Consider the following 142,996-nt stretch of genomic DNA (forward strand, 5'->3'; position numbering starts at 1 on the left):
CCCTGGGTGCTTATGCAATGGTTAAAGCTTAATTTACCAATTTATCCCCCCAGTTTTATTGAGATATAATTAACACGCAACACTATATAAGTTTAAGCTGTAGAGCATAATGACTTTGCTTACACATATTGTGAAATAATTACCACTAGTTAACATCCATCATCTCATACAGATAAAAAAAAAAAAGAGAGAGAGATAGAGAGAAGAAAAAATAATTGTTTTGCCCTAATGAGAACTCTTAGGATCTCCTCTCGTAACAACTTTCAAATACCTCATGCAGCAGGGTTAATGATAGTCATCGTGTTGTACATTACATCCCCAATACTTATTTATCTCATAACTGAAAGTTTGTACCTTCTAACCACCTTCATTCAATCCCTCCACTTCCCACCCACATCTCTTTTTCTGAGTTTTATTTTTGTTTGTTTAGATTCCACATATAAGTGAGATCATTCTATGTCTGACTTATTTCACTTAGCATAATGTTTTCAAGGTCTATACAATTGGCAGGATTGCCTTTTTTAATGGCTGAATAATACTCCATTGTATAAACAGCTGACCCTCCACATCTGTGGGTTCCTCATCTTCGAATTCAACCGCAGATCAAAAAAATACAATTAAAAATGTTACACTGTTGCTGACGTGTGCTATGTAGTTGGGCCTACAATGGTTGTGTCAGGACTAAATATGTACAGTCTTTTTTTTTCTTGTCATTATTCCCAAACAATATAGTATGTATAACAACTATTTACAGAGCATTTGCATTGCATTAGGTATAATAAGTAATCTAGAGGTGATTTAAAATACATGATAGGATGTGTGTAGGTTATATGCAAATGCTATGCCATGTTATATAAGGGACTTGAACATCTGGATTTTGTATCCATCTGTATTTGTGTGTGTGTGTGTGTGTGTGTGTGTGTGTATGTCATCTGTGTCCTGGAACCCATCCCCTGTGGATACTGAGGGGTGACTCTATATATCACAGCTTTTTTATCCATACATCTATTGCTGAGTAATTAGGTTGTTTCCATGTTTCCACGCTTTGGCTATTGTAAATAATGCTGTGATAAACATGGAGGATGTCTCTTTGACATAGTGTTTCCATTTCCGTTGGATATACACCCACACGTGGAATTGCTGGATCACATGGTAGTTGTATTTGTAATTTTTTGAGGAGCCTCCATACTGTTTTCCATAGTGGCTGTACCAGTTTACAAGCCCCCTAACAGTGCACAGGTTTGCCCTGTTTCCCACATCCTGGCCAGAATTTAGCTACCATCTTGTTTTTTAAAAAAGAATAATTTTTATTATAAAAATGATCAGGGATAACATATTTATGCAATAGAAAAGTCTATGTGTTTTTAACCACCATTTCATTTTGTTATGTTTTTTTTGAGGGCCAGTGTTTTATTGGTCCAGGTCAAAAGCGGAATATAAACATAAACTAAGCAGCGCTCTGCCCTCATGGAACTGAAAGCCCAGATGGAAAATAAAGGAACAAACGCAGAAATCTGAATACCTCAGGAATCAGACAACATAGCCCTCCACAGCAGATACGCTGGCTTGCACCAAAGGCAGGGTGTCCTATACGAGTAAGTCCTGTAGACAGGCGCCTGTGGTCCAGAGGTCCTGAACGGCCTCTGAAGGCAGGTAGCCTGGAGGTGGGCTTTGAACTGTGGCAGAATTGGTAGAGTAGGGACTACGAGACAAAGAAGGAGACTCAGCAGTAAAGGGATAAGTTAGACAGATAGGGAAAGTGAGGGGCACATTTGAGGGCTGGGAGACTGGTAGGACGGGACCCTCCAGGAAAGCAGGCTGCCAGCGGGTCCAGGTGTCTGGGCAAGGAAGGACCGGTAAAACCAGGCTGTGGAGAAGATTAGTTTAGCGATGCTGTGCAGATAGGTTAGGGAAGTTGATAAGCACAGTGATAATTTCTGCTTCAGGCAATTGCATAAACAAGACTGAGAAATGAAGTGACTGCTGGCTGGCTGGAGGAACTCTGGGATTCCTAAATTTCTCCTTTTCTCAGGTCCGACTTCACCAGGCCCATGGCAGGGCCCCCCTTCTAAGCACTCAGGCATCAGTTCCACCTGCAGTTACCTCCCTCTGGGGTCCTGAAGGTGGGCCAAGTCCAAGAACCCAGGAGGTGAGTGTCCTGTGGTCTTCGCTATATTAGGCTCTTCTGATTGAGTATCCAGATGTGAAAAAAGTGCTTTCAGAATATCAGCCTCATTCACCTCAGGAGTTACCTTCTTCCAGAGCAGCACTGAGCAGCAGAAATGTGAGCCACATGTGTATTTATTCAATTTTATTGTTTTAATCCTCATCTGAGGATATTATTCCATTGATTTTTTTTTTTTAGAGAGAGTGGAAAGGAGGGGGACATGCAGGGATGGAGCCTGCAACTGAGGTACATGCCCTTGATTGGAACTGAACCCGGGACCCTTCAGTCTGATGGTGACGCTCTATCCACTGAGCCAAACCGGCTAGGGCCATACATATTTTTTAAGTTTGTAGCAGCCATGTTGAAAAAGTAAAAGCACGGGACTCTTTCCCCCTCCCCACGTGGGAGTCTGTACTTGCTCTTCAATAAATTCCACCTTTGCTATACAAAGAAGAAAGAAAAAGAAAGAAAGAAAGGAAGGAAGGAAGGAAGGAAGGAAGGAAGGAAGGAAGGAAGGAAGGAAGAAAGAAAGGAAGAAAGAAAAAGAAAAGAAGTAAAAACGGGTGAAATTATTTTTAGTATATTTTATTTAACCCAATGTATCTAAAATGCAATTTCGACATGTAATCTATATAAAAACAATTGATGAGATGTTAATTTTTTTCATATTAAGTCTTCAAAATTCAGAGTGTGTTTTACACTTACAGCACATCTCAATTTAGGCTAGTATTCAATAGCTACAGGTGCCTAGTGGCTCCTACATGGGGCTATGAAAGCTATAGGGGCTTGTTACTCAAAGTGTGGTCCCTGGACCAGTAGGATTGACCTCACCTGCTAGAATAAGGACTCTCCGGCCCCACTTCAGACCTAATTATTCAGATTCTGCATGCTAATAGGATTCCCAGGTGATTCATTGATACAGAACGATAGAATAGCTCTGCCCCATACATTTGGTAAGACAGATATGGGGAATGGCTATGACTTGGAGCTAATGGGGGCACTGTTCCAGACCACCAAGATAAAGTGAGTATTGCAATAAAGCAAGTCATAATCTTTTTGAGCATCTTCCCTCAATGTGTTAAAAACTCAACATCTGTGAAGCACAATAAAGAGAAGTTCAATAAAACCATGTATGCTTGTACATGGGGTTTTGGCTACCAAACATCAACATTTCTCCTCCTAATCCAGGTTCCATGCCAGGATTTCCCTCAGCCCTGCTCCAGACTCAGATCTAAATAGGCAGCACCCGCCTTGATGCTGAACACTATGATTGGTTCAGGCATGACATGTGACCCAATCTTAGTTAAGGAGACCCTTGAAATCTGTTGATAGATTCCATTGTGCTTAAATGCAAAAGGCTGTTTAAGGTCAGGACCCACCTTGGAGCATTATGGGAAAGCCTTCCAGTATGCCAAAACTTGTGACTGGAGGAAAAAACAGATTCTGATGACCTCATTTGAGTCCCTGCTTCAAGCCTTACAGCTTGACTTTTCAGACACATGAACCAGTAAGTTCCCTTTTGTTTAAACTAGTTCGGCTTGTGCCCGGTGGGCATGGCTCAGTGGTAGATTGTGGACCTATGAACCTGGAGGTCGTGGTTTGATTCCAGGTCAGATCAGAGCACCTGATTGGGGGCTCCACCCCTAGTAAGGGGCATGCAGAAGGCAGCCAATCAGTGATTCTCCCACATCACTGATGTTTCTATCTCTTCTCCCTCTCTGAAAAACAAAAAACAAAAACAAAACAAAGCTATTTTCAGTTGTAGCCTAGTGAACTACCATACTACTCTTGTATCCAAAGTCACTGCCTCACTGTGTCTCCTTCAACATTCTACCTATGCTGGAGGAAAAGGAAGCACAGACTTCTTTTACAGATGGATGTCCACATGACCAGCCACAAGTGGTTAACTGTCAGTAGTGAAGGCACAGTCTCCAGTGGGCAGCACTCTGCTGTTCTATTTAAGGTACAGATCGAACTTGACCAGTGGGCAGTGGCTAACAGGACGGCCAACTGGTTAAGAATTTGGAAAGAGCCCTGGCCGGTTTGGCTCAGTGGGTGGAGCGTCGGCCTGTAGACTGGGGGATCCTGGGTTCGATTCCGGCGGGGGGGCAAGTGCCTGGGTTGTGGGCTGGATCCCCCCCAGTGGGGGGCGTGCAGGAGGCTGCCGATGGATGATTCTGTCTCATCATTGATGTTTCTGTCTCTCTCTCTCCCTTTCTCTCTGAAGTTAATGGAAATGTATTTTAGGGAAAAAAAAGGAATTTGGAAAGAAAAGGATTAGACGATTAGTGACAAGGAGGTCTTGCGGAATGATGGCCTTCTTGCAATACATAGAGTATAAACATGTTCTTGTCCCACATAATACTCATCTGTTGTAGATGAGATGCTCAACAATCAGGAGACAAGGTGACCCAACCTGGGGACATCGAATGGTCTCTTCCTCAGGTACTCTGGTGCTTGGTCAATAGACCCATTTACACAGTGGCCATGATGACAGGTAAGGAACTTATGTGTGGGCTCAACTACACAGAGTGGCCCTCATCAAGTGGATCTGGCTCCTGCCACCATTTTCTTTGTGGGAGAAGGTTTTAACTACAAAATAAAAATTCTTAATAGAGCCGAAACCGGTTTGGCTCAGTGGATGGAGCGTCGGCCTGCGGACTCAAGGGTCCCAGGTTCGATTCCGGTCAAGGGCATGTGCCTTGGTTGCGGGCACATCCCCAGTAGGGGGTGTGCAAGAGGCAGCTGATCGATGTTTCTCTCTCATCAATGTTTCTAACTCTCTATCCCTCTCTCTTCCTCTCTGTAAAAAATCAATAAAATATATTAAAAAAATTCTTAATAGATATAAGTCAATGCAGGTTGTCTATTTCTTCTTAAATAGCTTCAATAATTTGTGTTACAAGAAATCTGTCCATTTCATCTAAATTGTTAAATTTATTGGCATTAAATTGTTCATAATATTCTCATATTATCCTTTTAATATCTGTAAAAACTGTAAGTCACCTCTCTCACTCCTGATATAGGTAATTTATGTCTTCTCTCCTTTTTTCATGATGGGTCAAACTGTAGAGATTTTTCTCAAAGAATCAGTTCTTGGTTTCATTGAGTTTCTCTATTGTTTTTTGTTTACTATTGTATTGATTTTCACTCTGGTGATTATTATTTCTTCTGTTTACATAGAGTTCAAATTACGTTTTTTCTATTTCTCTTTTTTAATTTATATTTTTATTGATTTCAGAGAGGAAGGGAGAGGGAAAGAGAGATAGAAATATCAATAATGAAAAAGAATAATTGATTGGCTGCCTCCTGCATGCCCCACACTGGGGATTGAGCCTGAAACCCGAGCATGTGCCCTGACCAGGAATTGAACCATGACCTCCTGGTTCATAGGTCGATGCTCAACCACTAGGCTATGCCGGCTGGGCCTTTTTTTAAATTTAAGATGGAAGCTGTGGTTATTGACTTGTGATTGTTCTAAAGGGCTGGCTGTAACTGGACGCATTATGTGCCCACCCTATAGTTTAAAACACAAGAAAGGTTGGGGCAGGGATGCACATTTACTTACCCAACACTCAGAGGTGCAAGGACAACGTAGCTTGTTTTCTATAACCTAATCTTGCCCATGAGCCCCCACCCTGTTGAGTGGGATGGGGAGATTCAGGCTTGCCAGTAAACAATATATTAAATTCTTTTGGTTCAAACAGCATCTTTGGGGTAACTTGGTCTCTATTAAGTAAATGTTACTTCTCAGATCTCTTCCCCTTTCATCTTTTCTTTTTTTAATTTTTTTCTTTATTGATTAAGGTATTACATATGTGTTCTTATGCCCCCATTGCCCCCCATCCCACTCCTGTTCATGCCCTCACCCCCCTGGTGTCTGCGTCCATTGGTTAGGCTTATATGCATGCATACAAGTCCTTTGGTTGATCTCTCCCCCTTACCCCCACCCTCCCCTTCCTTTCCTCTGAGGTTTGAGCATCTGCTCGATGCTTCTCTGTCTCTGGATCTGTTTTTGTTCATCAGTTTATGTTGTTCATTATAATCCACAAATGAGTGAGATCATGTGATATTTATCTTTCTCTGACTGACTTATTACGCTTAGCATAATTCTCTCCAGCGCCATCCAAGCTGTTGCAAATGGTAGGAGTTCCTTCCTTTTTACTGCAACATAGTATTCCATTGTGTAGATGTACCACAGTTTTTTAATCCACTCATCTGCTGATGGGCATTTAGGCTGTTTCCAAATCTTAGCTATTGTAAATTGTGCTGCTATGAACATAGGGGTGCATATATCCTTTCTGATTGGTGTTTCTAGTTTCTTGGGATATATTCCTAGAAGTGGGATCACTGGGTCAAATGGGAATTCCATTTTTAGTCTTTTGAGGAAATTCCATACTGTTCTCCACAGTGGCTGCGCCAGTCTGCATTCCCACCAGCAGTACACAAGGGTTCCTTTTTCTCCACATCCTTGCCAGCACTTGTCATTTGTTGATTTGTTGATAATAGCCATTCTGACAGGTGTGAGATGGTACCTCATTGTCGTTTTGATTTGCATCTCTCAGGTGATTAGGGACTTTGAGCATGTTTTCATATGTCTCTTGGCCTTCCTTATGTCCTCTTTCGAAAAGTATCTATTTAGGTCCGTTGCCCATTTTTTGATTGGGTTGTTGATCTTTCTTTTGTTAAGTTGTATGAGTTCCCTGTAAATGTTGGAGATTAAACCTTTATCGGAGATAACATTGGCAAACATGTTCTCCCATGCAGTGGGCTTTCTTGTTGTTTTGTTGATGGTTTCTTTTGCTGTGCAGAAGCTCTTTATTTTGATGTAGTCCCATTTGTTTATCTTTTCTTTCGTTTCCATTGCCCTAGGAGCTGTATCGGTGAAGATATTGCTTCAGCATAGGTCTGAGATTTTGCTGCCTGTGGATTCCTCTCATATTTTTATGGTTTCCCGTCTGACGTTTAAGTCCTTTATCCATTTTGAGTTTATTTTTGTGTATGGTGTAAGTTGGTGGTCTAGTTTCATTTTTTTGCATATATCTGTCCAATTTTCCCAACACCATTTATTGAAGAGACTGTCTTGACTCCATTGCATGCTCTTGCCTCCTTTGTCAAATATTAATTGAGCTAGTGGTTTGGGTCGATTTCTGGGTTCTCTATTCTATTCCATTGGTCTATATCCCCTTTCATCTTTTCAAGATGGTGTCTGGGAGTGAGGCACCCAGGAGAGGAGAGGCTCACATGACTTTGTGGTAGAAGGGAAGGACCCCTGTGCGCAGGTCCTTGAAGTGCTTGGCCTGATTTCTGAGTTCTTACAATTACCTGTTGACATGCAAGGCCCTCATTTGGCCTTTGGAGTGTAATGCCAGCACCCAGAGCCGAAGTCTATCGTCCTAACCATTTGCCACCAAGTCCTACTTCTGCAGCCTTTTCATTCCAGCTCTCAGTGCAAGCCTTGTCAATACCGCCTCATGCCTTCATGGGGCACGTGCTAGCTTTCATTCTCCTGAAGACCTAGTATAGGCTGTTAGGGACTGGACATGGAATCCTGGTGTTCATGGGCCTAGACTCTGTCCTCCATCATTTCTACATTATTGTTCCTACAGTATGTTGGACATGATGGAAAGCCAAGTGCAAGTCTTCTCCAAGTGACTTTCAGCCTCCCCCGAGTCATCCCCGGGGAAGCAGTCAACAAGCTCCGATGTCCTTTGGTTCTTCATAGCTTCCATATCTGTCTTGGATTTTCTATAGCTTTCTCCCGTCAAGATTTGGATGGGCTGGGAAGATGGATAGGAGAGGTTCTTGGCACTCCAAATTTGTTTCCTTCCTACCTGCCTCCTTCCAAATTTGCTATCCTTTGGGCCTGGTTAACACATAGTACACACATATTGCACGCACGTTAACAGGTGAAATTACCCTCCTGCACACTCAGAAAGCAAAGGTTTTTTTTCCCCAGCTGCAACGTAATCTGTACAGCTTTACTTTCTGAAGACCGACTCGGTGCTTGTGCAATAGGCAGTTCCTCATCGTTTCCTGCTTTGAGGCTGTGTCCCAGGCCTAGTGGGTGCATGAGAAAACCCATTATAGTACTACTCTTTAGTAGCTACCACAAAGATGCCACATCTTTCAAATTATTTTCCTCTCTGGGGTTTGAGTGGGTTAAATTCTTGGGCAGGCCATTCTGTAGGATTCTTTTATGTGATTCTATGAAAGGAGTTAATGTGGACTTTATTATCCTCATGTCCAACTAGATGCTCTGTGGGAGGATGGCATGGGAAAATGAGGGGTGTTTTGAGGTAGCACCGTGGTCGGCAAACTGCGGCTCGCGAGCCACATGCGGCTCTTTGGCCCCTTGAGTGTGGCTCTTCCACAAAATACCACGGCCTGGGCGAGTCTATTTTGAAGAAGTGGCGTTCGAAGAAGTTTAAGTTTAAAAAATTTGGCTCTCAAAAGAAATTTCAATCGTTGTACTTTTGATATTTGGCTCTGTTGACTAATGAGTTTGCTGACCACTGGGTTAGCATTTACCCAAAGACAAAGTTACTTCCAAAAGACTGAGCCAGAAGAATGTGATAATGGTAGAATAACACCTCTGTCTGCTGGGTGGGGTGGCCATAAGGTAGACTCTGCTGTCGGGTCACAGAGAGCCCTCCCTCTGCTATGCACCAGGGAAGTAACACCGATTCTGGAACCCGGTCCCTGTGGAAAATAGTCTCCCCTTAGACAGACTGCTCACAGCTGTGCACGTGGAGAATCATTCATAAATGTCTGTGCACTGCATTTCATAGGGCATTTGATTGTCCTCATTTCTTGGTGGTCTGAAATTTCCAACTCACTGCCTCTCTAATTTTGGCAGTCAAGGGCCTCTCTAATTTTGGTAGACCTGAAACCCAAATTCACTTGATCACGTTGGGTGCTAATGGCAAACAAGGCTTCACAATCCGCTGGGAATCAAAGAGAACTCCTTCATTTCCTTAATCAGCTTTTACAGTAAGAAACTCGGCAGTGCTATGAGTCAGCAGTGGTCTGATGTGAACCGCATCATGCAGATGGTGGTTGAAACCTGCTTTTCCTGAATAAACAGACCTGAGTCAGACACATGGCAAGCACTGCTGCTTAACCTCCATTCCCATAATGCTTTAGGAATGCTCTGTTCTACCAACTAATAAATAACAGCTGTCCCTTACTGAACACTTACCACAGCCAGGTACTGTGCTAAGCATTTCCAGGAATTTCTGGAGGCAAGTTTCTCTCTTTCTCTCTCTCTCTCTCTCTCTCTCTCTCTCTCTCTCTCTCTTTTTAAATGATTTGAGAGAAAGGGAGAGAGAGTAATAATGTGAGAGAGAAACTTTCATTGATTGGTTGCCTCCCACATGAACCTGAGCAGGGATCAAACCCGTGACCTGGGTATGTGCCCTGACTGGGAATCGAACCTGCTACCTTTTGGAGCATGGGACAACACTCCAACCAACTGAGCCACCTGGCCAGGGCATCTTTTTTTTTTTTTTTGAGGCAAGTTTCTTAACCTTTCTGAGTTTCTTTCCTCATCTGTAAAACTGGCATAAAAACCTCACAAGGCCATTTTACTGACTACATGAGGATTTTGTTTTGTTTTGTTTGTGTTAATCCTCACCAGAAGATAGTTTTTCAATGGAATTTTTGGAGAGAGTGGAAGGGAGGGTGGGAGAGAGAGAGGGAGGGAAGAGAGAGATATATTGATGAGAGAGAGACACATGGATTGGCTGCCTCCTACACGCACCCCAACTGGGACTTGGGAGCGAGTCTGAAACCCAGGTATATGCCCTTGACCAGGAATCGAACCTTGAGACCCTTGAGTAAGTGGTCCGACACTCTGACCACTGAGTACCACAGGCCAAGTGCTACAAGAGGTATTTATATTAGCACATTGCCTGGCCCACTATAGGCACTTACATCTGCTGTGAAGATTTTATTGGGCTTTTAATCTGAATTTACATTATGAAACTAGGTATTCAATTCCATGCTGTCCAAATTGATTCAGTTCAGAGTGAGTTAAGAGAGTGAGGGATACCAAGTTATCAGAAGATAAATGTGAATATTTAGTTCCTGAGTGTACTAGTGAGATAGCTGTTGTCTTTGAGTGTTTTTATGAATTATACCTATGCCTCAGAGACTCTGATACCCCTGCCTAAGGTTGAGAATTAAATGGTGTACACATATTTGCAAATTTTCCTAAAAAGTAGAGAAATGCAGCTCCTCGTAAATTTTTGACCATCATCATGATGGCAAGGTTTATGGTGGGCAGAAAAATACCAAACCCCAAACTCCACAAAAATCCTTTACTCCCTTCCTAGTGATAGGGTATACCCCCGGCCTCATGGTCACCCACAGCCTAATTTGAAATGCAGAATATTCACAGAAAGAGAAGACGGTGGGTACATGGCAGCACAGGCTACATGCCCAGAAATGAGGCGGTAAGTGTACATGACTTCCCTCGGGGCTGGAACAACCTCAGAAAAAGCATTCAAAGGAGGGGGAGGGGCGGGTGACCCGTCAGCTGGACCCGGCAGAGCCAGTAAGACCTGGGCAGGTGGAGCAGAAGAGACGAGGCATTCCTGGAAGGAGGACGGGCCTGAACAGTGGGGCAGGGGGAGGCGCAGTGAAACCAGGTGGAAGAGAGCGTTGAAGTCCCCTCAGTTTGAAAGAAGGGAAGTAAAAACCTCATTTATTGCCTGAGATATGAGAAACCAAAATTTAAATTACGAAATACACTTTAACAGAGCACACAAACATATATGGATAGTTGAGCACTTATGTACCCATCATCAGGTGAAAAACTGGAATATTACCTGAATCTTATAAGTCTTCCTTGTGTCCTACCCTAGTTGCATCCCTCTCCTTTCCCCTAGAGCTAACTGCCAAACTACATTTCTTTGTTTCCTTGCTCTTCTTAAGTTTTTAAAACAGAAAAGTTCAATTGTGACCACTTTTGACCTTTTTGTGAATGCAATCATACTGTATGCATTCTGTTACTTTGGTTCGATTAGCATTGTTTTGAGGTTGAGCTGAGTTATTTTATCTAATTGTAGTAAGTACGTTTCCCCTGTTGTTTAGTTTCCATTGTATGAATATTTTTACATTGTATTTGGGTGATTTCCTTTGTTTAGCTATCACTGAACATGCTGATGGAGGCATTCTTGTATCTGTTACTTGGAATATATGAACGAGAGTTTGTTTAGGGTATACATGAAGGAGTGGGAGTGCCGGGCTATAGGGGAAGCACAGGTCCTGTTTTCTAGGTAATACCAACATGTTTTCCAAAGAGGTTGCACCAGTTGACATCCCAACTAGCAGAGGACCACAGTTTTTGTTGTTCTTCATCTTGGCCAACACTTAGTATTCTCTGGCTTTTGCATTTTGCTCTATCTGGTGAGAGTAAAATGGTATTGCATTTTAGTTTGAATTTGCATTTACTTGATTATTAATGCAGCTGGAGTTTACGTTTATGGGCCCCCAAAACATATTTTTTAATATACTTTATTTTTTACAGAGAGGAAGGGAGAGGGATAGTTAGAAACATTGATGAGAGAGAAACATCGATCAGCTGCCTCCTGCACACCTCCTTCTGGGGATGTGCCCGCAACCAAGGTACATGCCCTTGACCGGAATTGAACCTGGGACCTTTCAGTCCACAGGCTGATGCTCTATCCACTGAGCCAAACCGGTTAGGACCCCCACAATATTTTTATGGAATTGATCTTATTGAACTGCTTTAAGGAATTCACATTGTTAGTGTTATACAGTATTGGACTACTTTCTCCTTATATTTCAAACAATACACATAAAGCAAATCTGTACTACAATTCCATGGGTCTCCCAGACCTGTTTTACAAATTTACATATATGTATGTTATAGACTAACTAGAGGCCCGGTGCACGAAAGTCGTGCATGGGTAGGGTCCATAGGCCTGGCCTGCGATCAGGGCTGATCGGGGCCTAACAACTGCCGGCCGGGGCCTTCCTTTGTTCCGAGCCGCCCCCTGGTGTCAGCGCACATCATAGTGAGTGATCAAACTCCTGGTCGAATTCCTGAGGGGACACTTTGCATATTAGCCTTTTATATATATAGATATTTGTGTCTCCCACAAATTCATGTATTGAAATTCTAACCCTCATCCCCCAATGTGATATTGGTAGATGGGGCTTTGGGAGGTAATTAGGTCATAAGGGTGGAGCCCTCATGAATGGGATTAGTACTCTTATCTGCAGAAACACAGAGCCTACTCCAGCCCTCTGCCATATGAGAATGCAATGAGAAAACAATTGTCTACAAACCAGATCTGCCAGCAGCTAGATATTTAGACTTCCCAGACTTCAGAACTGTGAGGGAAAAAAAATGTTTGTGGTTTAAGCCATCCAGTCTATGGTAATTTGTTATGATAGCCAAAATAATGCAGAAAATCTAATTTATCTACAACTGGCTTGTTTACCTTAATTGCTTGCTCACTTAGCTTGAGCTCATCAAGTTGGCCTGGTGCCAGTCTGGGTGAACCTGAAGCTACTCTCTGCTTCAAAACAGCTTGATGCTGAGACTCTATTTTCTGCACTTTCCTACAATAACTTGTGCACCCACCTGTTTCTTCTAGGCTCTGAGCATCTGTCACTTTGGACATTCATTTCCTGGGCCTCAAGGTATCAGCTTTTCACCAGGCCCCCAGACTCCTAACTTGTTCACATCTCCTCTACTTTCACACTCCATCTATCCTATATAATAAAGAGGTAATATGCAAATTGACCATCACTCCAATGCACAAGATGGCCAACCCCATGTGGTCAAAGATGGCCGCCCCATGTGGACACAAGATGGCCACCACAAGATGGCCGGCAGGGGAGGGCAGTTATGGGTGATCAGGCCAGCAGGGGAGGGCAGTTGAGGGGGATCAGGCCTGCAGGGGAGGGCAGTTGCGGGGAACCAGGTCTGCAGGAGAGGGCAGTCGTGGGGGGACCAGGCCTGCAGGGGAGGGCAGTTAGGGGTGACCGGGCCTTCAGGGGAGGACAGTTGGGGGGACCCAGGCCTGCAGGGGAGGGAAGTTGGGGGGAACCAGGCCTGCAGGGGAGGGCAGTTAGGGGTGACCGAGCCTGCAGGGGAGGACAGTTTGGGGGGACTCAGGCCTGCAGGGGAGGGCAGTTGGGGGAGACCAGGGCTGCAGGGGAGGGCAGTTGAGGGGGAACCGGGCTGGCAGGGGAGCAGTTAGGTGTTGATAAGGCTGGCAGGGGAGTGGTTAGGGTGTGATCAGGCTGGCAGGCAGAAGCGGTTAGGGGCAATCAGGCAGGCAGGCAGGCAGGTGAGCAGTTGGGAGCCAGCAGTCCTGGATTGTGAGAGGGATCCCAGATTGGAGAGGGTGCAGGCTGGGCTGAGGGACACACACATCCCCTATGCACAAATTTTGTGCACCAGGCCTCTAGTTTAATCATATGTGCCTAGCACAAGGCGGGAAGCACACCTACATGAGGCATGGGTGTTGTCCCTCTCATAACAAGAGATGACATTACACTCCATGTGACATGTGATAAGGGATAGATGAGGGGAACAGATTCTCGCAGTCTATCGTGGTTCTGGCACTGACACGGAAAATCAGCTTATGACAGAGACATACAATTTTGCTTTTTTTTTTCTTTTTTAAAAAAATATATTTTATTGATTTTTTACAGAGAGGAAGAGAGAGGGATAGAGAGTTAGAAACATCGATGAGAGAGAAACATCGATCAGCTGCCTCTTGCACACCCCCTACTGGGGATGTGCCCGCAACCAAGGTACATGCCCTTGACCGGAATCGAACCTGGGACCCTTGAGTCCGCAGGCCGACGCTCTATCCACTGAGCCAAACCGGTTTCGGCTGCTTTTCTTTATATTCAGGTTTCTCATAGGGTGCACATTAATTTCTAGACTTCAAAACTTCCATTGATGGAGCCTATAAGACTTGAATGATTACAGCTGTAATTACCACGTCAAGGCAACACTAGTCTTGAAATCAGTCCTTTTCCCCCGTACCCTGCCAGGTGCCAAAAGCAAAGCACAACACAGAGAAGTTGCTTAAAGGCAACAAAGAAAGGGAAGCATGACTGTGCTCTCTCCTGGTTTACACATTGTAGTAGATGCTGTCTATGCTGCTCATGTCTTTTGGGCCTCCTATTCGGAAGTTTGCTGTCAGAGAGTTCTGGTACACGAGGAGGACTGCCTATGGCTCTGGCCTAAGTGCCTTCTCTGACTTTGGGAGTGTGCTTTCCCAGCTGGGAGCTGGGCAGAGGTGCAGGAGCACTAACACGCTAAAGAGGGAAAAGAGTTGGTGGGCAAGTGCCTCAGCTTTCTTGCCTGTTAGTGGGGCAATTCTGACGTGTGTTCAGTTTCTCTGACAGTTCACAGCAGGACTGAGCCCACACAATAAGCCCTCACTAATGTGCCCTTTAAGGACATCCCTTCCTCTCCTGTCTCCTTCAGAGCGCCTCTTGGAGTCACCTCTTAAATCAACCATTGGTATCTCAATCCTGGTTCAGAGCCTGATTTTGGGAGGAACCCGAACTAAGACAAGGACTCCTTTGAAAATGTTCGGAAAAACAAGGTCCCTCTCCCAAGGAAAATAAACCTACTTAAAAAAAACCTAGATAAGATTTGGTAGTGTTTGTTTTTTTAAATTCTCACCCGAGGATATTTTTTCATTGCTTTTAGCTAGAGTGGAAGGGGGGGGGGGAGGTTAGAGGGTGGAGAGAGAGAGAGAGAGAGAGAGAGAGAGAGAGAGAGAGAAGTCAATTTGAGAGAGACCCATAGATTGGTTGCCTCCCACACGTGCCCCTACTGCACCTGCAACCAAGGTATGTGCCCTTTGACCCTTTGGTGCATGGGCTGATGCTCTAACCACTGAGCGACCGGCTAGGGCCAGATTTGCGGGTATTTTAATATTAGGGCCAGGGTTCCAGAATCACCCTAACTTCTCTTTCCCCCCTTTCCCAAAAGATTACTGCGGGAGCCATATACAAGGATCAGCAGCCTAACAAGAATGAGATTACTAATAATTTTGAAGCGTCTAAAACCCCTTTATACCCTGTTTAAAATTCTCTTTGGGTGGCTGGCTCCTTCTCCGCTTTTCTCCAAACTCCCTAACACATGACCGTGGAAAAGGTGTCAGTAGTAATGGCTGACACCTGTGTCTACAGCAAGTTTCTGCTATGCTTTCAGACTTGGCAACTCCGGCACCTTTGCTGTGACTGGAATCTTCCATCCTCTCAACTTCCACCTGTTGAAATCATGTTATCTTTGCAGGGTCTGGTACAAATGCCACCACCTCCAGAAAACGTTCTCCAATTACACCAACCAATCAGAAACCTGCCACCGGCTCCGTTCCCACAGTTCCTAGCGATGGCTTCGGTTTCCGGTCAGCGACCTGCCCGCCAGTGCAGAGCGCAGCGCCCAGGGCCGTGGGAAGGTCTTCCTTAAGGACTACCATTGGTCTGAAAGATGTCCAGCTAAGAACAGTTTTGCAGCTAGCCCAATCCATGTTGAAACCTTTTAAAATAGGTTTTTATTGACTTCAGAGAGGAAGGGAGCGGGAGAGATAGAAACATCAATGATGAGGAATCATTGATCGGCTGCATCCAGCCCGCAACCCGGACATGTGTCCTGGCCGGAACCGAACCTTGACCTCCTGGCTCATAGGTCCACGCACAACCACTGAGCCACGCCAGCCTGGCGGTCGATACCTTCTTTTTTCATTTTACCAAGCGCGTTTAATATTCACCTTGTTAATTTCCCCAATGGGCCTAAGCGGTCAACCTGAGAGAACAAGTTCAGCGAGGTCACACCAAAGGCAAAGCCCTTGGAAAACGGGCCCAATCTCACTTGTTCCATGGCCCAGGATGCTTAAGGGGGGGAAAAAAAACACCCAACTTTCAGAAGCCCCCAAGTCAGAGGCTCTTGTGAACGCCAGACCCAAAGTTGAGAACGGAGAGAACTCGCTCCCGGCCCAATAAGGTGGCCGAGAGAACCGCGACGGGTTAACGCGGAGAGAACTTCCTCCTGGAAAAAAGTGTCGTCATGGGACAGGCTTCCAGTTCCACTCCGTACGTGGCCCGGGCCTTTATCCTAGTTGGCGGATTTCCAGAGCCCGAGGCTACCCCACCCTGCGGCTCCCCCGGGCTTCTCCACACCCAGCGGAGCCGTTCGCACGTCTCGAGGGTGTGACGGTTACGCCGTGACGTCGCTCGGAGACTGGCCGCGAGCTGAGTACGTACTAGCGATCTCGAGGGACTGGAGCCCCCGGCGCAGAGCAGCGCGCCGAGAGCATGGGGGCGGGACTAACATATGACTGATGTCCATACACGCCTATCACCTTTCCGATTCCTTCTCAAACAAACCAATGAATGCGACCACGGAGACGGCAACGTGCCCCCCGCCGCCAGCAGTGGCTCCGCCCCTCCCCTTGGACACCTTTGGTCGCCATGCTTAGTGTGGCTACCTCGTCTGTGCTACTTTAGGGCCTTCTCTGGCTCTCCGATGTCCTCGCTGTACTCCTTCCTAAGCATCCCTTCCTTTTCACTGTCGACTTCCATCTTCTCAGGCTTCTTCCTTGCTCGCTGCTAATTCAGCCACACTTCATATGGCGGAAGGGGGGGCGTGGCAGAGGCGGGGCGTGACCGGCGCGGTGACGTCAGCGCGCTGCGTGCCGGCAGGTGAAGGGAAAGTTTGGCCCGTGCGTGGGGCCGGGGTGGAGGGCGGGACAGAGGGGCCGGGCCCAGGCGAAGCTCCAGTGGCTGCTGCAGCGGAGGCCCAGGCCGGGACTTGGACCGGACCGGGGCGTGCCGGACGCAGAGGAGCAGGAGGCGAGATCCGCCGGAGCTTCGAGCCCCCGCCGCTCCGCCGCTGCGCCGCGGGGTGACCCCCGCACCCAGGCGCCCTTCGGACCTGGTTCTCGAGGAGATTGGTGGGGTCGCGGCGGCAGCGGTTGGGGGTGGGGAGAGGCGAGGCGAGGGAAGGAGAGAGGTCAGCGAGTTTGAGGGAGGATCGAGAGCGGAGCTGCCGTCATGTCCGAGGACTCGAGCGCCCTGCCCTGGTCCATCAACAGGGACGATTACGAGCTGCAGGAGGTGATCGGTGAGAGCTGGCGCCACTGAGTGGGGAGGCACCGCTCTGGGCAGCGGGTGGCACGCGGGATCGTGGAGACCCGCGGGGTCCTGGGGACCAGCGGGAGCTCGGGAGCGCAGGACTCACAGATATGAATGGGCACGCGTGGGGCCCCCGGGTCTGCAGGGCGCGTGGGCGAGGCTCCGGGTTCGTGCAGCGCGGGAGGGGACGTGGAGTGACGCGCCTGTGGGGCGGGGTTGGGTGGGTTCGAGGGGCTCAGGGAAGACTGACGTGGGGATAGATGTTTGAACCTGAGCGACAGACGGGTCTCTTGGAGAGAAAGAAAAGTGCAGGCTTTTCCAGGCTGTGCAAAGAAAGGGGATGTTGGAGTTGAGACACAGCCACCTCTTTGGGGGGTTGTGGGACGGGGTGCGTTAGCTCCTTCCCGCATCGGGGGAAATGCCCACGAAATGCCAGGCATTGCTGGGGTGGAGCTGGGTGGGGATCCTCTCCAGACGAAGCTGCCTGCAGGTACCGCTCCGAGCAACGTGGGCACAACTTCCTACTGCTTGGGACTGACTTTCCATTCCGGGAGGCAGACGTGAAATAAGGAGACAAATGAAAACAGTGACAGGTTTTGGCAGGTGCTAGGAAATAAGATGTTCTGATAAGGAATAACCTGGAGACCTCCTTAGGGGTGATTGCAAGGGGGAAAAAAATCTTTTCTGAGTCATTGAAGCTGAGCACTGAAGGCTGAGAAGGAAGAGCCTGGGGAAGAGAGGGAGGAGAAAATGCAAAGGTTCTGAGGAGGGGACCAGCTTGATGGATTTGAGGAGCTGAAGGGCAGACGGAAAGGTGTAAGGGAGAGGCCGGGTCTTAGGGACCTTCCCAGGCTTGGTAAGGATTTTGGAATTTTAAGTGTTACTGGAGAGCTTCAAGCAGGGACACGACATCTAGTGGGTCTGGCTGTTGTGTGTGGAGTGGATTTGAAAGGGGTCCAGGAATACCAGTTGGCATAGCACAGAACTTGCATGGAGATTGTAATTCTCAGAGAGGCACGTGTGACGGGGGAGGAGAGGGGCCGGGGATGCTGAGGGAAGTATTTGTTGGAAAGCAATAATCCAGTGACTTTAGAAATCAAAAAGGGGTGGGTGTCCTTAAACAGAAGCTCAGTCCGACCAACCCGAGCAGACCCCTGTTATGGAAGGAAGGAGGTTGTCTCCTTTGCTAGATCAGCACCCTGTCCCAAAATTAGTTTTTTAACAGAGACTGGCTGAACACTCACTAGCTGTCACGGGGGTGTGAGTGTTTATTGTACTGTATCTGCGTTTTAGAGAAACTTGGTCATATTTCTTTTTTTTTTCTTCACTTGCCTCTTGTTTCAAAACAAATCTGGGCTAAGTTTTGTCTGAAAGACATCACACTTTTCCCCTTAAGCCACTCCATGGGCCTGTGTTCTCGTTACGTGCTGTGCCTTGACATGTACTGGTTGGTTCTGAGGACAGCTAGCTAGCTAGGTCTCTGTCTTGATAGATTGCTCTGGGCCCCTCAGAGTTTCATACCGAAGAAAGGGACTAAGGGGGAGATTCCAAAGTAGTGTCTGAAAACTAAGGAAAGCGTCCCTATGATCGTTTTAGGAGTTTTTGCTTTCCTTTTGGGTGTACATCTTTTTAGGGTGAAGAGGATGCTTGTGGTCATTCTTAATGCCTTTGCTATTGAGGTGGCATCAGAGTAGAAATTGGGAGACCAGTTGGGTGTCCGGGAGTGGAGAGAGGGGAGTCTCAGTCCTCTGTGATAGGGTTACTCTTGATCTCATTCTCAGCGTGGTCCATGGATCAAAGGTTAAGAATGCCAATGTTAAGATCTGACCACTTATTTTTTAAAATAACTTTACTGAGGTATAATTTAGTACCATAAAATTCAGCCATTTTTAAGTATGAAATGCAGTGATTTTTAGTAAATTTACTGTGTTGTGTACCAATCAGCATAATCCAGTCTTAGAATATTTTCATCACCTCATTGAGATCCCTTGTGCCTGTTACAGTTAATCCCTGTTCCCACTCCCAGCCCCAGGCAACCACAGATCTTTCTGTCTCTATAGATTTGCCTTTTTTGGACATTTCATATAAATGGGATCATATAACATGTGGTCTTTTTTTTTGTTTGGCTTCTTTCATTTAGCATAGTATTTTTCATTTTTAAAAACAATTTTATGGAGGTATAAGTTATATGCCATAAAATCCACCAGTATTAACTGTATTGTTCTATAGGTTTTTCGTAAATTTACAGAGTTGTTCAGTCATCACTACAATCCCATTTTAGAACATTTTCATCATTCCAAAAAGATGCCTCATGTCCATTTGTAGTTACTCCCTGTCCCCACCCCCTGCTTCAGGCAACCACAAATCTACTGTCTGTCTCTCCATATTTGCCTTTTCTGGATTTCCGTATAAAAATAATCATATAATATGTGATTCTTTGTGTTTGGTTTTTTAAATTTGACATAATGTTTTTTTGAGGTTCATTCATGTTGTAGCCTGTAGTATATATTATGTCCCTCACCACCCCCTCACCCCCTTACCACTTGCTGGACATTAGGCTTCTGTTTTTTGGCTGTGAGCATTCACATCAGATCTTCATGTGAACATATTTCATTTTTCTTGAGCGGAATTGCTGGATAAGAAGGTAAAGTGACTGTACCATTTTACATTCCCATTAGTGATGTATGAAGGTTCCTATTTCCAGCATTTGTTTGTCATTTTGATTGTAGCCATTCTAATGGGTGTGAAGTGGAATCTCATTGCGTTTTTTGCATTTCCCGGATGACTAATGATGTTGAGCATCTTTTCATGTGCTTGTTTATTAGCTTTCCATATATCTTCTTTGCTGAAATATCTTTTCAAATCTTTTGTCTTTTCGGGTTGTGCTTTGGGTTACGTTCTTATTGAGCTGCAGGGGTTTGTCTGTGTAATCATTCTGGATTTGAGTACTTCATAACCTGATACATAATTTAAAATATTTTCTCCCAGTCTGTAGCTTCTCTCTTCAGTTTCTTAATGGTGTCTTTTAAAATACAAAAGTTGCCCAGCCAGTGTTGTTCAGTGGATGAGAGGACCTATGAACCAGGAGGTCACGGTTCAATTCCTGGTTAGGTCACATGCCTGGGTTTCAGGTTCGGTACCCAGTCTGGGTGTGTGTGGGAGGCAACCAATCGATGTTTCTCTCTTACATCGATGTTTATCTCTCTCTCTCCGATCAATAAAAACATTTAAAAAATACAAAAGTTTTGAATTTTGATACAAGTTTAATTTATCACTTCTTTCTTTTATTGATTGTGCTTTTTTGGTGTTGTAGCTAAGAAACCTTTACTAATCCAACATCAAAACATAAAAAAAAAAAAAGCAGTAACCCTATGTTCATCAAGTGGTGTCTGAAAAAAAGGGGATATAATATATGCAACCGGCTAAAACATGAATAAACCTCAAAAAAAACATTATGCCAAATACCAAACACAAAGAATCACATATTATATGATTTAGGCCTCTGGTACATTTGGGTTAATTTTTCTGTATGGTGTGAGGTAAGGTGAATCATTTTGTTTTACAGATGAAAACACTGAGACGTAGAAAGGCAAAATGACTTGTGTGGAGTCATAGAGCTAATCAATGGCAAAGGGAGTACTGGTGTCCAACTCTCCTTTTCCTATTTCAGGGTCCTTGTTCCTACATCTGTATTTGATTAGTTTTTGGATATAAACTGGAAGGTGATGGTCAGAGTTTGACAGATTAAAGGAATATCCTTACAGTGAAAGCGTCTGGCAGGAGCAGATATTTTGTTGATAACCCTTTCGGATGTAGTAGGATTTGTTCTCTTTTGTGTATACTATTTTTATAATGTTCTCCCTCTCATTACTAAGTTCCTGCCACTCCACTCCTCATACACTCGCACCTATCTTCCCAACAGAGAGGAAAAAAAAGATTTTCCTCCAACTACAGCCTAGTACTGGTACAAGTAGCAAGGCTCAATAAAGCAGTGTATTCTTTTCTAACGTTTCTTCTGTACTGAAGTGTTTGGGATACAGGATTTTGTAATAAGCTGTGGTCTTCAGAATAAATTCTTTGATTTCTTCAGATTGCACTCAAGTTATTTTCGGGAAACAAATGTCTGGAGTCCAGAAAAGATAAAGCTTGGGAAGGGATGGTTAATTTGAATTTTTTGTTTTCAAGGGATTGTATTATAAGGAAACTAGAGGCCCGGTGCACAAAATTTGTGCACGGGTAGGGTCCCTAGGCCTGGCCATGATCAGGGCTGATCAGGGCCTTCTGGCTGTTGGCCAGGGCCTCCCTTCATTCCGCACCGCCCCTGGTGGTCAGCGCACGTCAAAGCAAGCGATAGAACTCCCGGTCGAACTCCCGTGGGGACACTTTGCATATTAGCCATTTATATACACATAGATGGTATAATGTCTTTCTTACCAAAGCACATCATATTTATTTGAACTGTAATTTTTTTTCATGTGTGCTGCTAAGTACTATAATATTTATGGGGTTAATATTTCTGTTTTGTTCTCTCCTTTTCTGGCAAAATTCTATAGAGAAAAGAAAATTTCTTAATTCAAACAAAATAAAAACATACAGATTCAGAATTCAAAGGACTTCCTCTTAAAGAATTTTATTATCTTAAACATTTTTTGATAAGATTTGAATTTCTTTAAGTTTACTTACTTGTAACAAATGTTAGTATTATTCTCACTATAAATCATTCATCTTTTCAGTTTTTGAGCTCCTTTCTAACCCCTATGATTGTGTTAGAATTCTGACCAGGTGTTCAGTAGCCACACGTTTTGATGTCTGACAGTGATTTCCAAATGCAGATTTCAGGATCCCACTCTAGCCCCCTGCATAAGTGTGAAAGACATTTGCTCTGTCAGCAGTGATGCTTAAGCAGTGGTTAGTGTATTTTCTTCCCATGATTGGGAGACTTAATTATGACAACATTTTTTAATTAGGCCAGCTTTGGGCCTACAACCTCATAGGCTTGTATCAAACAGGGATTGCATTTGGCTGCATGTAATGGGAAATAAATAATAGTAGCTCAATAAAATACTTTCCCCCCATTATATAACAAGAACACTGGAGTGGCAGCCTAGTGCCATCCGACACCCAGGCTCCTAGTTTTCACTCCACTACACTCAGCACATGACTCTCATTCTCGAGATAATTGTCCCACCTATATACCTCGTGCCTGTGTTCGGCTGGAAGAATATGGCAAAAGGACAAAGGCACGTGACAACTTAGTTGGCACCCTTTCATAGGCCTTTCTTTCCTGGAAGCTTTACTCAGTGGCTTCCCTTTCTTTCACTGGCCAAAACTGTGTCATTGGGCCATTTGAAAGGGGGGCTGTGAAATGAAGCTTTTTAGCTGGGCACATTATTACTTCAAACCAATTTAGCTAAAGTTTTGTTGTTTAAAAATAAGGGGAAATTGTTTGGTGGATGGGCAACTAAAAACGTGGGCCTCAGTGTTTTGAAAAAATTAAAATAGTTAAATGAGACATTTCAAGTAAATAATTTAACCTGACACGTAGTATTCAGTTAATAAATGTCAGCTTTAACCCAAAGGGGCAGCTGCCTACCCGTTAAGAGCATGGTGTTGGCACATCATGCAGTTCTGGCTTCTGGGCCCTTCCCTGCCTCTTACTAATTGATGACCTCGTCTTACACTTGCTTACATTGCTCTTCCTACATTGCTCTGTAAGATCAATAATACCTAACTCATGAGGTTATTGTGAGGATTGGATGGAAAAAAGCAGCACAAGTAAAGAGAGCGCTCAGCAGAGTACTTGGCACAGTGAGCAAGTGTTCAATAAATGTTAGCACTCACGGTAATCGTGAGGAAATGCCCATAACACTGGGCTGCTTTTGTGTTTGCTCTGTCCCAAGCCGGTAATTATTTTTTCCTTGAAAACATATGCCACTACTTGATTGATTAATTTGTTCAACAAATATTGAACTCCTTATGTGTCAGGCACTGTTCTGGATGCTAGAGATAAGCAGTAAAACAGAGAGAAATCCCTGCTTTTTTGGAGTTTATAATCTAGTGGTGAAGGACAAAAATAAAGCAGGGAAAGGGGTGGGGGGCTGCCAGGGATGGAGGTGAGTTTTAAATAGATCGGGATAACTTGGGCCGCTAGGTGGAGAATGGTGTTGTAAGGGTTTAAGGGTGGAAGGAGGTTATCCAGGGGAGAGACGCAGTCGTAGAGGGGGTGAGAAGCAGTCAGATGCTGGATATGACATATTTCAAAATTAGAGATGTGTGGTTGGATGAGATGTGAGAAGATTTGGAGATTTTTGGCTGGAGCATCTGGAAGGATGAGTTACCATCTACTGAGATCGGAGATCACCGGAGTGAACAGGAGAGAAAGGGATGATTCATTGCAAAACCATCCGGCTGATTGAATACTTACTCAAAGCATATGGCAGTGTGTCTTTATTTCCATCTCTGTATGGAGAGAATAGCATGCCTTTTGAGATGACTGTTCTTACAGCTGTTTCTCCAGTTCTAGGAGCTTTAATTTTCAACATGACTGACAAGAGGCCTTATTTAGAAAAGGATTTACAAAATTGTAAATTCCCATATGTTCCATGGTTCAGGTGACAATGCTTTAGTCATCTTTCATAATGAACAGTCTAAGCTAGCTCTTTTTTAATTTTTATTTTTTTGTCCTTTTTAAGCCAGCTCTTTTTAAAAATATATATATATATATATATATATATATATATATATATATATATATATTTTAATTGATTTTTTTTTTTTAGAGAGAGGAAAGGAGAGGGAAAGAGAGTTTAGAAACATCGATGAGAGAGAAACATTGATCAGCTGCCTCCTGAACACCTCCTACTGGGGATGTGCCTGCAACCAAGGTACATGCCCTTGACTGAAATCGAACCTGGGACCCTTCAGTCCACAGGCCGATGCTCTATCCACTGAGCCAAACCAGTCAGAGCTAAGCTAGCTCTTTAGTAAATGTAAAACCTTACTAAAAAAAACCCAAAAAAACAAAACAAACAAACAAAAAAACCTTAAGCCCTAGCCAGTTTGACTCAGTGGATAGAGCGTCGGCCTGGGGACTGAAGGGTCCCGGGTTTGATTCCGGGCAAGGGCACATGCCCGGGTTGTGGGCTCCATCCCCAGTGGGGGGCGTGCAGGAGGCAGCTGATCAATGATCCTCTCTCATCAATGATGTTTCTCTCTCCCTTTCCCTTCCTCTCTGAAGTCAATAAAAATATATTTAGAAAAATACTTAGAATCTTTAGAATGTGTATCTGCTATAGTGATGGCTGGTTAAAATTTTGTGAGAAAATATCTTCAAATAATTTGGTTCATTTGATAGGAATAATATCCTTTTTTTACTTTCTCTTATTTTTTAAAAAAATATATTTTTATTGATTCCAGAGAGGAAGGGAGAGGGAGAGATAGAAACATCAATGATGAGAGAGAATCATTGATCAGCTGCCTTCTGCACACCCACTACTGTGGATCGAGCCCCCACTCCAGGCATGTACCTTTGACTGGAATTGAACCCAGGGACCCCTCAGTCCACAGGCTGACGCTCTATCCACTGAGCCAAATAGGCTAGGGCTTTACTTTCTCTTTTAAATACCTGGGTGTACTAAAGTGGAGAGAGACTCTGAAAGATTTTTAGTACCCATCATGCTTTTGGGCATCTCCTTTTCTGTCTCAAGAGATGAAGTTACCCAATTGAAGGATTTCAGGAGAAAGGTCATTTATATTTTTGTGCATTAATCCATTCTGTTGTATAATGTGCGCTAATCCTGCAGTTAACTAACTATAGAGGACAGAAGAGTGTAGGAAGTGGGGATGTAGAGAAATGGTGCATTGAGGTGCACAACAGTGTAAAACAGTGAAAGTTTGAATTAGGATGTTTTATTAGAAATTGTTTTATACTTGCCATTATATAATCTTCACATCAGGCTGATGCTTATTAGAAGGCATTGGTGTAGTAGCTTTCACACCTTGACTAAACCATTTTTAAGAGATACATTTTCTTTTACTATGTATGTGCAGTGCATACTGATGTGTTCTATTTGGTTCTATTTAGTGTAAGAAAAATGGTGGTTGAAACCAGTACGTTGATTTGTAGTTTGAAAAATTCCACATGAAGGGACCTGCTTTAAAGAAGAGATGAAATATTTTCAAAATTTCTATCTCTAATCCTGTTTGGTGCAGCCACTGTGGAAAGCAGTGTGGAGTTATTAAAAAAATTAAAAATGGAACTGCCTATGACGCAGCGATTCCACTTCTGGGAATATATCCGAAGAAGCCTAAAACATTAATTCGAAAGAATATATGCATCCCTGTGTTCATGGCAACGTTATTTACAATAGCCAAGGTCTGGAAGCAGCCCAAGTGCCCATCAGCAGATGAGTGGATACAAAAGCTGTGGGACATTTACATAATTGACTACTACTTGGCTGTTCAAAAGGAAATGTAGCCCTTTGCGACAGCATGGATGGACTGGAGCGTATTATGCTAACTGAAATAAGCCTGTCAGAGAAAGACAAGTACCATATGATTTCACTTACATATGGAATCTAATGAACAAAATAACAAAAACAAAATAGAATAGACTCACAGATAGAGAACAGACTGACAGACGTCAGAGGGGAGAGGGGCTGTGGGACTGAGTGAAAAGGTGAAGGTATTAAGCCAAACACCAAACAACCAAACAAACTCATAGACACGGACCCCAGTATATTCACATAGCTGTGCAGCCATCACCACTGTAATTCCAGAACATGCGCAGAGCTCCAGAAAGAAACTCCATTCCCATTAGCAGCCCTCCTCTCTCCCCTTTTCCTCGGACCCGGCAACCACTAACCTATTCTCCATGTCTGTTAGGTTTGCTATTTCAAGAGCGTGACATAAATGGCGTTATAAAATAGGTAACTTTTTGAGATTGGCTTTTTTTCACTCAACATAATGCCCCTGACATTCCTTCAAGTAATTGTGCATTTCAGTGGTTTGTTTTCATTGCTGAGTAGTATTCCTCCGTATGGATTTACCCGCATTTGTTTAGCCATTCATCTGTTGAAGGTTTTTGGGCAGTTTACAGCTTTTGGTTATAAATAAAGCTGCTATGAACATTCATAAATAAGTTTCTGTGTAGACATATGTTTTTATTTCTCTGGGATAAACACCCAACATACAAATGCTGAGTTATACAAGGCCGTTTTTAGTTTTAAAAGAAATGGTGAAACAGTTTGCCAGAGTGTCTGTACCAGTTTTTCTATTTCATCAGCAGTGTTTGAGTGATCCAGTTTCACCATATCCTCACCAGCATTTGGTGTTCTCATTACATTTTTTTCCCCCAGCCATTCTGATAGGTTATCTCATCTCCATTGAATTACTTTTGCACCTTTGGCAAAATCAGTGGGACACATTGGTGTGAATCTGTTCTTGGTTTTCTATTCTTTGTGTGTGTGTGTGTTGTGTGTTTTGTGTGTGTGTGTGTGGTGTGTGTGTATTGTGTGTTGTGTGTGTGGTGTGTGTGTGTATGGTGTGTGTGTTGTGTTGTGTGTGTGGTGTGTGTATGGTGTGTGTGTATTGTGTGTTGTGTTGTGTGTGTGTGTGGTATGTGTGTATTGTGTGGTGTGTGTGTGTTGTGTGTTTTTTTGTGTGTGTTGTGTGTGTGTTGTGTGTGGTGTGTGTGTGTATTGTGTGTTGTGTGTGTATTGTGTGGTGTGTTGTGTGTGTGTGTGGTGTGTGTGTGTTTATTGTGGGGTGTGTGTGTGTGTTGTGCATGTTTTTTTTGTGGTGTATTGTGTGTTGTGTGTGTGTATTGTGTGGGGTGTGTTGTGTGTGTATGGTGTGTGTGTGTTGTGTGTTGTGTGTGTGTTGTGTGTATGGTGTGTGTGTGTGGTGTGTGGTGTGTTGTGTGTGTGGTGTATGTGTATGGTGTGTGTGTGTATTGTGTGGTGTGTGGTGTGTGTATTGTGTGGTGTGTTGTATGTGTGTGTGATGTGTGTGTATGCTGTGTGTGTGGTGTGTTGTGTGTGTGTTTATTGTGGGGTGTGTGTGTGTGTTGTGCATGTGTTTTTTTGGTGTGTGTATTGTGTGGGGTGTGTTGTGTGTGTGTATGGTGTGTGTGTGTGGTGTGTTGTGTGTGTGGTGTGTATTGTGTGTTGTGTGTGTGTTGTGTGTGTGTGTGTGGTGTGTATTGTGTGGTGTGTGTAGTGTGTGTGTTTATTGTGGGGTGTGTGTAGTTCTCTGCCAATACTGCACGGTCTTGATTACTGTTAAATTGGAGTCTTGAATTTGGGTAGTATAAATCCCTTAACTTTGTTCACATTTTTCACTATTGTGTTGGCTATTCTAGAGTCTTCCCTTTTAATATACATTTTAGAATAAGCTTTTCTATGTGTAAAGAATACATTGCCAGGATTTTGATAGAATAGCATTAAACCTATATGTAGTTAATTTGGGAGTATTGACATATTTATTGTGTTGAGTTTTTTAAATTGATGAACACGGTATGTCTCCTCAATTATTTAGTCCTTCTTTACTCTATTTAATTGGAATTTTGAATATCAAGCATATTTTTCTGTTCAGACTTTTTTGGATTTGTACCTAAATATTCATTTTTGGGGGGTTAATTGTTAATGTGATTATGTTTTAAAATTTTGGTTTCCACTTGTTTGTTGTTAGTTTATAGAAGTGGAATTGGTTTTTGTGTGTTGATCTTATGTCTTGCAACCTTACTAAACTCTCTTTTTAGTTCTAGGTGCTTTTCTTGTAGATTCCTTGGAATTTTCTTTGTAGATAATCATGTCATGTACAAATAGAATAGTTTTATTTCTTCTTTTCTGGCTGTCTTTTATTTGTATTTCTTGACTTATTGTGGTGGCTAGGACTTCCATTACTATGATAAGTAAGAGTGATGAGAATGGACATGCTTGCCTTTCCCCTAGTCTTTTAGGGAGAGCATTTAATTTTCCATCATTAAGTATGTTTGTTAGCTGTAAAGTTTCTGTTGTTGTTGTTTGGTAGATGTTCTTTATGAAGTTGAAGAAGTTTTCCTCTATTCTTACTTTGCTGAGAGTTTTTTTTAAATCATGGCTAATGTTGGATTTTTAAAAAAAAAATGTTTTTCTGCCCTAGCCGGTTTGGCTCAGTGGGTAGAGTGTCAGCCTGGGGACCGAAAGGTTCCAGGTTCGATTCTGGTCAAGGGCACATGCCCGGGTTGTGGGCTCGGTTCCCAGTGGGCGACTTGCAGGATGCAGCCGATCCATTATTCTCTTTCATCGTGGATGTTTCTATCTCTCTCTCCCTCTTCCTCTCTGAAATCAATAAAAATATATTTAAAAAAATATTTTTCTGTGTCAATTAATAGGATCATATGATTTTTCTTCCTGAACCTGTTGGTATAGTGTATTACATTGATTTTGATTAAAAAAAATATATTGTACCAGCCTTGCGTACCTAGAATATGTACCACTTGGTTGTGGCATATAATCTATTGCTGAATTTGATTTGCTAATATTTTTTAAGAATTTTGCAGCTAAGTACACGAGAGATACTGGTTTGTGTATTCTTGTGATGTCTTTGTCTGGTCTTGGTCTTGGTAATTGTGGCTTCATAAAATAAATTGGGAAGTATCGTTGTTCCATTTCTGGGAATCATTGTGTAAAATGGCTATTAATTCTTCTTTCAGTTTTTGGTAAGATTCTCCATTGAAACCATCTGTGGCGATTTTTTTTTCCATCCTCACCTAAGGATATGTTCATTGATTGTTGTTTTTTCAGAGAGAGAGAGGATGGGGAGAGGGGGGAGAGGGAGGGGGAGAGGGGGGTGAGAGGGAGAGAGACAGAGAGAGAGACAGACACATTAATCGGTGGCTTCAGGTATGCCCCAAGTGGAGATCGAACTAGCAGCCTAGGCATGTGCCCTGACTGGGAATTGAACCCGAAACATTTTGGTGTTTGGGATGTCGCTCCAACCAACTGAGCCCACCCAGCCAGGGTGTGGGGTGTGTTGTTTCTTTTATGGGTGTGTGTTTTTAGAACTTTTAAATTACAAATTTGATTTTTAAAAATAGTTACAGGATTAGTCAAGTTACCTACTTCATCTTGGCTGAGTTTGGTTAGTTGTTTTCAAAAACTTGGTCCATTTTTTTCTAAATTGTAGAATTATGAGTTAAAGTCATTTGTAGTGTTCTTTTATCATTATAAAATTGAAATAAAAGTTACATAAAATTTACCATTTTAAAGGGTATAATTCAATGGATTTTAGTATATTCATAGTGTTTTGTAACCGTCACCACTGTCTAATTCAGAGTATTTTCTTTCTTTCTTTTTTAAACTTTATTTTTATTTATTTATATATTTTTATTGATTTGAGAGAGAGAGGGAGAGAAACATTAATTGATCGGCTGCCTCCTGCCTGCCCCACATTGGGGATTGAGCCCCCAAGTGTCCTGACCAGGAATCGAACCCTGATCTCCTGGTTCATAGGCCGACACTTAACCGCTGAGCCACGGCAGCCAGGCCAAAGTATTTTCATCACATCAGAAAGAAATCCTGTACCACCCAGCAGTAACTTCCCATTCTGCTCTTCTCCCACCACTGGCAACAATTAATTTACATTCTGTCTCTATAGATTTGCCTGTTCTGGACATTTCATATAAATGGAGTCATACAATATGGGGTTTTTGTAATTTTTTTTTCATAGCATGTTTTCAAGGTTATCCATGTAGTTTCATGTGTCAGTACTTGCTCCTGGGCTCATAGCTCTTAGCATCCTGCCCTCTGCTTTAGGGTATTATATCCTTTTCTAACCCTGCTGCTTCCCTTTCATAAAGACCCCAGGACAATCTTCTCATCCTTAATTTCACTTAATAACATGTGCAAAATTTTTGCCATGTGAGGTCACATTCACAGGTTTCAAAGACTAGGACATGTACATTTTGGGGGGAGGGGCATTATTCTACCTACCACATGGACTTTAGATCTTTTATTATTATCTAATCCACACTGCTCCCTGAGGTTCTATTTGCATTTTTTTCTTCTGTTAAGATGTTTAATATCAGAATATTTTATCTTTTTTGTTTTAATTTATCTTTATTGTTGAAAGTATTACAGATGTCCCCCTTTTTTCCCCATTGACCCCTTCTAGGCGGCACCTGCCCCCCGCCCCAGTGTTGAAGCATTTTTATAATAGCTCCTTTAAAATTCTCCATCATGTGATTCATTTTGGTGTTGGCATCAGTGTGAATATCTTTTCTCATACAAGTGTGTGTGTTTTTTTCTTGGTCTGACATGTTATTTTTATTTTTTAATTGTATTCCGTACATTTAGGATACTAATGTTAGGAGACTCTGGGTTCTCTTTAATCTTCTGTTTTAGTAGGCAGCTACTCTATTTAGGTTTAATGGTAGGCCCTGGCCTACTTTTGTGAGTTGTGTAATTCCTGTGGTCATTTAGTTTTCAGAGCCCTTGTAGTGCTAGTCTCTTCTGCTTCATTCTTCCGGTACCTCAGGGACTCCTGTTTGATCTCTACACGTGTTACTTGGGCTGACTGGTGGGTGTGAGTCCCCAGTTCTGCTGCTGCTAAAGGCTGATTGGCTGGATGTTGCCCCGGGTGTGGGACTGGGACCTAGCACCCCTGTGGTGGATCTGGCTTACTGCTGTCTGGGTCTGGGTGGACCCTGCTGCTGCTGGCTGATGCTGCGGTAGGTTGGGTCCCTCACTGTCCTGGGTAGGGATGGGGAATCTATCTCCCTCTGGGTCTCTGCCTAGCTTCCCTTTTCACAGTCGTTTGGCCAGAAAGCAGGATCTTCTCGTTTGTTTGTCTGTCTATCCCTATTGGTGGTTTCAGGTTGCAGGCTGTCCTGGAGCCCATTCATGGATATTTGGGCGATAAAAGGAAACCCCAGTGAACCCACAGTGGTGCTTTTCCTCACACTCTGAGGTCCTTCGTCAGTTCACCTTCTTTCTACATTTCATAGTCACTTTATGATTGTTGAATTATTTCCAGGGCATTTAGTTGTATTTAGAGGCAAGGATCAGAGAAATGTGGGCCTATACCATCAAATTCTAGAACTGGAACCCTAGCAATTTTTTATTTTTATTTTTGGTACTGGTATTTATTGGCAATTCTATGAAATAGTTGAGGCTTTTGCTTTTATAGACACCTAGCTTTATAGAGTGTTTTTTTGCATCTATTGAGTGTAGGAACAAGATAAGGGTTAACTTCTCATTTAAATTGTGTGGGAATTAGAAATGTCATGTTTTTATCTACCCATCTATTCATTTACTCTTTTATGTATTTATCTTTAGGGAGTGGAGCAACGGCTGTGGTCCAAGCAGCATATTGTGCCCCTAAAAAGGAGAAAGTGGCAATCAAACGGATAAACCTTGAGAAATGTCAAACTAGCATGGATGAGCTCCTGGTATGCATGTTTCATATTTCTTAAGTGGAGAGGTGTACTCTTGTACATTCATGTTGGAGTGGGAAATAACTTGAAGTTTTTTTATTCCTTTTTTAAAAGTATGTGATTTTTTTCATTAATAGTAATGTTTATTGTAAAATATATAAAAATTCAGGTAAGTAGAGAGAGAATATATAGTTACTAGAGGCCCGGTGCATGAATTCATGCACCAGTGGGGTCCCTTGGCCTGGCCTGTGGGATTAGGCCAAAACCAGCTCTTCGACATCCCCTGAGGTGTCCCAGATTGCGAGAGGGTGCAGGCCAGCCCAGGGGACCCCACCCATGCACGATCGGGGCCAGGGAGGGACGTGGGAGGTTGGCCAGCCGGGGAGGGACCCCGAGAGGGCTCCAGGGCATATCCAGCCATCTTGCTCAGTCCCGATCAGCGGGACCCCAGTAGCAAGCTAACCTACCGGTCGGAGCGTCTGCCCCCTGGTGGTCAGTATGAGTCATAGCAACTGGTCAACCGGTCGACTGCCTGCCCCCAGTGGTCAGTGCACATTATAGCGAGCATTTGAGTGGCCTTAGCATATCATTAGCATATTACACTTTGATTGGTTGAATGGACAACCGGACACTTAGCATATTAGGCTTTTATTATCCTATATAATAAAAGGCTAATATGCAAATCGACCAGATGGTAGAATGACCAGTTGCTATGACATGCACTGACCACCAGGGGGCAAACGTTCAATGCAGGAGCTGTCTCCTGGTGGTCAGTGTAATGTCCAACTGCAGGCTTAGGCTCACTCCCTGCGGGCCTAAGCCGTCAGTCGGACATCCCCCAAGGGCTCCTGGATTGCAAGAGGGCGCAGGCCGGGCTGAGGGACCCCCCCCCCCCCCCGCACCGCAAGTGCATGAATTTTGTGCACTGGGCCTCTAGTAAAGGATAATCTTCTCACTCTGAAATTAACAATGCTATATAATCTTTCAGACTGCACCTTTAAACATCTGTGTATATTCATGATAATGTGAATCATATACTTGTTCCTTTTTATTGAAAAATTTATCACAGATTTTTTTGTGTCTATAAATATGAATTAATATAATTTTCAATATGTATGTAGTATCCCATTGAGTAAGTAGACCACATATTACCCTGTTCTCTGATATTGGACCATTACCTTGCTTCCTCTTTTTTATTGTTATAAAGGATGCTTGCTTATTTCTCTCTTTCCTAAAAATAGTATCATGCAATTGTGATTCTTGGGTCAAATGGAATATCTTTTGATGGGAGATGAGAGATAGAATGACCCAGGCAACATTGGCTTCCGCAAAGATTAGGGAAAGGGAGAAGAAAGGGCGTCCCAAGGATCCATAGCCTTAAGAGATGTTCTGTGGCATTGAAAGCTAGTCAGTCACACAGGGATTGTTTTGTACTTTCATGCACTATGACACCCAGAGTAGTTTTAAGTATGTAGTAAATGTAGTAGTTTTAAGTATTTCGGCAAGGGAAATAAGATAGCTTTTCAAATCATTTATTTTAAAATTTTTGATTTCTTCGGCTTAAAATGGACTTCATGAGGTTTCTCCTGAAGATCAAGTGACATAGTACTTGAAAACTTTATAAACTGCCATACAATTATGAACTAATATTGTTACTTTATTAAGTAATTTCTCTGAGATCATCTACAGCTAGTGATAGAGCAGGATTAGGATTAGGATGATCTGACAGTCCAGAATTTTTTTTCCAGTGTCCCAGATTAGATTTAACTTCTGGTGTAGTCGATACTGAGTATTAGGGAATAATTGAAATAAAAGGAAGAGAGGGGCTAGAATTATATTTTGAACTTTTAGAAGATGAGACAAATGTGTTTCTTCAGGTGTTGGTAATGCATGACAGAAGCTGAGGAACTCGGATGCTGGCATGATCTTGAGCTGTCTTTGGTGGGAGAACACACACTTGGAAGGAGATGCTAATTGAAACCCTATTTGATGAACTTGGGTTTACAGATGCCAGCATTACCTTAGAGCATCATTTGGACATTTGACCAACAGTGATCATAAAAGAAGTCTAAATTGTAAACCAATTCTGTTAAAGAAAAACAGTATTTTTAATTTATATATTAAGCCTGGAATTTGAGAAGCCCAAAATGAATTTCTACCATTTGCCAGTTAATTTATATAATACGTAAAGATAATGTAAAGAGGAATGAAAGTTTTATTCATTACTTCATGATTACAGAAACTGAGGCTCAAAGTTTAAATAACTTGACTAAGTTCACATGAAAGTAATAGCAAACATCTTCCCAGTGGCAGGCACTTACATGTACTTTAACCTCATAAACACCTCTGTGAGATAGATAGTTGCTCCATTTTATTGCAAGGCAATAAATCATATGATAATGACAGAGTCCGGATTAAAAATCAGGTCTTTCTGACTAAAGTCTATTTTCTACTTCATATAATACAAAATGATTATAATCTTAGTTCAAAATTAGAAAGAGCATCTCTTTTCAAATATAATTTGACATTCTTAAAAGTAATATTTGTATTATTACAATAGGGCCTTACTTTTAGAGGAAAGGAAATTTGATATAGCTTAATTAAAGGAAAAAAAACATCAATTAGATCTCCATAAGTTTTGGCCACATATTCCAGTAAGCTTTATGTTACAAATGCAGTATTTATATATGTGGCCAATAAGTAAAGGTTGGGGGAAGTGACTTTTAGAAAAGCACTTACAAGATAATTGGCTTTTGTGGGGGAGGGGCACAAAGGTAAGCTCCCACTAAACCCTGAACACACATGAGAAGTATTAATAATGCCGGATTTATTTGTGCATTCATGGTGTCAGAGCCAGAGGCCTGAGTGCCAAGGGCTCCATTTCTGAGAGATATGAAGCCCTTCAGTTTACCTTTAAAAAAACCTAGTAGATGAACACAGTAAACTTTAGATGTGGTGATTTTACAGTAAACTTCACTATAATGCAGAAGGCGCTCTGGGCTCTCCAGCGAGTGCGAGTGCTGAGTACCGGGGTGCAGTGTGTGTGACAGTTATTACTGAGGAGGCAGTCTATTGCTCCTTTCTCTTGTCAAAATGTTTTCTTGTCTGACAACCTTTGCTAAGTGTGATGGGAAAATCAGCTGCCAGATCTTACATTTATTTTCTCCAGAGATTTTATCACAGGCTTTTCGCTAACTTTCTATTTTGAGATAGTTTTAAATTTACGGGAGAGTTGCAAAAGTGGTACAGAAGTTTCCATGTTATTCACTCAACATCTCCTAATAGTAGAATAACCACAGTACAGTTATGAAAACTGAGGAATTAGCTTTTTATCGTATTTCAGACCACCATCGTCTCACCCAGATCATGGCTTTGCCTCTGGTCCTGCTTTTTCTCGTGTATTTTTTACATTGTAGCCAGAGTGAGTGTTATGAAAAAAGAAATAGAGTTAAACCTTTGATTCCTTTCCATTGCTCTAAGGATGAAACTTAAAATCTTGAATATAGTTATAAGATCTTTTTTTATATGGTCCCAGGTAATTAAACAATCAAAACTGGTAAAAACCTACTTATCTTTCTTATTTCAGTATCAGTTAAGTCAGACTTCTTACAGGAAGCCTTCCCTGATAATCACTCCTATTTTTCGATAATTTGCCTCTCGGATGAAGTCATGTGGTATCTTGTACTTCCCCATCAAACTGTTTATTGGTCTGTGTTGTAAATTAGTATTTGTCTTACCTCTTTACCAGACTGTAAGTTTCCTGAGGGCTCACCATAGTGATCAGGCACCTAATGTTGTGCCTGGCATACAGTTGGCACTTGGTAAATATCTGTTGAAAGATCAAAGTGTTTACCCCAGACAAGTTTACTCATTGGTCCTATAATCTTCCTTGTTTATTTCATCCTTTTGAAAATAATTATATGTGCATTTCACCTGTACTGCTGTAAAATCTACACTTCCAGCAGAATGAAACCTCCTCTGTGAAGACTTCTTGCCTACCTTAACTTCCTGTGGGTTTTTCCTGACATTATTTTTACTACTCATTTGGCATATATGTGCTGTCCTATGTATTCCCTCTCATATGTACTTATCGCTTCGGATCCTGTATAACTATGTTAGCGGGCAGGTGCTTACTTTAGTTCCTTCTTCCTTTCCTTCATGTTTACTTAACTTTTAGTACAGAAGATTGTGCTGGTGACTTTGGGGGTTGGGAAAATACATGCGACAGGTCCTTGCCAGAAAGCAATTTACCTTCAAGTAGAGAAGATGAGGAAAGAAAACTGGCAGTTACTCAGCACTTCTTATCAATCAGGGATTATGGGCAACTTTTACACAATTTATTTTACTAAACAAATACCAAGGTCATAGGGCAAATACATGAATCATTAAAAATTGTATAAAGTGCTGTAGGATTCATTCATTCAACAAATATTTATTGAAGGTGTGCTGTGTGCCAGGCACAGTGATAAGTGCCAGAAATAGAGTCTTAGCTCTCATGGGGTTTACAGTTTTATGAGGGATACAGAAACATAAATAGGCAATTGCAGTCTAGTATGCCAACTTCCACGTTGTTTAGGAATCCACTTTTAAGTACTTGCCTTCTAGGAGCTCTCTGTCTCGCAAGGAGGGACAGACAACAAAGGCCCCTGGTACTAGTCAGTATCGGGGTGCCATGATGTAAGGATATATACAGGGTGCTTAGAAGCCAAGAGAAGGGATACCTAACTCAACCTGGGAGCTGGGAGAAAATGGTATTTCGACTGAGTTCAGAAGGAAGAATTGGCGTGTTCAGCTAGGCAGAAATAACGAGGGGCGTGTATTTGAGGCAGAGGGAACAATAGGGTTAAATGTCCATGGTTAGAAGAAGCATGGCTCACTTGAAGTTACTTGGCTGGATCTTAGGACGGGGGTATGTTGGGGTGTAAGGTTGAGGGAGTAGGAATGAGACTAGAGAGGTAAGCAGGGCCCTGATCACACAGGGCTTTAGAGGGCATTTTATCATACCAAACCTAATTTAAATTCATTAATGGAAATTGTGTAACCTTAGACTGGATTTAGTTTATGACCTTGCCCTGTTTCAGTATATTTCTCTTTGGAGTGAGAATTGTTAATCATTTCACAAAAATGGGATGGAACAATATTTTGAAAGAAAACAACAACTCACAAACAAACACAAAGACCACCCTCTTGTTTATCAGTAATTATCCTTTCTGGCTGTAAAGCCAGATTTCCCAAGATGGTTTTCCAAGGGCACCTTGCAGTAAAAATATGTGCCCCTGGGGAGGCCTCTGTGGTCCTGTGCCAGGCCAGGGTGTGGTGCATAGTCCATGTTTCCAGTTTCACAGATTACCGATGTAGTGAGTGGAAGGAGAAGAGTCAGAATGGGCTGAGGGTAACTAAGTGGTTTTGGTTGTAACTGCTCTCGAAGAGGTCAGGGCCATGGAGACCCCAGAAAGGTTGTGGCATAGTCTTGGGATTCCCAGTCTGTATTCACTAACTTGTAGTGTTGTTTTAGGCCTGCATATAATGAGTTACCATGTTTTCTCTTCTTTGTAGAAAGAAATTCAAGCCATGAGTCAGTGCCATCATCCTAATATTGTGTCTTACTACACGTCTTTTGTAGTAAAAGATGAGCTGTGGCTAGTCATGAAGCTGCTAAGTGGAGGTGAGTAAAATGCAATGAGGTGTTAATTTCCATAGGTTGGAAAGTTAATAAAAATGTTCTTCTTTTCTATTCTGGTTTGATTTTCATGGATATTTGCATTTGAGGAGATACTGAGAATACAGTGTCTGTTAACAATGCTAGTGTATGCGCTGAGACAGGTCTCACACATTGCATTCAGTTGTCATGCCTCTTAAGTTTGTCTTAATCTAGGATGGGTCCCTCCTACTTCCTCTCTTCCATGACATAAATTTGTTGAAGGATCTGGTCCGAAAGGTCTAATGGTAACTATTTGTAGAATGTCCCACATTCTCGATTTATTAAGTTGTTTCTGTATGGTGATGTTTAACTTGATTTACATTCCTCTATTCCTTGCAAATAGAAAGATCTAAAGCAGGCATCCTCAAACTACGGCCCGTGGGCCACATGCAGGTGTTTTTGCCGTTTTGTTTTTATACTTCAAAATAAGATATGTGCAGTGTGCATAGGAATTTGTTCATAGTTTTTTTTTAAACTATAGTCCGGCCCTCCAACGGTCTGAGGGACAATGAACTGGCCCCCTGTTTAAAAAGTTTGAGGACCCCTGATCTAAAGCCTTGATTAGATTTAAGTTAAATATTTTTGACACATGTTTTGTAGGTGATGCGTTGTACTTCATAGTGCATCATATCAGGAAGGATTTGTTATCTAGTGTATCTTTTAAAAAAATATATAAATTTTTTGTTTTCAGAGAGGAAGGGAGAGGGAGCAGGAGAGAGAGATAGAAACATCAATGATGAGAGAGAATCATTTGATTGGCTGCCTCCTGCACATCCCCTACTGGGGATTGAGCCCACAACCTGAGCATGTGCCCTGACTGAGAATCAAACCATGACCTCCTGGTTCATAGGTCGACACTCAAACTACTGACCCACCCTGGCCGGACATCTGGTGTATCTTTAATGGTGGTGTTAATTTTGATTGCTTAAGATTATGATAACCAGGCTGCTCCATGGAAAGGTTAACTTTTTTCCCCTTTGTAGCTAGTAGGTGATTTGTGAGATAATACTTTGACACTATGAGTATTTAGTTCCTCATAAGTCTTTTGTCTAATGATTTTAGCATCCAGTAACAATCCTGTTTGAATCAGTTCATTTATCAGGGACAGCAGAATGGTGGTTTTTCCTTTATTGCATCCTTTCTTTTACACTTATAAACTGGCATTCTTCTGTGTAAAAGAACCTTACCTTATTAACTAGAGTTCTTTGATTAATCTGTATTGTAATCTGTATATTAAAGAGTTAATTTAATAACCAACTCTAGTGGTGCCAGATGAGAAAATCCTCCCACCCCTCATTGGTTAAGGCTGCCATTAAAAAAATATTAATAGGTACATAGGCTCAAGGATATTTATATATTCAATGTCTTTCAATAAATTATAGTCTATTCTTTTGATGCTCAGGTTGGCCAAAATTTTGTCAGAGGGAGTCCCCTCAGTCTTACTCTTGTGTCCTTTTGACATGAATCCATCAATCTTTGATAACTTCCTTGTTTTTTGGTTCAAGATTTCCCAGGCTCAGATTTCTATTGCTTTTCCCAGACCCAGAACCAGCCAACATTCTAAGGATCTCTGATCTTTTTTATAGGGGATGGTATTTAGAAAGCAACTTGGATGCTTGGGATGTTCTTTGCTGCTACTTTGTCATTTCTTCTAGTTGAAAGACCTTGGAAATGTATATTAAAAATAAATCATGATTTGACATTAATGCTTCCAATTCAATTTTAATATTATAGACCTTCAAAACTTTCAAATTACACTTGAATCTCATTTCTATTATACAGAAAATCTTGGTCCCCAGCATTAATATGATTAATTATGTGCTTTATCCTGCAGTAAATATGCAGTCATTTCTGCTTTAGTCCTTAGAATAAAATAGAAGTATTGTGATTGTAAACAGTGGACCTTTAGCATGTATAGATTGGACATTTTGTTACCGTTACCTGAAGGCCAATGCCATGTAGTAAATTAAACATTTTGCTAAGGCATGGATTTGAATCCTGTGGCAGAAGTGAGAGGACTAGTGAGGGATGGAGGCACCTGACTTTCCCATCACTATCCTTGGTTTTGTTTGCATATGTATTTTGTATGGGAGCATGATTTTCCATTTTAGAATGGACAGTTCCAGCAAAGAGAGTCTATATTTGTTTGCAATCTTAATATCATACCTCATTAATCACTTTACTTCCCCAGAGAAGTTATAAAGGAAAGACCATAGGCTTTAGAATTAAATTTTAACTTTCCTACTTAGCAGTTATATGTCATTGGGCAAACTATTTCAACTCTTTGAACCTGTTTACTTGTTTGTTAAATGGGATAACTGTCTGCATTTCAGGGTACGGGGGAAGAGTAAGTGAGATGGTAAAGCCTCCATCACCATGCTGACATGTAGTAAGGTGCACAAGAATTAGTCACTGAGAATAATAATCCCTTGTTACTTGCTGCTTTTCAGTGTAGCCAGAATCACCTTTTTGTTTCAATCCCATTAGTGACACACTGGAGGAACTGGATTGCTTTGTTACAGGCCTTGTTCATATGATGGTTGGAAGCCTTGCTAACACCAACCACCTTTCAAGATGGTGGTCAAGCATGGTTCTTTCAGTATGGACAGATATGGGAATATTAGGTAATTCTGTATCTTTTGTTATCGCTCACTTATAGCATTATTAATTTACAAAATGGTATTATACAGTTTTAAATGTTTGCTAAAAAGTCCTCTGATGAATAGGAATAAATTGTCTGCTTAATTTTCTCATCCCACACTTGTATGCCAGCCTGTTCTTCTTATTCTTTCTGGTACACTCCTAAGCAGAATTTTATATATATATTTATTTTAAAGAATCCGTGTTCTCTTAGTGAATAAATGTCCTGAACACAGAAGGGGCAGGACATGTTTCTGGGTGGTATCTTTTATTATTTTTTATTTTTATTGATTTCAGAGAGGGAAAGAGAAACAGATAGAAACATCAATGATGAGAGAGAATCATCCATGGGCTGCCTCCTGCATGCCCTCTAATGGGGGTCAAACCTGCAACCCAGGCATGTACACTGACCGGGAATTGACCCCTGACCTCCTAGTTTATAGTTTCACACTCAACCTGAGCCACACTGACCGTGAAGGGTGGTGTCTTTTAAATGTATGACTCTGTCCCTCCTGGTCCTAGTACAGTGTCCAATTTTTTTTAGCCTAGCACTTAGCAGATTTCCTGAAGGATAATTTTCAAACATTAATTCTTTTTTTTCAGGCATTAATTCTTTTTATAACTACTTATAGTTTTATGAGTCAGTGTAATCTTACATCTAAACATTTTAAAATAGTAAAAATTTTGCATCTTTTTAAAGGAAATGAAATCTTGCTTTTGTAGTTACACAGTGAATCACATTTAACCTTTAGAGATACATTGTGCAATATTAGAATATAGTAGGTAGAAATAAGCAAACTTTAATTTATTTTTAATAGGAGGAAACTGTGTCAAGATAGCTCAGTTAAAATTCCATTCATTAAATACTTATTGATCACCGATACATTGGTGAATCAAACTGTTGGTCCTTGCTCTTATGGATCTCATAGCTAGTAAGGAAAAGTTACAGTTAAATAATTGTAAGTGTGTAGAGTGCCATGAAGAAGTATTAGGTGCCATGGGAATAAGTCAGGAGAACTTCACCTTATTGAGGGAGAATGGATGTGGTGGAGTTAACAAAGACTTCCCTCAGGAAGTGATATTCAGCTGAAACCAGTGGAGATGGCATCAGAGGAAGGATGGAGAAGGGATCTGGATAGAGGGAACACTGTACAGAGAATTGTCTGGAGGCAGGATGGAGGAGTGTGATGTGTCTTGGGAACTGATAGGGGAATCACAGCTGCAGCAGGGAGAGTAACAGGAGACCTTTTAATAATTAAAAAAATATATATAACCAAAATTGACAGAAGAATGTATAGGCTACCTTCTTTCACATCAACCTTTTCAGCCAAAATATTAAAAACAAATGCATATTTTTGATTTGGCAATATTGTACTGTTGTATAATTTAATACTAGTAAGCTAATTAAATTGTAAAATGAATTGCAACTGTCCTCTCAAACCTATCAACCACTGGACATCATAGTTAAAATAAGTTTCAGTGTGTCAATATTATTATTTCATAATGCTTCCTTGTAACTGTAATATCCTTATCTTTTGCTAATTAAAACTCTGATATCGAATAATGAGATTTATCAGTATAAGAAGTTATGTTTAGAAATTAGAAGCACTTTTGATCCACATAGCTATTTCTACAATTTATTAGCACCAAACTGCAATATAAGATTTTTAGAAATCAAAGCAATTAAGAAAACTTTTGAAAGGAAAGAGAAAAAGTACCTGTAGGCTTAGATGCTGCAACATGCTGAGGAAAAGAAGGGGAGACCTATCAGACCAAAATTTTTCAGTCAAGGGTGATGATCTTAGAGTGACATCAGAGGAATGGCGGTATAAGGGCACGTCTCTTCCTCTCCCCCTGACATTTCAACAAGTTAGCCATCTATAATTCAACAAAGAAGTCCCTGCTCAACACAGAAGCACCCCTGAGAGACCCGCACACTGAAACACCTAAAGGTGGGCATCCGGGAATAAACAAGGAGATGAGAAAGGAGGAAAGCACAGACTCAGCCATGCAGTGGGGAGCTTGTGGCTCAGATGGGAGCTCACAGCCCAGCCAGGAGAGGGGAGAAAGCCTATGGTAGCAGGCATTTCCTTTGGCCAGGAGGAACAGAGCGTGTGTGTGTGTGTGGGGGGGGGGGGGGCGGGGGGGAAGGGGGGGAAGGGGCGGGCAACCCAGCAGGGCGAGCTGCAGTGAGCAGAGCGGCGAGGGCGAACAGTGACTAAGTTTGCAGATGTCTGACAGAGCATGGGGTTCTGCTGTGCAGCTCCCCACTGCTGGGTCGGGCAGTGGTGTTTCAGACAAAGAAAGGAAACCAGAGAGCCCTGCCGCTGCTTAAACTCGCCTCCCGTTGCCCTTGGAGTTGGCTCCAGGAGCATATTATCTGTAAACCAAGAGCTGTTGCAATAGAATCACTGTTTCTGATTGCTAGGAGGGGTTCTTGGGTTGAAACCTCACAGAGGTCAGGGGTTGCCATTACGGTGAGGGCAAAACAAAACTCATTCCCAAGCAGCACTGCAGTACTGTCCTAAAGAAGCCAAGGAGGGTCAAATCTGGGAGACTACAGAGGTAAAAATCTTTCCATTCAGCACCATCTACTGGAACATAGTAGAAAGACCTCTTCAGAGATAAATGCAAAAACAAAGGAGGGCAGCAAATACAATGAAGAACCACAGTAACAACGATGACTAGAGAGAGTGAAAAAATCCCCAGAAAGCAGGCTGGAACACATGGAATTATGTGATATAAATGATAGATTTCAAGATTGCAGTTCTGAAAATACTCAACGAGATGCAATTCAGTGCACTCAGAAAACAGATCGATGAACAAAATAAATATTTCTCCATGGAAATTGAAACTTTCAAAAAGAATCAGAAATCCTGGAAATGAAGCATTCAATTAAGTAGATTAAGAGTGTACTGTTGAGCATAAAAAAAAAAAAAAAAAACAGAACAAACCAGTTAGAGGAAAGAACTAGTGATTTTGAAGATAGGAATCAAGAAATGATGTAGAGGGAAGAAGGGAGAGACCTGAGAATAAAGAAAAATGAAAGAGCTCTACAAGACTCTATGACTCCATCAGAAAAAGTAATATCAGAATCAGGCATTGCGGAGGAGGAAGAGAGGGAGCATAGAATGGAGAGTCCATTAAAACAAATAGTGGCTGAGAACTTCCCAAATCTATGGAAAGAACTAGAGCCTTGAATCCAAGAAGCAAACAGAACATCTAGTTACCTCAATCTAAAGAGGCCCTCTCCAAGGCATTGGTAATGAATCTGTCAAAAATTAATGACAAAGAAAAAATTCTCAAAGTAGCCAGGAAAAAGAAGGAAGTGACCTACAAAGGCAAACCCATCAGAATTTCATCTGACTTCTCAGCAGAAACTACAAGCTAGAAGAAAGTGGAACCAAATATTCAAATGTCTGAAAGAGAGAAATTACCAGCCATGAATGATATATCTGCAAAATTATTCTTTAAATATGAAGGAGAAATAAAGACATTCCCAGACATACAGAAAATGAGGGATTTTATCACCAGAAAACTTTTCATTGTAGGAAATACTCAAGGGAGTTATTCTACCTGAAACAAAGAACATTAAGGTCACAACACTACAAGTTAAGATCACCAAAAAACTTACAGCATAAACAGGGATAATTTGTGACAACAAAAACATACAAGGAAAAGGGGGAAGGTCCGAACTGGCAAAGAAAGATGAAGATCAGATGCGCTCAAAAGGAAACTCAACACCAAACGAACAATCAAAAAGTGTGCAGAGGCCCTAACTGGTTTGGCTCAGTGGATAGAGCATTGGCCTGCGGACTCAAGGGTCTCAGGTTTGATTCCGGGCAAGGGCATGTACCTTGATTGCGGGCACATCCTCAGGAGGGGGTGTGCAGGAGGCAGCTGATCGATGTTTCAAACTCTCTATCCCTCTTCCTTCCTCTCTGTAAGAAAATCAATAAAATATATTAGAAAAAAAAAAGTGTGCAGAGGACCTGAAAATACACCTCTCCCAAGAAGACATTGAACCAATAGGACACCTAGTATACAAAGCTACCCTACCAACTCAGGGAAGCAGCAAAAATGAGGAGACAAGGAAACAGATCACAAACAAAAGAAATGGAGGAGAATAAACGACTGGACATAGAGTTCAAAACCACGGTTATAAGGTTTTTCAAGAATTTCCTGGAAAAGGCCAATAAATTTAAATGAAACCCTCGAGGATATGAAAAAGGACCAACTAGAAATTAAACATACACTGACTGAAATAAAAAATGTTACACAGAGCCCCAACAGCAGACTAGAGGAACGCAAGAATCAAGTCAAAGATTTGGAATACAAAGAGGCAAAGGACACTTCTCCAGAGAAGCAAGAAGAGAAGAGAATTCAGAAAGTTGAAGATAGTGTAAGAAGCCTCTGGGACAACTTCAAGCATACCAACATCAGAATTATGGGGGTGCCAGAAGAAGAGGAAGAGCAAGGCACTGAAAACCTATTTGAAAAAATAATGACCGAAAACTTCCCCCACCTGGTGAAAGAAATAGACTTACAAGTCCAGGAAGCGCACAGAACCCCAAACAAAAGGAATCCAAAGAGGACCACACCAAGACACATCATAATTAAAATGCCAAGGGCAAAAGACAAAGAGAGAATCTTACAAGCAGCAAGAGAAAAACAGTTACCTACAAGGGAGCACCCATACGATTATCAGCTGATTTCTCAACAGAAACTATGCAGGCCAGACGGGAGTGGCAAGAAATAGTCAAAGTGATGAATAGCAAGAACCTACAACCAAGATTACTCTACCCAGCAAAGTTATGATTCAGAATTGAAGGGCAGATAAAGAGCTTTACAGATAAGAAAAAGCTAAAGGAGTTCATCACCACCAAACCAGTATTATATGAAATGCTGAAAGGTATTCTTGAAAAAGAGGAAAAAAGAAGAAAATAGTAAAGATAAAAATTATGAACAACAAATACATATCTATCAACAAGTGTTAGATTCACTTTTAGTGAATCTAAAAGTCAAGTGAATTAAAAATCTGAGGAACAGAATAAACTGGTGAATATAATAGAATCAGGGGCATAGAATGAGAGTAGATTGATAGTTCTCAGGGGGAAAGGGGTATCTGTGTGGGGGGTACGGGAAGAAACTGGACAAAAATCATACACCTATGGATGAGGACAGCGGGGGTGGCGGGGGGAGGTAAGGGCAGAGGGTGGGGGTGGGAACCGGGTGGAGGGGAGCTATGGGGGGAAAAAAGGAGAAACAATTGTAATAATCTGAACAATAAAGATTTATTAAATTAAAAAAAATTAAGAATAGAGCTACCATATGACCCAGCAATCCCACTCCTGGGTATATACCCGAAAAACCCGAAATCATGTATTTGCAAAGATACGTACATCCCTATGTTCATTGCATTATTCTCGGTGGAAACAACCAAAGTGTCCCACAATAGAGGACTGGATAAAGAAGATGTGGTACATATACAAAATGGAATACTACTCAGCCATAAGAAAGGATGAAATAGCACCATTGCAACAACATGGATGGACCTTGAGAACATTATGCTAAATGAAATAAGTCAGGAAAAGAACCATATGATTTCACTCATATGTGGGATATAAAACTGAAACTTATGAACACGTACAGCAGAATGGTGGTTGCCAGAGGGAAGAGGGCCCTAATATAAGGTGACAGGAGAAGATATGACTCTGGGTGGTGGGCACATGGTGCAGTATACAGATCTTGTAACATAGAAACCCACACGTGAAACCTGTAGGTTCACATGTTGGCCAATGTCACCCCAATCAACTTAATTTTTAAAAATGGATGATGATCTTAGTGGATTGATCATCCCTCCACTTATAAAAATTATATTGTTGGAGACTGAAATGGAAAAGACATTGTTATCCCAGGGGCTTCATGTGAAGCCTTGTTCAGAATATCTGTTCTGGATGTAGACTGGGGATGTGCATTGCTTTAACTTCCCCATTGATCATTAGATGATGCGAAATTAATAAAAATCTTCTAAGATTCCGAAAAGGAGTTCCTATTTCAAACTTCTTAAACTTTTTATGTGCCCTAGGGTCTCTGTTGATCTGTTTCCCTGACCCACCAGCCTGAAATTCTAGAAAGTCAGCAGTCGTGCCTTGTATATCTCAACATATTCTGTGGCACCCAGTTCTAGATATTGCATGGAATATGTTTTAATTGTTGAATGAATAAATTGTGTTAACTTTCAATTCCTAGTAGAAATTTCTTCTTCTGTATTTCTTATTTTAGATATTCTTTACATTACAACATGTAACTCAATTGGCATTTATACAGCTGTATTCTTACTAAGCATTTCTTATGTGGTCTGGATTTCTCAGAATAATGAACTATGTGGCTTGTTAGTGTAGTCACTTTGTTTTGAGGATTAATGTGTGATGGGTTAAACTAAGCAGAACTAAAGTTATCCCTTAGTCCTCCCCCTTTGTGGATGTCTGGTGAAGCCCAGCGTTAAAGAGGGGAAGTGAGATAATGTATGGAGAAGTTACCGAGTATCTGGAGCCTCCCTGGTTCTTTTCCTGCAGAGAGTACTAGTAAACCGCTTGTCTCCTGCTGGTGACCAGGCAGTGGCTGGCTTCCAGAGGGGGAAGAGCAGGTCTGGGAATCTTATTCTCCCTTATATGAACTTTCAACCAGTTTTCCCATTTTCAACCCTTTCCTTCAGTTCCCCCTCACTTCCCTTTTTGTGGTCCTTATATTCTGAGCCTTTCTGAAACTCTAGGTAGACATCACTTTTTCCTAATGGGCATACCTTTGGTAGACATTGAAGTTTCAGATCTCTCCATTCTGCGTAGTCAGTTACTTTCTCTTTTTCTGTTTTCCTTCTTCCAAAAAACTATTGTCTCTCTTCTGTTATCATTCTTGTTCTCTTCTTTGTTCTGGGTTTATGCCCCCCTTTTTAAAAAAATATATTTTATTGATTTTTTACAGAGAGAAAGGGAGAGGGATAGAGAGTTAGAAACATCGATGGGAGAGAAACATTGATCAGCTGCCTCCTGCACACTCCCTACTGGGGATGTGCCCGCAACCAAGGTACATGCCCTTGACTGGAATTGAACCCGGGACCTTTCAGTCCACAGGCCGACGCTCTATCCACTCAGCCACACCAGTTAGGGCGGGTTTATGCCCTTTTTATTTAAAAAAATTTTTTTAACATGAAAACTGTTTTTTTTTTTTAAATATATTTTTATTGATTTCAGAGAGGAAGGGAGAGAGAGAGAGAGAAACATGAGGGATGAGAGAGAATCATTGATCGGCTGCCTCCTGCATGCCCCCAACTGGGGATCGAGCCTGCAATCCAGGCATGTGCCCTTGACCGGAATCGAACCCAGGACTCTTCAGTCCACAGGCTGATGCTCTATCCACTGAGCCAAACCAGCCAGGTCTTTATGCCCCCCCACCTTTTTAATATATTTTATTGATTTTTTACAGAGAGGAAGGGAGAGGGATAGAGAGTTAAAAACATTGATGAGAGAGAAACATTGATCAGCTGCCTCCTGCACACCTCCCACTGGGGATGTGCCCGCAACCAAGGTACATGTCCTTGACCGGAATCGGACCTGGGACCCTTCAGTCTGCAGGCTGACACTCTATCCACTGAGCCAAACCGGTTAGGGTGCTTTATGCCCTTTTTAAAAAAATTAACTTTAGCCCTGCCAGTGTGGCTCAGGAGTTGAGTGTCAACCCATGAACCGAGAGGTCACTGGTTCAATTCCTGGTCAGAGCACAGCCTGGGTTGTGGGCCTAATCCCTGGGTTGCGGTGTACAGGAGACAAGCGATTGATGTTTCTATCTCTCTATCCCTCTCTCTTACTCTCTCTAAAATCAATAAAAACACTTTTTTAAAAATCAAGTTTATCAAGTTACTGGATTTCAAGTGGGAGTTAAAGTGAACATGGGTTCAACCCTCCCATGTTTTCATCTAGACTGCTTCTTTTCATCTATTTGGAAGTACATTTTTTCTTTTTAAGTGTGAAATATAAAGCATCCACCAGGGCAGGTTTTCAACAAAAGCGGTGTTTGTTTTAATTTTAATCTTGATCATGAAGGTCTTGTGCCGGGAAATGGGCACCCAGTCTTTTCAGTGCAGTTCATGTTCTGTTTCAGAGTTCTTGGTACAATTTCTAATATCAGAGATGGTTTTATTTTGGTTCTGTGATCTTCCTGAGCCAGGTGCTGCCAGAAGTCTTACAAATCTCTGGCAAACTTACAAATTATAATAGTTATGGTAGTCAGCATTCTATGATTTAATTACCATATGGACATCTTTCCCCTCCCCCTGATTTTTAGTAGGAGCATTATTTCCCACCCTGGGAAGAATGGGATTGATAATACATCTGGGCTATTATTTAAAGAGAACTACCATTTTTATTTTTTCATATTTTTCTTTGCCTTTCCTATTGTATTTCTTTTTAAAAATTTTTATTTCTATTATTTATTAACCTGAAACATAATTTTAATTCTTAAGTCAGTTTGAATACACATATGACTTTTTCTTTCCAAGTATTCTGTAATTTGACTTGCATTTCAATTTTTTTTCTCTACTCACATAATATTGTATACTGTAATCTGATATTGGAACTTAAATTGGTTTGTGATACCTTATGTTAAAGTGTTAATTGATGGGCATGATTAACCTAAGTATTCTTCAGAGGTGGTTAAAAATTCTCTATTAATTCTCATAAATCTGAAGATGATGCTTGTTTAACACTACTCTTTGGATATTAGCAGGCTACTTTCTGTTTTAGATTAGAATTGAGAATAAATTATTAATCTTAAACTTCTGTATTTCTTTATATTTGCTGTTTTTTCCTTTATTTCCCAAACAATTTATCAAAAGGTTTACATATAATTTGATTTCAGAATGTCTCCGAATCATTGAATTAGTTAAAATTTTATGGGAAAACTGTCTTCTGTTTTCAGGCTCTGTTCTGGATATTATTAAGCACATTGTGGCGAAGGGGGAACACAAAAGTGGAGTCCTAGACGAACCTGCCATTGCTACAATCCTCAAAGAAGTGTTGGAAGGGTTGGAATACCTGCATAAAAACGGACAGATTCACAGGTACGTCAAAGGCAATTCCCTTATCTTTTGGATGAGTGCAGTGGTAGTTGTGCTCTATCATTTCATTGAGGCCATTTCCTATTCTTTTGCGGAGTTAATCATAATCTGAGTGTTAACATGGTTCTTTGCATTACTAGTTTTCATACATTGTGGTTAGGGTTTTAATTACACAGCTAGTGTTTTAAAATACAAAAACAGGAAAAATTCCCAATTTTTTATCAGGAGGCAGTCACTGCAATCACTGATAACATTTTTGACTATTCCTTCTTAGTCTCTTTCATGTGCTAAAAAATATTTAAAATAAACCTGTATATATAATGTTGTCTCTTTTTTTGTTTGTTTCTTTTACATCTTGAATATTTTCTCAAATTATTAAAAGCTCTTTGTAAAATAATATTTTTAATTAAAACTTAAAAAAATAAAATAACACTTAAAAAGCTATGTAACATAGTTATACAATAATAGTAGGGGATTTTAATATGCCACTCAGATTAGTGAATAGATCATCCAGACGACCATAGAAAATTAATAAGGAAATAATGACCTTAAATGTCACATTAGACCAGATGGACTTGATAGATATTTATGTAACATTTCATCCAACAAACACAGAATACACATTTTACAAGTGCATACAGAACATTCTCCAAAATAGATCATTTATTAGGCAGCAAAACAAGCCTTCATAAATTCAAGAAAATTGAAATCATATCAAGCATCTTTTCCAACCACAATGGCATAAAACTAGAAATCAACTACAGGAAGAAAACTGGAAAAAAACACAAATACGTGGAGACTAAATAACATGCTATTAAACTAACGAATGGATCAAAGAGGAAATTAAAACAGGAAATAAACTATCTTGAAACAAATGAAAAGGAAAACACCAACTTTTCAAAATTTGCAACAAAACCAGTTTAAGAGGGAAGTTCATAGCTATCCATGCAAGAAAAATTCCAAATAGCTCTAACTCTACACCTAAAGGGACTAGAAAAAGAGGAAACAAACTCAAAGTAAACAGAAGGAAAGAAATAGAAATAGTTATAATCAGAGCAGAAATAAATAAAGTAGAAATATAAAAAAAGAAAAATCAATAAAACTAAAGTTGGTTTATTGAAAACATAGATAAAATTAGCAAATCTTTAACCAAACTCATCAAAAAAAAACAAAAAAACTAAGAGCCCAAATAAGTAAAATTATAAATGAAAGGAATGTTACAACTGACATCTCTGAAATACAAAGAATCACGAAAGAGTAGTGCAAACAATTATATGCCAACACATTTGACAGTGTAGAAGAAATGGGTAAATTTCTAGAAGTATATAACCTTCTAGGATTGAATCATGAAGAAATAGAAAATCAGAACAGACCAGTTACTAATAAGGAGACTTAATCAGTAAAAACCTCTCAGCAAAGAAAAGTCCAGGATCAGATGTCTTCCCTGGAGAAGTCTACCAAATTTTTAAGAAAAACTAACAATAATCCTTCTCAAACTCTTCCAAAAAATAGAAGAGGAGGGAACACTTCCAAACTCATTTTAAGGGCTGGCATTTCGCTGATACCAAAGCTAGACAGGACACTACAAGAAAAAATTTACAGACCAATATCCCTGATGAATGTAGATGCAAAAATCCTCAACAGAATATTAGTAAACTGAATTGAATAATGCATTAGGATCATACCATGATCAAGTGAGATTTATTTCAGGGATGCAAGGATGGTCCAACATTTGCAAATCAATCAATATGATATACTACATTAACAAAATGAATAACAAAAATCTTATGATTATCTCAATAGATTAAAAAAAAAGCATTTGACAAAATTCAACATCCTTACATGATAAAAACTCTCAACAAACTGGGTATAGTGGTAATATACTTAACATAATAAAGACCATATATGACAAACCCACAGCTTATGTCATACCCAACAGTGAAAAGCTGAAAGCTTTTTCTCTAAGATCAGGAACAAGACAATACTGCCCACTCTTACCATTTTTACTTATTTATTTTTATTAACATTTTATAAACAAGTGTTAAATTCCTATAGCATCTCATCAACGTTATAATGAAATGATGTTGAATGAAAGGCATTAATACAGGACCTGCTGTAGTTGATAACAATATATTGTATTATTGCAATTTGCTAAGAGAATAGAATTTAAATGTTCTCACCAAAAAAAATGTAAATATGTAAGGTGATAGATGTGTTAAGTTACTCGATGGGGGTGGAATGCTTTCTCAATATATACCTATATCAAACCATCACATTTTTGTTATACACTTAAAATATCTTAGTTTTGTCAGTTATATCTGAATTTTAAAAAAATCACCTACTAAATCCTAATCCCTCAACAAACAGACAAGCAAAAGCCCAGAAAACTAACTGATTGAAGATCATCTACCAAGTTGTAAAACTGAGGTTTTAAGGAGTAATTAGAATATGGAGGGGGAAAGCAAGTTTTTTTGTAGAGAAGCAAGAAAGGTGCTAAGAGTTCTGAATTTTCAAAACCAATCTCAGAATTCTCCTTGTTTAGTAACATTGATTTAAAGTAGTTCTTATAATTAAATAAATATGTCAAAGTGAACTGCCCACGCCCCCCAGAAAAAGAAATGTTAAATATTTAGTTTAAGATGCCTAAATGTAGTGCGTTTGCCAGCTTTTGTTTTGATTTTTTTCTTCTCTTGCCCTTTTTCAAATTTTCCATAAACTATGCTGATTGATGAATCATAAAAATGTCATGGGGAGAAACTTGTGTTCTGCATTAATGAGAAAGTCAAGCATGTCTGTGATATTTGTAACTTTGGTGCAATAGTGACATGTGAGAAATGGCATTAAGCTGAGAAAAACAGAACTCACCTTCTTGCTATTTAAAGGTGGATGGAGGATTTAACTGTCGGGGCTGCTGGGTTGCTTGATATTCTTTGTGGCGAGTAACAACAGTTCTTTCATCAAGGACCATATTGACGCCAGATATTTAGTTACAAATCTTCTTCTTGAAAGGTCAGTTGTCCTGCTGTGTGTAAAGTGTCCAGTGAGTCCTTTGACTGCATGGCATTCCTCTGCTTTCACTCCCGCAAGCTCTTCTACAGATTGCACTTGTGGTTTCAAAAGGGAACACGAATTGATTATCTGGTGAATCGATCAGGAAAGGTGAAAGTTCTACTGAAAATGCATGACTGTCCCTTCATTTATGAAAGACACAAACTTAGAAAACATCATTTAAATAGGTAAAAGTTTAAATAGCACAAGATATATATGATAAAAAACAAGTCTTCTCAATATCAACTGTGACTAAATTATGTTGATACCATGTACTCTTGACATGATGTGATGAAAATGGCACTTTGCTTCGGTGGTTTTTCTTCCAAGAACTTATAACACCAGTCTAATCACAAGAGAAACATACAAACCCATCAGATGGTCATCCTGTGGAAAACTAGACCCTTATTCCTCAAAATTGTGAAGGTCATCAAAAACAAGGAAAGTCTTGCCGGGTTGGCGTGGCTCAGTGGTTGAGCGTTGACCTATGAACCCAGAGGTCACGGTTCTATTCCTGGTCAGGGCACATGCCTGGGTTGTGGGCTCAATCCCCTGTGTGGGGCGTGCAGGAGGCAGCCGATCAATGATTCTCTCTCATTATTGATGTTTCTATCTCTCTCTCCCTCTCCCTTCCTCTCAAAAATCAATAATAAAAATATATTTTTAAAAAAGCAACAAGGAAAGTCAAACTGTCGCAGATAAGAGGGGCGTAAGGAGAAATGACAACTAAATGTAATATAGTATACTGGATGGGATCCTGGGACAGAAAAAGGGCATTTAGTGAAAACTAAAAAAATCTGAATAAATGGTAGACTTTAGTTAATAGTAACACATCAATACTGGTTCATTAATTGTGGCAAAAGTGTCATACCAATGTAAGATGTTAATAATAAAGGAAATTGAGTATAAGGTGTATGAGAACTCTGTACTATCTTCTCAATTTCTATATAAATTTCAAACTGTTCTGAAAAAATAAAATAGTCTTCTTCCTTCCCTGAACCTCTAGACCAAGCATGTCAAACTCAAAGGCTAACACGGCCAAATAAACGAGATTTAAGTTTATGTGGGCTGCAAAAAAAACGAAAGCTTCAATTTTCATAAAAATGTAGGTTTATTTCGATAGAGACATGCTGAATACAAAGGGCTGAAATAAATGAGTAATCAACATAAAATAATAGAACATTTTAATAAAAATTAATATTTTTCTTGGATATTATCTTACCAGACACTGAATAACTGCACAAATTAATAACTGTAATGCAAATAAATTTATTTTTCTTGTTCTCCAAAAGTGAAATATTTCCTGTTGCGCACACCAAACACGTCAGTACAAGACTAATGACGTAGCAATCAGCTGCTAAAATATTCTCTGCTAGTATTAGTGGAGAGAAATGGTGCACCTGTGTGTAATGCACATAAGGGAAATGAATGCAACATGATTACAGTAATCAGTCATTGGCGAACGTTGTAGTTCGTTATTAATAATTATGTATAACAAGATATTGTAAAAATTAAGTTATGAAATTTTTATTAAAATATTTCTTACATACCGTTCATTATATTGGCTAGGCCACAAAAATATTCGTTGTGGGCCACATGTGGCCTGTAGGCCACGAGTTTGACATGCTTGGTCTTACCATTTTCTTGTGACTCCTTTGAGAGATTTTAGGCCAATATCAACATAATTTATATATCCCTCTTCTTTTTGCTTAAAAAAACAAAAACAAACCCAGGCAAATGGCAACATATTACATATAATATTCTTCACTTAAGAATATATTTGGAGCCTGGCTGGTGTGGCTCAGTGGTTGAGCCGACCTATGAACCAGGAGGTCACGGTTTGATTCTTGGTCAGGGCACATGCCTGGGTTGCGGGCTCGATTCCTGGGGGCATGCAGGAGGCAGCCAATCAATGATTATCTCTAATCATTGATGTTTCTATCTCTGTCTGAAATCAATCCTATATAATAAAAGCTTAATATGCAAATTGACCAAACGGCAGAATGACTGGCAGAACGACCAGTCGCTGTGACATGCACTGACCACCAGGGGGCAGACGCTCAATGCAGGAGCTGCCCACAGGCCCCAGGCCAGCCAAGGCAAGTGCCAGCGAGGGCCCCCCAATTGCCCTGCCGGTTGCCCCACAGATAGGCTCTGATCGCCGGCCAGGTCTAGGGACCCTACCCATGCAAGAATTTCATGCACCAGGCCTCTAGTAAAAATATATTTTAAAAAAAGAATATATTTGGTGATTGCTTCATGTTAACACATATATTCATTAGTATTCATAGTATTTCATTATATAGCTTTACCACTGTCTAACTGGTCTCCTATTGATGCGTAGTTAGGGTTATCCTATTAGACTATATTCTGTTGGTTTATAACGCTAACATTTGGAATAGAGTTAGGAATTGGGAGTTGGAATAATGGGGAGGGAGCAATCAAGTTTTATTTTGGTATTTAGTTAGATTGCTTGATTTAATACTGCACTTCTCTCCAGAAGCAATCAAATTTTATTTGTAACTGTTTTGTTGAATTTATTCATTTATTTAATATCACACTTATCTCCATAAGAGGATCTGTTTGTTTACTTAAATCTATTTGATAAATATCTGGGTTACTATGTTCTAATCATAATATTAAGTAAGTAAGTGCTGGTGATACAGAAATGTATTATGATATAGTCCCATGTATGGCTCATGATGAAATGAGAGAGAAAGACCCAGAAATACAGTCATGTTTCTATGATCTGTGTATACTGTATTACACCCTGCTGTTAAAAACAGCGGAGGAAGTAACTAAACTATACATTGGTTTTTCCATTGAATTTTAGGTGCCATTCCAGATGAGCTCAGATAAAAAGGGAGTTGGAGGTTCATGGTTGACTCAGTTGAATGATCTTTGTCACCAAGGGAAGGGAATGTCCTCAGTTTTCTCCTGTTCATAGTATCTAGAGTCAGAGACTTCAGGTTTGTAGAGCAAAGTGAGTTAGCCTCCACTGTAAGTCAGCCTCTGGGAAAATGTCCTGTAAATTGTTTGGACTTATAAGCAGTACAAATAATAACATAATTTTCTTATGCTTTAGTGTATATTCAGGAAACATTTAGTATATACTCTGGTAGGGTGATGCTGTCTCAGATCTTCTTATGGAAGTAAGTGTGATATTAAATAAATCCAACAGAACAGTTAAATACAATTTGATTGCTTCTGGAGAGAAGTGCAGAATTAAATCAAGAACTCTAACTAAAAACCAAAAGGTGTGTACTCTGGTATAGTGATGCTGCTGCACGCAGTTGTGAAACTGTTGTTCACTGTTACCAAGGAATGGTTACGTCTAAAGATGCACAGGGAAAGGATAAAGAGTTGTGCTTTTCACTGGTTCCTTTTCTCCACGAGGTAGTCTTGCTTTTCTTTCTTGTCTAGATCCAAGGGCTGGCTCTCTTTTATTTATTTAATTATGTTTAATTTTAATTACAAAATAAATAGATGAGTCTAGTCCCACAAGCTATTAAAACATCATTCCCGCCAAAAACGGTTTGGCTCAGTGGATAGAGCATCGGCCTGCGGACTGAAAGGTCCCAGGTTCGATTCCGGTCAAGGGCATGTACCTTGGTTGCAGGCACATCCCTGGTAGGGGGTGTGCAGGAGGCAGCTGGTCGATGTTTCTCTCTCATCAATGTTTCTAGCTTTCTATTCCTCTCCCTTCCTCTCTGTAAAAAATCAATAAAATATATTTTTAAAAAACCACAAAAAAACATCATTCCCCTTAACTTCAGTCCCACTCCTCTCCACAAAAGGGACCTACTCATTGCTCTTCGTTTGCTGTATATAGAAAGGAGAGGGTGTGTGCGTGTGTATGTGCACGCGTGTGTGTATATACATGCACGTGGGCACGCAAGATGCACTGTTCTGCTTGATTTGTTTACTTAGCAGTATGTATTAGAGGGAATTTCAAGTCACAGTGTTGATTGACCTTGTTCCATTTTGTGGATATAACAGAATTAATTTAACCTTTCTGCTGTTGCTGGCTTTCTTAGGCTGTTATCATTTGGGGTTGTTATTACAAGCTAGAGGCCCGAAAGTCGTTTAAGAGTAGGCCTTCCTTCCCCCCGACTGCCAGCACCAGCTTCCCTCTGGCACCTGGGACCTGGGCTTCCCTCACAGCCCCAGCTTCATCTGGAAGGTTGTCTGGAAGGACATCCGGTCTAATTAGCATATTACGCTTTTATTATTATGGACAATGCTTCAGTGAACCCCCTTGTTCATTACCTGTATGTTGTGAGAGTTTCTCCAGGTTTTCAAGAAGTGGATTTACTACTTGCAGAATTTAATGATTTTAAATTTTGTGAGATACCACTAACATATTGTTGCATGAGAAAAAGAAAGTTGTATATTGAAGTGGATAGAATGATATCATTTATGTTGGAAGAAAAACCCAGATACGTTATAGGAACAAATTCCATTAGTCAGAATGATAACAATTGGAAATTTGGAGAGAATGCTAGATCTGAGAATAGTAGTGAAAGAGACTTTGGCCTTTTCAGTGATGTTTAGATTTCTATAACAAGAATGTATTCATGTTTTGCTTGAGCTACTATAGTCATCAAAGAAATATAGAGGTGTTTGAATAATTTATATCTGTCTTTATGCTATAATCATAGAATAATCCCTGTTTTCAACCACATACTGACCATTTAAAAATTTTGATCATATATTAGGTTTTAGAAAAAAAAAATCAATGTATTTCACAAAATAGAATTGGGTGAGGATCACATTCTTTGGTCACTATTATTATCCCAATCGAACATTTAATCACCTCGGGTTTTAAAACTATATGTTATTCTAGCTTTCTGTTTATAATGGTTGGATTCTAGTACAGGTGACTAAAATTTTTAAAATTTTACTATTGGCCTTAATACCCTTTAATGCAAAATAAAGCACTTCATTAGCTATGTTGTATGAATATAGTGAACAATTTCTTAAAGTATGTGACTCCAAAGAATACGTGTTATTTTAATATGTAACTTTTGTTTTTCTTAAAGAGATGTGAAAGCTGGAAATATTCTTCTTGGAGAAGATGGTTCAGTACAGATTGCAGGTAATGATTAGTATTTCTTTTATTTTGATTTAATGGTCAGTAGAATCACATTACCCATCTTTACATTTTCTTAGTCAATTTGCTCTTCTCTTCCCTGGGTCATTTCTAGTCAAGCATTCTATATTGGCACATCCCTGCTGACTCTCAAGATATTCTTCACTTCTTAGTATTCATTTTCAATCTTAGACATTTTTCTGACTATTACTCATCACCTTCTAGATATCCACTCCTAATCCCCCACTAGGGTCTTTTTCTATGGTTTCTAATAGCATTCTGTACTGTTTTTTAAAGGAGAAGTAGTCAAGAAACCTCATTATGTTTAAGAATAAAATGCTATAGAAAGGTGATGTAGAGCTGCTTCTATACTGGGGGACATGGGGGATTTGCCAATTAGGAAGAGTCATTTGATAGGTGGAAGTGCGCTTTTGGGAGACTCAGAGCTGAAGAGTTGGTGTCCAGGGTCTGCCAAAGGTGGCTATCCTGGTGAAGTAACCCTTGCTTCCGGCCGAGAATCCAGAATGGTGGAACACAGGCTTGTGGAGCAAGCAGATTATCTGAGAAAACCTCAGCTTAGGCCATGTACACTGTTGCAACAGTCGGATGTTTGGCAGGAGGAAGATAATCACTCAAAACCTAATCCTTTCTTCAGCATAAAAGATAACTTAGGTGTACATTTTCATGTCCTAAGGTAAGGGAGTATTTTAACCAAGCCACATAACGTTCTAATATAAAGGAAAAGATTGATAAATTTGACTCTTAAAATTAGCAACCTTTATTCATCAAAAGAGGAATCAACAGTGTATCACCATGAATAAGTAAAAAGCAAACCACAGAGTATAGAGAAGGTATTTGCAGCATGAATACTGATAAAGGGCTCAAATTTAGAATATATAAAGGACTCATTAAGAAAAAAATCTGATTAGAAAATAGACATAAGGTTTCTCAAATGAAGACATTAAAACATAAGTATAAAAGGTGTTCAACCTCACTAGTAATCAGTTAAAAACAAAGTAAAATATCATTGGGATACCATGTCATACTGATTCAGTTGGCTTACACATCTAATAATACCAGTTGTTAGTTTGAATGTAAAGCAAGGAAAAAAATCTCATACTCTGATCGTGAAAGTATAAATTAAGTTAAAGATATTCATATCCTAAAACTTTGGCTTTTAGATGGCATGGCCTAGAGAAACTCATGCTTATGTGTGCCGTGGTGCTCATAAGCATTGAGAAAGTTTAAAACAGTCCCCAGCCCTTCATTAATATACTGGGTAAATAACTTGTGGTTAATTTATACATTAGAATACTATCTAGTTGAAATTGAATAGAATTACAACAACATACAAAAACATTAATAAATTATAAAGATAGAGGATGAAATAAGCCAGTCAAATTAGATTACAGGGGCCCGAAGAAGTAGGTTTACAGTTTGTATATGGAATGTGATTCCATTATATAAGTTGAACATCAGGGACAATTGTCTATATTGCTTAGAGAAGCAAAATGAGGTGAAAAAAAATAAAGCAGAGGATTGTGATAAAATAGTGAATAGAATTATTACCAGGAATCTGTCTTCCCACCTAGACAGAAATTGAACTGGCAGAATCTGATGTACAGCAGGGTTCTAGAATAACATTTTGTCTGTCATTTCATTATAATATAGATGAGATGCTGTAGGAACTTAACTCTTTTTTATATCAATTAGCTTATGGTAAAATTGGTTTCATTATACATTGTTTTACTTAAAGTCACAGAACCTGTTGATGATGTTAAGTGAGGACTTACTGTAACTGTTTTAAAATTCTGTGGACCATTAGAGGCTTGAAAATTCTAGGGAAGGTCTTAGATTGCAAATTGTGCTTAATTTGGTCAATTTCAGAGCCAAATTTCTCACCCATCAGCCACTGTACACAGCTGTGCATGTTTTGGAATGGTTTGCACACAACTTGTGGGAATCATAGTGGGCAAAAATGATCTGTTCTCCAAATATCATGTATCTGTGTTCTGATCAGTGATTGCTGCTTTGGATCTCAAAGGTGCAGGCAAAAAGACAAACAGCCATTATGGTTGTTACACCCCACCCCACCCCCCACCCCCCGCCCCGTGATTTCCAGGCAACTTAATAGGCCAGCACCCTTTTCCTTCCCTTCATTTTTCTCGTCTTTCCCCTTTTGGAGCCAGACATTAAAGACTAGGACATTAAAAAACAACCTACATTTACAGGGAAAATTGGAAAGTGACTGCACATGCCAAGGGAAAAGTGCAGAAAAGATCTGAGAAGACTTTTTAAGTTTACATCTCAGGCTGATGCTTGACACAGTCTACAAGAAACAAAACATTTACAAAAAACAGCAAACCCTGGAAATGGGGTAGAATCTGATCTCCACAGTTGCCATATTATTAGATTTAAATCTCCAGTTTTCAACAACAACAAAATTACAAGGCATTTAATGAAACTGCAAAGTGTGATCTATTCAAAGGAAATGCATAAATCAACAGAAACTGTCAGTGAAAAAGACCTGAAGGCAGATCTGCTGTACAAAGATTTTAAAACAGCCATCTTAAAGATGCTCAGAGAAGTAATGGATGCTATACAGAAACCAAAGAAAACAATGTCTGAACAAAATGGAACTATTAATAAAGAGAGAAAGCCTAAAAGAAATAATGGAGCAAAAAGTACAATAACTTGTACTGTGACATGAAAAATTTACTGGAAGATTCACTTGCAGATTTGAGTTGGCAGAAGAAAGAATTGGTGATCTTGGAGATAGGGAGATGAAAATTAGCAATATAATGAATAGAAAGGAAAAGGGCTGAAGAAAAGTGAACAGAGCTGAGGGAGTAGTTAGACACCAGTAAGTGGACCAACATACACATTGTGGGAAGTCCAGAAAGAGAAGAGAGAAAAGAGCAGAGAGAGTATTTAATGAAATAATGGCTGAAAACTCCCCAAATTTGATGAAAGACATGAATATAAACATCTAAGAAGCTCAATGACCACCAAGTATGAAAAACCCTAAGAGACACATTGTAATCAAATTTATGAAAGCCAGAGACAAGAATCTTGAGAGCAGCAAGAAAGAAATGACTTGTCACAAGGGATACTGAATAATGTCAGCAGATTTCTTACGAGAAACTTCGGAGGCCAGAAAGCAGTAGGGCGATATATACAAGTGCTAAAAGAAAAGAATTGTCAACCAAGAATCCATTATCTAATAAAACTTCATCAAAAGTGAGGGATAAATTAAGACATTCCCAGATAAGTAAAAACTGAGGAATATGTTTCCACTTGGCCTGCCCTGCAAGAAATGCTCAAGGGAGACCTGCAAAGTGAAATGAAAAGATGCTAGACAATAACTCCAAGCAGTATGAGGAAATAAAGACCTCAATAAAGGTAAATACATGGGCAAGTATAAAAGCTGTTATTATAAGTGTTATTGCAACAATGGTTTGTAGCTCTACTTCTTGTGTTTTCTACATGATTTAAGAAACTAATACACTATTAGAAACAGTTACTGGTCTAAAAGTTAGTATCACAGTAACATTAGTTTATAACTTCGTCTTGTCTACATAATTTAAGAGACTAATGCATTTAAAAGAATTGTTCATTTATGGTTTTGAACACACACTGAATTAAGATGTGCTTTTGTAACAATAATCAAAAAGAGTGGGAACAGGGCTATACAGGAGAAGAGTTTTTCTGTCTTGAAGGTAAGTTGATATAAATTCAAATTAGAGTGTTATAATTTTAGAATGGCAAGTCTAACCCCTGTGGTAGCCACAAAGAAAATAGTGTAAATATAGACAAAACCCAACTAAACACAAAACACAAAAGTAATGTAGGAGATGAGGGAAAATCTATTAGACATAAAGAAGATAAGTAATACAATGACAGAAGTCTCATCATATCAGTAATTGCTTTAAATGTAAATGGGTTAGCTCTCCAGTCAAGACAGAGATTGGCAAAGTGGATAAAAACACATGATCCAGTTATATACTGTTTATACAGGTTTTCTCACTATCCTGATGTAGAGCATTTTTATGAAATCTTTCATAAGCCAAAACGGCTTAAAGCAAAGAATATCCCTTGCTTTCAAGAATGTTAACTTTAGCCACTTGCTCTCACCAAAAACCTACATTGGTATAATAACAGCTTTTTTTGTAAAAGTGAAAACCCTCTACAGAAAAAAATACACACAACCCCCCCCCCCCCCCCCCCCGCTACAGGTTTCTTTTAGTTAGTAAAAACAGGTACTCAATGTAGTCTTTTGTATTATGCAAACTAGAAAGTGGGTGATACCTGTAGTGTTAAAATGTCAGTACTACCCGAAGTGATCTACAGATCCAGTGCAGTCACTATCAAAATCCCAATAATTTCTCCTTTTTTTGTAGAAATAGAAAAACCCATCCTAAAATTCATATGGAATCTCAAGTAACCTCAAGCAAAACAATCTTGAAAAAGAATGAACAAAGCTGGAAGAATGACATTTCCTGTTTTTAAGACTTACTGCAAACGACAGTAATAAAAGTAGTATGTTATGTATGCCCTGGCCGGTATGACTCAGTGTTTGAGCCTTGACCTAATAACTAGGAGGTCACAGTTTGAATCCCGGTTAGGGCACATGCCCAGGTTGCTGGCTCAATCTCCAGTAAGGGGGGGAGTTCAGGAGGCAACCAATCAAAGATTCTCTCTCATCATTGATGTTTCTCTTTCTCCCTCTTCCTTCCTTTATGAAATCATTTAAGACATATATATATTTTTAAAAAGAGTATGTTACGGGCATAAAGGTAGTCGGAGACAGATGAAATAGGAAAGAGAGTCCAGAAATAAACCCTCACATACAGAGTGTGGCAAAAAGAGGTTTATGGTTGGTTGTATGGAAAAATACAATCATCTATAATAATAAAAGGGTAATATGCTAATCAGACCGGACGTCATTCCAGACATCCTTCTGGACAAAGCCCAGGTCTCAAGTGCCTGCCGGCGGCCAGAGCAAAGCCCGGGTCCTGGGTGCCTGGCAGCGGCTGGAGGGAAGCCTGGGTCCTGGGTGCCAGAGAGAAGCTGGTCCCTGTAGCCGGGTGTAGGAAGGCCTACTCTTGCATGAATTTCGTGCATTGGGTCTCTAGTTAAAAAATAAAAGTGCGAGAATAAATTGTATTTCCCTTACTCACAACTGTAAACCTGCTTTTGCCCACCCTGTATATGGTTAAATTATTTTGACAAAGGTACCAAGTCTATTCAAGGACAAATGGTGATGAGAAAACTGCATATTCCCATGAAAAAGAATGAAGTTGGACCCTTATCTAACACCATATACAAAAATTAACTCAAAATGGATCTAAGATTGAAACATAAGACCTAAACAATAAAATTCTAAGAAGAAAACATAGAAAAAAAAGTTTTATGACATTGGATTTGGCAATGATTTCTTAGATATGATGCCAAAGGCATGGCTTAACAGAAGAAAAAGTAGAAAAATTGGCCTTTATGAAAATTAAAAATTTTGTGCGTAGACACTACCAAAAGAGTAAAAAGGCAACCCATTAAATGGGAGAAAAGATTTGCAAGTCATATACCTGATAAGAGACTAATAATATCCAGAATTTACGGAGAACTCTTAAAACTTAACATAAAAAAGAACAAGGTGTTTAAAAATGGAGTTGAATAGACATTTCTCCAAAGAAGATAAACAAGGGGCCAGTAAGCACATGAAAAGCTGCTCAACATCACTAATCATCAGGGAAATGCAAATCAAAACTACGAGGAAATTCTACCTCATATCCACCAGGATTGACTATCAAAAGAAAATCCCCAAACCCAGAAAATAACAAGGATATGGAGAAATGGGAATCCTTGTTTACTGTTGGTGGAAATGTAAAATGGTACAGCTGCTGTGGAAAACAGTATGGCAGTTCCTGAAACATTTAAAATACTATAGGATCCAGCAGTTCCACTTTTGAGTATATACCCAAAGAACTGAAAGCAGGGACTCAAACAGATGTTTGTACACCCATTTTTATAGCAGCATTATTCATAGTGGCTAAACCATGGAAGCAAACCAAGTGTTCCATCAATGAAATAATCAATACACAAAGTGTGGTATATACATACAATGGAATATTATTTATTTTATAAAGGAAGGATATTCTGATATCCTACAACATGGATGAATCTTGAGGACATTATACTAAGTGAAATAAGCCAGTTATAAACAGAGAAATGCTGTATTAATTGTACATTTCTCTGTTTATAACTGGCATAAGAAAGTAGAATGCTGATTGCCAGGGCTGCTTGGAGAGGGCAGTGGGGAATTATTGTTTAACTAGAGGCCCAATGCATGAAATTCGTGCAAGAGTAGGCCTTCCTTCCCCCGGCTGCCAGCACTGGCTTCCATCTGGCACCTGGGATCCGGGCTTCCTGCCAGCTGCCAACAGGCACCTGGAACCTGGGTTTCCTTCCGACACTGGCTTCATCTGGAATGACGTCCGGTCTAATTAGCATATTACCCTTTTATTATAGATAGACTAGAGGCCCAATGCACGAAATTTGTGCAAGGGGCTCAGCCCTCGCAGCCATGACGGTTTGCCTCGGCCCTCACAGCCCCGGCTTTGTCCGGAGGTCCTTCGGCTGTCTGGTTTAATTAGCATATTACACTTTTATTATTATAGATGAGTATGCAGTTTCAGTTTGGGAAGATAAAGTGAAAAGAATAGAGTGGAGCAAGGAGGAAGATCTAAGATTATGATGATGTGTTGAGGAGGAGAGGAATGGAATGAAGGACCTGTTAAGCTGTGTTTTAATTTGGTCCAGAAGTTCTGCAGAGGCTCAGTTTACTTTCTAGTTGGCCCATGTCTGCTGGGATGCATACTTTTTGCTTCTTGTGTAGCAATGCCCGTGCCCTGGCCTTTGTTTTTCTCTACTTGAATAAAACTTGCTTTGTTCTCACACACACAAAAAAAGTTCAGCAAGAAGAACAGAAGATGTCATGCTGTTTGCATATAGAACTATAACTACATTACGTTCCTATTCATTTATGTTACTTACTGTACTTTTAATACCTTGCTGTTATTTTCTGTTTCAGACTTTGGTGTTAGTGCTTTTTTAGCAACTGGTGGTGATATTACCCGAAATAAAGTGAGAAAGACCTTTGTTGGAACCCCTTGCTGGATGGCACCTGAAGTTATGGAACAGGTACTGTGTGTTTTAAAATGGTTTCGGGTTTTGTTATGAAGTTGAAAAACACTGGGTAATGTTTGCTTCTGTTGGTATACTAGGTTAGGTTTGGGAAATACACATATCTGTTCCTTGGTTAAGACTTTTGTCCTCCCTTAAAAACCCCCAAAAAGAAACTAGAACTTTACGAAGGACACATGCAACTAGGATTTATACTAAAGACAACCTAAGGAATAATACTAGTATAATGAAGATTGGTTTAGTAATATTTTTCTTAATACAAATTAAATGATCTAATCTTTTTAAAAAATATGTTTATATTGATGTCAGAGTGGGAAAGAGAGATAGAAACATCAGTGATGAGAATCATCGATTGGCTGCCTCCTGCACACCCCCTAACCAGGAATTGAACCCTGACCTCCTGATTCATAGGTCAACACTCAACCACTGAGCAACACTGACCAGGCATTATGACCAATTTTATATTTTTATCCCAGTTGTTTTTCATATGGAATTTATTAATCTTGCTTTTGTTTACTTATATAATATTTCTTTAAGTGAATGTACCATATTTAACGATTTCCCATTGTTGGTGAACATTCATTCAGTTTGCTTTTATTTTTTCCTGTTCCCAAGTATATTTAGCTTTTCTTTTTTTTTAAAATATATTTTATTGATTTTTCACAGAGAGGAAGGGAGAGGGATAGAGAGCTAGAAACATCGATGAGAGAGAAACATCGACCAGCTGCCTCCCGCACACCCCCCACCGGGGATGTGCCCACAACCAATGTACATGCCCTTGACTGGAATCGAACCTGGGACCCCTGAGTCCGCAGACCGACGCTCTATCCACTGAGCCAAACCCGTTTCGGCGTATATTTAGCTTTTGCCTACTTTAGGTTATATGATTGGTTTAAAGCTCATGAACACTTCCATGTTTCTTGACACATGTTGGAAGCTACTTTTTTAAAGTGCTTTGAGGCTGGTCAAGGTAATCATGTACATCTTTCTATTTTCTACAGGTCCGAGGGTATGATTTCAAAGCTGATATCTGGAGTTTCGGGATCACAGCGATTGAACTAGCCACAGGGGCTGCTCCTTATCATAAGTATCCGCCAATGAAGGTGAGGCTTATACCCCAAGTACTACCCCAGCTTCTGTACCAGTTCCATTTTAGAACCTTTCTCCATTTGACTTTTTTACTCATGGAATTCTGCCCTGCATTCCTTCTGACTCTTGTGGCAGTTAAAATCTGTAATAGATATTCGGTGTTTAGTATTGAATGACTGTACATTGTAGCGGTCCTCTTTATATGATGACTGTCCGTCTCCTGACGCTAACTGGTTTGATATTAGGGTCTGATGCCTCTCATTTTAGTGTGTGTTCCTTACAATCACCTTTAATGGGGATGAACAGCCTTACTGGGGATGGTGATTGTTTCTACTTCATAAGGTTATTGGAAGAGTTATGAATTAATAGTAATTATAGCTGACACTCATTGAGCACTTATTTTGCCAGGCACTGATTTAAGTGCTTTTTATGTCTTAAATAAGATAATCAATGCAGTGTTCATGTGCCATACATATGTATTATTTTTAATATTGAATAAAAGTTTTCTTAGGACACTAAGCAGCTTTTATTAAAAGGCCTATTATTATTTCCTGATGGTAGTAGTTACCTGAACTACTACCTGTCCCCAACATTAGTAACAGAATGATGTTTTGTGTTTAAGATGGTGCTACCAGTACTATTGGTAACCATTTCTATCTGTGTGACCCTTTAGTTGTAATATGCACATGAATTCTGTTTTGTTTGCAGTTGTTTATAGTTCTTTTGTTTGCAGTTATTGTTTATAGTTCTTGCCATTTTACAAGATATTCTATGACTGTTTAAAATGGCAGAGCACCATTGTGAATTGTTATATTGATATTACTCACACCTATATGACTTTGGTGTACTGTAGAACCTTTAAAAGATGTTATTCTGTCCCCTTTAAGGCTCCAACAATGTGGAGAGGTAAAAAACCAGTAAAAATATTATTATGAAAAACCTCTTTCTCTCCATATTCAAAACATATCCTAAATTTAAAAAAAAAAGTAATATGCAAATTGACCGGAATGACTGGTCACTGTGACACGCACTGACCCCCAGGGGGCAGATGCTCAATGCAGGAGCTGCCCCTTGGTGGTCAGTGAGCTCCCACAGAGGGAGTGCCGCTCAGCCAGAAGCCGGCTCATGGCTGGCAAGTGCAGCGGCAGTGGCGGGAGCCTCTCCCGCCTCCACAGCAGTTGGACATCCCCCAGGGGCTCCTGGACTGTGAGAGGGCGCAGGCCAGGCCGAGGGACCCCTCCCCCCCAGTGCACTAATTTTGTGCGCTGGGCCTCTAGTACATATATATTGACCTACATGTTTGATGGGTGCAATTTTGGTTCTGTGAAAGGTAAGTAACATTTAAGGTCATAATTTGCCTAAAGGTTGAAGATTCCTAGGAGAAAGTGGATATTCACAAAATTTTAAAAAGAATTTTTTTAAAAAAATATATAACTGTAAGGTGTGAGGCTGATTTTAAACCAAAAAAATAGCTTATTTTTATTTATTTTTAAACTAGAGGCCTGGTGCATGAAATTCATGCATGGGTAGGGTCCCTAGGCCTGGCCAGCGATCAGGGTCTATCGGGGCCTTCCTTCATGGGTTGATTGGGGCCTTCCTTCATTCTGTGCTGCCTCCTGGTGGTCAACACACGTCATAGGGAGCGATCGAACTCCCGGTCTCCCGGTTGAACTCCCAAGGGGACACTTTGCATATTAGCCTTTTATATATATAAATATATTTTTATTGATTTCAGAGAGGAAGGGTGACGGAGAGATAGAAACATCAATGATGAGAAAGAATCATTGATCGTCTGCCTCCTGCACGCCCCCTATTGGGGATCCAGCCCACAACCCGGGCATGTGCCCTTGACTGGAATCAAACCCGGAACCCTTCATTCTGCAGACTGACGCTCTATCCACTGAGCCAAACCAGCAAGGGCAGAAATGGCTTATTTTTAAAAAGGAGGTTGACTTGGGGTGATAACATACAGTACATTATACAGATGATGTATTATTGAGTTGTACACCTGAAACCTATATAATTTTATTAACCAATGTCACCCCAATAAATATAATAAAAAAGTTAAAAAAATTAATAAAATAAAAAGATTGGTGGGAGGAGGATGAGGTTTGCTTTTCATTTATTATAGTCAGTGACTCCTACAATTATTGACAGACATCCACAAATTAACCTATTTGCTCAAAATGAAAACTATCACCAACCTTAGTAATTCCATTTCTGAAAAGCAAGTAATAATTCTGCTTGTAGCCTCCTTTTATTTTTTAGTGTTGACTTTATATGTAGAAAAATGGCTTGTGCTTTTATAAAAATAGTCAAACAGTATAGTAAAAAGTCACCCAAAGTCCCATCACATAAAAATGACTTTCATTACTTGCATCTCTGTGCATTAAGCTAGTATGTTGCCATGAAAGTCCAAGAAGGAACAGACGGACAGGATAGTCAAGATTGTCAGTTGCAGTGGGGAAAGTAGGAACAACGACAACTAAAAAAAGGCTCCAGCTTTGTTACCTAGGACATCATTAGTGATTTCAATGTTAGAACATCTGAGGAGTTCTGGGAAGAGAAGGCCAGATTACGAGGCGTCAAGTTGAAAGAGAGCCATGAATAGGTAAAGTCAGCAAGTTCACACTCTGAATTTTGCTACGGTTTTAATTTTTTTTAAAGGTAGTTGGGCAGTATACGAATGGGGACAGAAGACATGAAGAAAGGAGTCTAATCACAGGACATACAGTGTGCCTGGTAGGCACAGCATCCGGGAAGCCAACTTCCTATAGGATATTGTTTATGTGGATAACTCTGGATTCTGAACAACTGGTCTAAGTTCTGGATTCTGAACTTTCAGAAAATAATACCTGCTTGTATGTTGGGGGTTATCCATATTAAAATGCCGTGGCCACAGTATTTAATTTTACTTTACTGAGTCTTTAGAAGTTTTTATTATATTGAAAATTCTTACAGGTTTTGATGCTGACACTGCAGAATGATCCTCCTTCTTTGGAAACTGGTGTTCAAGATAAAGAAATGCTGAAAAAATATGGAAAATCATTTAGAAAAATGATTTCATTGTGCCTTCAAAAGGATCCAGAAAAAAGGTAAATATCAGATAAGGCTTACTTTTTCTCTTCATCTAATATGTTACTAGGAATCATATACATACATGCACAGAGAATTATTTGTGCATATGAAAGAGAGATGAACATTTAGAGGATAGAATGAGAAGGTTCAGAGTGTGTGTATGTAACAGACACACACATACACATATATACTAGGTGTACCAGTTAATAATGCGGATTTTTTTCAATAGATGGAGTTACACATATGTTGATATATATGCGATTTGATATGTATGCTATTTTGTTGTATTGACAACAAGCTTCAAAACTTCATATGTCAAATTTGCTGAAGGTGTTAACATCATAGATATTTTTACACTTAAAAACGTAGAATTTCGTGCCAAAAAAAGAGCATTTGCAGGAAGTTATAATTCATTATTTTGAAGAAAAGTGCTGCTGAATACTTCGGGAAGCTTATGGTGAACATGCTCCAACTCAAGATACTTGTGAACGCTGGCTTAATGCTTTAAAAGTGATTATTCTACGTGAAAGACAAAGAACATCCAGGTCAACCGAAAAAGTTTGAAGACCAACAATTACAAGCATTATTGGATGAAGATGCGTGTCAAACTCAAAAACAACTTGCCGAAAGATTAAACGTTGCTCAGCAAACAATTTTCGATCATTTACAAGCAATGGTAAAGATTTTAAAGGAAGGAAAACGGGTGCCACATCAACTAAATGAAAGACAAATGGAAAATCGAAAAGTCATCAGTAAAATGTTGCTTCAACGGCACGAAAGAAAGTCTTTTTTGCATCGAATTGTGACTGGTGATGCAAAGTGGATTTTTTTGAGAATCCCAAAGGCACAAAATCATGGGTTGATCCAGGTCAACCATCAACATCGACTGCAAGGCCAAATCGCTTCAGAAAGAAGACAATGCTCTGCATTTGGTGTGATCAGGAAGGTGTGGTGTATTATGAGCTTCTAAAACCTGGTGAAACCATTAATACTGATCGATACCGACAACAAGTAATCAATTTGAACCATGCTTTGATCGTGAAACGGTCAGAATGTTCCAGAAGACACGGCAAAGTAATTTTGCTTCATGATGATGCACCATCACACACTTCAAAACCAGTTAAAGACATGTTAAAAGATCTTGCCTGGGAAGTATTAACCCATCCGCTATATTCACCAGACCTTGCTCCTTCAGATTACTACTTGTTCCGATCAATGGCACATGCACTTTCTGAGTAGCACTTCAAAACATACGAAGAAGTGGAAAATTGGGTCTCTGAATGGTTTGCCTCAAAACAAGAAAAGTTCTATTGGGACTGTATCTACAAATTACCTGAAAGATGGGGCAGTGTGTAGCTAGCGATGGACATTACTTTGAATAAAGCACTTTTGATGTTTCTCTTGAAATTATCGTGTTTTCTTTGATTACAAAATCAGTTATTATTAACCGGTACACCTAGTATGTATACACATTTACATATATGTACCTATGGACTTTACAGGAAGGATTAGAAAGAATGTGGGAGATACAATATTCAAGGAAATAATAGCTGAGAATATTCTAGAATTGATATACCTATATCCTCAGGTTAAAGACCATCTCCCAAAATTCCAAGCAGCATTCCCCTTTTCCACTTGGACACATGGTCAGGAAACTTCAGGACACAGAGGCAAATAGAAACTCTTATTTAAATGCACACTGAGGGAACAGATTACCTACTGGGGAATGGCCAGTAGACCATTAGCCACTTCCCCAATAATAACAGTTGAGGCCAGAATATACTAGCATAATGCTGAGAGACAATAACCCAGAATTCTCCAACTAATCAAATTAACATTCAAGAATTAAACATAGAATTAAGATATTTTCCAGACAAAGATTACGTTTTCCAGTCATGTTTTAGCACTTAAAGAACTCTTATGAATTGTATTTAGAAAGAAGGAAACGATCCTAGGAGAAAGGAATGAATTATAAGAAGCAATATTGTACAAACAATTTATCGAACATATTGAAAACTTGACTGAATGAAAAAATAGGAATGGTAATGACTGTGGTCAGTGTGCATTTATTCTGTCTGTTACTCTTTATAGAAATCCTTTGAGGCCCTGGTTCTCAAGCTTGAGTGCACATGGGAATCGCCTGGAGAATTTGAACAACTAATGATCCCTGGGTTTGCCCCACTGGTTCCCCTCTAAGTGGTGTGGGGTGCAGCCTAGGCATCAGGATTTTTTTTTCAGCTCCCAGATATAATTCATGGCAACCTTTAAGAACCACTGTTTTTAGAGAATTGACCTGGTGATCCTGAACCTTAGAGAAGTGATTTGCTCAGGATTACATGGTAGGTGTGTGGTGTAATCAGGACCAGGCTCTTAAGTATAGTATTGCTTGTTCTTTATTCTCAGTCATACTCAGTTAAAAATTTGTAAAGTTGGTAATGATGCCTTTACTCAAATGAAGGAAGTAAGACTCTGCACAGTTGAGTAAAATTGAGTTTAGATTAAATTTGGGGAATATCTATTAAATGTAGAGTATTTTTTAAGGGAAATGGAGAAATCTATTTTTAATATAATAAGAGAGGAATATGCTAATTATCTGTTACGCCCTAAGGCGTAAGGACCAGATCACGGATCTGCAGGAGGGTGGGGCAGCGAACTACAAGAGGGCAGTGGAGAGCTACAGGAGGGGGCAGGGCAGCAAGCAAGTGGGAGGCAGAGAGCTACAGGAGGGGCAGGGCAGCAAGCTATGAGGAGGGGGTTGAGGGAGCTACAGGAGGGCGGGGCAGCGGGCGGAGAGCTATAGGAGGGCGGCAGCGACCTACTGGTGCACGGATTCATGCATAGGGCTACTAGTTTTTAATATGTAGCTTCCTAAGTTGAAGGCTAGCAGGCAGCCACATAGCAAGAAGCAGAGGACTTTGTGAGTTTAGATGTATTTTTTTTTCTTTTAAAAATACTTATTTTGATTGTTGACACTATTACAGATGTCTCCATTTCTTCCTACTTTGCCCAGCTCCACCCAGCACCGCCCTGCCCCTCCAACCCCCTGGCTATCACCACACTGCTATCGGTGTCTAGATGTATTTTTATGCCTAGTTAAAGGAAACATTTTCTATCCTACTTCTTGGGAAATAATATTAAATAGCAAATGTATTGGAAGCCACTGAGAAATCATGCTTCCAAAAAGAAATTTCACCCAATGACTTTGTCAGAGAACCTACAATAATTATTATCAGGACATTTCTACATGAATTTTTATTCTATTTAATATCTTATACTAAGTTTATCCTACTTCTTTATTTTAAGCAGGTTAAGGAAAGTGAAGTATACTGATTTTTATCTTACTGCTTAAGAAATCATTTTCTCAGTTTTGAAGATAAAAACCCACATTATATTTGAATTAACTATAAAAACTTTCTTTTCTGGTTTTAGACCAACAGCAGCAGAATTGTTGAGGAACAAATTTTTCCAAAAAGCAAAGGTAGGAATTTCTAACTTCTGATTTTTGTGTTCATTTTATCTTCCTCAGTTACCTAAAGTAGGTTCACTGCTCAGAAGCTGTACTATGTTAATATGATTGTGTTTAGAAGAATGGTAGTAGTAGATCAAATAATTGCAGAGGGTGCCATTTTTACAGTCTTTGGTAATTAAGATACATGATTTAGAATAAGTAAATTTATTTTTCATATAAATTAATTTAAATGTCAATAGATTAAACTTATAACAGGAACAATGAATGTTAAATTTTGCCATTATAAATATAATCTATGAAAAATAGTGAACTCTCATTTCAAGGTTTACTACTAAATTACTAAACATCTTATTTCATAAAGATGTCTGATAAGTGGGATGTTACTATAGTTGGAAGTATGGGACCATGATCCCAAAGGACATATGGTATAAAGCAAACTTTTCATAGATAATGGTTCCTAACAATACACTAAAGCTGTCTCAGTGTATAAACCCATGTTAGCAATATCCTAAAGGAGCTTCAGAATAAAAAATGGATGTGTTTCTTGAACTTCTTTATAAAACAGTTAATTTGTCATATTTTAATTTCTTTGTTAATAAAAACTTCTTTGCCAATAAAAACTTGTTATAAGAAAAAAATACTTATTTTTCCTCTCCAGAATAAAGAATTTCTTCAAGAAAAATTATTGCAGAGAGCACCAACCATTTCTGAAAGAGCTAAAAAGGTGGGTATTTAACTTGGTTTTCCTAGGAAATTGCATTGAGTAGATTTACTTTTGCATTTTTTTTAAAAAACATATTTTATTGATTTTTTACAGAGAGGTAGGGAGAGGGATAGATAGTTAAAAACATCGATGAGAGAGAAACATCCATCAGCTGCCTCCTGCACACCCCCCACCAGGGATGTGCCCGCAACCAAGACACATGCCCTTGACCGGAATCAAACCTGGGACCCTTCAGTCCGGAGGCTAATGCTCTATCCACTGAGCCAAACTGGCCAGGGTTACTTTTGCATTTTGAAAGTAATACTTTGTTGCCCTGGCTGGTGTGGCTCAGTTGGTTGAGTGTGGTCTCATGAACCAAAAGGTCACTGGTTCGATTCCTGGTCAGGGCACTTACCCAGGTTGCAGGTTCAGTTCCTGGTTGGGGTGCATACAGGAGGCAACCAATCGGTTTCTCTCCATCTCTCTCTAAAATAAAAATCAATAAAAAGAAAAAAATAATACTTTGTTAACAGTCTGAGTATTACTCATTTTCTTTCAGCCCTTTCTTTATCATTCTTTGATACATTCATTCAGTAAATGTCATTAATCTACTGAATGCCTACACATTACTCTGCTATCTGCTATTGATGAATTAATTCTAAACTGTGTTAAATCACTATTTGCAACTACCAGAGTGAGTTGTGAGGTTGGGCTCTTTCCTTACACCATACAAAAGTATTGAAGATACCACTTCATATCCACTAGAATGACTGTAATAAAAAAGACAGACAATAGCAAATGTTGATATAGATGTGGAGAAATTGGAACCCTCACACATTAATGGAAATGTAAAATGGTGCAGCCGCTTTAGAAAGTAGTCTGGCAGTTCTCCAAAAGGCTAAACAAAGCTGCCACATGACTCAACAGTTCCACTTCTTGGCATATCTAAGAGAATTGAAAACATGTACACACAAAAACATTTGCCTAGTCTGAGCTGCCTCAAATGTTCATAGCAGCATTATTCATAGTAACTAAAAAGTGTAAACAACCTGAATGTCCATCTACTGATGAATGGATATGTAACATGTCATGCATCTGTTTAATGCAAAAAGAAAAGAATGACGTACTAATACATGCCATAACAAGCATGAGCCTTTAAAAAATTATGCTAATTGAAAGAAATCAGTTACAGAAGGCCGCATATTGTGAGATTCCACTTATGTGAAATGCTCAGACTAGGCAAATTTATAGAGACAAAGTAGATTAGTGGTTGCCTAGGACTGGAGGGATTTTAAAGAAATAGGCAGTGACTGATAATGAGTATGGGTTTTGGGGGGTGGGGTGGGGAGGAAGTGATGAAAATCTAAATTTAATTGTGGAGATGGTTTTACAATTCTGAATAAAATGATTGAATTACTGGTATATACCTTAAATGGGTTAACTGTATGGTATATGAGTTATCTATAATAATCTATAATAATAAAAGCATAATATGCTACTTAGACCAGACAGCCTTTCAGACGACCTTCCAGATGTAGCCGGGGCTGTGAGGGAAGCCCAGGTCCTGGGTGCCAGAGCGAAGTTGGTGCCGGCAGCCGGGGGAAGGAAGGCCTACTCTTGCATGAATTTTGTGCATTGGGCCTCTAGTATCTCAATGAAAAAAAGAGCATTTAGAGGATGGCAGCACCACCAACAAAAAGCTCTTGGAAATTGAAAACATTATAGGAGAAATGAAAAAATTCAGTACAAAAGCTGTAGAGTCAAGTTTAGGAAGTTTCCCAGAAAATAGAGCTAAAAGGCCAAGAAATAGATAACAGGAGAGAAAAGACAAGAACAGTAAGAGGATCATTTAAAAAGATTCAACAGATGAGTAAAATGAATTCCAGAAAAAGAGAACTAAAACCAACAACAACAAAAAAACAACCCAGAAGAAAGGAAATTATTGAAGAAATAATTCTGGAAAAATTTCTAAAACTAGTGGTCATGAATTTCCAGATTGAAAGAGCCCAAGTACCCAGCACAATGAATGAAAATAGACCAACACTGAGGCCCACGACCATAATAACTCAGAATACTGGAAGCAAAAAGCTTGTCGGAGAAGCAGGAATGATCACAGACAGGAGCAGGAGTCAGAATCAGGGTCAGGAGTCAGAATGACCTCAGTAGCGCCTCTGGGAACCAGATCACAATGGAGCAGTTATGTTCAACATTATCAAAGAAAATAATTTCTGACCCAGACTGTCTCTTAACAGGCAAACTATCAGTGAGATGCAGAGATGGAATAAAGATATGTTTAGAAATGCATGGCTTTAGTAAGTGAGCCAGGCTAATAATAGTGGAGAAAGTGCCTAAACCAAGACTAGGGAAGTCACATGATTCAGAAAGCATGGTCCTCTGGATGATGGTAGAGTGAGATCAGAAGTACTAGACCTGGTGTGAAACCTTTCTGGGGGAGCAGATCAGGAGGCTCTGGTTGGAGTCTTCCTCAAGAAGATGCCGCTGATGCAGAAGACCTAATGTGTATGAATGTGTTGGGAGAAGATTTACATAGCTGGGAGAGAATTGGGGGATAAATTTGACAAGTACATAGAGATCAGCAAATATTAGCTTCAGGGAAAACAAAAATGTTATGCAGGAAAGAAAAGTAATTATAATGTACAGTAAGGCTCAGCTGTATCAATTATGTAATCAGGTTATGTAAACACTGAATATTGATTTAACCAAAATAATATATCTTGAGAAAAGAGTAGAGTGTTGATAATAGGGTTAAATTCTCAACTTCCATAGTGGGAAGTCCAATAGATATTTTCTAAAATCAAAAAACTCCAGGGGTAATAATGAGACCATGTTACATAGAGAGATGAAAATACAATCCAAAAGAATAAGCTAAAATGCGTTGAAAATGGTTGTTTATTGTGAAAAGGATGAAAAATATGAGATTGTTGTTTTTCTTAACAAAACTTACACAGCTATAGTGCTCTTAAAACTGTATAGGTATAATTGTGATTTTTAAATAAAATTATGACTTCACATAAGGACTTGGATGATGTTCGAGTTTAGAGCATAGAAGTATAGGGAAAGTAGTGGTTATGAGTAAAGAAAGAGAGGAGATTATGAACAGAGCAGAGCCAGCGAGGGCTGGAGGATACTTACAGGGAGAATGATACCTGTTGTGTTGAAGTAGTGTAAGGAGAGGAGAATATGATTGACTTTTCTATATAATAAATGTCAGCATTATCCTAACTTGTGTCTCTCTTCCAATGAGCAGGTTCGGAGAGTACCAGGTTCCAGTGGCCGTCTCCATAAGACAGAAGATGGCGGCTGGGAGTGGAGTGATGATGAGTTTGATGAAGAAAGTGAGGAAGGGAAAGCAGCAATTTCACAACTCAGGGTAAGCTTGGTGAAACTATATGCTTCAGCTAGAGTGCTATCTTTTTGTCTGAAGCCTTTGAGATAATACTTATTCTGTAATTCTGGTCACCCTACCCACCTAAAATATAAAAAATCCAAGTGTTAGTGACAGAATTTTCTTGAACAACTTATCAACATCAGGAGCCCAATTGATTTTACATGGAGAAAGAAGTGAACTGGCAGGTCTGTTTGAATATGATAATATTTAGGGCACATACAAATGACCCAAGTCTAGAGATGAAAACTACAATGTCTAAGATGAACATACACTGGGAGGGATTAGTGGCTGATTATGCATTGCAAAGAAAAGATTAGTGACCTTGAAAGACTAATAATAATAGAAACATTGACCCTGAGGTCTGCTAAACTCCTACCTGAAAAGTAATAGTGCATCTCATCTCTTCTTATATCTAGTTGATATATCCTTGTTGATGATGATGATGATGATGTGTGTATGCCAGTTTTTGCTAGAAGCAGTGAAGATAGGGGTCTTGTTTTCATTTGTTTTATCACTGTTGCCTAAATTTAATGCCTCAAATTGATTTTAGGGCTCAACCACAAGAATAGGAAACAAACACAAAATTAGATTTATAGACTATTGTGATATCTGAGGTAGAAAATAGATCCGATGGGAATAGCAGATTAGACACTGTACAAGAAAAGATTAATGAACTTGAAGGCAAGCAATAGAAACTACAAAATGAAACTGAGAAAAGAATTTATAAAAAATGAAGAGAATCAGTGAGCTAATACAAACAGTGTGTGTAGGAAATATTAATGTTTGAGGTCATTATAGCCTTGACTGGTCAGAACCTTTTGTGGGATGAGTAGTGGCCAGTGGTATATTTTTGCCTGCTTTTAAGAACGAAGGTTTCTTGGGGAAACGGCTGATTACAGGGCTTACGCAGATAATATACAAGATGAATTTGGAATACCTTCTTTTGTCAGAAAGTAAATATTTTTTATTAAAAGAAAAATTATAATAATACATGAGCCTGGTTGACGGATCTCCCAGTGGCCAAATCAGCAAGAATTTAACCATTAAAACCATAAATGCAGTAGTAAATTATAAATAATTTATTGAGTCCACAACAATAAATGGGGGAAAGGAATGGTTTTTTTCATTGTAATGAACTGCCAGTGCTGACTGGTAAATGTTGAGGAGTGTTGTAGAGGGAAAATTATCATTTTACAGCCACCATAAAGCAGTCATAAAGATTAGATCAGGCAAGTATCGTCAACAGATGCTAAGTATAGGAGAATATTTTGATGAGCAAGATATTTACATGGTTTTAATTAAAGTGTCTCTTCACAGAGTGCCTTTTAGTTGCAAGATACAAAATAGTTCCTGCATACTGGAGAAATCAAAAATTGCCTGGACAGATGATTAAAATGAACATCACTAAAGAGGGGCAGACGAGCGTGTGCTTCCCTAAGATATGAAACCCTAGGAAGGACACAACACTGTAGAATTCCAGCTGGGAATTCATATAATTAGTCTAAATCCAGAGGAACCATTAGACAAACCACACATCAGGAGCATTCTATTCAAATAAAGTGTGTGTGGGGGGTATTCTTCAAAAATATTTATGTGCCAGATAGAAGCAACCTAAAGAGACATGACTGCTCACTGCAATACATGATCCTAGAGTTCATCCTATACTGGAAGAAAAACAGGCTATAAAGGATATTATGAGGTTGAAAAAAGTTGGGTTATGGATGATAAATAAAAGTATTATCGTAAAATTTACTGAAGTTGGTAACTTCAGTAGTGTTATGTAAGAGAATATCCCTATTAAGAAATACAGTGACTATTCAGTGGTAAACAGCTATTTATTAATAAATATTATTATCTATTAATTGATAAATATATATAATATACTAAATATATAATATATATTATGTGTATTATATATGTGTATATTTAAAAAGAGAAAGTGAGCATTGAAACAATAAAGCAGATGAGGAATAAATACTATTAATAGGTGAATCTGGGTAAAGGGTACACTGGTGTTCTTTGTATTGTTCTTTAGGTAAGTTTGACATTTTTTCCAAATATAAAGTTGTTTTTTTTAAACAAGGTTTGAGGTTGGCCATATTCTTGCTGTGATACATTAGCTATTACCTAAACCTTGATTATCTTTAATAAAATGGTGATGAGAATTTTAAAACAAACCCAAACTGACCTTTTAAGTAGTCTAAATCCATATTTGGTAGAATTTACCATAAGTTGGTATTTGTTTAGAGATAAAAAAATTTTTCATTCCCCAATAGTATCCAGAATTACTACTAACTGTTTTGATTTATTAAATAACTTTAGCTTAGATTTTCATATGGTAGATTATAATTGGTTTTTCAATTATGGCTCAAGAGTTTTCTTCATTAAAGCCCATAATCATAATTACCCTGTGTTGAGAATTATTAAATATTAGCTTGAAGGTTGACATTTGGTCTGGTATATTACACACATATGTTCATAATTAGTAGAAAGTTGTGCTTTGAAAAATGTGACCTTCCTGCTGTCTGAGAACTCAGTCTCATTATGTTTGTTTATAAACTTCAAGTTGTGAGCTCTTCAGATACCATAAGTACAGGCCACCTGGACAAAGAATACAATAGTCACGACAGTTTTCTTTTTCCAGAAAACTTTCACTAGAGTTGCCGGTGAGTTAATGTGTGGATCAGAATGAAATGGAGTTCACTTGCGATTCAGCCTTCTGTGCAGTTTGGAACTGACTGAGTAACCCGAGTTTTGAGTTAACAAGCCTTCTTTTTTTGTATTTCTTTTAGTCTCCTCGAGTGAAAGAATTATCAAGTTCTGAGGTATGTAGTTGAGATTATTGAATTGTTAAAGTATATGGGCTTTTGTTTGGGTTTGGTTTTAATGTTAAGCACATCCTATATATAATCCTATATAATAAAGAGCTAATATGCTAATTAGACCAAACAGCAGAACAACCGTCCTGAAGACTGTCTGGACAACCTTCCTGATGAAGCCGGGGCTGCTGGCACCGCGAGGGCCGAGCCCCTTGCATGAATTTCATGCACCGGGCCTCTAGTATTTTATATTTGTCCAATTGGGAATGAGAACCTAAACAAGACAGATTTGATCAGAGATAACAATTCTGCGTTTGAATGGACAGCCTCTGCAGTAAATTGGCGCCATTGCACTCATTGTAAAAGTTGGCCGGAGCGTCCAGACTGTTCTTCCTTGCTTACTTGGCTTTATGAATTACTTGTTGGGCTTGGGCTGCTTGAAATGTGAAGTAGTCTTTTTGCATTAACCTGGCCAGGAATTTGTATATGCCACCTTGAGTTTTTGGATTTTTTCCTAGCCTCTTCACTTGTCTGTGGTTACTGCCTCATTGTAGTAGAGAATCCTAGAATCCTGTTCAGCTTGGCTACCCTATGCTCATTACCTGAAGAGAATAATCATTTCTTATGTGCTTTCTGTCATACATTCTTCCATCTGTCAAAGTCTGCATCCTGAGCTCAATATTTGGTTTACTGGCAACACACCTTGCTCTTAAACCAATTTGTTCTTGCCTATGCTTAAAAGTAACTATTTTTTCCACTCCTTTAGTGTGTATAGTATACAATTTGGGTACCGGATATGTACAGGATTTGTGTACATAGTGGTGTGTTGTTCAAGACTGAAAAGAAATACTGTACTTCACCATATTAATAGGCCATATCTGACAATTTATGTTAGAACCACTGTTCATGAAGATTCCTGGCTTCTTGGTACATCATAGAATTGCATTTTCCTGCCCCTGGAAGTTATGCATGGCCGTGGCAGTTACTTTGGCCAGTGAAATGTTCCCTGAGCTCCCTGCCTCTGCCACCATGACCTTCATCCCTGAATAAAGATGATACCTAACTTAGCCTCTGTTGGCAGAGGTAGACAGGAAGTGTGTGCAAGAAATAACTTTTGTTTTTGTAATTACTCAGAATTTAAGATAGTTATTCTCTTGCTTAACCTACCTTGACTAATTTTAGTTTCTCTGAAATTGAATGAGGGGGTATTTTAGAGATTATAGAGTTTTTCTTTTTTCTTTTTTTTAATTTTATTTTATTGGTTTTTCACAGAGAGGAAGGGAAAGGGATAGAGAGCTAGAGACATCGATGAGAGAGAAACATCGACCAGCTGCCTCCTGCACGCCCCCCACCGGGGATGTGCCCGCAACCAATGTACATGCCCTTGACCGGAATCGAACCTGGGATCTTCCAGTCCGCAGACCGACGCTCTATCCACTGAGCCAAACCGGTTTCGGCGAGTTTTTCTTTTTAGTCTTCTTCTTGTTCCTTCTCCCATGCTCATACTTACATTCTCATGCTCATTGCTTTGTTGTTGATTTTTAAATTATGGTAAAATACCCATAACATAAAATTTACCATCTTAACCATTTTTAAATGTACAGTTCAGTGGCATTAAGTACATTCACACTGTTATGCAACCATCATCACCATCCATCTCCAGAATTTTTTCATCTTGCAAAACTGAAACTCTGTCCCCAATAGCTGTTCATTCTCTCCTCTCCCCAGCTCCTGGCAACCACCATCTACTTTATGTCTCTAAATTTGACTACTCTAGATACCTCATATAAGTGGAATCATACAGTATTTGTCTTTTTGTGATAGACTTATTTCATTTAGCATAATGCTCTGAGTGTTCATATATTAACATGTATCAGAATTTTCTTCCTTCCTTTTTAAGGCTGAATAATAGTCCATTGTATGTATATACGACATTTGTTTATCCATTCATCTGTTGGTAACACTTGGATTACTTCCATCTTTTGACTATTGTTAACAAAATTCCTATGAAAATGGCTGCACAAATACCTATTGAAGTTCCTACTTTCAATTCTTTCGGGTCTGTACCCAGAAGGGAATTGTTGGATCCTATGATCATTCTATTTTTAAGTTTTTGAGGAACCACCATACTGTTTTCCCTAGTTGCTGCACTGTTTTACATCCCCACCTGCAATGCACAAGGTTCCAGTTTCTCCACATCCTCTCATTACTCTGTTTCTGTCTTTATTTTTGGTAAATATATATGTACATGCTTCATTTTGAAAAGTGTTAATAATTATATTAACATTTTGAAAACTAATCTTGAAGTTCTGTTTTTCTATCAAAATGCAGAACCAATGAGTAGCTTTTGAAGCTAAATGAACACAAAATTTTACTTCCTGGTCTCCTTGATTTTGCTTATATATTATGAGCTGTTAGCCCTCTCTTCTTGTCCTTCTAATTATTTTTTCTCTTTTAACTCTAAATTTGATTTCTTTTCACTAACTTTTCTTCTCCAAGTTACATAATTAAAATGTAGAAATATTTCAAACATGCAAATTAATATATATAATATCTGTTAGTCATAAAGTTTCATATCCATTTTTTTTTTCATATCCATTTTGAAAAGCATTTCAGGTATGTTAAGGAATTATTGGTTGGTTGTCTTTCTTTATAAGTAATGGAAAGTCCCTAGACATAGAAAAATGTAGCTTGTATAATTTTGTATTGCGTACTTAAATCTGTATGTGCTATTTTGAATGTGCTGTTTTTCTGGGCAAAGGTCGCAGAATAGATGTAGTTAAAAGTAAGTATGATACAATGAACTGCTATATTGAAGAAGAAGAAAGTGAACTACTAATATATGCTGCAGCATCACTGAACAAACTATGGTATGCTGTGAAAGAAGCCAGACACAAAAGAATGCATTGTTTTTTGAGGTTCACCATTGAAGACAACCTTGCTCAATGGTGATGAATGAAACATTCAAGGATATCCATTCAATGTTGCTTTTGTTACAGCTGTTTCCAACATCGGATCCCGTGGGCACTTTACTTCAAGTCCCAGAAGAGATTTCTGCTCATCTACCTCAGCCAGCTGGGCAGACGCCTGCACAGCCAACTCAAGTCTCTCTCCCACTCCCCGCAGAGCCAGCAAAAACAGCTCAGGTAAAGCAGGGGCACGCGTTAGTGGTTAGCCACTGGGAAGATGTAAAAAGCAGAGAGGAATGTGGGACACCACCTAATATAATAAGGTCAATATCTTGGTAGATTTTGAAACAAGTTTGAATTCTTTTCCCCCAGTTTTAAATGTATGCAGATAAGAGAGTTTTATAAGGATCACACAGGTTTTTAAGCAAAAAAAAAAAAAAGTTAACAATGGAAATATTTCAAACATCAAAATTTGGGGGTTAATGTTCTTGTCAGCTTTTTATTAGATCCTTATTATGTTTAACTTCAGAATGCAGCTGACAGTTATCTTGACACTAGGAAAATTGTCGACTGTTCTCTTTTTGTTCACTTATGTTTACATAAGTGAACAAAAAGAGAATTTCTGAAACCTGACAGCCATCTCTTGCTTACAATACTGTCTACAATCCATGGTTTTCCAGTATTACTCTTTTTAAGATATTTGTCAGTTTTATGAGGGTTAATTTTATTAAGATGAGGGAACGTAATCTGTAAATCCACATCATCCAGAGCACACAGACTTATGAAAGCAGCCGGGGGATGAGGGCCCCACTGGACCCCCCAGGCTGTGTAGCCCCCACTCCTTTCTCAAGAAACCTCAAATACTGTCTCTAACATGGGGCTTATGCTCCACGGTTAGGGTAAAGGTTTCAGAGTCTATTCACTTATTATATACTAGAGGCCTGGTGCACGAAAATTCGTGCACTCGGAGGAGGGGGTCCCTCAGCCCAGCCTGCACCCTCTCACAATCCAGGACCCCTTGGGTAGGGTCCCTAGGCCTGGCCTGAGATCACAGCCTATTGGGGCTTTCCTTCCCCCGGCTGCAGGCAGCTGGCCCCACTCCCTCCACTGCCATTGCTTGCCATCTGTGCAGCGCTACCTCCCCGCCTTCCCCTGCCACCAGTGGCCTCCCTCTGCAGGCAACAGGTGTGGGGTGTGATGGCTTGGCTGGCCTGGGCCTCCCTCTGTGGGTGATTGCTGGCCAGCGGCACACCTGCCACAGAGTTGCCACCAGTGGTCTGGGCCTCCCACTTTCTTTGCTGTGGGGCGGGGCCGTCTGCCTACCTGATCACCCCTAACTGCTTGCTTGGGAACGGGGCCAGCCTGGCGAGGGGCCGTGGTGGTTCTGGTCTCTGGTCGTTCTGGTTGTTACGCTTATGGTGGTTGGCCTTTTATTATATAGATTAGAGGTTTCTCTTTTTTGTTTCTAACATTTTAGATGGAAAGAAATAAAAATGGAAGTTGTGATTTTTTTTCCTCTGGTCTGCCTTTGGAGACCACTGAGTGCTTCCAGTTCATCACAGTGCTAACTTCCTGTAACCTCCTCATCACCCAGGCTTTCCATTTCTGCCCATCGTATGGGAAAAGATACAGTTGTCTTAAGAAAACTGATGCAAAGATTGGATTAACTTTATAAACAGCTTAAATAGGATGTGTAAGCAAGAGATGGCTGTCAGGTTTCAGAAAGGATTAGTTTAGCCAGTAAGAGACCTGAAACCTCCAGGTTGGGGGCTTTCTGAGGGGCAGCCAGTTTAGACCCTACCTGTGTTGCCATATGATACACTGGCAGATTTTTAAAGGGAAGAACCCAGCTTGATGCTTTTCACCCTTGTAGAGAGAAGCAGATCTGGAAAAGTGCAAAATTTGAAGTGGCTGTGTGTATACTTTCATGTGGGTTTGAGAATTATCTTTCTCATTGTGTTGACTCAGGCTGCCATGCAGCTCTCGCTGCTGCCTTGGAGTGCATGTCCTGCCACAGCAGGGAACGTCCTAGGGACCAGGATGGCCTCACCTGGAGATGGAGAGACTTGCTGCCAAGTGGACGATTCCTCTGCAGATGAGCAGTAGTCACCTCCATGCTTAGTAGTCCAGGCAGTGACTCTCTACCTTTCAATGCTTTTTAGGCTCTGTCTTCAGGAGCAGGTTCACAAGAAACCAAGATCCCCATCAGCCTAGTACTAAGATTAAGGTCAGTCGACGTTTTTGTTTTGTTTTGTCTTCTGAATACTCTGAACACGCTCTTTTCTCTTCGAAAGTTACTCCTTGTTCCAATAGTCTGTGCCCAAGAGTAACCCGATGGGCGTGCATGTCCTCCCGGCATCGGGTGCATTTGCTTGCAGGTGTATTATTTCACTCTGAGATAACAGGAGCAGTGTGAAGACCTGGATGTTGACAGTGAACTGGTACATTCTCTCAGTTGTTTCTCCACTAATTGTGCATTTGCAATGTAGGTAGTTTAGATTAGGAATATGACCTTTAATTGAAGAACAGTGTTTCGGGGAGTAGCACTAAGTGGGCTTATCTGAAAATTAGTCTTGTAATTGTGACCATATAAATAGCATGGACTCTGAGATCAACTAACCCAAGGGTGGAGTGCTTTCTGATTGCGATAGAGCAAATAAAGGCCTTCTTCTTAAAAATGAAGGGGAAACTTCTGCGTGTGCAGTTTTGTCTGCTTCTCTCTTTTACAGCAAGTGCTCTGAATTGATGCTTCTTGGTGGGGCTGTGACAGATTGCTCGCAGGAAGTGCCATGGTGGCGATCTGTTCATTTTAATCCTCTCTCCCTTTGCAGGTAGTTGGATTAGGATTCCAGAGCATTCTTATCAGAATAGCTGTGAATGTTGTATTGCTATAAAGTCTCTTTCTACTCATAAATGCACTTTTTTTTTCTCTTTTTTTTTAAAATATATTTTATTGATTTTTTACAGAGAGGAAGAGAGAGGGATAGAGAGTTAGAAACATCGATGAGAGAGAAACATCGATCAGCTGCCTCTTGCACACCCCCTACTGAGGATGTGCCCGCAACCAAGGTACATGCCCTTGACCGGAATCGAACCTAGGACCCTTGAGTCCGCAGGCCGACGCTCTATCCACTGAGCCAAATCGGTTTTGGCCATAAATGCACTTTTAAAAATGTCTTTATTTTTATTTATTGATGGGGGTGAGGGGAGAAAGAGAGAGAGGTTTTTTTGTTCCACGTATTTATGCATTCATTAGTTGATTCCTGTTTGTACCCTGACTGGAGATTGAACCTGCAACCTGGTGTATTAGGATGACACTCTGACCAACTGAGCTACCTGGCCAGGGCTGAAAACAATTTAGCTTTAGAAGCATCACATGAGATGGCTCAGGCCTTCTTAAACTATACTAGTACAACACTTTTAAAAGACTTTCACTAAGTGATATTGACTCATTCCTCCTTCCACATATGAATTCCTAGTCATCCTCTTGGTATGACCATAATTAGAGATAGAGGTAGCAAGAGCTGTTGGGAGAATGTTTTGATTTTACCATTCGGAGCAATGAAATTATGCCATAAATGTGAGGAAAGCAGATCTGGTTACCTTTTCTTTACAAAAGCCTACGCAGTGTACCCTATCTCATCTCAAATAGTTCTGAATTAATAGAGTGTCTTAGTAATCCCATCCTACTTTAATTGTACTTAGAGAATACCACTTGTCTCTTTTTGACAATGTGTTATGCTGCCTTATAGCAGTCAGTAGACAGTACAAAACTTCTATTTGACATGTGCTTCAGGAAGGTGAAGGTACTCGTAAGTGATGCAGTTAGGTTTTTTAATGGACTATGTTGTAGTCCTGTTTATGGAGGAGGGGGCTAGATTCTTATTCTCTCTGATGAAGACTTTGAGGTTAAATGACAAAAGAGTTTTAGATCAGAGCATATTATTGTCTTTAAAGGTGTTGGTGCTTGACATGTCAGTTAAATCACTAGTGATGCTAAATGTTTGATCTACTTTGAATCAGCTTTCAGAAAGAATAGATTGAACAATTATGCAGCCAACAGACGATATATATATACTAGAAGCCCGGTGCACGAAATTCGTGCACGGCGGGGGGTTGTCCCTCAGCCCAGCCTGTACCCTCTCCAATCTGGGACTCCTGGAGAGATGTCCGACTGCCCGTTTAGGCCCGATCCCGGTGGGATCGGGCCTAAACGGGCAGTCGGACATCCCTCTCACAATCCAGGACTGCTGGCTCCCAACTGCTTGCCTGCCTGCCTTCCTGATTGCCCCTAACCGCTTCTGCCTGCCAGCCTGATCACCCCCTAACCACTCCGCTGCCAGCCTGGTTGATGCTTAACTGCTCCCCTGCCAGCCTGTTTGCCCCCAACTTCCCTCCTCTGCCAGCCTGGTCACCCCTAACTGCCCTCTCTTGCAGGGTTGATCACCTCCAACTGCCCTCCCTTGCAAGCCTGGTCCCTCTCAACTGCCCTCCCTTGCAAGCCTGGTCCCTCTCAACTGCCCTCCCTTGCAGGCCGGGTGCCTCCCAACTGCCCTCTCCTGCTGGCCATCTTGTAGTGGCCATCTTGTGTCCACATGGGGGCAGGATCTTTGACCACATGGGGGCAGCTATATTATGTGTTGCAGTGATGATCAATTTTTATATTACTCTTTTATTAGATAAGATAGAGGCCTGGTGCACGGGTGGGGGCCAGCTGGTTTGCCCTGAAGGGTGTCCCGGATCAGGGTGGGGTTCCCTTGGGGCGTGGGGCGGCCTGTGGTGGTTTGCAGGCTGGCCACGCCCCCTGGCAACCCAAGCAGAGGCCCTGGTATCTGGGATTTATTTTCCTTCTACAATTGAAACTTTGTAGCCTGGAGCGGAGCCAAGCCTGCTGTTCCCTCCCGGGCGGCAGCCATTTCTGTGGCAGTTAATTCACCTTCTACAATTGAAACTTTGTAGCCTTAAGCGGTTGGGCCCGGCCAGGGTGTGCGGAAAGCTTTGCTTCCCCTGTTGCCGCCGGCAACCCTGGCCTGCTCTCTCAAGCTCCATTCTGCCGCCATTTGTTTGAATTTGTTTACCTTCTATAATTGAAACTTTGTAGCTTGAGTGGAGGCTTAGGCTGCAACGGCTATGGAAAGCTTGGCTTACTCTGTTACCTGGGAAACCTTGCTCTCTGTGGCTGTAGCCATCTTGGATTGGGGTTAATTTGCATAGTCGCCCTGATTGGCTGGTGGGCGTGGCTTGGCTGGTGGGCGTGGGTTATGTAGCGGAGTGATAGTTAATTTGCATATTACCATTTTATTAGAGAAGATATATATATCACTCTTAGCTACTGAGGAAGAATATGGAGAAAAGAGAAAATGAAATGCCTGACTTGATAATCAAGTCTGGGTTGGAAGTTGATTTGGATTATGTACTAACATAGCTAAAAACAAATTTCAGGTAGTAGACACGCAGAGTGTAAGTCTGGATGCAGGGTGCGGAGAAGGCGGTGCAAGGGATGAAATCATGTGGGGGCAGGTTGTGTTGGAGATGAGTAGCTGTATTTTAAGCACAATTTCAGGAAACTCCTCAAGTATTTGTCAAATAGCCCTAAGCCCTCTGCATTGTTTAGATAAAATGGTTTTGGGTCCTAAGTGATCAGACATATCTGCTGTTGACATAATGTTCTAATTTCTCCACCTTTAACCAGAACGTCCAGGGAGCCTGGTTAATTTCAGTGCACAGTATACGTGGTGTGTGTAACTTTTCCTTGCCAGTCACATTTAGAATCTGTGGAGTCATATGTTAACTCTTTGCCGATATGGGCCCAGTTGTTTTCCCATCTCCTTGGACTGCCCAAATCCTACCCACCCATTAAAACTTACTTCTGATTTTTTTTTCTCATCTCATTAGGACTAATCATATGAGCTTTGGGAACAAGACAGTCTTGAGGCACAGCTTTCCTAATATATGTTGACAGAGTCTGTGTGCATAAATTCAGAAATTGATTTTATACATTCTGTTTTTTTCATAGGAATTCCAAAAAAGAACTAAATGATATTCGATTCGAATTTACTCCTGGGAGAGGTGAGTCATCAAAAAAACAGGAAATAAAATAACTGCTGCTTTGTTTAGTAAGAGGTGTTGTGAAGTTTTGTCCTTGAAATATGTTTTGCTATGTTAAAAGATGATGAAAACATTCCTGATTTAAAAGGGTTTGGGGCATATGAATAAAATAATGCACTTTGTTTCAACCAACCTCATTTAGGAAATCTAGTGCAGGTGACTCCTGAATAACATGGGTTTGAACTGTGTGGGTTGCTTATGCACAGATTTTTTTAGTGAATACTGTAAATGCATTTTGTCTTCCTTATAATTTTCTTAATAACATTTTCTTTTCTCTAATTTATTATTAGACTGCAGCATATAATACATATTACATACAAAATATGTATTACTTCTCTGTTTATGTTATTGGTAAGGCTTCCGGTCAACAGTAGGCTATTAGTAGTTAAGTTGTGGGGGTAGTCCAGAATTTCCCACTGCACTGGTGGTCAGAGCCCCTACCCTACCCCCATGTTGTTCAGTGGTCATCTGTATAAAACAAACAGTAATTAGTATAGTTCTAATTTACTGTTACTGTTGGCCAGACTTGTGCTCTGATAATGTACATTATCTCATTAAATTCTCAAAACAACTCCCTACATAAAGATTACTACCCACATTGTATGGATGATGAAATCGAGACAGGTGAAGTAACTTGGCTGGGAAGAGGCGTAGCTGGAATTCAAAACCAGATCTGTCAGAAGCAAAGTTCTTGCTCTTATCACTGGACATGGTTATCCTCCTGACAATAAAGCAGAAAGAAACGAGGCTTCCAGACTCATCTCTCCCAAGGCTGAAATTGAGCCTGTCGTGCAGAGTTTCTGGCCATGAACTTCACCCTGGAACATGGCTTATTGCCTTTGTTACTCAGGGTTCAGATTTGGGGAGTGGCCAGCAGCAAGCAGATACCTGTCCTTTGTGCCACGTTTAACCTTCTTGCTGCCTCATATCATCAGCAACTAACTATGGAAGAGAGTAGATGCAGATGCACAGAGGGGTAGTCGCTCTACTTTTTAAAAACCAGGCAGAGTCACATACTCAAGAACTAATTCAAATTGGTGGTCGTCTGCACAGGTGTGTGCACATCCCTCCCAAGGTCCTCCTGTCCCCTCTGAGGGGCTCAGGGTTCAGCCCTTGGGAGAGAGCATCACTGACTCAGTTGGGGGTGAGGTAATTGGGACTACTCTGTCTTCATCTTTTTAGTTTCTCATTACAATTGCTCAGCTTATAGCACCCAAAATAATTAGCTATGAAGAAAAGCCATCATCATCATAATAAAAGATTTCAGCAAAAACATGGGAGTTTGATCCCAGAAACAAGATATTGCATTTTATTTTTTTCAAGATTTAGTTGAGAGAGAAAAAAATCCCTGTTTTATTAGCCCTGGGGATGTTGCAGGTTCGCCATCGAGTCTCAGAGCTCAGGAGGCACAGGCCAGGGCTGCCCTTGGGCCAGGAGTTTCCTCAGCAGCATCCCTGTCAGGTGCTGTCCCATTGAAAAGACACCATTATTGAGAAAATTACCTTTTCCTTGAGCTCACATTTGCTATCTGGTTGTATTGGTTTCGCCCTCTAGCTAGACCTGTGAGAATCCCTCAGTTGAGGTCATCTCAGTGGTTGAACCTCCATGTGGGGGAGGAAGACCCCCACCTGCCTTCTTGGTTCTGTAGATTTGGCAGCTGAGGTCTGGCAGTGCCAACACCTGCTCGGAGAGTTAGCAGTGGCATGCAGCACGAGAAATGGAGCACTTCTGCTTTGTCCTTGCAGATACAGCGGAGGGCGTCTCTCAGGAACTCATCTCTGCTGGCCTGGTCGATGGAAGGGATTTGGTCATAGGTAACTCCGCTCCGCTCTGCCCTGTCCCCTGTCTCTGTCTATGTACTTAGGACCGAGAAAACCAGGCTTTGATTCCATGGAGCATATCAGTGGTTCTTGGAATGGTTCTTGGCTTGGCTGAAATAACAAGTATTGGGGACAGATCCTTACAAAAAAGAAAATTTCACTCCTGAGTTTGCTTTGTGACCTTTGGTGATAGTGAAAAGCCCACCCAGGTCCCTGGGAGACTGGTAGAAGTGATGACAAAAATTACAAGTTAAATGAGGACAAATATGTGATACCTTAATCAATAAAGAAATTTTTTTAAAAATTACAAGTTAAAGTAAGCTTGGCCATGTCTAATCCATTTTGGAGGATGAGCGCTACCCTTGTGGAGCTAAGAGGGAAGCAGAAATCTTTAGAGTTAGTCCTAGAAAAAGCAGGCAGTAAGAAAATGTACAGTCAGGCCATAGGTACAGATTACTGAAGGGAAAGACCAATGTGTAGGGCAAATCAGTAAAGGTTTTCTGTAAAGGGCCAGACAGTAATAGTTTAGGCTTTGTGGGTCATGTACAATCTCTCTTTTTTAAACATTCTTAGCTCACAGACAGAACAGAAACAGGCCCCGGGCATAGTTTGAATAGGCCAGTGGTTGGCAAACTCATTAGTCAACAGAGCCAAATATCAACAGTACAACGATTGAAATTTCTTTTGAGAGCCAAATTTTTTAAACTTAAACTTCTTCTAACGCCACTTCTTCAAAATAGACTCACCCAGGCCATGGTATTTTGTGGAAAAGCCACACTCAAGGGGCCAAAGAGCCGCCTGTGGCTCGCGAGCCGCAGTTTGCCGACCACTGGAATAGGAAGATCATTCCTATTTAACCTGAATGTCTCTCCTAAGTTAATACAGCATCTTAAAGAAAGTTCATTTGACAATGATTTGAGATTTATTTGTGCTGCTTGGAGTTGAGTTTAAAAGATACTTTCCTTTGGGGAGTGATGAAACTTTCCGTTTCCATTTTAATTGTACATAGAAGATTAAAAACTACCATTTAAGTTCTTAAAATATGGTTGAAAATGGATCGATTAAGCTCATTACTTTTTCTGTTTGTTTGATTACAGTGGCAGCTAATTTACAGAAAATTGTGGAAGAACCTCAGTCGAATCGATCTGTCACTTTCAAACTGGTATTCGTCTCCTCTTCCTTATTAAAACACCTTCCTTTTTACACACTGGTAGCCCCTGCAGACCAGCTTCCATATTCTCTGGATGATGAGAATTTTACTTTTATTTATTTATTTAAATATGTTTTTATTGATTTTAGAGAGAGGAAGGGAAAAGGAAAGAGAGGAGAGAGAAAAACATTGATGTGAGAGAGAAACATCAATCAGCTGCCTCCTGCACACACCCCAACGGGGATGGTGCCCTCAACCTGGACATGTGCCCTGACTGGGAATTGAACCAGCGACCTTTCAGTGCACAGGATAATGCTCATCAACTGAGCCACACTGGCCAGGGCTGGGTGATGAAAATTTTAAAATATCGTGGATTGTGTTCATTTAGCCACCCCCCAAGGCCCTGGGCTGAAGTCTCCCTTTGAGTGGCCCCCTCTTTCTCTGCCCTCCCAGGAAACCTCCTACCCCAGGCCCTTGACTGTGCTCAGGAGAGATTGGGAGCTAATTTGACTCCAGCCCCATCCTTTCTGGAAGAGATACCTTCATCTCCTTCTGTTTGTATCCCACGGACCGATCCCCTACCGCCTGCATTCCCACAATCCCCATATCAGTTTGAATTGCTACCTGTACTTTGTTTATAAATAGCCACAGCTTCTCATTTTGTTTGGTTCTTAGGCATCTGGTGTCGAAGGCTCGGATATTCCCGATGATGGTAAACTAATAGGATTTGCCCAGCTCAGCATCAGCTAAATCACAGCCCTGGACGAGGAGGCCTCAGAAGATCCCACACATGCATATCTCTGTTACTTCTGTTGGCCTACACCCACTACTGCCAAAGAACCCAGCAGCAAACTTCCCAGCTAGGAGTGTTAGAGGTCTCTCTTTATGTTCGTCCTGCCATCATTCCCCCCTTTCCCACAGGGAAAGAAAAGTTGGATCACTAGTGGCCAGCATCCCTTTACAGAGTTCCGTTAGTCAACTTACATGTCCCTTATCTCCCTCCATCCTCGAAGTGGCCGCGCGCCTCAGCCCAGGAGAAGATCTTTCAGCTCATCTTGCCTTACTCCATTGATGGCGCTGGGTGGAAAGTAGCAGCTGTATTGGGCTTCCTCGTGCTGCCTCTTTTCCCACACCTGACAGGCTGTGGGCACCTTGGGATGTCTCTTTACCCACTGACGTAGCAATTACAAGTTGATTGTTCAGCTGGAGCCCAGAGAATTTAATTTAGGGATTTTATTTTAATCTGATGTGAATTCTAGCAACCTTTGTTAGGAAAAAGCACAGCCTCAGATGGAGGCAGCCTAAACTGTCTTCTAGTTTTGTTCATGATGTTTCTAAGCGTTTTGCTGAAGCTGCTCTCAGGCACCCTCTTCATTATTCCCTCCAGAAAGGGTCGCTAGCCTTAACTTCAGCTGGTGCAAAACATCTGACTGTCGTCGAACTTCAGCCATCGGATCCTTCAAAGTGGAACTTTGAACTGTTTTTAGAGAAAATATCAAGTATTGGCTTGTTAAAGTGAATTTTCCCAGCAGTGGTTTTTGGGCAGAAAAAAAAAATCATAACTCATATCATTGTGGAAGTTATTTATTTTCAGAATTTAAAAAATTAAATTGAAGAAAAACTGCTCCTCAATCCTCCCATGAAAATCAGTTAGCCTGGCCTCCCAGTCCTGAGGAAACGCAAGGCTGAGATTTCTACAGCAATAACGGAGACCACCCTGGGCGGGAGGACCTGACTCTGCCCCTCGCCTGCACTGACCCTCTGGGGGGCGTCCGCACTGCAGTGCACTGACCCTGGCCCAAGGCAGAGCGTGAAACCACATGTGCCGCGACTTAGGATTTCTGACTAGACAGTATTCATTTGATTTTCTACAGAAATAATGTAAATTATTCTTTAGGTTTTAAAAAAGAGCACTCATAATGCAATTTGTGAATAATCAGTGGGGTTGATTTTTTTTTTCCTACTGTTTCACAGTCAGCCTTTGTCTAACTGCAAAGAGCCCTAACACGCTTTGTATATGAAAGGGATCCTCAATCTGGCCTTAACACCACACACAGAGGGGCTTTGGCCTGCGAAGAGGGGAGAGCTGCCTCTTAGGGATGGCTCCAGCCCGCCCAGCATTGTTGGTCTGTGAATAGCAATATTGCTTTACCTGGTTTTCTCTTGGAGTTCTCAAGGCTCTCCCTACAGGTGACTTGTCACAGTTCTTGTTTCATCCGGAGCTTGTAGTTTTAGTCACAGGCTTTCTTAGCCTACCCTGGATGCAAAGGCACGTTGGGAAAGGGGCGGATGTTGGGGAGTAGGAGAGAGGATGGGTTTCAGACGGGGGTTGGGAAGAATGTAGATTACTGATCAGACACCAAAGTCCATGGTCCAAGCAGGATTGTTAATGGGAGGGAGCCTGCTGAGCCTGGAGAGAGGAAAGAAGGTTGATCAGCTTGCTGGGGAAATATTTACCTTTTTTCTTTTTTTTAAAATGTATTTATTTTTTTTTTAGAGGCAGGTAGAAGGAATAAAGATAGGGAGGTAGGAATAAGTTTGAAAAAGAGGTAGTGTCCTCTTTGGCGCAAGACTAGTAGCTCACCTAGAGTCTGTGTTTTGGTGTCCAGTAAGCCCATCATAATCTACTTATTTATGAGTCCAAAAGGTGTGGCATCACTGTTGCAGCTTTCTGTTTGTAGGCGATTAAAGCCCAGGCCGGGGCTAAGCGGCAGCCCATCCTCCTGCTCAGCGTCTCCAGCCAGCCATTACCTTCGGACGGCAGTGGGACAAGCGCGGCAATAGAAGTGGGCTGGGGCGGTCTCTCTCCTTCCAGTTCATTGTTTGCCCTGCTGGGAATTGGGAGTCTCCAAGCTGCAGGACAGCGGGAGTTCTTCTGCATGCTGTATGGCGGACTCCCTTGCTGCCTTGCGCAGTGATGCTGAGAGAATAAGTGAACAGAAACTTCCCAGGTGGGACAGCACGTGACCTAGGGAGAGACCTCCCTCCTTTCCGGGAGTGGTGGGTGGTTCAGGGGGCACCCCTTTCCTGAGGTCCCCAGGATTCCCTGGTCCCTGTGGTAGGGACCGACTTGAGCACAAGGTAACCTGTGCCAGTGCTGTTTGTGAAATGTATGGTGTTCCTAAATGACTGTTGGATTTGTTTGGGTTTTTTGCTTAAGTTTCGAACCAAATCCTAGAGCCAGCTGATACTGTTTAATAATCTGGAGGATAGAATAATAGTGTATCAATAAATGGAGGTTCCTCCTTACGACGTGTGCTAGATTATGGAAGATGTAAAATATTTGACTCACCCCCCCCTTTTTTTGACTTTGTATTTTGCTGCATGTTTCCTTCATTTTTAATCAATAAAGAGTAAATTGTCTGTGGTGGAATCTTTAGTGGCGGTGACTTGGGGGGAATGGGGAGTGGGTCAGCGAGTCTCTACTATAATTTTTCTTCCAAATGCAGAAAAGCGAAAGTGCACATAAACGTTAATGTGTGTGATCTACAAAATCTTTGTAAACATGGGAAAACTGAAATCCCAAATGGGAGAGAGAGCGAGAGAGAAGATTCACTCAAAGAAATTTGGCAGAATGGGATTGGGAACTCCATGTACTGATCTTTTCTGACTGATTCTACTTGTGGTTGTGGGCAGGGGAAAGATGCTTGATTCAAGCTCGTGGGAGTTCCTTTTGGAAAGTTCAGAGCAGGGCTGACCTTGTCTCCATTTGGCTTTGATACCTTAGTATTGCAATGGTGGGGTTTCATAGAAGATTCTAGGCCCCTCCATTCCTCTGCCTCCTGGATAAGTAATCTCCCTGAGCAACATCCCTTCCCGGGAAGGTAGCCTTTGACCAATGATAGGACTGCTTGTGGGTCTTGGTAATCCAGAGCTCACGTCCTGGAATTGGCAGTGTCAGATCCGATAAGAGTGGACTCTGACTATTGGGAGCAGAGAGGAGGTGCTGGTTACTCAAAAGTGACCGTGGTGCATGTGGGACGGGCTCAGCAGCAGCAGCACCCCTCCACTCGCCCCTTCTCTCTCACATGGTCAGATCTTGTCAAGAGAGAGTAGTGGTGACCAGTGCAGCCGTTTACAGATCCTTTCTTTTGGCCACCTCATCTACCCCTTTATTTTTTAGAGAAGTTTTATTTTCATAGCAAAATTGAACATAAAGTATAGAGTTCCCATATACTCCCTGAATCCATACATGCACAAACTTCCCCGCTATCAACATCCTGCACCAGAGTAGTACATTTATTGCAGTCGATGAACCTACATTGATAAGTTACTATCACTCAAAGTCCAGATTCACTCTTTCCGTTGTACATTCAGTGGGTTTGGACAAAATGTGTAGACATGTATCCATCGTTACAGTATTGTACAGAATAGTTTCACTGCCCTGAAAGCCTCTGTATTCTGCCTGTTCTTTCCTCTCCCCTCGAGTCCCTGGCAACTGGTGATCTTTTTACTGTTTCCATACTTTTGCCTTTTACAGAATGTCATATAGTTAGGATCATACAGTATTTAGCCTTTGCAGAATGACTTCCTTCACCTAGTCATATGCATTTAAGGTTTATCCATGTCTTTTCATGGCTTGTTAGCCCATTTATTTTTAGCACTAAATAATGTTCCATGTCTGGATGTGTCACAGTTTATTAATCCATTCACCTGCTGGTTGCTTCTAAGTCTGGGCAGTTATGGATAAAACTGCAATGAATATTCATTTTGTGTTCAACTCCTTTGGGTAAATATCAAAGAACCCAGTTGTGGACTGTATGGTAAGAAAGAGTATGTCTAGTTTTGTGAGAAGTCACCAGCTGTCTTCCAAAGTGGCTATACCAGTTTAAATTCTCACCAGTGAATATAGTTTTTGTCTGTCCTCATACATGTGTGTAATGGTATCACTTTTTAATTTGCAATTCCCTAATGACAATCTTGAACATCTTTTTATTTGCTTATTTGCTATCTGAATGTTCTTTAAAAAAAAAAAAAAGTAACCCTCCTCTTCTTGGCGGGGTTCGGGTGTGCGGTCCCGGTCCCCGTAATGTATGGAGGCAGAGGGAGAGGGCTCCGGCCCCCTCGGCGTCATGTCTTCGGTGCCAGCGGTTTCCAGTCTGCTGGTTCTATCCTCAAGCGCCGGGACACGGGTAATAAAATAAATAAATAAATAAATAAATAAATAAATATTTTATTGATTTCAGAGAGCAAGGAAAGGGAGAGAGAGAGAGAAACAACATCAATGATGAGAGAGAATCATTGATTAGCTGCCTCCTGCACACACCCCACTGGGGATTGGGCCCACATTGGGGATCGGTCCCGCAACCCGGGCATGTGCCCCTAACTGGAATCGAACCTGGGATCCTTCAGTCCAATGGCTGACACTCTATCCACCCAGCCAAACCAGCTAGGGCTGAATATATTCTTTGGTGAGGTGTCTGTTAAAGTTTTAAGCCCATTTTTAACCAGGTTGTTCATTTGCTTATTCACTTTTAAGAGTTCTTTGTCTATTTTGGATAATGGATCTTTATCAGATATCTCTTTTGCAAATACTGTTTTCCAGTCTGTGGCATGTCTTCTCATTCTCCTAACAGTGTTTTTTGCAGAGCTTAAGGTTTTAATTTAAATGAAGTCCAGCTTATCAATTATTTCTTTCATGGATTATGCTTTTGATGTTGTATCTAAGAGTTCATTACCATACCCAATGTGTAGATTTTTGCCTGTGTCATCTTCTAAGAGTTGTATAGTTTTGCAGTTTGCATTATGGTCTATGATCATTTTGAGTTGATTTTTGTGAGTATAGGCCTGTGTCTAGATTTTTATTTTTATTTTTACCTTTGGATGTCCAGTTGTTTCACCACCATTTATTGAAAAGACTACCTTTATTTTGTATTTGCTCTTTTGTCAAAGATCAGTTAAATCTGTGAGTCTATTTCTAAGGTCTGTATTATGTTCCATTGATCTATTTGTCTATTCTTTTGCTAATACCACACTGTCTTGAGTATTGTAACTTTATGGTAAGTTTTGATGTCAAGAATTGAGAGTCCTCTGACTTAGTTCTTCAATATTGTGTTAGCTATTCTGGCTCTTTGGCCTCTCTCCATAAACTTTAGCATCAGATTGTCAATTTTCACAAAATAACTTGCTGGGATTTTTATTGGGATTGTGTTTAATTAATACATCAAGTCAAGACGAACTGACATCTTGACAATATTGAGTCTTCCTGTCCATGAACATAGACTATCTCTCCCTTTATTTAGTTTTTTGTTATTTTTCTTCATCAGAGTTTTGTAGTTTTCCTCATATAGATCTTGTACATGGTTTGTTAGCTTTATACTAGTACTGGAAGCCCAGTGCACAAATTCATGCACGGGTGGGGTCTGGCTGCCCCGCCTCAATGGGGGCTGATCGGGCCAGGCCGGTGCGGGGAGGGGCTGCAGGAGGTTGGCTGGCTGGCCCTGCCCCTGATCCAGCTGGGGCCAGCAGGGGGAGGGGCCGCCACCCAATCGGGCTGGTTGGCTGGCCACAGTGCACGTCATAGTGACCAGTTGTTCTGGACATTCTGGTCATTCCAGCATTCCAGTCGCTTGGCTTTTATATACATAGATTTCATCTTTGGGTACTAATGTAAATGGCACTGTTTTTCATTTCAAACTCCACTTGTTTATTGTTGGTAGATAGGAAAGTGGTAGCTTTTCTGTATTAACCTTATATCCTGCAACCTTACTATAATCACGTGTTAGTTCTAGAAGCATTATGTTGATTCTTTTGGGTTTTTCATATGGGTAATCATGTCATCGGCAAATAAAGACAATTTTTTTCCTTCCCAATATGTATATCTTTTGTTTCCTTTTCTTGTACTAGTGAATGATCTAGGTTGTTCAGTATAATGTTGAAAAGCACAGGTGAGGGGAGATGTCCCTACCATGTTGCTGAAAAGGTTCTAGTTTCTCATCATTAAGCATGATGTTAGTTGTGGGCTTTTTGTAGATGTTCCTGATCAAGTTGTGGAGGTTACCTCTAGGCCTAGTTTGCTGAGCGTTTTTATCATGAATAGTTTTAGATTTTGTCAAATGCTTTTTCTACATTATTGATGTGATCATGTTCTTCCTAAGCCTGCTGATGAGAAGGATGACATTTCATTTTCATATGTTGAACCGGCATTGCATACCTGGGATAAATCTCACTGGGCCAAGGTATAATATTCTTTTCATACATTGTTGGAATCAAGTTACTGATATTTTGCTGAGGATTTTTAGCATCTCTGTTCATGAGAGACACTGCCTGGTGGGGAGTTTGGGATGGGCGGTAGAGAGGAAAGGACTCTCCTTATACAGCGTCTTGTACCCTTACTCTGCTTTCCACGGTCTGCCCTGCCTTGACCTGCTCTACATGCTGACTGGTTAACAGACATCCTGAGGCTGTGCCAGACAGGTGGCCTGATAGGTGCAGGCACACTGTATCCAGGACTTCCCTGTACAACCTGGCTTCCTTGTATTCCTTTCACCCACATTCCTCTACCTATCTCTTAAAATCGTTCAAAACTGAAAACATACAAAGGCTTTCTGATGCATACACAAGCAAAGATGTGAATGTGTGTGCATATGTACACATGTATTTTTTTCCTAATGTCCTCTTTAATCCATCATTCCCCAGCTCCCATGACTGAACTAGACTCCTAAGACCTGGGTCTTCATCCGGTAAGACTTCTCCCTGGGGGTAAAAGATGGGGGCTTTTATCTTTGGGAGATTCCTCTTTGAAGTCCTGCCTTTGTTAGTCCCACAGCTGGGGCCTGTGATGGAGAGACTTTGTCCTGTGTTCTTTTGTGGTCACTCAGATTGCCTAGGATCGCTGTGACTCCTCTGGGCATTTGCATTTGTTTTTAATTTGTTTTAATTGTGTTTGTGATTGATTCCTTGATTAGAGATCAAAATGTAGCTCTTGGCTCCTCCGTAATTGCTTTCTATTCTTTTTTTTTTATTAAGGTATTATATGTGTACATATCTTACCATTGCCCCTCTCCCCCACTCCCATACATGCCCTCACCCCCCAGAGTTTTGCGTCCATTGGTTGTGCTTATATGTATGCATACAAGTCCTTTGGTTGATCTCTTATCTCCCCTACCTCTCCCTAACCTTCTTGCTGTAATTTGACAGTCTGTTTGATGCTTTACTGCCTCTGTATCTATCTTTTTGTTCATCAGTTTATAATGTTCTTTATTATCCACAAATGAGTGAAATCATGAGGTATTTTTCTTTCATTGACTGGCTTATTTCACTTAGCATAATGCTCTCCAGTTGCATCCAGGTCCTGCAAATGGTAAGAATTCCTTCTTTTTTATGGCAGCATAGTATTCCATTGTGTAGATGTACCATAGTTTTCTGATCCAGTCATCTGCTGACGGGCACCGAGGCTGTTTCCAAATCTTAGCTATTCTTGAATTGTCTTCATTCCTGAAAATGAAAAGCTTTTATGCCCTTGGTGGTTCTCCTGACCTCCGTGCTGCCTTGGGATTGACTGGTGTTACATACCACCAGTACCAGGACCCACAGGAGAAAGGGGATGATCATGGTCAAGAGGCTAGGCTGGTCCATGGACAGATGTAATAAATCTGCAGGTTGGGTCCTTGCAGCTATCCTAGCTTACCCTGCTCGGCTAGTGTGGGCTGGTGGCTAAAGGGACTTCTGTGTCCCTTTGGGTATCGCAACTACTCTCAGAATGTAGATTCTGTTGTGATGAGAGGGGTTTGAACTGGGTTGTTCAGGATGTGGCTGTTGGCGGGGGTGTGGGGGTGCTGTATACTATATAATGTTTGGGTAAAGCTCTGTCCTGTGTGCTGGGCCTGGGAGGTTTCCTTGGTTCTTGTGATGCCAGTGTCTAATAAAACATCCTCTGATTCTGAAGGCCCGAGTGGACTATTTTTTTCATCAGCCTCTATCCTTGACAGGGAGCTGAGGTGTGAAGGTGCAGCTGAGCGCGGCTGGGTTAAACATTAATGCTGCTGTTATCACAGCCAAGAGGAGCCAGGAACCCTGGGCCAAGGTGCATAGCTCTCTGCCGGCCTCAGGCTGAGGACGGACGTGCTGGCCAATAGACATGGCTCAGTTTTCCGAGGTCTTGGCTGAAATAGGCGGCTTCGGTCGCTTTCAGGTGCAGCTGCTGCTGCTGCTGAGTGTCCCCAACCTCCTGAGCGCCTTCTATATGTTTGGCCAGGTCTTCATGGCCCTGGAGGAGCCCCACTACTGCTCAGTGTCCTGGGTCAAGAACCTTACCTTCAACCTGAGTGCTGCCGAGCAGCTGAACCTGAGCGTGCCCCTGGATGCTGCGGGCAACCCCGAGCCCTGCCGCATGTTCCGGCCGCCCCCCGACGGCGCCAGCCTGGAGGACATCCTCAGCCGCCGCTCCAATGAGACACAGCCTTGCGAGGCGGGCTGGGAGTATCCTGAAGACAGGCCCCTGTCTCTAAAGAATGAGGTAGGCTGCCTTTGGGCCTGTCTGTCCACTTGTTTGGGGTCTGTCACTCCCTCTGCCTTATGCTTTGCCCTCCGTCCCCGGCGTGGCTGCCTTTGTCTTGCCCCTATGCCTGAATGATTAACCATGGATAGGCCTCTTTGTCTTTTTGCCAATTACCCTGTTTTTCTCTTTGTCCTCTGCCTCTAGGCCCGTCTACCTCTCCATCCATTTCCTCTGTCTGGTCTCTGCCCGTCCATCCGTCCGTCCATTTTTGCCTGCTCTTTTGTCTGTCCTGCCTGTCTGCCCAATCGCCTGCCTTTCTTCCTGTTCCCTCCTGTTTTTCTGTCTGTATCCCTTTCCCTCCCTTGTTCTCAGTCTGCGCCTGCGTGTGCCCCTGCTACCCATCTTCCTGTGTTTTCCCAAAGCTACTCTCTTTCCTGTCCGCTCATCTGCCTTCCTGCTCACTTGCCTTGGCTTCCTACCTTTTGGCTTCTCTCTCCCGATCTCCTCCTGCTGACCTCTGGGATGCTGGAGGACGCCCCTGACTCTAGGACTTGTCCTGTTGAGTTCAGATCATTCGTTCTTGCTCAATTCATTCTCCCGGAGGGACCCTGACAGAGAACAGAAAGATCCCCTCTCCAGCCACCTCTGATTAAGAAGACCCCTCGGAAAGCATCTTGGCCCACGCCATTTCTTCCTAGATGGCGGGATGGGTCTCAGAGTGGGGGTGGGACTTTGCCAGGATGGCATCATGGACTGGCCATGGGCCTGGGACCCACGCGGCTCCTGCTGCCAGTGCCCTGCAGTGGGATGGTGGGGGGGGGGGGGGGGAACGCCTGAGATGATCAGCGCAGCTCTCACCTTCATGGTGTCAAACCTGAGCCGTCATGAAGGACGCAATCTGGAATCCAGAAATTAAACATTTATTTTCCCCCAATGGGTAAAAAACATTTCTTTCTTAAAGCTCTCAGAGGACAGTGTTTTACCCAAACTCTCACTTTTTAATATGTGACCCTAAAGCTGCCCCAGAACCCTGGCGCCTGAGGATGTGTTTTTCGGTCCTCGTCTGGCCGCCCCCCTCATCCCACCCACAGGGAGAAGTCAGCCCATGCACTCCCCAGCCTCTGGATCTCGTCCAGCTAGCCCAGCCCACCCCTCCCTGGCCTCCCATCTCCCCAGCATCACCCCATCCCAGGTTCCGGCCTTCACCGCCTCAGATGCTGTGGGGTGTGCCCGCCTCTCCACGTGCTCATGAACTCTGCCAGGCGGCCAAACAGCACCACCCTCAACGCAGGCAAACATCCAGATGGCTTAAAGCCACCACTTGCCGTTGTTCACAGCCTGTGCAGGACTGTCCTTGGAGTTTTATTCAACCAAAGATCCCTGAGTATGAACTGTGGGGGACAGTCAGACGGGGAGGCACCCTGCTCCCTTCTGCGATTGCCCCTGATGCTCAGGGGAAGCCCTGGGCTCCTCACTCGGGGAGAAAGGGTGGCTGGGCTCGGAGGCTAGGAGTTGCTTCCTCCTAATGAGGGAACGGGCGAATTCTGAAGGAGTTGCTGTGTGAGCTGGGCCCCAAGGCACCAGAAAGGTGCCTCTGAGAAGACATTTGTGCGTGGAGTCAAGCTGTGTGCAGGGGGCACAGAACTCCCCGAGGGGCCCACAAATCAGTGGGGTGAGGGGTGATCACATGGACTTCCTGAGTGGGCACATTCAGTAGACATGTGTTCAGAGTTCCATGGACATGCATGTTATTCCTGGTGGTTTCCAGTCTGTCTGTGTCAGGTTCTCTCTGTGTGTCTCTGGGTGCATTGCCCTCACCTCCTTCCCCACCATGTGTGCATGTACCGGCTCTCCTCCATCCCAACCTCCTCCCCACCTTAGTATTCTGACTGCCTGCGAATGAGGACAGCTTCCGGGGGAGGGGGGATTTTGCTTCTGGATGTGAGGACTTGGGAGGCCCGGGTGGGTCACAGGGGTTCCTGGCTGTGAGGAAGGGCCCCCTTTGTCGGGGAGCAGCAGTTAGTGCTTCTGTCAGAGGTCCCCAAACTCTGCATCCTTAGCGTGTTGGTAATTTTCCTTGGCACCTCTAGATACCAAGAAATTCATAACCCTGCAAACAACTTAAGCATTTATGTTCTAACAATTTAATAGCTGTTTTTTAAAAAATAAGACACAAATTAAAAGAACACATTTTTATTTAAAGAAACACAATTACTTACTAATAGGATGCCTGGGCCTATTGGGAATGGCACACCGTCTCAATCCTTGAACACCGCCACCCTCATGTTCGCATCCACATAGGTTTTCTCATGGGGCTTGCTTTGTCTCACAGCAATGGCCAAAAGCACAACTTGCCGTAGATATGGCGCCACTGAAAGGAAAGTAGCGTGATCTCATGTTGATACAACCATCCTGAGCTAGTAGTTTATGTGATATCAGACTGATGTTGAGTATTGTTGTATTTTCCTTCACTAGTTTAAATATCATGCTGCACTCAGGTTCCCTGGGGTACCCTGACACACAGTTTGGGAACCGAGGGCACCTGCCATGAGCCGTCCGTAATGGGCAGCCTAGATGATAAAGGACTTGTCCCCAGCTGCCCCTGGACTCATATCTGCCTGTGTCTGCCTCAGTTCAACTTGGTGTGTGATCAGAAGCACCTGAAGGAGACCTCACAGTCAGTGTACATGGCCGGGCTCCTCATCGGCGCTCTCATCTTTGGGCCCCTCTGCGACTGGTAAGAACCTCGACGGGCCCATCCCTTCCCTAGCCCACCCCTTCCCTACTCACCCCTTCCCTACTCACCCCTTCCCTAGCCCATCCCTTCCCTAGCCCATCCCTTCCCTATCCATCCCTTCCCTATCCATCCCTTCCCTATCCATCCCTTCCCTAGCCCATCCCTTCCCTATCCATCCCTTCCCTATCCATCCCTTCCCTAGCCCATCCCTTCCCTATCCATCCCTTCCCTAGCCCATCCCTTCCCTATCCATCCCTTCCCTATCCATCCCTTCCCTAGCCCATCCCTTCCCTATCCATCCCTTCCCTAGCCCATCCCTTCCCTATCCATCCCTTCCCTATCCATCCCTTCCCTAGCCCATCCCTTCCCTATCCATCCCTTCCCTAGCCCATCCCTTCCCTATCCATCCCTTCCCTAGCCCATCCCTTCCCTATCCATCCCTTCCCTATCCATCCCTTCCCTAGCCCATCCCTTCCCTATCCATCCCTTCCCTATCCATCCCTTCCCTATCCATCCCTTCCCTAGTCCATCCCTTCCCTATCCATCCCTTCCCTATCCATCCCTTCCCTATCTATCCCTTCCCTATCCATCCCTTCCCTAGCCCATCCCTTCCCTATCCATCCCTTCCCTAGCCCATCCCTTCCCTATCCATCCCTTCCCTAGCCCATCCCTTCCCTATCCATCCCTTCCCTAGCCCATCCCTTCCCTACTCACCCCTTCCCTAGCCCATCCCTTCCCTAGCCCATCCCTTCCCTAGCCCATCCCTTCCCTATCCATCCCTTCCCTATCCATCCCTTCCCTAGTCCATCCCTTCCCTATCCATCCCTTCCCTAGCCCATCCCTTCCCTATCCATCCCTTCCCTAGCCCATCCCTTCCCTATCAATGCCTTCCCTAGCCCATCCCTTCCCTATCCATCCCTTCCCTAGCCCATCCCTTCCCTACTCACCCCTTCCCTAGCCCATCCCTTCCCTAGCCCATCCCTTCCCTAGCCCATCCCTTCCCTAGCCCATCCCTTCCCTAGCCCATCCCTTCCCTACTCACCCCTTCCCTACTCACCCCTTCCCTACTCACCCCTTCCCTATCCATCCCTTCCCTAGCCCATCCCTTCCCTAGCCCATCCCTTCCCTATCCATCCCTTCCCTAGCCCAACCCTTCCCTAGCCCATCCCTTCCCTAGCCCATCCCTTCCCTACTCACCCCTTCCCTATCCATCCCTTCCCTAGTCCACCCCTTCCCTATCCATCCCTTCCCTATCCATCCCTTCCCTAGCCCATCCCTTCCCTAGCCCACCCCTTCCCTAGCCCATCCCTTCCCTACTCACCCCTTCCCTATCCATCCCTTCCCTATCCATCCCTTCCCTATCCATCCCTTCCCTATCCATCCCTTCCCTAGCCCATCCCTTCCCTATCCATCCCTTCCCTATCCATCCCTTCCCTAGTCCATCCCTTCCCTATCCATCCCTTCCCTATCCATCCCTTCCCTATCCATCCCTTCCCTAGTCCATCCCTTCCCTATCCATCCCTTCCCTAGCCCATCCCTTCCCTATCCATCCCTTCCCTATCCATCCCTTCCCTAGCCCATCCCTTCCCTACTCACCCCTTCCCTAGCCCATCCCTTCCCTATCCATCTCTTCCCTAGCCCATCCCTTCCCTATCCATCCCTTCCCTAGTCCATCCCTTCCCTATCCATCCCTTCCCTATCCATCCCTTCCCTAGTCCATCCCTTCCCTAGTCCATCCCTTCCCTATCCATCCCTTCCCTATCCATCCCTTCCCTAGTCCATCCCTTCCCTATCCATCCCTTCCCTAGCCCATCCCTTCCCTACTCACCCCTTCCCTAGCCCATCCCTTCCCTATCCATCCCTTCCCTAGCCCATCCCTTCCCTACTCACCCCTTCCCTAGCCCATCCCTTCCCTATCCATCTCTTCCCTAGCCCATCCCTTCCCTATCCATCCCTTCCCTAGTCCATCCCTTCCCTATCCATCCCTTCCCTATCCATCCCTTCCCTAGTCCATCCCTTCCCTATCCATCCCTTCCCTAGCCCATCCCTTCCCTATCCATCCCTTCCCTAGCCCATCCCTTCCCTAGCCCATCCCTTCCCTAGCCCATCCCTTCCCTACTCACCCCTTCCCTAGCCCACCCCTTCCCTAGCCCATCCCTTCCCTATCCATCCCTTCCCTATCCATCCCTTCCCTAGCCCATCCCTTCCCTATCCATCCCTTCCCTAGCCCATCCCTTCCCTATCCATCCCTTCCCTAGCCCATCCCTTCCCTATCCATCCCTTCCCTAGCCCATCCCTTCCCTATCCATCCCTTCCCTATCCATCCCTTCCCTAGCCCATCCCTTCCCTACTCATCCCTTCCCTAGCCCATCCCTTCCCTATCCATCCCTTCCCTAGCCCACCCCTTTCCTAGCCCATCCCTTCCCTAGCCCATCCCTTCCCTACTCACCCCTTCCCTAGCCCATCCCTTCCCTATCCATCCCTTCCCTATCCATCCCTTCCCTAGCCCATCCCTTCCCTACTCACCCCTTCCCTAGCCCACCCCTTCCCTAGCCCATCCCTTCCCTATCCACCCCTTCCCTAGCCCATCCCTTCCCTATCCATCCCTTCCCTAGCCCACCCCTTTCCTAGCCCATCCCTTCCCTAGCCCATCCCTTCCCTATCCATCCCTTCCCTAGCCCACCCCTTCCCTAGCCCATCCCTTCCCTATCCATCCCTTCCATAGCCCATCCCTTCCCTAGCCAATCTCTTCCCTATCCATCCCTTCCCTAGCCCACCCCTTCCCTAGCGAACTTTAGCACCAGCACAAGGACCTCAGGGTGGGACCGTGTGTCCACACAGAGAGCCCAGGGCAGGGCTGGGTCTCCCTTTCTCCCCTCCCCTCAGAGATTCCCTCCCAGACCTGTCACCTGTCCCCTCTGTACCGTAGGATTGGTCGCAAAGCCAGCATCCTGATCCAGCTGCTGCTCTTCGCCATCATCGGCCTGGCCACAGCGTTTGTGCCCACCTTTGAGCTCTACATGGTCATGCGCTTTGCTGTGGCTACTGCCGTCGCTGGCTATGCCTTGACAAATGTCACCCTGCGTGAGTATCTGGCCTGCGGCCTTAGCCACAGGGTGAGGCCCTGGGGACTGGCCTCATTCCCAGACTGCCTCAGGGGGCCTTGCCAGGGACCACACCTACAGGGGTCACCCCTGTGCTTCCTGGGCTGGGACTGAGGCCCCTACCCGGACGGGGTGGCCTCTGGGGAGATGGGGAGTGTGAGGGCAGCGCCTGGCCCAGTCTCAGCGTCTCCGTTCACAGTTGCAGAGTGGGTGGGGCCCTCGCGGAGGACTCAGGCCGTGGTCCTGGCCCAGTGCGGCTTCTCCGTGGGGCAGATGGCCCTGGCAGGGCTCGCCTATGGCGTCCGTAACTGGCGGCTCTTTCAGATCGCTGGCGCCGCGCCCGTCTTGCTGCTCTTCTTCTACTTCTGGTGAGGAGGCGCTTCCCAGAGCAAGCACGCTAGGTCAGCCGTGCTCCCACGGGGTTAGAGTGTAGCCTCACGTTCCTCCCATGGGACACTCAGGGACACGTCTGGGAGAGGGGGGACCTGCCCGGGGAATGGGGTTCAGTGTGCACTGGAACAGCCAGGGGGGCTCTGGGGTATTGGGGTGGGGGGGGCTCTAGGACTTCGTGCCCCACACTCACACTGTTCCTGACCTGCAGGGCTCTGCCAGAATCTGCCCGCTGGCTCCTGGCCCGGGGGAGGGTTGAGGAGGCTAAAGGAGCCATCCAGAAGGCCGCCTCGGTCAATCAGCGGAAACTCTCCCCGGAGCTGCTGAGCCAGGTACTCGTGGCAGGACCCCTCCTGCCCCGGACCTGACCCACAGGCCACCCTGCTGGCCCTCACTCGGCATCTTCCCCCCAGCTGGCCCCAGAGAAGACAGGCCCCTCGGGGAATGCCCTGGATCTGTTCAGACACCCCCAGCTCCGGAAGGTGACCCTGATTCTCTTCTGCGTCTGGTGAGGGCACTGGGACCCAGGCCCCGCCCTGGTGTGTGTCGCAGGGATGTGGGACAGTGGCTCTCTGGCTGGGATGGGCTGTGCGGGAATGACTGGGCCTCTCCCTGACTGTGCCGCTCTCCTGCGGGACTTCTGGCAAGTCAGGCCCCCTCTCTGAGTGTGATGGTGGCTCATCACCCAGAAGTGACAGGGACCCTTGGATACTTTGTAGGTTTGTGGACAGTCTGGGGTACTTTGGCCTGAGCCTCCAAGTGGGGGACTTTGGCCTGGACATCTACCTGACGCAGCTGATCTTCGGAGCCGTGGAGGTGCCCGCCCGCTACTCCAGCATCTTCATGATGCAGTGGTTCGGCCGCAGGTGGAGCCAGATGGGGACTCTGGTTCTGGGTGGCCTCATGTGTATCAGCATCATCTTCGTCCCCACAGGTGCCTGGACTGGCTCTCCCCTGGCCCCACCCACCCTCACTCACCTGTGGCCAGAGGCCCATGGCTTCTCTTTCCAGAACGAGGGCTTCCCCGGGGTTAAGTGTTTGGGTAGATGGGGCGGGGAGCAGGGCCCAGGGGATGGGCTGTCTGCCCTCCGTGTGGCTGACCAGCCTCCTTCACCAGACCTGCCCGTCGTGGGCACCGTGCTGGCCATCGTGGGGAAGTTCGCCACGGCGGCTGGATTTACCATCTCCTACGTCTACTCTGCTGAGCTCTTCCCCACCATCATCAGGTAAGGGCTGCTGGCACCGCTCCCCTCCTCTGCTCCCGAGACCCTGCTGTTGGCCATCCCTCCTCCGCCCTCGCCGCCATGCACAACTAGCTTTCGGGGTGGCTCTGGGCAGCCGTGCTGGGTGGGGGTCAGGGTATCTATAAATATAGTCCAGACCCAAGTTGTCCCAGGCTGGTGGAGGACAGGTGGAGAAGCAAGCCACACCCTGGCCACGTCAGGGCTGCACCATGGGTTACATCTAAGAATGAATGGCTCCGAAGGAGGAACCGTCAGGTGGGGGGAGGGGTACAGAAGGGCAGCCTTCGCCCTGAAACTGGATACATGGGCAGCGTAGCGCTGACAGAGAGGCCTGCAGGTGGCAGCAGCCTTGGACTCTCAGTAGGAGGAAGACTGGAGGGCTGGATGAGCCTGGAGGCCATGCAGGCCCAGGGGGCCAAATGGGGGTCTGGGCTCTCCCAAGGAAGTGTGCTGAGCCGGCGCTGCGGCCTGGCATTGGGGCCGGGTCCCCAGCTGGCACTGGCCTCCCCGCAGGCAGACGGGCATGGGGCTGGTGGCCATCTTCTCGAGGATCGCGGGCATCCTCACGCCCCTGGTGATGCTGCTGGGTGACTACCACGAGGCCCTCCCGATGGTCATCTACGGCAGCCTCCCCATCGGGGCGGGCTTACTGTGTGCGCTGCTGCCCGAGACACGCGGCCAGGCCATGAAGGATACCATCCAGGACCTGGACCAGGGCCCCGAGCCGCGGTGAGCAGCCTGCTTTCTCTGCAGCCCGGGACCCTGGCTTCCCATCAGTGCCCTATCTCAAAAGCCCACGCCTCTGCCTCACCATCTGTCCACGGTCACTTACAGACCAATGAGGGGGTTTTAGGAACCATAGACATCTGACTGGCCTTGGGGTTAGATTCCCCCTACTCGGGAGGGTTGGGGAGGGACACTGCTATGGAGCCACTTCCGGGTCAGCCAGTGATGGCCTTTCGCTCCCTCTAGGACTAAGAAGTTAGCGCCCGCAGAAAATGAAACGGGGGCCTCAGGAAGAACTCCCAGCCCAGGGGAGGCCTCTGTGAGCAGCACGTCCTTCTGATCTCATTCCCTGGACACCGCGGGACCTGCGAGTAAGACTGGCTTTGCTGATGGAGGCAACACACCAGGACCCGACTCTGCACCAGCACCCACTGCCCACCCACTCCCAGAGGCAGCTGGGACCGGGCCTCTCTCCTTCCATCACCTTTCTTATCCCTTGAGCCCCACCCCGAACACCCTCTTCTGGGTCAGGGTCTTAGTTGTGACTTGCCCTCCGATAGTCTTGTGGGGGGTACAGCTCACCGGACCCCCTCCATCTCTATGGCGCCTAGAGGTGGTGGTAGGTGCTGGGCCAGTTTTCCTCTTTGTAAACCCAGCATGGAGGCGTCCAGTAATCCTCTCGGATACCTGGGTAGTTGTCACTCACAGTTCTCAGCTATGAAGTGATGGACCGTTCTGTTTTGCTTCCTACTTGGTACCCTCATGGAGTCAGTCCCAAGCCAAAGCCTTCCCTTGGGGTCACTGAACGGTCTTTCTTGGCACAGTGTGGTACCCAGGCCGAAACTGTCACGGTGAGGAATAAAAACCCGAGAGGAGCCGGGAAAGGGCCGATTCAAAGCAGAAGGCGGTTCTCAGCTCTAAGATGCGGGCCCTTGCATCCCTTTCAGGCACAGCGATCTTTCCTGAAAGAGACTTAAGTGGACCCTCTGTTGACACAGCAAGATGCAAAATTCACCTATTGCCTCTAGACAGGTCTTCGGAGACTCATTTCTGTAGGGATTGTGGGCCCCTGGGGAGAAAGGTGTTTTTCTCTGGGTGTATCACAGAGTGCCCCGTGGCTTCCTCTGGTCCATGGGTAGATGCTCCTCTGTGGGCGCTTTGCTGGTGTGAGATCAGCCGCTGAGACCCCAGAGAAGACATGCACCCTGACGTGGACTCGACCCCAAGGAGCCGTGGGTGGCCTGGGCTGGGCTGCTCTCCCTCAGTTGGTGAGCCCAGAATAGCCCAGATTTGGGGTCATGCTAGCAGTGGGCCCACTACGCATGCTCTGGCCAGCTTTGTGGAGGCTAGTGCCAAGGTCCCAACTCAGGCTTGGGTGCAGGAGCCCTCCTACGCTGGGCCTCGGGCTTCCCATTTTCAAATGAGTGATTTTATAGGTCCCTTAACACGAATCGACAAGGACTCATCTTGGCTGCCCTGTTGGGTGTGAAAGACAGAGGGCTTTACAGTCTGCCCCCAGGGCCCACGGAGATAGGAAAGGAGGGCCACCCTCCACCCTCAGGATACTGCCAGGCCCTGGGCTGGACTGAGTACTCACGCGTGGCCCTGACTCAGCCACCCTGGACATTGCCTCACTCACTGCCCACTCACCCACTCATCTGTCAGGGAGGGGTTAGTGTCTCGGTCTCCTTGGCTTCTGCCTGGGAGGAGCCCCCTGACCACCAGGCTCAGTGCCCTCCCTCCTCAGAGAGACCCCTGAGATTGACCCCTGTGCTGTGCATCTTGTGTTTCCTGTGTCACTGTCAAAGGCTAAGGGCATCCGCACTTCCCCAGCCACCTCCTCTACTTTGACACCGTCCCCGCCGAGTCCAACCCACTGACCTGGCCTTAAGTTCACCCAGTGCCATAGATGGGTGGCTTTCAACAGTAATTTATTTTCTCATAGTTCTGGAGGCTGGAAGTCCAAGATCAGGGCGTCAGCAGGTTCAGGTTCTGATGAGGGCCCTCTTCTTGGCTTGCAGGCAGCCACCTTCTTGTGGTGCTCTCACATGGTCTGTCCTGTGTGTGTGGATGGAGGGTGAGAGATCTCCCTCCTTCCTAGAAAGCCATTAATCTCAGCAGGAAGGCCTCCCTTCATGACCTCATCCAACCCAAGTTACCTCCCCAAGGCCCATCTTTACCTATCACTGGGGTTTAGGGCTTCAACATAGAAATGTGAGAGACTGGGGGAGGACACATTGTCTATAACACCATCCACTGGGCCCTGTGGTCTGTAGACCTTGTTCTGCCTCCCTACCTCTGTCCTTAGATATGAGGATGTAAGCCATCATTTTCGTTTCTATAGAGAGATAGACATCATTTCTCTCTGTTGCCAACGTCCTGTACTTTATCTCTTTCACCCTTTAGTTGTGCCCCAATTTGCAAAACCATAGCAGTGAAAGAACCCAAACATCTGCCTTTTCTCTCCCTGCACCCCAGACGCCTGGGCACTGCTGATGAGGGTCACATGCCCGCCAAGTCTTTTCAGTGAATGAGCGGTCATCAGCCTCAACTGGGCCTTTCACTGTGCCCAGCTTTCCCACCAGCTTTTGCTAGTCAGCTTGTTTTCCAACTCTCAGCAGTGGCTTTTTTTTCCCATACATATATATGTATATGTATATATATATATATGCACACACACACACACACACACACACTAGAGGCCCGATGCACAAAATTCATGCAAGAGTAGGCCTTCCTTCCCCCTCTGCCAGCACTGGTTTCCCTCTGGCACCCGGGACCCAGGCTTCCCTCACAGCCCCGGCTGCGTCTGGAAGGACATCCAGTCTAATTAGGATATTACACTTTTTTTTATTGTCTAAAGTTTTACATGTGTCTCCTTTCCCCCCAGCCATTCCCACCCCAGGCAAGCCCCCACCACCCCAGTGTCTGTGTCCATTGATTATGCTAATATGCATGCATACAAGTCCTTTGGTTGCTCTCTAACCCCTTCTCCCCTACCATTTGTCTCTGGATCTATTCTTGTTCATCAAGTTATGTTGATCATTACACTTTTATTATATATATATATATATATATATATATATATATATATATATATATTAATATATTTTGATTTTTTACAGAGAGGAAGGGAGAGGGATAGAGAGCTAGAAACATCAATGAGAGAGAAACATCGATCAGAGTGTGCCCGCAACCAAGGTATATGCCCTTGACCGAAATCGAACCCAGGACCCTTGAGTCCGCAGGCCGACGCTCTATCCACTGAGCCAAACCGGTTAGGGCTGTATATTATTTTTATTACACACACACACACACACACACACACACACACACACACACACACTAGAGGCCTTGTGCACGAAATTCGTGCGTTGGCAGGGTCCCTAGGCCAGGCCAGCAATCAGGGCCAATCTGTGGAGTGACCTGCAGGGTGATCAAGTGGGGGGGAGGTCGCCCGCCCTCCAGGTGGCCCTGCATCCTGATCGTCCTCCAGCTGCTGCCTGTTGCCTCCCTCAGCAGGGCAACCAGCAGGGCAATTGGGGGCCCCACTGGCACCCACCTTGGCGGGCCTGGGGCCTGCGGGCAGCTCCTGCATTGAGCGTCTGCTCCCTGGTGGTCAGTGCACATCATAGTGACCAGTCATTCCACCTGTTGTTGCACAGGTTTGGTTGATTTGCATATTAGGATATATATATATATATATATATATATATATATATATATATACACACACGCACACACGTGTGTGTGTATGTATGTATGTATGTATTTTTATTGATTTTAGAGATGAAAGGAAAGGGAGAGATAGAAACATCAATGATGAGAAACATTGATCAGCTGCCTCCTGCACACCCCCCACTGGCGATTGAGCCTGCAACCTGGACATGTGCCCTGACCCGGAATCGAACCGTGACCTGGTTCATAGGTCGACAATTAACCACTGAGCCACGCAGGTCGGGCTCACCAGGGGCTTTTTCTGACCTCCTATCTGCATGCCTTCATTCTGCCTCCTAACAGCCTCTCCTCCTTTCAGAGAAGGAGAAGCCATCCTAAGACAGCTCCCAGACTCTCACCACCCACTCCCCCACCTCTGCCATCTCCCCTCCCTCCTGCGGCCCTGGAAGAACTGCCCTGCACAGAGCTGCTAGGGGGCCAGGCCAGAGGCTCTGCTCACCGCTGCCCCCGATAGATCTGGGAGCAGCCGAAGGGGGAGCCTGTCCCGCCTCTGCCTCTCCTCCCACCCCCACCATAGGCCTGGGGACTGAGGACAGGTGAGTTGTGTCTGGACAGATGGAAGAACTTCCCTCAGTGGAGGTGGGACCTTTAAGGGGAGGGCAGGGGCTCCAGGAGCCGGGACCAGTCTGCACAAAGGCCTGGAGCTGGCTCACGTGCAGACTTTCGCACCTGCCTTGCCCCCGCCTCTCCCTGGGGTCTGTGGCCAGTTATGCCCCTGGAGTAGAATGCCGCTCCTCGCCATGCCTACCCCACCAGAGCACTCCCCGCCCCATTGTGACACTACTTCCTGGCCACCAGAGGAACCCGAAGGTTCTGCTGCCAACCGCCTGGCTAGGCCTGGAGTATGCTCAGGTGGGTCCTGGCTTTGGTTTGTGGTTCTGTCTCCAGGGAGGAGGGACAGGGCGGGTGGGGAGGGTGGCAGTTTTGATGACACCTGGCAAGTGTGGGGCCGTATTCTCAGCACAGATGTGGACAGGAGCCTGCCAGGACCGTTGGACTGTGGGAGTGTGGGAGGAGCAGGCTGCCCTCACAGGGGTGTGGCTTCAGTGTGGCATCTGGCCATTTCCTGCCTCAGATGGAGCATGGCTCCTGGCTATATGTTTATCTTCCAGGCCTCACTTTCCTCTTTTTCTTGTCACTCCTCACCCAAGGATATTTTTTTCCCTTGATTTTTTTTTTTGGAGAGACTGGGTGGGAAGGAGGGAGGCGGTGGGAGAGAGAGCAAGAACATTGATGTGAGAGAGACACATAGATTGGTTGCTTCCCGTATGCACCCTGAATGGGGCTGGGGATCAAACCTAAAACCCAGGTAGGTGCCCTTGACCGGAAATCGAACCTGAGACCCTTCAGTGTTTGGGCCGATGCACCAACCACTCAGAACACCGGCCAGGGCTCACGGTCCTCTTTTGTACCTTGAGAACCAGTGACCTGGGGCCTGTCCACCTGGCAGGGCACCTGTGGAGTCAGTAGAGGGGGCAAGTGCTCCAGGGCCTTGCTGACTGTCAGAGCCCTGCGGGCATTCAGGTGATGCTGGGGGACACTGAAGGCAACCCCGAGGGCAAGGCGGGGGCAGCTGGCTCCTGAAAGCCAGATCTCTGTGGGCAAAGCAAAGTCCCCTCCCTGGGAAGTCTCCTCCATCCACCTCCGCCCCCCTCCAACCTTACACATATATGCACCGTATTAGTTTCCTAAGGCTGCTGTAACAAATGCCCACAAATTTAGTGGCTCAAGACAACACACATTTACTACATCGCAGCTCTGGAAGTCGGGCGTCCAGAATGGGCCTCGCTGGGCTCCAGTGGAGACGTCAGGCAGCAGGACTGCGTTCCTTCCTGGAGGCTCTAGGGGCGCATTCGTCCTGCCTTTTCCAGCTGCTACAGCTGCCTGCAGTCCTTGGCTGCACTTTTACATTCCCAGCGGCACTGTGCAAGGTGCCAATTTCTCCACTTCCTCAACAACACTTGTTGTTTTCTGGGTTTAAAATAAAAGTGCTAGCCACCCTAATGGGTATCTTTGCACATATTTCTTTTAAAATATATATATTTTTTTTATTTAATTTTTAATTTTTTCTTTTAATATATTTTATTGATGTTTTTACAGAGAGGAAGGGAGAAGGAGAGAGAGTTAGAAACATTGATGAGAGAGAAACATCAATCAGCTGCCTCCTGCACACCCCGCACTGGGTGGATATGCCCGCAACCAAGGTGCATGCCCTTGACCGGAATCGAAACGGGGACCCTTCAGTCCGCAGGCCGACACTCTATCCACTGAGCCAAACTAGTCAGGGCTTAAATATATTTTATTGATTTTTTACAGAGAGGAAGGGAGAGGAAGAGCGAGTTAGAGGCATCAATCAGCTGCCTCCTGCATACCCCCTACTGGGGATGTGCCCGCAACCAAGGTACATGACCTTGACCGGAATCGAACCTGGGACCCTTGAGTCTGCAGGCCGACACTCTATCCACTGAGCCAAACCGGTTTGGGCACACATATTTCTTAAAATATGTTTTTATTGATTTCAGAGAGGAAGGGGGAGGGAGATAGAAACATCAATGATGAGAAAGAATCATTCATCGGTTGCCTCCTGCTCTCCTCAAACTCACAACCTGAGCATGTGCCCCAACTGGGAATCGAACCGTGACAACCTGGTTCACAGGTTAACTCTCAACCACTAAGCCACGCTGACTGGGCTCATCCTACTATTTTGGTGCCTCACTGCATCAGCCCCATCTCTGTGGCCTTAGTTCCTGGCCACTCCTGATCCAGATTTGGGGATGTTTTTGTTGTTGTTGTCTTGAAATAGTGTACTCTGGAGAACTCTACTTTTGCAAGACTGGTAGTGCCTTGGTGTGTGTGTAAAATAAGTTTCAGCAGCTGGGAAATTGTCAGAGAACTTAGCACTTAGCAAGGCATTGTCTATAACAGTGGTTCTCAACCTTCCTAATGCTGTGACCCTTTAATACAGTTCCTCATATTGTGGTGACCCCCAACTATAAAATTACTTTCGTTGATACTTCATAACTGTAATTTGGCTACTGTTATGAATCGTAATGTAAATATCTGTGTTTTCCGGTGGTCTTAGGCGACCCTGCTAGCGGTTCTCAACCTGTGGGTTGTGACCCACAGGTTGAAAACTGCTGCTGTAGCCGAAGCCGGTTTGGCTCAGTGGATAGAGCATCGGCCTGTGGACTCAGGGGTCCCAGGTTCGATTCTGGTCAAGGGTATGTACGTTGGTTGTGGGCACATCCCCAGTGGGGGGTGTGCAGGGGGAAGCTGATCAATGTTTCTCTCTCATCGATGTTTCTAACTCTCTATCCCTCTCTCTTCCTCTCTGTAAAAAATCAATAAAATATATTTAAAAAAAAAAAAAGGAAAACTGCTGCTGTAGAGCCAAAGACCATTGGAAAACACAGATATTTACATTACGATTCATAATGTAATGAAGTAGCAATGAAAATAATTTTATGGTTGGGGGTCACGACAACATGAGGAACTGTATTACAGGGTCGCGGCATTAGAACAGTTGAGAACCACTGATCTAAAACATTAAAGAAATAGGAATGGGCGGGCCAATGGGGGACAAATTAAGAAACTTCAGAAGTAAAGGCGGGAGCTACAGAGAACATCAAGGTTGGAATCCAAATTGTTCCAAGACAGAGAAGCCAATTTCTAGTCAGTGGCTCCACGCCAGCCCCTGACCTGGTTGGTAGACACTGAGCCGCATCCTTTCTCTGAACAGATGGCTGGTAAAGACAATCCAGTGGAGCTCCAATCCCAGCCTTCCTACAGGAACTTACAACGGCATGAGGCGGCAGGACGCCACCGTTCCTGGTCTGTGGAGTTGTTACGCAAGTTGAGGACCATGGAAACCAACAAGTATGACAAGTTTGCCGATATCATGGAAGCGATGGGGAAGTTTGGCCCATTCCAGAGAAGGCTGGTGGCCCTGGCCTTCATCCCCAACCTCCTGGCGGTTGTGTTCATGTATGCCGACCTCTTCGTGGCCGAAGAGCAGAAGGCCTATTGCAACACCAGCTGGATCCTGGCCGTGGGCCCTAACCTGTCAGTGGCTGAGCAGCTGAATCTGACTCTGCCCCGGTACAGCAATGGCAGCTTCATGACATGCCGCATGTTCCTGCCTGTGACCTGGGATCTGGATTCCATCATCAAGTTTGGCCTCAACTACACACAGTCGTGCAGCCAGGGTTGGATCTATCCTGAGAGCAAGACGAGATCAGTAATCAATGAGGTGTGGCTTGTCCTGAGTTGCCTGTAGCATGGGCCGGGAGATGTGCCCTCCCCCTCCCCAAACAAGTGGAGAAACTGAGTCTCAGGGATGGTTAGCATTTGGCCCAAGGTCACCCTGCAGGGGAAGGGCCGGGGCAGAAACTTAGGATTCTTGCTGCCCAGCCCTAGCCTTGTCCGTCTTAGCCAGAAAGCTAGAGTGGATTTGGGGGTAGGGGCAGAGGGCAGATGGCAGGGTTTGCCATCTCTCCAAGGAGCTGCTTCTGCAGTTGTGGCTCTGCCCTCTGAACTCACAGAAGGTCGGAACTGAAGAAAAAGTCAATCTAAGATGCAACCTGGGCCCTTCCACAGCACAGACCTGCCAATCTGAACCTCTGGGTCGGAGCCCAGCATCTGTATTTGGGGAAGGGTCTTCAGTGATGTTGGCCTTTATACAGGGACCTCTCCACCTACCCCATAGCTTGGCTCTGCCCCTGGTCCCTCTCTTCAGGCCTACCTCCCAGAGTCTGCCAGATGCAGATGGAAGGCAGGAGTGACAGAGCTGAGGCCTGCTACCTGTCCCTGTCCCAGGCCCCTTCTGTCTAAACACCCACCCTGAGAGGAGGCTCTGTCTTGGGAACCAGACGGCTGACCCTGGGTGGAGGCCTGTGGCCAATCCCTGCGTGTAATCCCCAGTTTGATCTGGTGTGTGGTGAGGACTTTTCCCCGGAAGCCGTGCAGTCCATGTTCCTGACGGGCCTCCTGACAGGGGCACTCATCTTCGGGTTCATAAGTGACAAGTGAGTCTCCCAGAGTTCCTTCTGGTCCCTGGGGTGCCCCTGCCTCCTCCTCCTGGGCATGCAGAGCTGAGGAGTCTCAGGCTGAGGGAGGCGAGGGTGGGGACACTCTGGAGGTCCATGGATGGCTCAGGACCTGGCCCGAGTGTTGGGCTGGGTTCAGACACGGAGGTCCATGCGCTTGGCACAGCCTTCCTTCGATGCCCACAGGGTTGGCCGCTACCCCTCCATGCTGCTGTCGAATGTGGGGATAATCATCTTTGGCTTTGGGACAGCCTTTGTCAACAGCTTTCACCAGTACCTGTTCTTCCGGTTTGGGGTGTCCCAGTCCCTGGTGGGCCACACCATCAGCAGCATGGCTTTAAGTGAGGCCAGGCTGCATGGGGTGGGGTGCCTGGAGGGGAGTGTGCACCGGGATGGTGGGTTTGGGGAGGCTGGGGTGGCGGGGAGGAGCTACGAGCGTGCAGGACAGAGTTGCCATCCAATGGCACGTGGAGTGGAGGAAACAGCCTCCGCCTCAGGCTGCCTGGAGGTGCAGAGAATGTGTGCCCAGTCTGAACTGTCCCAAGGAGGGCTGGGCATCTCAGAAGGCTGGCTGCAGGAGCAGCCCCAGGGACCCTGAGCTGACCAGGATTTTGTCCTCTTGGCCTCTGCACAGCTGTTGAGTGGCTAGTGGGCGAGCACCGGGCCCACTCCATCATCCTGAGCCAGAGCTTCTATTCTCTGGGGCTCATGTTCCTGAGTGGGCTTGCCTACAGCCTTCCCCACTGGCGGTTGCTGTTTCTGTTAGGCACAGCCCCTGTGTTATTCCTCATCTCCTTTATCTGGTAAGCCATGGGGCACGTGGCATGGGCAGGGCTTGGTCCAACCGACTGGAGATTGAGGGTTGGGAAGGATCCTTGAAGGGATGGAGTGAATGGATTGTTCCCTGGGAGGAATGTGGGGATGAGATGAGAGAGAGCCAGGGGCAGAGCCTCTGGAACCCCAGCATTAACCCCCCTCAGAAGAGACCCTTAAAGGGATGTCAGACAGCTGGTCAGAAAACCAAAAGGCAACGTGTCAAAAGGCAAGATTCAAGGACAAGGAATGGTCAGGTTGAAGGCAAACCAACCAACCAAAAAAGTCTAGTGAAGTTGGTCTTGATGACCTTGAGTTGACCTCCCTGGAGCGACAGGGAGTTGAGGAATGAGGAGGGCCTGAAAAACGGAGCTGCTTTAGGGGACAACTTTTTCAGTGTTGGGCTGAAGTCCCAGCTATGTAAATGGGCTCTAATAGAGGGCGTGGGCATGGAAGACAGTGCCCTCCGTGTGCCTGGGCAGGTGAGGATGACCCTTGAGATAGAAAGTAGTTGAGTTCTTCAAGGTGGCAGAGGGGAAAGACACTGCTGGGCAGGGGCAGTAATGGCCAGGGTGACACTGAGCAGCTGCGGGACCTGTATGTGGCTTAGGCAGGGGAAGGGATGACTTCCAAGGAGGGACAGAGGACATCTTGAGGTTGATGGTCGCCTGCAAGGCCTCCATCATCTGAATGGCCTCATGCTGGAACAGGCTGGCCACCACTGAGGCAGGGATGGGGCCCACTTGGGAGTCTGGGGCATCTTGGAGTGATGGATAAAGGAGGGTGTGCTATGCAGGATTTTCCCAGAGTCCCCTCGGTGGCTGTTGGTGAAGGGGAAGGTGGAGGAGGCCAAGCAGGTACTGTGCCGTGCAGCTGACATAAACAAGACGACCATTCCTTTAAGTCTGTTGGACAAGGTAAGAGGCCTCAGGCCCAGAGTAGGGCAGGGCTGGGGCTTGTGGAAGGGCCTCTTCCCGCCTCATCCTTTCAGGTGTGACCTTGGCCCTGAGGGTGTCTCCAGCCCACTGCTTGAAGGGAACAGTGACAGCAAAATCAAATCTCGTCAGGGGAAGACCAGAGACCAGGCTGGCACTGTGGGGGCAGGTGGACCTTGTGGGTCGTGTAGGGGTGGAAGCAAGCTGGGGTCTCAGCTCTGCCTCTAGCTGGTCCTGTTTGTCTTGTAGCTACAGGTGCCTGGAAAGAAGGTGACTAATGCCTCAATCCTGGACTTCTATAGCAACAGTCAACTGCGCAAGGTGACCTTGGTGATGGGCTGTGTGTGGTGAGTCCCCAAGGCTGGTCCTCAGAGACTGCAAACAAAAGTGCATGCCAGGAGCTCTGGTGAAGGAATGGGGCATGGCCTGGCTGCAAGGGAGCAAGGCCTAAGGACCGGGTGTGGCCCATAGATTCCAGATCTGTGTTTATTTCTCCCTTCCATTCCCACACTGCCCCCCGCCCCCCCCCTTCCCTTCTTTCTTCACTTTGCCCCGTCTGCATGAGGGTATCTGTGTGTGTCTCTCTCTCTCTTGTTCTCTCTGAGTAGTTCTCTTCCGGTCTCTTTCCAGGTTTACTATTGGTCACAGCTATTCTACGCTGACCTTGAAGATGAAGGATTTTGGTGTGAAGCACCAGATGAGCGAGATAATTCCTGGCATGATGGGGATGCCTGCCCGGCTGTGCTGCATCTTTCTTTTTGAGCAGTTTGGAAGGAAGTGGTGTATGGCTGGGGCTCTCATCCAAGGCAGCTTCATGAACTTGCTTATCCCTTTCATCCCCTCAGGTACAGCCTCCCTCCCTCTCCCCATGCCTTCTGTCCAATCCCTCCCTCGTGCCTCCTGCCCTGTCTCTCCAACAAGACACCCTGGGAGTCAGCCTCCTACACCTACAACCCACCTTCTCTGCAGGGGCCCAGGTACCTTCAGAGCAGGCATTAATCGCTAGAGCACTGCCCTCCCTGGGCGGTGGGGTCCCCAAGACCAGGCACTCACAGCTCCCAGAGTCCTGGGAGAGGGGGAGCTGTCTGGAGGAATCATCCCTGTGTGGGCAGGAGCGTGGGCAGCCGTCTCCCATCTGCTTTCAGTCCACAGTAGATCGGGTGGTTAAATGTGAACAGATGCATCCCTGGGTGTGCACAGATGCATCAGTGCACCGAAAGGTTGCTGGTTCAATTCCCGGTCAGTCAATATGCCTGGGTTGTGGGCTCCATCCCCCATAGGGGTTGTGCAGGAAGCAGCTGATTGATGTTTTGTTCTCACATTATTGTTTTTTTTCTCTCTCAAAATCTATTTTAAAAAATCTTAATAGAACATGTGAACAACTCTGGCGAGTTTGGCTCAGTGGGCAGAGTGTCAGCCCGCAGACTGAAATGTCATGGGTTCAGTTCTGGTCAAGGGCACATACCTTGGTTGCAGGCTCCATCCCTGGCACAAGTGAGGGCATGTATGGGAGGCAACCCATCGATGTGTCTCTCTCATATGGATTTTTCTCTGTGTGTGTGTGTCTCTCCCTCCCTTCCACTCTCTCTAAGAATCAATGAAAAAACATCCTCAGGTGAGGATTAACAAACAAACAAAGAAACAATGTGAACAGATGCAGCAAAAAGAATCTTTCCACTGCTCCCCAATCCTTGCTCTCATCTGTAGCCTCTGATTGGAAAATGCCTGTTAGCTGTAACTTTACAGGAAAGCAGAACCTGCCCGCTGAACCCAGGGACACAGCATTCCTCAGAACAAAAGAAGGAAAGCTGGGGGTTTGGGGAGCTGGCAATATTTTCAAAATTTCAAAGAGCCCTAGGGCGAATGAGTACCCGCCTCCACACCCCCAGGTCACCTCACAGGGCTAGAGAGTGACAGGGCTGAGGATGTGGACATGAAGATGTCTGTTCTCACCCAGTCAGCATTGCTGCCCACGTGGACCCCTCAGCTGCTAGGGCCTGGACTAGGGCCACTGTGTCCAGGGTCTGCCTCAAGGGGGCTCCCTCTCTTTCTCTGGGGGTTGGAATTGTGAGCCACTTGACTGGGTGGGACCTTTCTTCTCTGAAATGTTGGTAGTGTGGACTGGCTAAAACAAAATGGTGAGACAAATTCATTTTTCAATTTCTATTGCTTGGTGTTTGGTGTGTTGGTTTTTTTTTTTAGTTTTTTAAAATATATTTTATTGATTTTTTTATAGAGAGGAAGGGAGAGGGAGAGAGAGTTAGAAACATTGATGAGAGAGAAACATCTATCAGCTGCCTCCTACACACCCCCTACTGGGGATGTGCCCACAACCAAGGTACATGCCCTTGATCGGAATTGAACCTGGGATCCTGGAGTCCGCAGGCCGATGCTCTATCCACTGAGCCAAACCGGTTAGGGCATTGGTTTGTCTTTTTCAGTGAATCTATGATGAGTCAAGCAGAAATGTTTAAAACTCTCCAACGAGTGAGAGAAACTAGGACTAGAATGTCCACTAGATAGGTCTGCTCTCATCCCAGGGCCAAGAAAAGCTGGGTTCAGATTGGGGGTGGGGCCAGCAGGACAAGATCCAGCAGAGGCCTACGAGGAGGGGCTGTGAGCCCTCAGCTCCAATGGGCTTCACCTGCCTGAGGCATGGCGTTTCCTGGTTTCTTTCTCCCTCCAAAGATGCACCTATGGATGGGGGTGCCTCTGGGGGAGAATGTGGAAGACAGGAGACCCTCTGGAGGCACAGATGGGGGGCTGAGTCCAGCAAGGTAGATGGTGGCCCTAGAGGCTACATGGGTCCCAATGGGACCTCCCATCCTACTGACAACTCTCCCCCTGCTGGCTGGGCCTCGGCACACTGTCCCTCCTCTGACCAAGTGCCTGAGTCGGCTGGCCAGGTGGTGGGGATGGACTGTTGAGATGCCTTCTGAGAGGGATTCAGGGAGAGCTGATGCGCAGGCCTCCCCTACCTGGCCTGATGGGAAGATGGCCCCAAACTTAGGTGGTCACATTGTCTGGCTACAGAGTTGAAAACCACGATGATGTTGTTGATCCTGGTGGGACAACTCAGCCTGGCCGCCTTGATCAGCATGTTCTTCGCCTACAGTGCCGAGCTCCTGCCTACCATCCTCAGGTATGAGCCTGGTGGGAGCAGGCCATGGGGGTGAGAAGGCAGGACAAAAACAAGATGGACAGCAGCGGCTAAGCTTGGGCATTCACCCCGTGACAGGCAGTGTGCGGAGAAGCTCACATGGATTATTCCATCTAGCCCTCACAAAAACAGCTCCCCAACACCACCATTAGCCTTTGTAAGACAACAGAATCCGAGCGGTAAAGGCACTGGCTCAAGGTCATACAGCGCGTGGCAGCACTAGCGCTGGCCCAGGCCGCCTGCCCCAGTGTCTGCCTCGCACTGACCGTCTGGGCCACTCTGAGTCTCAGGCCCTTCAGTGCGGGAGAGCTCGCTGATGGCCCAGTGCCCTCCTCCCCACGCTCTCTCCGCACACCCGCTCCGTGTGGCGTGGGGCTGGCTTCTCCCCGTCCTGACCCCATGAAGTAGGCCCAGAGAAACGACTACCTACTTGGATCAGTGGAGAACTAAGTTCTCCAAGGCCGCACTGTGTGTGAGGATAGGGTGGAGATGGAGGGTGTGTGTTTGGGGGAGCCACTGCTTCCAGCCTTTGGGCCTCCGAGGCCTCTTACACAAGCTCTGATCTTTCCTTCCAGGACAACGGGTCTGGGGCTGCTGACTCTGGCCTGGGCATCTGGAAACATGGTGTCGCTGGCACTCATCACCTGGAGTCCGCCCTCCGTAACCAATTATATTATCTACGTCTCAACCATTTTGTCCCTGTCCCTCTTCTATATGCTTCCAGAGACGAAGAATCAGCCCCATGTCGATATTCTGGAGCAGTTTTCCTCGTACAGAAGGTAGGTGTGTGCGGGCTCTGGTCAGCACAGGGCCTGGTTCTCAAGCTCTGAAAGTATGTCAAGTGCTGTCCATTCCTGCCCCTTTGCCCAAAGGGCCTGTGACATAAGAGCCACTGTGTCCATAGTCTTCTTCCGGCTCTCCTGATGCTGCCACCCAACTCTCCCCAGCCCAGCCTCTGCGCTCCCATCCCGCCTGGGCCAGGTCCTTCCCTCTTTTACCTCCTGGAAGCCTGCCTGGCCTTGAGCACTGCCTTATAGATGCCCTGGGCTCCCTGCCCTCCCAGGGCAAAGGGCACAGTCCGAGATCAGCTCTCTTGGCCTCAGCAGCTCAGGACCCTGTTTAAGAATTAGGCTCCACCCCATCCCCTTCGTGGGCACGCTGGTCTCCTAAGTGCCCGCTGGAGAAGACTTGTGATTGGCAGAACCATCATTTCTGGGATTTGGGCCAACAGAGTGCATCACTCTCTCCCCGAACCAGAGGGGTCCCGAGCAACAGTGAGGGCCCTCTGCTTCTACTACAGGGGTCGCTGCCTCTCTCCTTCTCCTGCCTTCCTCCCCACCATTCTCCTCAGACTCTCATTGGCACCACCAGGGTTGGGCTGTCAGTGGTCAGAGCAAGCTATAGTTCATGGGGAAACAGATATGCACACAGTTATCAGTAATGGGCTCTGACAGAGGGGTGTCAGACCTACAGGCGCCCCAGGAGAGAGGACCATTCATCTGGGGAGTTGGGGCAGGCTCACCCAGGAAGTGACACGTGAGTTGGGCTTTGCAGGATGAATAGGAGTTTGCCCCGTTGTAAACAAGGGGCGTGTAATGCAGCAGAGCGACAGCACAGTAGTTAAGAACACGGGCTTTGGAGCCGGAAGGCCTGGAGTGCTGTGTCTGCTACCACTTCCGAGATGTGCACAGGGAAGTTACCTCATACCTCTGAGACTCTTCATGTGCCTTGAGTTTCTTCATTTGCAACATGTAATGATAACATAGTGATAACAAAGCTAACAGGCATTGAACATGTACTACGTGTCAAGTCCTGTCCTCTACATGCCTTTTCACACTTTATCATAAGCACCACTACATGCACAGTAGGTCCTGTCACTATCCCCCATTTTACAGATGAGGAACTGAGGCACACACAGGGTAAAAACATGTAGCCCAGCCTTCCTCTCTCACAGGGTTTTTGGGAGGCGTAAACCCACATAAAGCTTGGCACTGTGGTGAAGATGGTGGGCAGGACCCCAAAGGCGCAGGAGGTGGAAGGGTCTGGCTAGGGTCAGGAGACAGAAGGGGCCCGAGGCTAGAGGCTAGAGGCGAGGGTCCAGTGCAGGCTCACGCCCCGCAGGTGTGGGAAAGCCCCTCCTCTCAGGAAGGCAGAGCCGGTCATGGGGACAGGGAGCTGCCCCAGAGGTGCTGCTTTTTTCAGCTCCAAGACTTAAGGCTCATGACTTGTTCTCCAATGGCTTGTTCAGGGGCTTTAGCAAGGATATGAGCAAAGAAGACTTGTTGGCTGAGACTAAATTATATGGTGAACTGAATGAGGAAGTGGCAAAGAACACCCTTTTCAATGCCATGATGGAACCGGAACCAGACTTATTCAGCCCACCTTTGACTACCAAAGAAGAGTCCTCAAGCAGTCAGGAAGCCTGAGGGCCAGGCCCTTGGAAGATCTCGGATGGAGTTGAGTGGCTGAGTTTGGGGCCGTGAACTTCAAGCCGCAAATTCTGGGCCAAGTTCAGCTTCGGGAACAGGGTCAGCCCTACTCTGAGGTTAGCCCTCGAGATCCAAAAATAGCTCCTCTGGGGGAGCTAAGGCGTGATTAATTCTAATAAAGGTACCATGTTAGACTTGAGATGGCTCGGCCCAATTGGTTTTGGAGAACCTGGAGACCCAGGCCCAGAGGATGGTGGGTCGGGAAGGCTCATCCAGAGTCCTTACTGTCTTTAGTTACTCCTTGGGGACAGCAAGGAGCTCCCTGGATGGGGTGTGGGGTGGGCGGTGTCTGTGAGGGCCAGGAGTGGGCAAGGGCAAGACTGACCTCCACCTTGCCACGTCCTCTAGCCCAGGCATCTGCTAGTGTGAGTGCGCTTCCCGCTCCAGTGCAGGCCGAGGACACACTTCAGTCCCACTGGGTGCACCTGTCAAGATGGGGCTGGGAGGTGAAGGAACAATGAGAACTCCCATCTGCACTATCACATTGAACTTTACTTCCCTCCCTCCCTCCTTTCTTTTCTCCCTCCCTCCCTCCCTTCCTTCCTTCCTCCCTCCCTCCCTCCCTCCCTCCCTCCCTCCCTTCCTTCCTTCCTCCCTTCCTTCCTTCCTTCCTTCCTTCCTTCCTTCCTTCCTTCCTTCCTTCCTTCCATTCTTCCTTCCTTGTAGAGCCAGATCCAAAGTCAGAGTCTACTCTTTTTAAAAATAAACATATTTTTATTGATTTCAGAGAGGAAGGGAGGAGAGAGAAAGATAGAAACATCATGATGAGAAAGAATCATGGATCGGCTGCCTCCTGCACGCTCCCCACTGGGGTTTGAGCCCACAACCTAGGCATGTGCCCTGACCAGGAATGGAACCGTGTCCTCTTGGTTCATAGGTCGACTCTTAACCACTGAGCCACGCAGGCCGGGCTCACCAGTGTCTTTTTCTGACCTCCCATCTGCATGCCTTCATTCTGCCTCCTAACAGCCTCTCCTCCTTTCAGAGAAGGAGAAGCCATCCTAAGGCAGCTCCCAGACTCTCACCACCCACTCCCCCACCTCTGCCATCTCCCCTCCCTCCTGCGGCCTTGGAAGAACTGCCCTGCACAGAGCTGCTAGGGGGCCAGGCCCAAGGCTCAGTGCTCACCGCTGCCCCTGATAGATCTGGGAGCAGCCAAAGGGGGAGCCTGTCCCGCCTCTGCCTCTCCTCCCACCCCCACCATAGGCCTGGGGACTGAGGACAGGTGAGTTGTGTCTGGACAGATGGAAGAACTTCCCTCAGTGGAGGTGGGACCTTTAAGGGGAGGGCAGGGGCTCCAGGAGCCGGGACCAGTCTGCACAAAGGCCTGGAGCTGGCTCACGTGCAGACTTTCGCACCTGCCTTGCCCCCGCCTCTCCCTGGGGTCTGTGGCCAGTTATGCCCCTGGAGTAGAATGCCGCTCCTCGCCATGCCTACCCCACCAGAGCACTCCCCGCCCCATTGTGACACTACTTCCTGGCCACCAGAGGAACCCGAAGGTTCTGCTGCCAACCGCCTGGCTAGGCCTGGAGTATGCTCAGGTGGGTCCTGGCTTTGGTTTGTGGTTCTGTCTCCAGGGAGGAGGGACAGGGCGGGTGGGGAGGGTGGCAGTTTTGATGACACCTGGCAAGTGTGGGGCCGTATTCTCAGCACAGATGTGGACAGGAGCCTGCCAGGACCGTTGGACTGTGGGAGTGTGGGAGGAGCAGGCTGCCCTCACAGGGGTGTGGCTTCAGTGTGGCATCTGGCCATTTCCTGCCTCAGATGGAGCATGGCTCCTGGCTATATGTTTATCTTCCAGGCCTCACTTTCCTCTTTTTCTTGTCACTCCTCACCCAAGGATATTTTTTCCATTGATTTGTGGGGTTTTTTTGGACAGACTGGGTGGGAAGGAGAGAGGCGGGGGGAGAGAGAGAGAGAACATTGATGTGAGAGAGACACATAGATTGGTTGCTTCCCGCATGCACCCTGAATGGGGCCGGGGATCAAACCTAAAACCCAGGTAGGTGCCCTTGACCGGAAATCGAACCTGAGACCCTTCAGTGTTTGGGCCGATGCACCAACCACTCAACACCGGCCAGGGCTCACGGTCCTCTTTTGTACCTTGAGAACCAGTGACCTGGGGCCTGTCCACCTGGCAGGGCACCTGTGGAGTCAGTAGAGGGGGCAAGTGCTCCAGGGCCTTGCTGACTGTCAGAGCCCTGCGGGCATTCAGGTGATGCTGGGGGACACTGAAGGCAACCCCGAGGGCAAGGCGGGGGCAGCTGGCTCCTGAAAGCCAGATCTCTGTGGGCAAAGCAAAGTCCCCTCCCTGGGAAGTCTCCTCCATCCACCTCCGCCCCCCTCCAACCTTACACATATATGCACCGTATTAGTTTCCTAAGGCTGCTGTAACAAATGCCCACAAATTTAGTGGCTCAAGACAACACACATTTACTACATCGCAGCTCTGGAGGTCGGGCGTCCAGAATGGGCCTCGCTGGGCTCCAGTGGAGACGTCAGGCAGCAGGACTGCGTTCCTTCCTGGAGGCTCTAGGGGCGCATTCGTCCTGCCTTTTCCAGCTGCTACAGCTGCCTGCAGTCCTTGGCTGCACTTTTACATTCCCAGCGGCACTGTGCAAGGTGCCAATTTCTCCACTTCCTCAACAACACTTGTTTTCTGGGTTTAAAATAAAAGTGCTAGCCACCCTAATGGGTATCTTTGCACATATTTCTTTTAAAAATATATTTTTTTATTTAATTTTTAATTTTTTTGTTTTAATATATTTTATTGATGTTTTTACAGAGAGGAAGGGAGAGGGAGAGAGAGTTAGAAACATTGATGAGAGAGAAACATCAATCAGCTGCCTACTGCACACCCCGCACTGGGGGGATATGCCTGCAACCAAGGTGCATGCCCTTGACCGGAATCGAACCGGGGACCCTTCAGTCCGCAGGCCGACATTCTATCCACTGAGCCAAACTAGTCAGGGCTTAAATATATTTTTATTGATTTTTTACAGAGAGGAAGGGAGAGGAAGAGCTAATTAGAGACATCAATCAGCTGCCTCCTGCATACCCCCTACTGGGGATGTGCCCGCAACCAAGGTACATGACCTTGACCGGAATCGAACCTGGGACCTTTGAGTCCGCAGGCCGACACTCTATCCACTGAGCCAAACCAGTTTGGGCACACATATTTCTTAAAATATGTTTTTATTGATTTCAGAGAGGAAGGGGGAGGGAGATGGAAACATCAATGATGAGAAAGAATCATTCATCGGTTGCCTCCTGCTCTTCTCAAACTCACAACCTGAGCATGTGCCCCAACTGGGAATCGAACCGTGACAGCCTGGTTCACAGGTTAACTCTCAACCACTAAGCCACGCTGACTGGGCTCATCCTACTATTTTGGTGCCTCACTGCATCAGCCCCATCTCTGTGGCCTTAGTTCCTGGCCACTCCTGATCCAGATTTGGGGATGTTTTTGTTGCTGTTGTCTTGAAATAGTGTTCCCTGGAGAACTCTACTTTTGCAAGACTGGTAGTGCCTTGGTGTGTGTGTAAAGTAAGTTTCAGCAGTTGGGAAATTGTCGGAGATCTTAGCACTTAGCAAGGCATCCTACATAATAAAATGGTAATATGTAAATTACCATCACTCCGCTACGCCCACGATTGGGCCAGCAGGAGGCGCAGGGGGCGGGACTCAGGGTGGCCGGGGTAGCTGATTGGGCCAGCAGGACACTGAGCTCGCGGAGCCAGTGGCTCCGCGAGCTCAGCGTCTGTGCCATGGCCGCGCCGGAGGCTTTCGGAAGGCCTGGGGCACCAGCGGACAGCCAGCCAGCTGGTGCACCAGGTGCATGATTAAATCATGCACTGGGCCTCTAGTTGTCTATAACAGTGGTTCTCAACCTTTCTAATGCCGCGACCCTTTAATACAGTTCCTCATATTGTGGTGACCCCCAACTATAAAATTACTTTCGTTGCTCCTTCATAACTGTAATTTGCTACTGTTATGAATCGTAATGTAAATATCTGTGTTTTCCGTTGGTCTTAGGCGACCTTGATAGCAGTTCTCAACCTGTGTGTCGCGACCCAGGTTGAGAACTGCTGCTGTAGAGCCAAAGACCATCAGAGAACACAGATATTTACATTATGATTCATAATGTAATGAAGTAGCAACGAAAATAATTTTATGGTTGGGGGTCATCACAACATGAGGAACTGTATTAAAGGGTCTCGGCATTAGAACAGTTGAGAACCACTGATCTAAAACATTAAAGAAATAGGAATGGGCGGGCCAATGGGGGACAAATTAACTAAGAAACTTCAGAAGTAAAGGCGGGAGCTACAGAGAACATCAAGGTTGGAATCTAAATTGTTCCAAGACAGAGAAGCCAATTTCTAGTCAGTGGCTCCACGCCAGCCCCTGACCTGGTTGGTAGACACTGAGCCGCATCCTTTCTCTGAACAGATGGCTGGTAAAGACAATCCAGTGGAGCTCCAATCCCAGCCTTCCTACAGGAACTTACAACGGCATGAGGCGGCAGAACACCCCCGTTCCTGGTCTGTGGAGTTGTTACGCAAGTTGAGGACCATGGAAATCAACCAGTATGACAAGTTTGCCGATATCATGGAAGCGATGGGGAAGTTTGGCCCATTCCAGAGAAGGCTGGTGGCCCTGGCCTTCATCCCCCACCTCCTGGCGGTTGTGTTCATGTATGCGGACCTCTTCGTGGCCTCAGAGCAGAAGGCCTATTGCAACACCAGCTGGATCCTGGCCGTGGGCCCTAACCTGTCAGTGGCTGAGCAGCTGAATCTGACCCTGCCCCGGCACAGCAATGGCAGCTTCATGACATGCCGCATGTTCCTGCCTGTAACCTGGGATCTGGATTCCATCATCAAGTTTGGCCTCAACTACACACAGTCATGCAGCCGCAGGTGGATCTATCCTGAGAGCAAGACGCGATCAGTAATCAATGAGGTGTGGCTTGTCCTGAGTTGCCTGTAGCATGGGCCGGGAGATGTGCCCTCCCCCTCCCCAAACAAGTGGAGAAACTGAGTCTCAGGGATGGTTAGCATTTGGCCCAAGGTCACCCTGCAGGGGAAGGGCCGGGGCAGAAACTTAGGATTCTTGCTGCCCAGCCCTAGCCTTGTCCGTCTTAGCCAGAAAGCTAGAGTGGATTTGGGGGTAGGGGCAGAGGGCAGATGGCAGGGTTTGCCATCTCTCCAAGGAGCTGCTTCTGCAGTTGTGGCTCTGCCCTCTGAACTCACAGAAGGTCGGAACTGAAGAAAAAATCAGTCTAAGATGCAACCTGGGCCCTTCACAGCAAAGACCTGCCAATCTGAACCTCTGGGTCGGAGCCCAGCATCTGTATTTGGGGAAGGGTCTTCAGTGATGTTGGCCTTTATACAGGGACCTCTCCACCTACCCCATAGCTTGGCTCTGCCCCTGGTCCCTCTCTTCAGGCCTACCTCCCAGAGTCTGCCAGATGCAGATGGAAGGCAGGAGTGACAGAGCTGAGGCCTGCTACCTGTCCCTGTCCCAGGCCCCTTCTGTCTAAACACCCACCCTGAGAGGAGGCTCTGTCTCGAGAACCAGACGGCTGACCCTGGGTGGAGGCCTGTGGCCAATCCCTGCGTGTAATCCCCAGTTCGATCTGGTGTGTGGTGAGGACTTTTCCCCGGAAGCCGTGCAGTCCATGTTCCTGACGGGCCTCCTGACAGGGGCACTCATCTTCGGGTTCATAAGTGACAAGTGAGTCTCCCAGAGTTCCTTCTGGTCCCTGGGGTGCCCCTGCCTCCTCCTCCTGGGCATGCAGAGCTGAGGAGTCTCATGCTGCGGGAGGCGAGGGTGGGGACACTCTGGAGGTCCATGGATGGCTCAGGACCTGGCCCGAGTGTTGGGCTGGGTCCAGACACGGAGGTCCATGCGCTTGGCACAGCCTTCCTTCGATGCCCACAGGGTTGGCCGCTACCCCTCCATGCTGCTGTCGAATGTGGGGATAATCATCTTTGGCTTTGGGACAGCCTTCGTCAACAGCTTTCACCAGTACCTGTTCTTCCGGTTTGGGGTATCCCAGTCCCTGGTGGGCCACACCATCAGCAGCATGGCTTTAAGTGAGGCTAGGCTGCATGGGGTGGGGTGCATGAAGGGGAGTGTGCACCGGGATGGTGGGTTTGGGGAGGCTGGGGTGGCGGAGGAGCTATGAGCCTGCAGGACAGAGTTGCCATCCAATGGCACGTGGAGTGGAGGAAACAGCCTCCGCCTCAGGCTGCCTGGAGGTGCAGAGAATGTGTGCCCAGTCTGAACTGTCCCAAGGAGGGCTGGGCATCTCAGAAGGCTGGCTGCAGGAGCAGCCCCAGAGACCCTGAGCTGACCAGGATTTTGTCCTCTTGGCCTCTGCACAGCTGTTGAGTGGCTAGTGGGCGAGCACCGGGCCCACTCCATCATCCTGAGCCAGAGCTTTTATTCTCTGGGGCTCATGTTCCTGAGTGGGCTTGCCTACAGCCTTCCCCACTGGCGGTTGCTGTTTCTGTTGGTCACAGCCCCTGTGTTATTCCTCGTCTCCTTTATCTGGTAAGCCATCGGGCACGGGGCATGGGCAGGGCTGGGTCCAACCGACTGGAGATTGAGGGTTGGGAAGGATCCTTGAAGGGATGGAGTGAATGGATTGTTCCCTGGGAGGAATGTGGGGATGAGATGAGAGAGAGCCAGGGGCAGAGCCTCTGCAACCCCAGCATTAACCCCCCTCAGAAGAGACCCTTAAAGGGATGTCAGACAGCTGGTCAGAAAACCAAAAGGCAACGTGTCAAAAGGCAAGATTCAAGGACAAGGAATGGTCAGGTTGAAGGCAAACAAACCAGCCAAAAAAGTCTAGTGAAGTTGGTCTTGATGACCTTGAGTTGACCTCCCTGGAGCGACAGGGAGTTGAGGAATGAGGAGGGCCTGAAAAACGGAGCTGCTTTAGGGGACAACTTTTTCAGTGTTGGGCTGAAGTCCCAGCTATGTAAATGGGCTCTAATAGAGGGCGTGGGCATGGAAGACAGTGCCCTCCGTGTGCCTGGGCAGGTGAGGATGACCCTTGAGATAGAAAGTAGTTGAGTTCTTCAAGGTGGCAGAGGGGAAAGACACTGCCGGGCAGGGGCAGTAATGGCCAGGGTGCCACTGAGCAGCTGCGGGACATGTGTGTGGCTTAGGCAGGGGAAGGGATGACTTCCAAGGAGGGACAGAGGACATCTTGAGGTTGATGGTCGCCTGCAAGGCCTCCATCATCTGAATGGCCTCATGCTGGAACAGGCTGGCCACCACTGAGGCAGGGATGGGGCCCACTTGGGTGTCTGGGGCATCATGGAGTGATGGATAAAGGAGGGTGTGCTATGCAGGATTTTCCCAGAGTCCCCTCGGTGGCTGTTGGTGAAGGGGAAGGTGGAGGAGGCCAAGCAGGTACTGTGCCATGCAGCTGACATAAACAAGACGACAATTCCTTTAAGTCTGTTGGACAAGGTAAGAGGCCTCAGGCCCAGAGTAGGGCAGGGCTGGGGCTTGTGGAAGGGCCTCTTCCCGCCTCATCCTTTCAGGTGTGACCTTGGCCCTGAGGGTGTCTCCAGCCCAGTGCTTGAAGGGAACAGTGACAGCAAAATCAAATCTCGTTAGGGGAAGACCATAGACCAGGCTGGCACTGTGGGGTCAGGTGGACCTTGTGGGTCTTGTAGGGGTGGAAGCAAGCTGGGGTCTCAGCTCTGCCTCTAGCTGGTCCTGTTTGTCTTGTAGCTACAGGTGCCTGGAAAGAAGGTGACTAATGCCTCAATCCTGGACTTCTATAGCAACAGGCAACTGCGCAAGGTGACCTTGGTGATGGGCTGTGTGTGGTGAGTCCCCAAGCTGGCCCTCAGAGACTGCAAACAGAAGTGCATGCCAGGAGCTCTGGTGAAGGAATGGGGCATGGCCTGGCTGCAAGGGAGCAAGGCCTAAGGACCGGGTGTGGCCCATAGATTCCAGATCTGTGTTTATTTCTCCCTTCCATTCCCACACTGCCCCCCGCTCCCCCCCCCCCCACTTCCCTTCTGTCTTCACTTTGCCCCGTCTGCATGAGGGTATCTGTGTGTGTGTCTCTCTCTCTTTTTCTCTCTGAGTAGTTCTCTTTCGGTCTCCTTCCAGGTTTACTATTGGTCACAGCTATTCTACGCTGACCTTGAAGATGAAGGATGTTGGTGTGAGTCCCCAGATGAGTGAGATAATTCCTGGCATAATGGGGATGCCTGCCCGGCTGTGCTGCATCTTTCTTTTTGAGCAGTTTGGAAGGAAGTGGTGTATGGCTGGGGCTCTCTTCCAAGGCAGCTTCATGAACTTGCTTATCCCTTTCATCCCCTCAGGTACAGACAGCCTCCCTCCCTCTCCCCATGCCTTCTGTCCAATCCCTCCCTCGTGCCTCCTGCCCTGTCTCTCCAACAAGACACCCTGGGAGTCAGCCTCCTACACCTACAACCCACCTTCTCTGCAGGGGCCCAGGTACCTTCAGAGCAGGCACTAATCGCTAGAGCACTGCCCTCCCTGGGCGGTGGGGTCCCCAAGACCAGGCACTCACAGCTCCCAGAGGCCTGGGAGAGGGGGAGCTGTCTGGAGGAATCATCCCTGTGTGGGCAGGAGCGTGGGCAGCCGTCTCCCATCTGCTTTCAGTCCACAGTAGATCGGGTGGTTAAATGTGAACAGATGCATCCCTGGGTGTACACAGATGCATCAGTGCACCGAAAGGTTGCTGGTTCAATTCCCGGTCAGTCAATATGTCTGGGTTGTGGGCTCCATCCCCCATCGGGGTTGTGCAGGAGGCAGCTGATTGATGTTTTGTTCTCACATTATTGTGTTTTTTTTTCTCTATCTCTCTCAAAATCTATTTTAAAAAATCTTAAAAGAAGCCCTGACCGGTTTGGCTCAGTGGATAGAGCGTCAGTCTGCGGACTGAAGGGTCCCAGGTTCGATTCCGGTCAAGGGCATGTACCTTGGTTGCAGGCACATCCCCAGTGGGGGGTGTGCAGGAGGCAGCTGATCGATGTTTCTCTCTCATTGATGTTTCTAGCTCTCTGTCTCTCTCTCTTCCTGTCTGTAAAAAAATCAATAAAATATATATATATATATATATTTTTTTTATTTTTTTATTTTTTATTTTTTATTTTTATTAAGGTATTATATGTGTACATATCTTACCATTGCCCTCCCCACACCCCACTCCCATATATGCCCCCACCCCCCAGAGTTTTGCATCCATTGGTTATGCTTATATGCATGCATACAAGTCCTTTGATTGATCTCTTATCTCCCCCACCTCTCCCTAACCTTCCCCTTGTAATTTGACAGTCTGTTTGATGCTTTACTGTCTCTGTATCTACCTTTTTTCAAGTTTATAATGTTCTTTATTATCCATAAATGAGTGAGATCATGTGGTATTTTTCTTTCATTGACTGACTTATTTCACTTAACATAATGTTCTCCAATTCCTCCCAGGTTGCTGCAAATGATGAGAATTCCTTCTTTTTTATGGCAGCATAGTATTCCATTGTGTAGATGTACCACAGTTTTCTGATCCAGTCATCTGCTGACGGGCACCTAGGCTGTTTCCAAATCTTAGCTATGGTGAATTGCGCTGCTATGAACATAGGGGTGCATATATCCTTTCTAATTGGTGTTTCTAGTTTCTTCGGATATATTCCCAGGAGTGGGATTACTGGGTCAAATGGGAGTTCCATTTTCAGTTTTTTGAGGAAACTCCATACTGTTCTCCACAGTGGCTGCACCAGTCTGCAATCCCACCAGCAGTGCACGAGGGTTCCTTTTTCTCCGCATCCTCGCCAACACTTGTCGTTTGTTGATTTGTTGATGATAGCCATTCTGACAGGTGTGAGATGGTACCGCATTGTTGTTTTGATTTGCATCTCTCGGATAATTAGTGATGTTGAGCATGTTTTCATGTGTCTCTTGGCCTTCCTTCTGTCTTCTTTTGAAAAGATTCTATTTAGGTCTGTTGCCCATTTTTTTATTGGATCATTTATCTTCCTTTTATTAAGTTGTATAAGCTGCCTGTAGATGTTGGAGATTAAACCTTTATCAGTGATGCCATTTGCAAATATGTTCTCCCATGCAGTGGGCCTTCTTGTTGTTTTGTTGATGGTTTCTTTTGCTGTGAAAAAGCTTTTTATTTTGATGTAGTCCCATTTGTTAATTTTCTCTTTAGCTTCCATTGCCCTAGGGGCAGTGTCAGTGAAGAATTTCTTTTGGCATATGTCTGACATTTTGCTGCCTGTGGATTGCTCTAGTATTTTTATGGTTTCCCGTCTTATGTTTAAGTCATGTATCCATTTTGAGTTTATTTTTGTGTATGGCGTAAGTTGGTGATCAAGCTTCATTTTTTTGTATGTATCTGTCCAATTTTCCCAACACCATTTATTGAAGAGACTGTCTTTATTCCATTGTATGTTCATGCCTCCTTTGTCAAATATTAATTGAGCATAGTGGTTTGGGTCAATATCTGGATTCTCTATTCTGTTCCATTGATCTATATGCCTGTTCTTGTGCCAGTACCAGGCTGTTTTGAGAACAGTGGCTTTGTAATACAGCTTGAAATCTGGTATTGAGATCCCTCCTACTTTATTCTTCTTTCTCAGGATTGCTGTGGCTATTCGGGGTCTTTTTTTATTCCAGATGAATTTTTGGAGAGTTCTTTCAAGGTCTGTGAAATATGCCGTTGGTATTTTAATGGGGAGTGCATTGAATCTATAGATTGCTTTGGGTAGTATGGACATTTTAATGATGTTGATTCTACCAATCCATGAACATGGTATGTTCTTCCATCTGTTTACGTCTTCCTCTATCTCTTTTTTCAGTGTCCTGTAGTTTTCCGTGTATAGGTCTTTTACCTCCTTAGTTAAGTTTATTCCTAGGTATCTTAATTTTTTTGGCGCGATGGTAAATGGGATTGCCTTTTTAGTCTCTCTGTCTGTAAGTTCACTATTGGTGTATAGAAAGGCCATAGATTTCTTGGCGTTAATTTTGTATCCTGCTACATTGCCGAATTCATTTATTAAGTCTATGAGTTTTTTGACGGAGTCTTTCGGATTTTTTATGTACAAAATCATGTCGTCTGCAAATAAAGACAGCTTTACTTGTTCTTTTCCAATCTGGATGCCTTTTATTTCTTCTTCTTGTCTAATTGCAATGGCTAATACTTCCAGTACTATGTCAAACAGGAGTGGTGAGAGTGGGCATCCCTGTCTTGTTCCTGTTCTTAGGGGAAATGTCTTTAGTTTTTGTCCATTGAGTATGATGTTTGCTGTGGGTTTATCATATATAGCTTTTATTATGTTGAGGTATGAGCCATCTATTCCCACCTTGTTGAGAGCTTTTATCAAGAAAGGGTGTTGGATTTTGTCAAATGCTTTTTCTGCATCAATTGATATGACTATGTGATTTTTATCTTTCAATTTGTTTATGTGATGTATCACGTTTATTGATTTGCGGATATTGTACCATCCTTGCATTCCTGGGATAAATCCTACTTGGTCATGGTGTATGATCTTTCTGATGTACTGCTGGAGCCGATTTGCTAGAATTTTGTTGAGGATTTTGGCATCTATGTTCATGAGGGATATTGGTCTGTAATTCTCTTTCATTGTGTTGTCTTTATCTGGTTTTGGTATTAGGGTGATGCTGGCTTCATAGAAGGAGCTTGGAAGTGTTCCTTCCACTTGAATTTTTTGGAATAGTCTGAGGAGGATAGGTTTTAGTTCTTCCTTGAATGTTTGGTAAAACTCTCCTGTGAAGCCATCAGGCCCCGGGCTTTTGTTTGCTGGAAGCTTTTTGATGACTGCTTCAATTTCGTCCATAGTTATTGGCCTATTGAGCTGTTTAGATTCTTCTTGATTGATTTTTGGGAGGTTATATTTTTCTAGGAATATGTCCATTTCCTCCAGATTGTCCAGTTTGTTGGAATAGAGTTGTTCGTAGTATTTTGTAACAATCCTTTGTATCTCAGCGGGGTCTGTTGTTATTTCACCTCTTTCATTTCTGATTTTGTTTATTTGGGTCCTCTCTCTTTGCTTCTTGGTGAGCCTGGCTAGAGGTCCATCAATCTTGTTTATCCTTTCAAAGAACCAGCTCTTGGTTTTGTTGATCTTATGTATTGTTTCTTTGGTCTCTATGTCATTTATCTCCGCTCTGATCTTTGTTATTTCCTTCCTTCTGGTTACACTGGGCTTTTCTTGCTGCTCTTTTTCTAGCTCTTTGAGTTGTAGGGTTAAGTAATTTATTACCATTGTTTCTTGTTTTTTGCAATAGGCCTGTAGAGCTATGAACTTCCCTCTCAAGACTGCTTTCGCTGTGTCCCATAGATTTTGGATTGTTGTGTTTTCATTGTCATTTGTTGCCATGATGTTTTTTATTTCTTCCTTGATCTCTCTGGTGACCCAGTCCTTGTTTAATAACATGCTGTTTAGTCTCCATGTGTTTGATTTCTTTGGATTGTTTTTATTGTAGTTGATTTCCAGTTTTATGCCACTGTGATCTGAGAAGATGCTTGATATAATTTCTATCTTCTTGAATTTGAAGAGACTTTGCCTGTGACCCAGCATATGGTCTATCTTTGAAAATGACCCATGTGCACTTGAGAAGAATGTATATTCTGTGGCTTTGGGGTGAAATGTTCTGAAGATGTCAATTAATTCCATCTGGTCTAGTGAGTCATTTAGGATTGCTGTTTCTTTGCTGATTTTTTGTTTAGAGGATTTGTCCAGTGGTGATAGTGGGGTATTAAAGTCTCCTACTATGATTGTGTTGCTATTAATCTCTCCCTTGATATCCTCCAGGAGTTTTTTTATGTATTTGGGTGCTCCTATATTGGGAGCGTATATGTTTACCAGAATTATTTCTTCTTGTTGGATTTCTCCCTTTAGTATTATGAAGTGGCCTTCCTTATCTCTTGTTATGGCATTTACTTTGAGGTCTATTTTGTCAGATATAAGTATTGCTACCCCAGCTTTTTTTTCATTTCCATTTGCCTGAAAGATATTTTTCCATCCCTTCACTTTCAATCTGTGTGAGTCTCTTGTTCTGAGGTGGGTCTCTTGTAGACAGCATATATATGGGTCGTGTTTTTTTATCCATTCAGCTACTCGATGTCTTTTGATTGGAGCATTTAGTCCGTTTACATTTAAAGTTATTACTGAAAGGTATTTGTTTGCAGTCATATCTATTTTTGTGTCTGTATTCCTTCTTACCTGTTTATTTCTTCTTTTTACAGTATTCCCTTTAGCAATTCTTGCATTGCTGGTTTGGTGGTGATAAACTCCCTGAGGCTTTTTTTGTCTGCAAAGCTCCTGATTTCCCCTTCAATTTTGATTGATAGTCTTGCTGGATATAGTATTCTTGGATTCAGTCCTTTGCTTTGCAACACTTTGTATACCTCCTTCCATTCACTTCTAGCTTGTTGTGTTTCTGATGAGTAATCATTTGACAATCTGATGGGTGTTCCTTTGTAGGTAACTCTCTGTCTCTCTCTTGCCGCCTTTAGGATTCTCTCTTTATCATTTATATTTGCCATTGAACTTATGACATGTCTTGGTGTGGGTCTTTTGGGGTTGATCCTGCTTGGGACTCTCTTTACTTGCGTAACTTTTATCTTTCCCATATCCGGGAAGTTTTCTGTCATTATTTCTTCAAATAGATTTTCTAATCCCTGCTGCTCTTCTTGTCCTTCTGGCAGCCCTATTATACGCATGTTACTTCGTTTCATGTTGTCCCGAAGCTCCCTTAGGCTTTCCTCCTGCTTTTTAATTTTTTTCTCCAATTGCTGTTCAGCTTGAGCTTGTTTCTGTACCTGATCTTCTAACTCACTAATTCGGTCCTCTGCTTCTTGTAATCTACTGTTGAAACTTTCCATGGTGTTTTTGATTGTAGCTATATCACTTTTCATTTCTTCCTGATTCTTGCATAAGTTGTTGATTTTCTCATCCATCCGATGTATAAATTCCATGACCATTACTCTGAACTCCTTTTCGGTCATGTTGCAAGCTTCATTTTCACTAATTTCCTTTCTTGGCGACTCCACATTTTCTTTCCTCTGTGAGTTATTTCGTTTCCCCATTCTGGCTATTACCAGAAAGCTCAAGCTTCTGTTTGCATGGACCTGGGCCGTGTGCTGTGGGGACTTCGCTCCACCCTAGTTTCACTGAAGTGCTCTGACACTAGGACATGTGACTGTCTTTGGTTGGTGGGAACCAAACTTGCCCAGGATCAGTGTCCCCAGTGTTCCGTGTGGTCTCGTGTGCACATTTAGAATCAGGGGCCCTGTCTGCACCACACTGTTGGTATGTGCCGAGAATGAGATCCTTAGCATGTGCCAGGAGTCAGAGTTTCCCTGTGTCTGCACCAAGACTCGAGTGTCAAAGTCTCTGTTGCCTTGTGCGGTTTCTCGTTGAGAATCAGGGTCCCTGTGTGTGCACGCACCAAGAATTGGGGTCGCTGGCTCTTAGTGTGAATGCGCTGTGAGTCAGGGATCCCAGGCAGCTGTGTCCGGCGTGCCAAATTCCCTGAAGTGGAGCTGCGTCCTGTGTGTGCTCTCTCTACTGAGCCAAACCGGCTAGAGCGCACATTCTTAAAAACCTGAAGGTGAGCCGGCTCAGTGCACTCTCCCAAAGTCCCAGAAGGGGGGCGGAGTCCGTCCTGCGCGCCAAATTCCCCAAAGGGAAGCCCCTCTGTGCACGCTTTTAAGAATCTCCGAAGGGGGAGCTGTGCCCCGCGAGCCAAATTCCCCCAAATTCCCCTAAGGGGAGCCCTCTGTGCGCACTGACAGATTTCCCCGACGGGGAGCTGCTTCTGACCTGTGCGCGAGCGCGCGCCAAATTCCCTAAGAGGGAGCGCGTCCCTGCGCAAAGCTCGGCAGCTTGGGCCAGGGGCGGGTCTATCAGTTACTATGGCACTGTCTGTGCGCGCGCCTGTGAGCAGCTTGGGCAAGGGGCGCGTCTATCAGTTACTATGGCGCTTTCCGCACGCCTGTGGGCGCTCAGCAGCTTGGGGGAGGGGCGCGTCTATCAGTTACTATGGCGCTATCAGCGCCTGCGAGGAGGGGGATAGGCTCTTTGACTCACGGAAATCTGCCGGGAAGTCTGGATTCTTGTTTGTTTGTCTGAAGCTGTGATAGCAGTTCTCTGTCCCCAGTGGCTGCAGGGTCCTGGTTTGTGTCAGAAGCCAGGATCCGAGTCTCAGGCAGCTCTGTTTCTCAAGATGGCGTGGTCTCCGCGTCCGCACCAGCCGCCGAGAAGTGTCCGCTTTGTGCGCGGGGCTCCGCCGTCTAGGGCTGCCCTGTTCGGGAGCCCCTTGGAAGACCTGCAGAATCTGACTGACCCTATCTCATACACACACACACACACACCACACACATCTACACTCTCCTCTATGGGTTCCTCACTCACACTCTCTCTCTCCCTACCTTCCTGCCGGTCGCCATCTTTTTTTTCCTCTCCCCAATAAAATATATTTTTAAAAATCTTAAAAGAACATGTGAACAGCTCTGGCCAGTTTGGCTCAGTGGACAGAGTGTCAGCCCGCAGACTGAAGGGTCATGGGTTCAGTTCCTGTCAAGGGCACATACCTTGGTTGTAGGCTCGATCCCTGGCACCAGTGAGGGCCTGTATGGGAGGCAACCAATCGATGTTTCTCTCTCACATGGATTTTTCTCTGTGTGTGTGTCTCTCCCTCCCTTCCACTGTCTCTAAGAATTAATGGAAAAATATCCTCAGGTGAGGATTAACAAACAAACAAAGAAACAAATAATGTGAACAGATGCAGCAAAAAGAATCTTTCCACTGCTCCCCAAGGCCTTGCGCTCAGCTGTAGCCTCTGACTGGAAAATGCCTGTTAGCTGTAACTTTACAGGAAAGCAGAACCTGCCCGCTGAACCCAGGGACACAGCATTCCTCAGAACAAAAGAAGGAAAGCTGGGGGTTTGGGGAGCTGGCAATATTTTCAAAATTTCAAAGAGCCCTAGGGCGAGTGAGTACCCGCCTCCACACCCCCAGGTCACCTCACAGGGCTAGAGAGTGACAGGGCTGAGGATGTGGACATGAAGATGTCTGTTCTCACCCAGTCAGCATTGCTGCCCACGTGGACCCCTCAGCTGCTAGGGCCTGGACTAGGGCCACTGTGTCCAGGGTCTGCCTCAAGGGGGCTCCCTCTCTTTCTCTGGGGGTTGGAATTGTGAGCCACTTGACTGGGTGGGACCTTTCTTCTCTGAGATGTTGGTAGTGTGGACTGGCTAAAACAAAATGGTGAGACAAATTCATTTTTCAATTTCTATTGCTTGGTGTTTGGTGTGTGTTTTTTTTGTGTTTTTTTTTTTAGTTTTTTAAAAAATATTTTGATTTTTTACAGAGAGGAAGGGAGAGGGAGAGAGAGTTAGAAACATTGATGAGAGAGAAACATCTATCAGCTGCCTCCTACACACCCCCTACTGGGGATGTGCCCACAACCAAGGTACATGCCCTTGATCGGAATTGAACCGGGATCCTGGAGTCCGCAGGCCGATGCTCTATCCACTGAGCCAAACCGGTTAGGGCATTGGTTTGTCTTTTTAAGTGAATCTATGATGAGTCAAGCAGAAATGTTTAAAACTCTCCAACGAGTGAGAGAAACTAGGACTAGAATGTCCACTAGATAGGTCTGCTCTCATCCCAGGGCCAAGAAAGCTGGGTTCAGATTGGGGGTGGGGCCAGCAGGACAAGATCCAGCAGAGGCCGACGAGGAGGGGCTGTGAGCCCTCAGCTCCAATGGGCTTCACCTGCCTGAGGCATGGCGTTTCCTGGCTTCTTTCTCCCTCCAAAGATGCACCTATGGATGGGGGGCCTCTGGGGGAGGATGTGGAAGACAGGAGACCCTCTGGAGGCACAGATGGGGGGCTGAGTCCAGCAAGGTAGATGGTGGCCCTAGAGGCTACATGGGTCCCAATGGGACCTCCCATCCTACTGACAACTCTCCCCCTGCTGGCTGGGCCTCGGCACACAGTCCCTCCTCTGACCAAGTGCCTGAGTCGGCTGGCCAGGTGGTGGGGATGGACTGTTGAGATGCCTTCTGAGAGGGATTCAGGGAGAGCTGATGCGCAGGCCTCCCCTACCTGGCCTGATGGGAAGATGGCCCCAAACTCAGGTGGTCACATTGTCTGGCTACAGAGTTGAAAACCACGATGTTGTTGTTGATCCTGGTGGGACAACTCAGCCTGGCCGCTTTGATGAGCATGTTCTTCGCCTACAGTGCCGAGCTCCTGCCTACCATCCTCAGGTATGAGCCTGGTGGGAGCAGGCCATGGGGGTGAGAAGGCAGGACAAAAACAAGATGGACAGCAGCGGCTAAGCTTGGGCATTCACCCCGTGACAGGCAGTGTGCGGAGAAGCTCACATGGATTATTCCATCTAGCCCTCACAAAAACAGATCCCCAACACCACCATTAGCCTTCATAAGACAACAGAATCCGAGCGGTAAAGGCACTGGCTCAAGGTCATACAGCGCGTGGCAGCACTAGCGCTGGCCCAGGCGGTCGGCCCCACTGTCTGCCTCGCACTGACCGTCTGGGCCACTCTGAGTCTCAGGCCCTTCAGTGCGGGAGAGCTCGCTGATGGCCCAGTGCCCTCCTCCCCACGCTCTCTCCGCACACCCGCTCCGTGTGGCGTGGGGCTGGCTTCTCCCCGTCCTGACCCCATGAAGTAGGCCCAGAGAAACGACTACCTACTTGGATCAGTGGAGAACTAAGTTCTCCAAGGCCACACTCCTGGTTCATAGGTCGATGGAGGGTGTGTGTTTGGGGGAGCCGCTGCTTCCAGCCTTTGGGCCTCCGAGGCCTCTTACACAAGCTCTGATCTTTCCTTCCAGGACAACGGGTCTGGGGCTGCTGATTCTGGCCTGGGCATCTGGGAACATGGTGTCCCTGGCACTCATCACCTGGAGTCCCCCCAACATATCCAATTATATTGGCTACGTCTCAACCATTTTGTCCCTGTCCCTCTTCTATATGCTTCCAGAGACGAAGAATCAGCCCCATGTCGATATTCTGGAGCAGTTTTCCTCGTACAGAAGGTAGGTGTGTGC

The 142,996-nt window shown here is 44.3% G+C and overlaps 4 protein-coding genes across 16 annotated transcripts in view; all 4 read left to right on the forward strand.

The window, feature by feature from the left end:
• The first annotated feature begins 16,905 nt into the window (after positions 1 to 16,905).
• Positions 16,906 to 94,431, forward strand: OXSR1 (oxidative stress responsive kinase 1). The gene is made up of 18 exons (XM_079794414.1): positions 16,906 to 17,294; positions 31,624 to 31,736; positions 37,278 to 37,386; positions 49,039 to 49,180; positions 57,268 to 57,323; positions 64,408 to 64,517; positions 65,522 to 65,623; positions 68,571 to 68,704; positions 72,117 to 72,165; positions 72,815 to 72,880; positions 76,128 to 76,250; positions 79,061 to 79,093; positions 82,087 to 82,233; positions 84,159 to 84,223; positions 88,013 to 88,065; positions 89,850 to 89,918; positions 91,022 to 91,086; positions 91,750 to 94,431. Exons 1-18 carry the CDS (start codon positions 17,225 to 17,227, stop codon positions 91,822 to 91,824), a joined length of 1,581 nt encoding a protein of 526 aa, XP_079650540.1. The 5' UTR covers positions 16,906 to 17,224; the 3' UTR covers positions 91,825 to 94,431.
• Positions 94,432 to 96,076: 1,645 nt separating this feature from the next.
• SLC22A13 (solute carrier family 22 member 13) lies at positions 96,077 to 111,708 on the forward strand. Of its 12 annotated transcripts, none has more exons than XM_079795145.1 (12): positions 96,077 to 99,376; positions 100,005 to 100,099; positions 100,271 to 100,531; positions 103,147 to 103,250; positions 106,180 to 106,334; positions 106,554 to 106,722; positions 106,956 to 107,076; positions 107,158 to 107,252; positions 107,464 to 107,678; positions 107,862 to 107,970; positions 108,502 to 108,717; positions 108,961 to 111,708. In XM_079795145.1, the coding sequence occupies exons 3-12, from the start codon at positions 100,277 to 100,279 to the stop codon at positions 109,052 to 109,054; spliced, it is 1,533 nt and encodes a 510-aa protein (XP_079651271.1). In that variant the 5' UTR covers positions 96,077 to 99,376; positions 100,005 to 100,099; positions 100,271 to 100,276; the 3' UTR covers positions 109,055 to 111,708. The 12 variants fall into 12 exon arrangements, with proteins under 12 accessions (XP_079651271.1, XP_079651266.1, XP_079651261.1 ...); XM_079795140.1 differs by having other exon boundaries at positions 96,077 to 98,756; positions 99,355 to 99,376; positions 100,005 to 100,531; XM_079795135.1 differs by having other exon boundaries at positions 96,077 to 98,756.
• Positions 111,709 to 111,848: 140 nt separating this feature from the next.
• Positions 111,849 to 122,386, forward strand: LOC307113502 (solute carrier family 22 member 14-like). Of its 2 annotated transcripts, XM_079795152.1 has the most exons (9): positions 111,849 to 113,304; positions 116,192 to 116,701; positions 117,373 to 117,476; positions 117,684 to 117,838; positions 118,132 to 118,300; positions 119,107 to 119,227; positions 119,495 to 119,566; positions 119,876 to 120,090; positions 122,279 to 122,386. In XM_079795152.1, the coding sequence occupies exons 1-8, from the start codon at positions 113,008 to 113,010 to the stop codon at positions 120,005 to 120,007; spliced, it is 1,560 nt and encodes a 519-aa protein (XP_079651278.1). In that variant the 5' UTR covers positions 111,849 to 113,007; the 3' UTR covers positions 120,008 to 120,090; positions 122,279 to 122,386. The 2 variants fall into 2 exon arrangements, with proteins under 2 accessions (XP_079651278.1, XP_079651277.1); XM_079795151.1 differs by lacking the exon at positions 122,279 to 122,386 and having other exon boundaries at positions 119,107 to 119,592; positions 119,876 to 119,927.
• Positions 122,387 to 123,178: 792 nt separating this feature from the next.
• Positions 123,179 to 142,996, forward strand: part of LOC307113499 (solute carrier family 22 member 14-like) — a 21,646-nt gene continuing 1,828 nt past the window's right edge. Inside the window, exons 1-11 of the mRNA XM_079795133.1 lie at positions 123,179 to 123,184; positions 126,382 to 126,435; positions 129,347 to 129,856; positions 130,527 to 130,630; positions 130,838 to 130,992; positions 131,284 to 131,452; positions 132,259 to 132,379; positions 132,647 to 132,744; positions 133,034 to 133,248; positions 142,084 to 142,192; positions 142,781 to 142,984. Of these exons, the coding sequence (XP_079651259.1) occupies positions 129,347 to 129,856; positions 130,527 to 130,630; positions 130,838 to 130,992; positions 131,284 to 131,452; positions 132,259 to 132,379; positions 132,647 to 132,744; positions 133,034 to 133,248; positions 142,084 to 142,192; positions 142,781 to 142,984 (1,685 nt within the window). The 5' untranslated portion in view covers positions 123,179 to 123,184; positions 126,382 to 126,435. The remainder of the gene's footprint in view (positions 123,185 to 126,381; positions 126,436 to 129,346; positions 129,857 to 130,526; positions 130,631 to 130,837; positions 130,993 to 131,283; positions 131,453 to 132,258; positions 132,380 to 132,646; positions 132,745 to 133,033; positions 133,249 to 142,083; positions 142,193 to 142,780; positions 142,985 to 142,996) is intronic.

This window comes from Cnephaeus nilssonii (assembly GCF_951640355.1).
Source record: "Cnephaeus nilssonii genome assembly, chromosome: 17".
NCBI lineage: Eukaryota > Metazoa > Chordata > Mammalia > Chiroptera > Vespertilionidae > Cnephaeus > Cnephaeus nilssonii.

Bases quoted from the DNA above. Each gene is read 5' to 3' on its own strand.
- SLC22A13 (XM_079795134.1), top strand. From the start codon at position 100,154: ATGGCTCAGTTTTCCGAGGTCTTGGCTGAAATAGGCGGCTTCGGTCGC. The intron at 103,251-106,179 runs GTAAGAACCTCG...TCTGTACCGTAG, and splicing joins TTTGGGCCCCTCTGCGACTG to GATTGGTCGCAAAGCCAGCA. The intron at 107,971-108,501 runs GTAAGGGCTGCT...GCCTCCCCGCAG, and splicing joins CTCTTCCCCACCATCATCAG to GCAGACGGGCATGGGGCTGG.
- OXSR1 (XM_079794414.1), top strand. From the start codon at position 17,225: ATGTCCGAGGACTCGAGCGCCCTGCCCTGGTCCATCAACAGGGACGAT. The intron at 82,234-84,158 runs GTAAAGCAGGGG...AATGCTTTTTAG, and splicing joins AGCCAGCAAAAACAGCTCAG to GCTCTGTCTTCAGGAGCAGG. The intron at 89,919-91,021 runs GTAACTCCGCTC...GTTTGATTACAG, and splicing joins TGGAAGGGATTTGGTCATAG to TGGCAGCTAATTTACAGAAA.
- LOC307113502 (XM_079795151.1), top strand. From the start codon at position 113,008: ATGGAAGAACTTCCCTCAGTGGAGGTGGGACCTTTAAGGGGAGGGCAG. The intron at 117,477-117,683 runs GTGAGTCTCCCA...CGATGCCCACAG, and splicing joins TTCGGGTTCATAAGTGACAA to GGTTGGCCGCTACCCCTCCA. The intron at 117,839-118,131 runs GTGAGGCCAGGC...GCCTCTGCACAG, and splicing joins CATCAGCAGCATGGCTTTAA to CTGTTGAGTGGCTAGTGGGC.